We start from the raw sequence: 141,170 nt of genomic DNA on the forward strand, positions 1-141,170 counted from the left end.
CTTGTTTTGATCCACGCCATCTATCTTTTACATCTTTGGCTAGCATCAGACGGTGCAGAAGGACTGCAAGCCATCCACATCTCATGGCTGCTCGGCAGAAGATGCTGCAGTAGGACTGCTAGCCATCCTCATCTCTTGCCTGCCTGGCAGAAGATGGAACGGTAGGACTGCTAGCAATCCGTATCGCCTGCCTGCTCACCATAAGATGGTACAATAGGACTGACTGCAGGACTAAAGAGAATGACCTGGTCAAGTCACTTCTAATGTAGTCCCTGCACCCATGTCTGCCCGGGCGCTCCTGGCCGATGTGGCCAGGAGCACCTCGGACATGACGATGACGGCTACCAGTCCTAGTGTACCGTCTGCTGCCACAAGGCAATGGGTTGCTGCTGCTGTGTAGCAATGCAGTACCGCGTCTGCCAGCACCCAGGAGACATAGGGTGACGGTTACCTGAGAGGGTTCCATGCTTGCCGTGGTATGGCGTCTGCACAGGTAACTCAGGAAAAAAGGCGCAAAACGATTGTCTGCTGCTGCTTTCATGGAGGGAGGAGGGAGGGAAGGGGGGCCTGACGATATGTACCCAGAACCACCCGCGACAATGTTTTAGCCCCATCAGGCATTGGGATCTCAACCCAGAATTCCAATGGGCAGCAGAGACTGCGGGAACTGTGGGATAGCCACCCACAGTGCAACACTCCGGAAGTCGACGCTTGCCTCAGTACTGTGGAAGCACTCCGCCGAGTCAATGCACTTAGAGCACTTTCTGTGGGGACACACACACTCGAATATATAAAACCGATTTTTAAAAAACCGACTTCTATAAATTCGACCTAATTTCGTAGTGTAGACATACCCCGAGAGGCAGTAGCTATGTCGGCAGGAGACACACAGGGCAGTAAGTCTGTATAACTATGTCACTCGGGGTGTGGATTTTTCACACCCCTGAGCAGTGGAGTTATACTGATATAGGTCAGACCTGCGGTTACTTTACTTTTGAATGAGAGCATCCATGCAGGGGTTTAACATGCTTTGATTTAGCCACATTGACTTAACACCTGTAATTAATTAGGGTTAGCATTCCTGAGGCCTGTTCTTCATTTATGTCTACATAGTTATGCCAGTCAGGGGTGTGATTAAACCAGATCCCCGAGTTCCATAGCTATGCTGACAAAAGCCCCAGTTTAGACTCAGCTGTGCCAACAACAGAGGGCTTCTGCTGATATAGCTAACATCAGTTGGGGAGTTGGTGTGTCTATAATGGCAGAACTGCTTCTGTCAGTGTACACTGCATTTACACTATGGTGCTCTGCCAGCATAGCTATGCTGGCATAGACTTTGTAGTGTAGGCATAGCCTTGATTTCCCCACATAGACAAGCCCTTAGTTAATTTGGCTTAACTTCCCGTGTAGACAAGCACTGAGAAATCAAGATCTGATATTTCTGGTGTAGAAGTACAAGCAAATTTTTAAAACTTGAGACATTCATCGAACTGTACAATGAACAGGCAATACCAACTAATTTTGCTTCAAGATAGAGTGTATCTACAATAATATCAGTGTTGCTTTAAATAGCAGTTTTCATTATGCAGCTCAAAAGCTTTTAATATATACAGATATTAAGTCTCTTGGGGCGGGGGGGAGGAGCCCACTGGGGTTTATGAAGGAATGTATGGTAACTTTAAGGTTCCTTGGTTTTTGTGGTTAATCATTTCCTCCTCCTCTTCATTCTCCAGAAAGGCAGAGTTTTTTTAGGACTGAACATAACTTCACCATAAAGAAACATTGCCAAGTGAAAGCAGAATAACAATCTCTCAAGGGGCTATGGGCCAGCAGCCAACAGATGACAGGTTTGGCAGGAAGTGAATGTGAATTCACTTTAATTTCCAGTGTGGCTCAACTGCTAGAACTCTTGATCACATTTTGTTTGTTTTAAACCATTATATAATTTTAAAATTATAGCAAGTGGAGTTGCATTCAATCTTGTGTTACTAACTATATCTATATCTATTTATACAGATATAAATACAAATTACTTTTATTCATATGTAACATTCCAAACAAATATCACAACACCTTGCAGATATTATTACATAATTATATGATGACTCAATGGGGGAATGTTAGGAACTGGAGAGAAGATAATGTGCTAATTATACTGTAAACTAAAGTAATAAAGCTTGTCCTTGATCTAATTGGAACAGGGAAGATGATGGATAAAGAGGCAATGGATTAAAAGCATTAAATGATTCATTAAAACCATTTATTTTCTATACCAAAACACAGTGTGAGTGTCTCTCAACAGCTTGATTAATTCTTACATAAAATATAAATTAAAAATGTAATTGAAGAGTGACAAATATATGGCAAGATCAGAGTATAGTGAGATTGAATCTATCCATCACTGAGTGATTCATTATAGCCTGACAATATGACAATAGTTCTTGTATGCTGAGTCAATGCTTCCTTTTAATCCCATTGTGTAGAGTTTATACAGTGAACTTTTAAACATTTTGCTGGAACAGAGCTTGCCAATTCTGATGCATGTTTATTTGTTATTTTACTCCTAATGCCCTGCCCTCCGTCACTCCTGAAAAGAGGAAAAAAATTATGATATACAGAAACTTAAGATTCATTACTGCAAAACAAAGAGGCAAACAAAATCCTAAGGGGTCTATTCTCCTCCTCAGGCAGGTGTAAGTTGTTAACATTAATGTTAAGTTATAAAGATGTATAAAGCAGAGAAAAGAACTAGGATCAGTCTTCAGATGTTTTTTAACCAAACTGTAGACATTAAGGGAGATATTCTCACCCCTACTCCATCCCATTGCTGCCTCTCTGTAAACATAAAAGGAGCAGAAAAACTTACTTAAAAAGCCAGTTGGGGGCTTTTGGAAGGTAGGGCTGGCTGAAGAGTTTTTAAATTGACACTTTGTAAAATTTCAACAAAATAAAATTTAATGAAAATGTTTTGATTTCTATAGTGTACAGAAATGCTCAAGTGATGTAAACCTGGTGGAGCTGGCTCTGTGCCACTCACTCTCAAGAGGCTACAGGCCAGCAGCCTACAGATGACAGGATTGTCAGTTAGTGAATATAGTGCCCCACAGCACAGGAATGTGATGGAGCATGGCAGAAATTTGTGGTACTCCAGTGATCCTCAGCTAACAGAACAGTCCCTAGGAAGGCCATTGTAGCAGACCAACCTGAAGGCTGTTCTAACTTATGCCAAGGTCTGAACCAGCATCTGGCTTCCCCCAGGATCAGGGGGCACCTACCTTTATAGCACATGTGTTCCTTCTCCAGGTCCTGCACTGGGGTACAACATGACTGGCCTCAAGGATCTGGCCCTAATAGATTCCAAGGGACCATTGTGATCATCTAGTCTGACCTCCTGTATAACACGGGCCATAGAACTTCCCCAAAATAATTCCTAGAGCATATCTTTTAAGTATATCTAAGTATTTTAGTAAATTAAAACACAGTAGCATTGCAGAAAGTTCTCCCATTGTGGAGTCATGGGGGTAGGCCCCTATTAAACCCTTTTTACAATTAGTGAAACAGGGATAGAAGGAAGAGAGTCAGTGACATGCCCAAGAGAATGCCACATGTCATTGTCAGAGCCAGCAATATAACCATGGAGTCCTGATTCTGAAGTCCCCTGCTCTAATCACTAACTGTCACTACTTCATCAATACTGTGGGAACACCTTTTTGAATATTTAACCAAAACAGAAAAAATATTTTGCATACTGTGTACTCTATTTACCATCCACTATAGAATTAATTAATTATTTTAATGAAATCAATGTCTCTTTGTGTCACTTGTTTAACCTTATTTAGAATACTGCCTAGACTCAAAGCATGTCACATTGGCTAAATACAGCCTTCCCAATGCTTCTGCTAAAGCCCATCTAACCCATTGGCCACAGTCATTCCCATTGTCTGTTTCTATAATGTTCTCTCATCTGAACTTATAGTAATAGGATGCATCTGAAGGGAACAAGGGGAGATGACAAATGCACATTTGTGTCTCAAATAGCAGAAATTGTCATAATTCTTCGTAATGAACAAAAGGAGAGTGGAAATTGAACCAAAAAAAAAAACCAAACCAAAACCAAAACTTGGTACTTTCAAAAAGATTGCCTTATGATTTATAAATCTATAGGAGTATGAAATAGAATTGTGGGCAGAATATACACAAATAGAGGGAAAAACTCTATGAATAGGCTACTCACAACCAACCTTAGCTCTAACAGGTTGACAAAAGTATTCAACAGAGTGTGTTCCATTTTTTGTAAAGTTTAAATACATAGTTCAAAGATATCTGATTCTGCTGTTGCCCAGAATAAAAGCTTGAAATTGAGGCAAGATAGCCCATCTTGATCTTCAAAATTTAGCACGGTTCCATACTTGATAGGAGGGTGCTTGTCCTGCCAGTTTTAAATGATTTTATTCACATTGTTTCTCTTTTTAATTAAGTAACTGAATACGTAAAAAGGAAAAAAAGATCATGTGGATTAAAATGATAATTTTTACTGAACGGATCTTTTCCAATCAGTTATCTTTAGATGTTTAGACCATTTGTGAAGCTCATTAGCTGTCCTTTCCACAGGCGGAATATAATTATCTATGTATAAGTTCTTAACTTTTGAGGTTATAATATAACACCTAAACATTTGAAACTCTTACCAACAGTCTAAAAAGGGTAGTGTCTCTCTGAAATATTTGTTTCTGTTAACTTCCCTCAATTACAATAATTCATTTCCTTCTCTCAGTTATAATAGTTGGTTTCCTATGTTGACCTTAAATTCAGGGCCCGAGACTTTAAGCATTGAAGGAAGAGAGTACTTTGAATCAGACAAAAACATGTGACACTTCATGAACCAAAATTAAGTGGGTCAAATCTCTTACTTACACTCCTTTTCTAAGAATATGTAGTCTCAATATATGCCCTAAATTCCTAAAACCTCAAGGAATAGTCAGGATGGCAGGAGAGCAGTCCTGGCTAGTACCTAACTGAAGGTCAAAATAAGGTGAGGTTTTTTTTAATTTCATTTATTCTGAGTGAAGCTTTAGGATATCTGTGTAGAGTATGAATTTATTACAAAAATTACCTTTAAAATCCAGTGCTTCAACATAAATAATCCCAATTTAATTCAAACTTTTTAAAGCCTTTAATGACAGTACATAATTTTAGCTTCTTTTGACTCTTGGCAAACACAGAACTATGCCCCTTAAATCCAAGTTGACCTATATAGATCACTGAGATTATTTTTAAATCTGTTGGCCAATTTAAACTATTTTATAGTGAGTTTGGCCAGTAACTAGCACATTAGTCATTAGGTCAACCTTCTGTAGAAGTTAAAACTACATCATTTTCATCAAATGACCTTAAAAGAGTGTTGCATGTTTCACTTCATAAAATGATTCTGAAAGATTGTTGAACTGAACAGTCTTTTCAAAACAGAATTTAACTTCCCTGCCAATGGTTTATAAAATTCTGTGGGATAGCACTTGGGTCCTACTTCTTTTCCAAACACATGGCATTGACTACCAGTCTAATTTTTTCTTCAGTTATTTCCATTCAGTAGGTCACATTGGAAAAAATTATATGAACAAATTACATGAACAAAGGGTCCAAAGATTAGAACACCCTAGATTAATATAAAGATCCATGAGCCTGATCCAAAGCCCCTTGAAGTCATCTGAAAGACTCTCAGGCCCAGACGCTAAAAGGTATTTAGGTGTCCAACGCCCATTGATCTCCATGAGAGTTAGGTGCCTAAATACGTTTGAGGATCTGGGCCTCACTGACTTCAGCAGCTTTGGATCAAGCCCTAAATAACTCTAATATAGTTTTTATTCATATTAATGCCTTGCTATTTGTCATAATTCTGTCTCTTTTAAATTTTGTAAATTATCTACATTTCTCCAGTACTGAATCTTTTTCTGCTTTATTAATTTTGGCAAAGGAAAACTTTAATACACCATTTTAAAGGTTTCCAAAGAGTTGATTTCAGATCCAGTTTTCTGTAATTCTTTTTATAAACAGACTTCTGACCCTTTTACAATTTTTTTTCTAATTCACCGAATCACATTTTTACATCCTGTAGACAGTCAGTTTTAGTCTCTGATCTTGCAGAGGCCTAAGTACATGCTTAATCTTTTTGGACTACTTACGTGTATAAAGTTAAACAAGCCGGTGCTCCGGGCAGCGCAGTAAGGGGGCAGGGAACGAGGGGGGGAATGTTGGCTAGAGGGCAGGTGAGCTTGAGGGGGTGGTCAGGGGCCGGGTGTGTGGATAGGGGTTGGGGCAGTCAGAAGGCAGGGAACTGGGGGGTTGAATAGGGGCAGGGGTCTTGTGGGGGGCAGTCAGGAAGGAGAGTAGGGGTTGGATGGGGTAGCGGGGGACAGTCGGGGGCAGGGGTTCCAGGGATAGTCAGGGGACAGGGAGAAGGGGTGGTTGGATGGGGCAGGTGTCCCGGGGGGGGCGTCAGGAATGAAAGGAGGGGTTGGATGGGGTGGTGGAGGGCAGTGAGGGGCGGGGGTCTGGGGGTGGTCAGGGGACAGGGATCAGGGGGTGGTAGATGGGGCAGGAGTCCCTGGAGGGTAGTCAGGGGACAGGGAACAGGGGGGCTAGATGGGGTAGGAGTCCTGGGGGGGCCATCAGGGGGCGAGAAGCAGGGGGGGTCGGATAAGGGTCGGGGGCCAGGCCACGGCTGGCTGTTTGTGGAAGCACAGCCTCCCCTAACCGGCCCTCCATACAATTTTGGAAACCTGATATGGCCCTCAGGCCAAAAAGTTTGCCCTCTCCTGCCTTAGTGCAATGCACAAAAATCACACCTTAGTCCAAAAGATCAATAGTGGTTTTTAAGAGTGTAAAAATAAAAACCAGATACACAGGCAAATTAGTGCAAATTCATCAAGTGTAATAGGGTCTTCTGTGGCTGGGCAGCCTAGTGGCTAGATTGCTGTTCTATCAGTCTGTAAGGGAGAGGTAGGGGACCCGGACCCTCCCTCTCTACCGAGTCCCAGCCCAGGGTCCTATGTAGATCAACTCCCTCAACAGGGGAGAGGGGTTCTCCCTCCTGGAAGGGAGTCAAGACCCTCTTCCCGGGGATACTTCCTAACCCTAACCTGAATGCTAATGTTGCTACTGAGCCAGACCAACACAGTGGAAAAAAGAAGAGAGGAAGAAGGAAAAAAAAAGGAGTGGGGATAAAGGAAAGGAAGAGGACAAACAACTGATAAGGGAAAGGAAAGGGACAGAGAGTAGTAGAGAGAAAGAAACAATAAGACAAGGCAGTACTAAGAATTATGGGTGAAAATCTGGCCCCATTGTTATCAAAATATCTTGTAGCTGATGTAATTTCAAAGCAATAAATCATCCCCCCACACCCTTGTTAACTAATTTTAACAGTACTGTGGGATACACAACAACAACATATAAAAAAGGGCAGAAAAATGGGTGTGGGGATGAGGCAAGCCCTTCAACTCTGCTAGATTTTCCCTTGTATCATTGCTTCTTGGATGACACTTGCTTTTTATTCCTAGGGGAAATTGTCCAAATTGTTGTCCCCAGGCAGCTAGAAACAGAGCCTAAATAATGATAGTCGGTGTTTCATTACACAAATTCGGTGAGAACTTTAATGGTATTGTTTGCCTTAGTCACCTTTTCCACCCCACTCTTATGAACTTGAAAACAGGAAATGTATGTGCTCCTGCTTCTGATATATAACTTATGTTTCACATACATAGCTTTCTGTCTTATCATAGCAGTTACTTTTCTGTCTACCAGAAGCTAGGGGTGGTCTAGTATGGATAGTAACTTCTTAATAAACTGGAACTAAGTTTCTGGTTTTTTGTTTTTGCTTTTTTGTGTTGTTTTTTGCGTGAAGGAAGAGAGAAGAATGAAAACACCAGAAAAATACAACATTAAAAGAATACAGCATTGTGACTCTTTTGCTGAGCATTATGCTGCAGATTTGTCTCATTCAACCCCAGTATTAGCAGCAAGTCCACACACATAACAGGTAAAATGTACACAAGGAAAAAATTACAGCTCTAGCTGCGATTATTACAAATGAATGCATTTTCCAAATCAAACTGGGAGGACACAGGCTGTAACACAAAGAAGCCATCATTAGCTGTGAATTGGAGGAAAACTATTTTCCTTTCCTGGTATTAATAGGTTGAAAAATGTGACAGGATGCTTAGTTCCCCTTCCTTTCTTTAGTTGACTTTTCATCTGTAGGCAGCATCCGTCTTGCAAAATAAAACTAGGGCACAAAGTTTCCCATTAGTCTATGTTCATGTATGTCATTGCTCAGTATAAATTTATTATGGAGTAATCTAAAAATTGTATTTGGTTGACTTCTTCTACACTGAATTATGTTATCAAGATCAACAGCCACTCAACTCTTACTGTTAATCCATTCTCTCAAATATATCTCAACGATTCTAGATTAAAAATTACACTACCTCACCTGCTAGCTTCTTCTTGTGTTTACCAACATTAGAGCAGACATAGCCAGTTAGGAGAGGTTTCAGAGTAGCAGCCGTGTTAGTCTGTATTCGCAAAAAGAAAAGGAGGACTTGTGGCACCATAGAGGCTAACCAATTTATTTGAGCATAAGCTTTCATGAGCTGAAGTGAGCTGAAGCTCACGAAAGCTTATGCTCAAATAAATTGGTTAGTCTCTAAGGTGCCACAAGTACTCCTGTTCTTTTTGCCAGTTAGGAGAGTCTCTTATGTGTAGGGCCCTACCAAATTCATGGTCCATTTTGGTCAATTTCATGGTTATAGGATTTAAAAAATCATAAATTTCACCGTTTCAGATATTTCAATCTGAAATTTCATGTATTGTAACTGTGGGGGACCTGACCCAAAATAGGGTTGGGGGTGAGGGGTGTCGCAAGGGTCTTGTAGGAGGATCACGGTATTTCCACCCTTACTTCTGTGCTTCTGACTTCAGAGCTGGGCATCCAGAGGGCAGCTGCTGGCCAGGTGCCCAGCTCCGAAGGCAGTGCCACTGCCAGCAGCAGGGCAGAAGTAAGAGTGGCCACACCACACCACGCCCCCCTCACTTCTGCGCTGCTTCTGGAAGCAGCACTGCCTTCAGAGCTGGGCTCCCGGCTAGCAGCCGCAAAGCTTCCTGCAGCTGGGGGAGGTTCCTGGAGGTGGGTCTGACCCAGCCTCAGGAGCAGCCCGTGCAGAGGAAAAAGGAAGTCCTGTCCCCACCCAGCCCCTCCAGGACTAGCAGCTGGAGACCGACAGTTAATGGCATTCATGCAGCAGCTCAGAGATGGGGCTCTATTGCCTCCGTATCCACACAAACACACCTATGCAGCCTGGGCTCTTTGAAATACCTGATGGCAAACTATACCAGGGGAAATGCTGCTTTGGGGTCTGAACCACGATCACAGAGTAGTGGGAGAGAGTGGTTCCTGAGACCTGGGATGAGCAGCAGCGTGCAGAACTTCTCAATGTGGATGGAGATCTTTATCTCTCTCTGTGGTGACTTGATCCCAACAGTGCAGCGCCACACCTCCAAGGGTGAGAGTTGCACTCCCTGTGAAAAAGAGAGAGGTGAATGCCGGGCGAATCTGGCTTCCTCACATAAGTACCAGGCTGGAGGGTCTTGGAAGTCCACATGGGTTCTATTCTGCTGGAGGTGTAGATGACAATACATCCACTGCTGCAGTGGCATTTGTTCAGTGGCAAATTGAGGGATTTGGGCAGCTGAGCTTCCTGAACGCTACTGAGCCTATAGATAGTACCTGCAATCAAGCCAAGGAATATTTTAACAGCAAATACTATCACTCCATGTAAGCACTGGTGAATCACTGAGGCCAATGTCTAGATATTTACATACTATAGAATTGCGAAGTGCCTGATGCCCGATTTGCTTTTTAACCAACTCTGAAATATTCAGGAGTGAACAGAGGGACACAATCTTTGTACCTCACAACATAGACACAGAATGGGGTCTCCATCACCTACTGTGATAACTGGAGACCCTGCATATGTACTGCTCTTCTTGGTTACAAAGCCTGTACCCAAACTATACAAACCTTGATGCCACCATCTTCTACCTGCCGGGACTGAAGTGTTCATTTGGTGGACTTAAAGTGAGGTGGAGATTGTAACCCTAAGAGCCCCTCAATAACAACTGGCAAAGGACCTACTATATTGTAACTTATATCAGGCCTGACACACTCACTGCCCAACACACTGTTGTCACAATAATGTATGTAAAGAGCATCATGTAAGGTATCATATGTAAACTGGTGACATGCTGGTCCCAAAAATCATTGTGTGATGTACATATATGTTGTGTACAAAGTTTTATATGTGTACTGAAAATATGTTCCTAAAATGTGTTTGGGAGGCAATGCGTTCACCATCCTGACAAAACCTAGACACAGAAATGTAGATTTACCTGTCTGCCTGGCTTGATTACAGGCAGAGGACAATGAAAGTATACTTACACATAAGGTAAACAGTCATCAAGCTAGCGAGTGGTGGAGGAGACAAGCACATCAGGGAACACAGTCCGCACCCCATGAAGCCTTCCTGGCTCTTGGGGCAGAGACAATGGACTTTGGGAAATATACAGGGAACAAAAAGACATTTTAGTTATCTATCACTTAAGGGATAGAAGAGGCCAGATCCCTAGGAATCTGTGAAAGATAGATCCTTCAACCTTATGGATGGAAATTTCTAGAAACTAACTATACGTGAGAAATTGCATGGGACGAATATTGTAATCTCTTAAAATTTAGACACTAGAAACTTGTTTTATTTTGCTTGTACCTGTCTTTTTTTTTCCCTCTTCCATAGTATCACTTAAATTTCTGTTCTTTCATAGCATTATAGAAGATTAGGGTTGGAAGAGACTTCCGGAGGTCATCTAGTCCAACCCCCTTCTCAAAGCAGGACCAACCCCCAACTAAATCATCCCAGCCAGGGCTTTGTCAAACCAGGCCTTAAAAACCTCTAAGGATGGAGATTCCACCACCTCCCTAAGTAACCCATGCCAGTGCTTCACTACCCTCCTAGTGAAATAGTGTTTCCTAAAATCCAATCTAGACCTCCCCCACTGCAACTTGAGACCACTGCTTCTTGTTCTCTCATCTGCTACCACTGAGAACAGCCTAGCTCCATCCTCTTTGGAATCCCCCTTCAGTTAATTGAAGGCTGCTATCAAATCCCCCCTCACTCTTCTCTTCTGCAGACTAAATAAGCCCAGTTCCCTTAGCCTCTCCCCATAAGTCATGTGCCCCAGCCCCTTAATCATTTTCGTTGCCCTCCGCTGGACTCTCTCCAATTTGTCCACATCCCTTCTGTAGTGGGGGGGAACAAAACTGGACGCAATACTCCAGATGTGGCCTCACCAGTGCTGAATAGAGGGGAATAATCAGTTCCCTTGATCTGCTGGCAATGCTCCTACTAATGCAGCCCAATATGCTGTTAGCCTTCTTGGCTACAAGGGCACACTGTTGACTCATATTCAGCTTCTTGTCCACTGTAATCCCCAGATCCTTTTCTGAAGAACTGCCGCATAGCCAATCGGTCCCCAGCCAGTAGCAGTGCATGGGATTCTTCTGTCCTAAGTGTAGGACTCTATACTTGTTCTTGTTGAACCTCATCAGATTTCTTTTGGACCAATCCTCCAATTTGTCTAGGTCACGCTGGACCTTATCCCTACCCTCCAGCATATCTACCTCTCCCCATAGCTTAGTGTCATCCGTGAACTTGCTGAGGGTGCAATCCATCCCATCATCCAGATCATTAGTGAAGATGTTGAACAAAACTGGCACCAGGACTGACCCCTGGGGCACTGTGTTTGATACCGGCTGCCAACTAGATATCGAGCCATTGATCGCTACTCGTTGAGCCTGACGATCTAGTCAGTTTTCTATCCACCTTATAGTCATTCATCTCATCCATACTTTTTTAACTTGCTGGCAAGAATACTGTGGAGACTGTATCAAAAGCTTCGCTAAAGTCAAGATATATCATGTCCACCGCTTTGCCCATATCCACAGAGCCAGTTATCTCATCATAGAAGGCAATCAGGTTGATTGCCTTGACTTGCCCTTGGTGAACCCATGTTGACTGTTCCTGATCACCTTCCTCTCCTCCAAGTGCTTCAAAATGGACTCCTTGAGGATCTGCTCCATGATTTTTCCGGTGAGCCTAGCTGAGCTGGTCTGGAGTTCCCTGGATTCTCGTTCTTCCCTTTTTTAAAGATGGGCACTATATTTGCCTTTTACCAATCGTCCGGGACCTCCCTTGATCGTCACAAATTTTCAAATATAATGGCTCTGCAATCACATCAGCCAACTCCCTTGGACCCCTTGGACGCATTACTTCTGGCTCCATGGACTTGTGCATGTCCAGCTTTCCTAAATAGTCCTTAACTTCTTCTTTCACCACTGAGGGCTGCTCACCTGCTCCCTGTACCGTGCTAGCCAGTGCAGCAGTCTGGGAGTTGACCTTGTCTGTGAAGACCAAGGCAAAAAAAACCATTGAGTACTTCAGCTTTTTCCACATCACAGAATCATAGAATATCAGGGTTGGAAGGGATCTCAGGAGGTCATCTCGTCCAACCCCCTGCTCAAAGCGGGACCAATCCCCAACTAAATCATCCCAGCCAGGGCTTTGTCAAGCCTGACCTTAAAAATAGCTAAGGAAGGAGATTCCACCACCTCCCTAGGTAACGCATTCCAGTGTTTCACCACCTTCCTAATGAAAAAGTTTTTCCTAATATCCAACCTAAACCTCCCCCACTGCAACTTGAGACCATCACTCCTTGTTCTGTCATCAGATACCACTGAGAACAGTCTAGATCCATCCTCTTTGGAACCCCCTTTCAGGTAGTTGAAAGCAGCTATCAGATCCCCCGCATTCTTCTCGTCCGCAGACTAAACAATCCCAGTTCCCTCAGCCTCTCCTCGTACGTCAAGTGTTCCAGTCCCCTAATCATTTTTGTTGCCCTCCGCTGGACTCTTTCCAATTTTTCCACATCCTTCTTGTAGTGTGGGGCCCAAAACTGGACACAGTACTCCAGATGAGGCCTCACCAATGTCGAATAGAGAGGAATGATCACATCCCTCAATCTGCTGGCAATGCCCTTACTTACACAGTCCAAAATGCCATTGGCCTTCTGTTGACTCATATCCAGCTTCTCGTCCACTGTAACCCCTAGGTCCTTTTCTGCAGAACTGCTGCCGAGCCATTCGGTCCCTAGTCTGTAGCGGTGCATGGGATTCCTCCGTCCTAAGTGCAGCACTCTGCACTTGTCCTTGTTGAACCTCATCAGATTTCTTTTGGCCCAATCCTCTAATTTGTCTAGGTCCCTCTGTATCCTATCCCTACCCTCCAGCATATCTACCTCTCCTCCCAGTTTAGTGTCATCTGCAAACTTGTTGAGGGTGCAATCCATACCATCCTCCAGATCATTAATGAAGATGTTGAACAAAATCAGCCCCAGGACTGACCCCTGGGGCACTCCGCTTGATACCGGCTGCCAACTAGACATGGAGCCATTGATCACTACCCATTGAGCCCGACAATCTAGCCAACTTTCTATCCACCTTATAGTCCATTTATCCAGCCCATACTTCTTTAACTTGCTGGCAAGAATACTGTGGGAGGCAAGAATACTGTCACTAGGTTGCCTCCCCTGTTCAGTAAGGGTCCCACACTTTCCCTGACCTTCTTGTTGCTAACATACCTGTAGAAACCCTTCTTGTTACCCTGCACTTGCCTTGCTAGCTGCAACTCTAATTGTGCTTTGGCCTTCCTGATTATATCCCTGCATGCATGAGCAATATTTGTATACTCCTCCCCAGCCATCTGTCCAAGTTTCCACTTCTTGTCAGCTTCCTTTTTATGTTTAAGCTCACCAAAGATTTCTCTGTTAAGCCAAGCTGGTCGCCTGCGATATTTGCTATTCTTTCTGCACATCAGGATGGTTTGTTCCTGTGTCTGCAATAAGACTTCTTTAAAATACAGGCAGCTCTCCTGGACTCCTTTCCCCCTCATATTAGCTTTCTAGGGGATCCTGCCCATCAGTTCCTTGAGGGAGTCAAAGTCTACTTTTCTGAAGTCCAGGGTCTGTATTCTGCTGCTTACCTTTCTTCCTTTTGTCAGGATCCTGAACTTGACCATCTCATGGTCACTTTGTTAATAAACATATTTTTAGCTTTACTGTGAACCATCTGTGCTTTTGTGTTGAATTAAAATGTGAATCCTCAGCTAAAATACAGGCTGGGGTGTGCTCTGTCTCTTTGGAGGCAGCAAACTTAATTTCTGTGAGTGTCCTGTGAAGGGGAACTGGACACTGCAGAGACATGTGTTTGCAGAATTCAGGTTCATTGACTGTTACCAGCAAGGCAAGACTGGCAGAGTCTCGAGGAGTTTACTGGTGAAGCAGACAGACTGAGGTGGCAGGGAGCTGACACACAATCTAATCTCCAGCAAAGCTCACTCTTGCTGTGGCAGTGGGGTAACACAGTGGTTTACAATTCTGGGAGTCCTGAACAGAATGTCACAGAGATGCCATCTGATGTGCAATGACAGTGCACTTCTCAATGCCAGTATCACAACAGCTGCTTGTTGTATTCTGCAGAACACTAGTGGAAGCAAAGGTGGAATATTTAACAGAGTATAGAATACAGAGTAAGGATGCTGCAAGTGGCCAAATGCTGCCAGCACCAGTAGTGCTCACCTATTTACAGTTACTTTGCAAAAGCAGGGGAGTGTCAATATGGGAGATCCCTGAATGCAGAAGACTGTAATTTTTTTCCATTGGTTGTTGATGCTTATGATTTACATTACTTGCAGATGACAGGTTTGATATTAAGTAGTATCTATGTATGTCTCTTATGAAGTAATAATCTGATTTTACATGACTTTGGGGAGAAAGTTTATGAGATAGTGAAGTAGTCAATGACACAGAAGAATTTAATATGACAAAGTTTGGAAGGTTAATAGTATTTTGCCTAATGACATGTTGACAGAGATGAATGGTGCACACCAACTTTATTTAATACACAATGTGCAGGCCAGCTGCCATATATAATCATCTCTGGAGTGACTGAAGCAAGGCACTAAAAAAAAATCACACAGAGACCAAAACATGGCTCATTACCAGGCTATGCAGTGAACTGTGATTGGGTTACTGTTCTCTTCCTTGTTAGGGCATGGGGGGAATGCAGGGGGCTTGACCAGGAAAGAAGAGGCAATAGTGCAGCAGTACATATTGTTAGTATCCTGTGCCAGAGCACCATAGGGAGGAGTTGCTATGTGGGGGATTTGAGGGGAAAAGGGCCACTGTTTTTTGTTACAGCAGTGCAGACAAGGAGGAGCAGGGGATTTTGCCCTCATGTGATGCTGCAAATGCCCATCTAACAATAACAGTGCCATTCATGGAAACCTGGCACTTTGTTCCCCCACCTCTAAGTACACAGAGAAAATCAGTAAAAATAATAGTAACATGACCGAAGTAAAAAGCTCCATATCTCCCCAGTTCTTCTCCTCTTCAACTCATTCCTCACCATATCTGTGAGAAGAGATCTGGGGACATTTGTTATTATCTCAGCTGCATCCTAGTTCTGTATCCGGCACTCAGTGGTAATGCCCTCTGCCTCCTGCTCTCTCTGCTATATGGTACAGATTGCCACCATCAAGACCGGATGCCCGTGAACTGAAAACTGGCTCTCATTAGACATTATAAAAAGATCAGGCCTTCCTCCCCGCACTGGAGTGACTGTTTGTGGCCTAGGCCTTAGGTACAGCACCTTGACACCTCGTATCTTCTCTCAGCACCACTTTCTGGTACTTAGGATGCCTAACTGGGTCAACCGTTCAGACCCCTGGTCATAAACCAAGATGTTCTGCATGCAGTTCAAATTATATTGTATCTCCTTGTCACCACACATCTGGAGAAGCATGCTGAAGTGGGCCTCAGGCTAGCTTATTGCATGATCTACTGGAGAGTTCGTCTGTGGTGTGATTCAAAAGAGACTTTGGAAGCTAGTAATGAAATTCAGAGATTGCACAGGAAGAGTGGATACCAGTGGGAGATTTAAGATTTCTGTAGCCCAATTTTTACAGATGAGGAATTTCCAGATAACTTTACCCTAGGACATTAAGATTAAAAAACAAAAAACAAGCAATCAATCAAAAACTCCACAAAGAAACAACTGACGAGGAAAATTTTCAGTAACACCTAAGTGCCAGTGAAAGTCAAGGGCCTTCGGCACTTCTGAAAAATCTTACCCCATAAGCAGCATGTGTGTCAGGTGAATCACAAAATCAATCAATGTCAACTGGTAAAGAGAAGTGCAGAGAGAGAGAGAGTGACAGACTAACTCACTCCCTGAAAAGTTAAGAATGAGCAAGGGCTTCACCATTCTCAGAAATACATGCAGAACTCTTCTCTCTGACTCAGTTTTCCCTCAGTAAATTCTCCACACACAGAAATTATAAAAATCAAGTTATTTCTCTTAGAGGCTGGCACAGAAGCTAGAGATTGTTATTCTTGCTCGTATTTTTAAGCAGTCAGGAGTTGCTCTGATATTATGGTGATGAGAGCCAAATAAGTACCTAAACAGATAGAATATGTACTTAGATGGTTCTCTTTCACAGAATGCATTCTCTGCTTCTCTCTCTGGTGATGGTTATTTTTCTTCTTCCTTCCTTTCTACTTAAACACTTGCAACTTTCACATAGACTGAGTCTTGGCACCTTACCACAGACAGGTGCCAACACTCAAATTCTGTGTAAAGCAACATGTTAGTGTTTAAGTAGGAAGGAAAGAAGAAGAAAAATATAATTTAACAGCAGAGTTGGAGAGAAAAGACACGTGCACAGTAAGTTAAATTAGCAACTTGTTGAATGTTAAAATTCTATTATATAGCTATACTATATATTTCTAATTCTGGTGCTCATTACAGATTTGCAAAAGGGGGAACATACCTTGTTACTGAAGAAAGAGCACCCTACCAGAGACAAAAGCAACTCCAAATTCTTTCTTGGTCTTATATTAGTCACTCTCAGATATTTAATTACATTCAAATAGAAATGATTTATTACATTAAAAATAATACTTTGTGGCAGAGTAGGATGTATGGGCTGCAGCTTTCAAAATCCCTACAGTGAATTAATGGAAATTGAATTACAGTAACTCACAAAAACAGAGAATGCTAAAATAAGACTGGTGACGCACCTTATAGAGGTATGCTAGATCTTTCTGCCTCTGTTATTTATTTACTTGTCTTCGGTATTAAAGGAGCCAACAGCAACTGGCAGTTTAATTGGAATGGTAAAGAAATAATTTAATTGAGCGCCTGACTTTAGTAATCCCCAGAAGTTTATCATACCCTGAAAGTAGGAATAGCAAGTGAATCACTATTTAAATATGTACTGTGTTTTGACAAACAATTCTTGAGGTCATGTTACGTACTAAAACAGAGGGCAAAAGAGAGCAGTGTATTATCGCGCCATCATGGCGTTCTTATCTTAGCCAAAGAGGGACCGATTTTAAGCTGGTGTAAAGCGCCATAGCCCCTTTGCTGTCAATGGAGCTACAGCAATTTGCATCCACTGAGGATCTAGCCCAGTGTATTTTGTTTTCAGAGAGACATAGCTCAGAGCAGCTTAAATTACTTACAGCATGGAAACTACAGTTCAATAAAATAGGAAGCCAACTATATAGCAGTTTATATAAGAACAATGCCTTCTTCCTTCCGATAAAGTGACATTGTGGTATGGAGATATATTTCTTGTAAAAAAAAAAGTGTTGGCAACCTATTTCATGTATTTAACACTGTAATTCATAGTGCAGTATCGAACTAAGTACTTAATAAAATTCCTATTGTATATAGTTCACCTAGATGTGTTCTAGGTGTTTTTAAATGATAGGTCACTTACCTCAATACAATGGGATCATAAAAGGACAACATACAGAAGAAAAGATTACACTTTTTTTAAAGGGAACTCAGGGATCATTTATGAAGCTGTGTAAAAAACTTGGTCTCAAGAAGGAATTTGAAGACATTTTTGTGGTGTTCAGAATCAGAGTACATTCCTGGTGCAAGGGACAACATGGAAAAAAAGCTTTAGGTGAAGAAGATAACAAAGGAGACAAACATTAAGGTTATGTCTACGGTAGGATGAAAGATGTATTATAAAGACATGTTAGCTTACGTGTTAAAATCCTAGTGGAGAAAACATATTAACTAACAGCACTTTAAAATATACCTTTTTTCCCTAGCATAGACATAGCCTTAGGAACAGATACTGCAACAGTAGGAAAACTAATGAAAACAAGGTTTCTGTGGCCACAGATGTTTTTTCTATTGTATTATCTACACTGATGCCTTCTGTACAATAGTGTTCCTGCTGTTGTTACCCCGGGGGAGTGGAACAATTGGGAGAAACAGTGGGAAACTTTCTGTAGGCTTGATATTCTGCATTCACACAGGTAGGTTACTCTTTTTCTATAACTCTTGTGCATACATTCTTCCTAATAGAACTTTGACTATGTAGTTACAAAGACTTGGCTTTTGTAGAGAGATCAGATCTGCTTACTTTGCAAACTACACTTAAGCTGTAGTGTCTTAATATGTCTGAGGTCATGAGGCAGAGACCACTAGGAGAAATCACACAACAGAAGACATTAGCAAAGGTGGAACAACCGGTCCAAAATTTGGCCTCGGGATCCATTCTGTATGCACCCTAGAACTGACAATGGTTTTTCCACAGTACACTTGTCTGACAAGATAATACAATTGTCACAATCTTTCTGTTGCCAAAACGAGGCAGGGGGATTGTTTACAATTAAGTTATGTTGCAATGTATGTTTTATGTTCTGCCCTCAAGGAGAGGCTACTGATCTGACCTTAAAAATCCTGGGTGTATATACTGATTGAAGTGTCGCAGCTACTCCATGGCTCTAATATTTGGATCCACTGCTGGAGAGTCCTGCTGAAGTCAACAAGATTCTGCACATGCACAGGGGTCTCTGCTAGCAGATCTAAATGCAGAATCTGGGTCTATCCCCTTTCTCTCCACTCCTAAATAAATAAATTTAAAAAATAAAGAGAAAATTAGTGTGGTCCAACTTTGTCTTTATTTTAATATTTACTTGCAGTAATCTACAAACATGGGAGTGCCTACAGCCTGGTTGCACAGAGGAATAAATATCATTAGAGACCTGAATCTGTGCCAGAAGTAGTTTCAACAGAGGCCAGGGACTGAGCAGAAACACAGAGTTCCAGTTTCATCTGACATTCATGTTTTCATAGTGGTAGGTCTACTAGTGTCTCCAGTACTTTGTTTCATTTTCAAATGCATTTTAGTAGTTGAATAAAGTACAAAAGCTACTCTGAAACCTACAAAAGTGATGCGGATATTGGGCAGATGTGAGAGGTACTTTGCCTCCAACCTATTTTTTTCAGTATGCACCTTGAGGTGGTGCCTCTATTTCATAATATCCACACATTGTTGTATTCCTTAGATATGGGTGGGGTTGGCATAAACAAAAGTTTGTGCCTTCAAGTAATATTCATCAAGAGATGCATATCACCAGACTCTGCTGGAGGAAATGTGCCATTAATGGCACATTCAAATAACTTAAGGAACAACAGTTTCTGGATCATATTTTCCAGACCTCATTATGTCAAGGTCTAGGAAATTATCTCCATTTTGAATTAACCAAAGGGCTCTGATCTCCTCTCTATATAAGTATGCAGCTCCCATTAACATTCACAGGAACTGAGTGCATAGACTGAAGGAAGAATAATTTTTATGGTCTATCCTTTTCACTGAGTTGAATAACAATTTTTTTTCAATGTCCGGCTCTAGCTCCTATATCACTTGCTGGAGGCAGGGGCTGCTGGCGCTCCCCTGATCCCCTAGGGACAGCATTAGGGAACAGACAGGTAAAGTCCCAACTGCTCTACTAAGATGTTGCTTGCAGAGAAAAAAATAAATATTTGTCTTTCCACTGTCTGTGTAAGGAGCCAGCTTTGAGGAGCATCAATAGAGCCTTACTGCTTCTGGGAAGACTTAAATACACAAGGTATGTGGAAATGAGAGGGCACAAGGTTAAGCTCAGTGGAGACAGGAAACGAGTGTAGCTGATCACGTGTACTTCAGAAGAGCTATAATAGGAGGAAACTGGGGAGAATGAGCCTTCATCTCAGCAGCTCATGGCTACCTGTAAAAGTTGCCTTCTTCCCTCTCTGGAATAGGTCTCTTCAAGCCCTGCTTACCTTCCATCTTGTTCCATGGGAACAACACACAAGTTAAAGTATTAACCGTTCCTTCTAAGCCTGTTTGAATTACATGGAAAGTCAATGTTTCACCTGTATTCTTTCCATTCAGAAGATTCCAGATATGGTACACCTGGTAATTCTAAATCATGTGGCCTCATCTAGAATAGCATGTGCAGTATTGATCACCGAGTCACCCTATGTCAAAAAGGATATTGCAGAAGGGTTCAGAGATGGGTGACAACAATGAAAAACTTACATGAAAAAACTTACATGAAAAAAGATTGAAAAAATTGGGGTTGTTTATCTTTAGAAAGGAGACAAATAAGAGAATGTGATGAAAGTATATAAAATAATGAATGGTCTAGAGAAGGTAGATCAGGCATGTCTATTCTACCTGTTTTAAGACAAGAACAATGGGACATTAAGTGAAACTAAAAAGTGGAAAATTCAAACCTGATAAAATACATTTTCACACAATGCATAATTAGACAGTGGAACACATTGGCACTGGATATCATTGAGGCCAATTTAGTAAGATTCAGAAAGGGATTGGACATTTATATGCATAACAAGAATATCCAGTTATAATTAATGCTAACATAAATTCTGTAACAGATATTAAACCTCATGCTTCAAAATTTAAACTCATCGCTATCCAGGATTATGAGAAGACCTAGTGTGAAGACTGGTTATTCCACATCTGCCTAATGCGAGGTTACTTTCACCTTCTCTGAAGATTGCACTTCCTCTGATACTGTCCTCTCTTAGAATTAGAATACTGGATCTGATGTAGTATGGCAACTCCTACATTTTTCCCGTAGTAAACTAGATTCATTTTCTCCTATCAATTAGACAACCAAGAAATCAGTCCTAAATCAAATAATCAAATGCTTAAAATGATAGCTTACCATAAAACATCATTCATTGGGGATATCATAAATACTTTTTTATGGTGTAGTGCACTGAAATTGCTGTTAAACAATTATTTTGTCAGTTGAGAAGTTTCTTTGAATGACCAGTGGTTAATAATGGCTATGAAAAAACATCCCATTAAGCAAAATATTTGCTTTGATATGCAACATGAATAATTTGGTATGTATGCGCTGTAAGTATTTTTGCTAAGCACTCCGTAGCTCTGTTTTGGATCATAGTGTGAATGTGCTTATTTGTAATTGATTCATCTCATCTTCTAGGCCTTGGTGTCTAGAGCAAAGAAAGCTTTTAAACATTCTTTAAATTAACTTGATAAGACTGTTAATAGTTGAAAGAGACATCTTCTGCTGTTTAGGCATCTGTCCCTTGATGAAAACAGGTAATTTACAATATTTCTTCGTCAAAATTCAGCTTTCTGGGCTTTTTGTTGTTGTTGTTAAGGAAGGATTAATCCTTTTGATCATTTGATGTAAAACCATATATGGGCATTATTTTCACGTATTATGTGTATTTGATGTACTTCAAGAGCCATTTAATAGACTGTAGCCAAACTCTGTTAGCAGATAAGCTCCTCTCTCTGCTTTCATCAGTTAAACAAGGTTGGGTCTGATAAGTATTTGGCTAATGGACACGAAACGTGGTTACGGATGGGGAATCGGACAGCTTATGGAGTGGGTGATGATTTTGATTCCTTAGAAGGTACTCTTCCCACTGAATCAGTATTAAGTTATGTACTAGCATATTGGTGATGGGCACTGTGCTGCGGGAGATGCATTATTCTGCTGAGACTTAAAACTAAGCTCCTGAGTACTTGAATTAATATTATAAGAGTCTGTTGCCTGGCCAAATTCTAATTTGATAAACTACAAGGAAAATATAAGGGGCAGAACATAATTTCATTTGGAGAAAGAATTCACTCCCTCTCTCGAACTATTGTATAGTGTTGCTGTGTATCATTAAGCTGGTGCAAGTTCCACCCCAAAAGTGGCATCATTTTAGTGCTGGTGAAGATACTTCCCAATTCAAGGTACTATTTAGGTGACAAATCTGAGGAACTGTCCCAGACTGAGGAGCACTCAAGGACGATAAGGCCATTGTGGAGAAAGTAAACAAATTCTTTGCATTGCTCTTCAGGGTTGAGGATGTGAGGGAGATTCCCAAACATGAGCCATTCTTTTTCGGTGACAAATCTGAGGAACTGTCTCAGATTGAAGTGTCATTAGAGGAGGTTTTGGAACATATTGATAAACTAAATGGTAGCAAGTCACCAGGACCAGATGGTATTCACCCAAGAGTTCTGAAGGAACTCATATGTAAAAATGCAGAACTACTAACTGTAGTCTGTAACCTATCATTTAAATCAGCTTCTGTACCAAATGACTGGAAGATAGCTGACACCATTTTTTAAAAAGGGCTCCAGAGGGGATCCCAGCAATTACAGTCCAGAAAGCCTGACTTCAGTACCAGGCAAACTGGTTGAAACTATAGTAAAGACACATAGATGAACATAATTTGTTGGGGAAGAGTCAACATGTTTTTTGTAAAGGAAAATCATGCCTCACCAATTAACTGGAATTCTTTGAGGTGGTCAATAAGCATGTGGACAAGAGGGATTCAGTGGATGTATTATGTACTTAGATTTTCAGAAAGCCTTTGACAAGGTCCCTCACCAAAGGCTCTTAAGCAAAGTAAGTTATCATGGGATAAGAGCGAAGGTTCTCTCATGGATTGGTAACTGGTTAAAAGATAGGGAAAAAAGGGTAGAAATAAATGGTCAGTTTTCAGAATGGAGAGAGGTAAATTGTGGTGTTCCCCAGAGGTTTGTACTGGGACCCGTCCTATTCAACATATTAATAAATAATCCGGAAAAGGGTTAAACAGTGCAGTGACAAAATTTGCAGATGATACAAAACTACTCAAAATAGTTAAGTCCCAAGCAGACTGCAAAGAGCTACAAAATGATCGCACAACACTGAGTGACTGGGCAACAAAATGGCAGAAGAAATTTAATGTTGATAAATGCAAAATAACGCACATTGGAAAACATAATCCCGACTATACATATGAAATGATGGGGGTCTAAATTAGCTGTTACCACTCAAGAAAGAGCTGTTGGAGCCATTGTGAATAGTTCTCTGAAAACATCCACACAACGTGCAGCAGCAGTCAACAAAGCAAACAGAACCTTGGGAATCATTAAGAAAGGGATAGATAAGAAGACTGAAAATATCTTATTGCCTCTATATAAAGCCATGGTATGCCCACATCTTGAATACTGCGGGTAGATGTGGTTGCCTCATCTCAAAAAAGATATATTGGAATTGGAAAAGGTTCAGAAAAGGGCAACAAAAATTATTAGGAGTATGGAACAGCTGCCATATGAGGAGAGATTAATGAGACTGGGACTTTTCAGCTTGGAAAAAAGACGACTAGGGGATATGATAGAGGTCTATAAAATCATGACTGGTGTGAAGAAAGTAAATAAGGAAGTGTTATTTACTATTTGTCATAACACAAGAACTAGAGGGTACCAAATGAAATTAATAAGCAGCAGGTTTAAAACAAACAAAAGGAAGTATTTTTTCCACACAACGCACAGTCAACCTGTGGAACTCTTTGCCAGAGGATGTTCTGAAGGCCAAGACTATAACAGCATTCAAAAAAGAACTAAATAAGTTCATGGAGGTTAGGTCCATCAATGACAATTAGCCAGGATGGGCAGGGATGGTGTCCCTAGCTGCTGTTTGCCAGAAGTTGGGCGTGGGTGACAGGGGATGGAGCACTTGATGATTACCTGTTCTGTTCATTCCTTCTGGGGGACCTGGCATTGACCACTGTCAGAAAACAGGATACTGAGCTAGATGGACCTTTGGTCTGACCCAGTATGGCTGTTCTTATTTGAATGTAATCTTTATATATTGATATGTATCATATTTATTTATCTTGATATAATTATTTTTCTATGTATTTTGGCAAAAAGACCTTCATATTGTTCTTTAGCTCTACCTAGTCCCGAGGGAGAGAGGTATGGTTCAGTACAGTACAAGGGTTCAGTCCTGCAAGTGATGAGTGGGATTACTGGTGTATGGCAGTGCAGATTACAGGATAGGCTTTTAATATTGTATAATATCTGGGGAAGCAGGCAGAGATAAAGGACAATATCCTTTGTGGCAAAGATGTAATACCTCTAAATTGTAACTTTCATGAAGAAATATGGGTTATTTAGCTGTGTTTAAATAAAAAAGTCTTATATTTGTAAACAGTCCTCCCATATCTGAATAATTCACATAAAAACTAAATACGGCACTTAAATACTGTGACATGTTGCACAAGAGAATTTTAATTTAGTCAGAAGAAGTCCAATCTTGCATTGCTTGTGCATCCCAAATTCTCTGCAACATCAAGGAGAGTTTCTGATGTCCAAGCAAAGGAGCAGCTAGCCCTCTGCAGGCAAGATTGGCAGGCTTCTTAACATATGTTTAATTTTAGATAACCTTTTTCAGTAAGTGCAGAAAGAAAATGTGGCTGGATGAAAGTGCGGTCTAGCCTAGCATTTCAACTATCAAAGCCTGAGAGAGGATTTAATTCATCTAGTTCAGCTCCTTTTGGGACTTATTTTAAATATCTCCCATGTTTGCAGTTAGGCCTGTGAGAGCTAGATGCTAGTGAGAGGTTTTAGAGCTGAAAAACACACGTCCAGATGTCCAACATCCTCCCTCATAAAAGTCTGAGTTTTCATAGTTGGATTCCACCCATCCCCAAGGACAGGCCCCAAGCATGAAATCTGAATCTGGCTTTTGACCCCTCTCCCCTTCCACTTCTTACAACACCTGGGATTCAAGAGATCCTCTCTCTTTTCAACAGGTATGGAGACAAAAGGAAAGGAGTTTTCCATAACATGCTAACCCTGAAAGAGGCCAATCCCTGCCAATTCACTTTCTGGAGGCAAGAAACTTATACCTAGCAGAGTCATCTGAAACTGGGAAAGATTAGAGAGATAATATATTTTATTGGACGAATAAAAGATATTGCCTCACCCATGTTGTCTTTTAGTATCCTGGGACCCACCTGGCTACAACTACACTGCATACAATCCAAGGAGGAAGTCAGTTTCTTTGCAGGTCCAGAAAAGAGCTCCCTGCTGCCGCTTTTGCTAGACAGCAAGGGGAAAAACAGCTTTTGGCTCCTATTGCGTTGAGTCATTGCTCGCTCGCTCTCTCGCTCTCTCTGCACCAGTTTCTGGCACAGATCTGCACTCTGACAACCTTCCTGCCCTTCCACTGCAAACCCTCCCCGTGCCCGTTAGCAGCCTAACGTGCCGGCTGTACTCTCAAGCTATTTTCCGCAGCTCGGGGACAGCCTCTCCCCATCTGCAGGGCGAGCCCTGCTGCACCGCACCGCACCGCACCCGCTCGCCTCCCGTGACCTAGGGCGTGGCATGCCCTAGCAGGCTCGCACTGTCTCTTCGCCCTGCCAGCTGTGGGGGGGGGGGGGGAAGGGGGGAGCGGGTTGGCTGCCCCTTCGTCTCATTGGCTGGCTGGGGCCAGCTCTCCCTTCGGATTGGCTGCCTGCCCCTGGGAGGTAGGAGTCTTGGAGAGAGCGGGCAACCCCATGCCTTTTTTGGCTGCAGGGCTCGCGCTGGAACTGCTGTTTGCGCAGCAGGCTCCTGTGCGCGGGGAGGGCTGTGGCGGCGGCTGCTGCTGCCTGCGGCGCACCCGTGACCCGCTCCTGCCGGGCGTGGAGCTAGTGGCTTCTTGGAAAGAAAGTTGAGAGAGAGAGAAGGTGGGTGCGTGGGAGGGAAACCTGCGGGGAAAGTTTGCACCTTAGTCCCCGGAGCGGCAGCAGCGGATCATGCAGCGGGGGAGACTCACCCTCCTAGTGTCTCTGGCTTTTCTCCTGCTCCACGTGAGAGGTAAGAAGGTGGAGCAGACGCTGGGGCGAGAGGGTGGGTGGGTGGCTGCCTGCCGTGCAACTGGCCCTTCTTTCCCTTTGCCCCGCCGGGGATCCGTGGCGGGGGGTTTTCCTGTGCGGCTCTGTTCCCCCACCCAGCGCTCCCTTTTGTTGCGCTGCCAGCATAGGCGGAAGAAAGGAGGGGCTGTATTGGGAGCGGGCAGGAGGCTGGAGGGGCGCCCAGGCGGGAGATCTGCGTGGCTCTGAGGGCGGGCTTGTCTCGCAGGCGGGGCAGTGCCCGGGGCTCCCCTGAGGCCATACAGCGGGGCGCGCCCCGGGACCCCTCGCGCTGGCCCCGGCTGGGCGAGAGCGGGCGACGAGCGGGAGGCGGGCGCGCCAAGCGGCGGGAGGTGTCGCTGGGGTCGGGAGCTCCGGGCACGGGTGCGCGCCCTGGGTCCACAAATGGCTGGTCCCCCGCCGCAGCGCTGCCTCCCTAGGTGGGGTGAGCCTGGTGGTCTGCCTCGGCTCCCCCAGCGACAGCCACCGAGAAGTCCTCGGATAGAGGCAGCCGGATGGGGGGGAAAAGCCTTCCTTTTCTGCGAGCAGGAGGGGCGTGCCACGTTTTAGTTGGCGACTCCTCTTTTTGCGGTTGAATTTAATCCCTGGGGAAACTGATCTGCAGTGATTGTGAGGAAATCGCCTTAACTGTGGACACTGAACATGGCGCTAGTGGAAATGAGGCAGAGGGCGGTGGGGTTTACCACAGGGCTGAGACAGGGAAATAAACCAGGTATATTATGTGGGACCGGTTGTCCTGCTTACTGTCTGGTTTGGGAGAACTGAAAGGATCTGGGAGTTGTCTCTTTATGTATTGCTAGCCTGGGGAGGAGAAATGTTACATACATGCTGGGAATCCTTAGCTGCCTTCCTGCCCCACCCTAACAGCGTGGTGTGTCCAGCTGCTATCTTTCAGAGGAGGTGGGATGCCTCAAGTGCACATCATTCCTCCTGTATGATGGAAATGGCCCACCTTGATTATCATACACACTGTAAGGAGAGTGATCACTTTAGATAAGCTATTACTAGCAGGAGGGGGGGGGGAGAAAACCTTTTGAAGTGATAAACACCCATTTTTTCATGGTCTGTGTGTATAAAAATATCCTCACTGCATTTTCCACTTTTATGCATCCGATGAAGTGAGCTGTAGCTCACGAAAGCTCATGCTCAAATAAATTGGTTAGTCTCTAAGGTGCCACAAGTACTCCTTTTCTTTTTGCGAATACAGACTAACACGGCTGCTACTCTGAAAACTGAGAGTTTTGGCACTGTCAGAGCTCTAAAAAAGCTTCCATTTTAGGAAAGAAAGAGGAGGTACTTTAAGTCAGAGCAACAGTTAACTCAATGCTAACTTTCTAGTGGGTATCAGCACAATTACTATACTATGGGAAACACCAAGGTAAACAAACAAACTTTGCTGACAATTTCCCTTTGGTTTTAGTATTCTTATTAGCAGACTTTAAGCCTTGAAACTTTTGCCCAATTTTTTGCACAGAATATTTAAAAACAATAGGTTGAATGCTAGGATTCTGATGCATTATTTGGAGAAATGCAGCGACGAGGCTAAAACTACTTTATCCAATAAGAAGTTATGTAAACTCTATTGGCTAAGATCTAATGTGATATAAGGATATATGATACAAATAGTAACTTACTTTGCACAATTTGTTATTTAATTACTTCTTGCAAGGATGGTATTTTTTGCCACACTCCAAAGAAGGCTAGGTTTCAGAGTAGCAGCTGTGTTAGCCTGTATTCGCAAAAAGAAAAGGAGGACTTGTGGCACCTTAGAGACTAACAAATTTATTAGAGCATAAGCTTTCGTGAGCTACAGCTCACTTCATCGGATGCATACAGTGGAAAATACAGTGGGGAGATTGTTTCATGTTCTCTGTGTATATAAAATCTGTGTTACCATACAGACTGTAACAAGAGTGACCAGGAAAGGTGAGCTATTACCAGCGGGTGGGGGACCTTTCTGTAGTGATAATCAAGGTGGGCCATTTCCAGCACTTTACAAGAACAGTAGGAGGGGAAATAAACAAGGAGAAATAGTTTTACTTTGTGTAATGACACATCCACTCCAGTCTTTATTCAAGCCTAAGTTAATTGTATCCAGTTTGCAAATTAATTCCAATTCAGCAGTCTCTCCCTGGAGTCTGTTTTTTTGAAGTTCTTTTGTGAAGAATTGCCACTTTTAGGCTAGTTGATGCTATGTAGTCATATTTTTGTGTCAAATATTTAGCAAAACTGTTAGTGTAAAATCACTTGTTGCCGCAGAGCTCCAGAGGACATGCCATAAGGAAAGGAGAATGTTAAGTGTTTGACAAATCTTTGCAAGAAGGTAAATCGTTCTGACACGATCAGTAACCTTAACTTAGCTTGTTGTGCCTGGGGTTACAGTTCATAATGTGAATGCATTATCCCAACCAAATGCGTAAAAGACAAATAGGATCTTTTTTTTTTTAAACAATACTTGTATGCATTCATGCATGGTATGAAGAAAGCTTCAGTTTTAACCAGCGTGAAGCTACTTTAAATAAAGCAATTTACATCAATTATCTAAATCACTTGATTTTAAAATATCATCAGTCTAAATCAGGTGGTGGCTTTGCAAAACTAATTTGAAAACTTGTGCTCTTACAACATTAAGCTAAAAATATATCCTAAATTTTTAAATGGGTCTTTAAAATCCCAATGTCTGTAGGGTATCTTATTTGAATTTTCACTACTTTGCAGTAGCAGTTCTGTAAATGTAAGACTCTGATCCTGCAAACACTTAAGCAGTTGCGTAACTATACTCACATGAATAGTCCTATTAACTTCAGTGGGGACTACTCCTGTTCCTAAAGTTAAGCATGAAGGTTTGCAGCATCAGGGGCTAGCACTGTATTTTTTAATTAAACAAAAAGAAAAGGAGTACTTGTGGCACCTTAGAGACTAACCAATTTATTTGAGCATGAGCTTTCGTGAGCTACAGCTCACTTCATCGGATGCATACCGTGGAAACTGCAGCAGACTTTATATATACACAGAGAATATGAAACAATACCTCCTCCCACCCCACTGTCCTGCTGGTAATAGCTTATCTAAAGGAATCATCAGGTTAGGCCATTTCCAGCACAAATCCAGGTTTTCTCACCCTCCACCCCCCCACACAAATTCACTCTCCTGCTGGTGATAGCCCATCCAAAGTGACAACTCTTTACACAATGTGCATGATAATCAAGTTGGGCCATTTCCTGCACAAATCCAGGTTCTCTCACTACCTCACCCCCCTCCAAAAACCCACCCCCATACACACACAAACTCACTCTCCTGCTGGTAATAGCTCATCCAAACTGGCCACTCTCCAAGTTTAAATCCAAGTTAAACCAGAACATCTGGGGGGGGTACCACACAACAGAACCACTAACCCAGGAACTTATCCTTGCAACAAAGCCCGTTGCCAATTGTGCCCACATATCTATTCAGGGGACACCATCACAGGGCCTAATAACATCAGCCACACTACCAGAGGCTCGTTCACCTGCACATCCACCAATGTGATATATGCCATCATGTGCCAGCAATGCCCCTCTGCCATGTACATTGGTCAAACTGGACAGTCTCTACGTAAAAGAATAAATGGACACAAATCAGATGTCAAGAATTATAACATTCATAAACCAGTCGGAGAACACTTCAATCTCTCCGGTCACGCAATCACAGACATGAAGGTCGCTATCTTAAAACAAAAAAACTTCAAATCCAGACTCCAGCGAGAAACTGCTGAATTGGAATTCATTTGCAAATTGGATACTATTAATTTAGGCTTAAATAGAGACTGGGAGTGGCTAAGTCATTATGCAAGGTAGCCTATTTCCTCTTGTTTTTTCCTACCACCACCCCCCCCCCCCCCGATGTGTGAGGGGGTGGAGGGTGAGAAAACCTGGATTTGTGCTGGAAATGGCCTAACCTGATGATCACTTTAGATAAGCTATTACCAGCGGGACAGTGGGGTGGGAGGAGGTATTGTTTCATATTCTCTGTGTATATATAAAGTCTGCTGCAGTTTCCACGGTATGCATCCGATGAAGTGAGCTGTAGCTCACGAAAGCTCATGCTCAAATAAATTGGTTAGTCTCTAAGGTGCCACAAGTACTCCTTTTCTTTTTGCGAATACAGACTAACACGGCTGTTACTCTGAAACCTTTTAATTAAACGTCTCTCTAAATGGCATAAAATCTTTTTCATTCCAAACAAAATTGCTTCAGTTTTAACTAACGATGTTATAAACACAAGCTAAATTTCTTTTAAAATAAGAGCCTAAAGTTAAGTTTGCATTTAGACACATGCAGGTGAGATTTTCATGGTGTGGAACTTCATAGCAGAGAAAAATCTCTATGTAGCTGCTGAAATTTTACTAGCAATTAGAAAATTTAAAAAATAAATACAAAACAACCACCTTATCATGTTAAGACTATAGAATAGAAAGAATGTGAAGAACTAGAAATTTATAAATTGTGATTTTTAACCGCCCTGGCCTCATTTCTACACTTCTTTAGTTGGTTTAAATTCAGACTTTGAAAAAAATGGTCAAAATACAGTTAAATTATGCATTTTAATGTTGATAGCAGGTGGATCAAATTGCCCCAGGCATCATTCTGAAAATGTAAATTCCATTGTATCCTATTGCTATTCCCCAGTTTCTGGTGGGGGTATCATTTTACTGAGCCGCACATACTATACTATGAAGCTGAAAATGTGCAGCAGACTATTCTTTACCTCTGTCACTGAAAAGAGTTCAGATCTGTGACTCAGACTCTGAAGGCTTTTACTTTTTACACTGATAATTTATATAAAAGGACAACTGTGCATGCTAAATCAAAATGACTTCATTGCAGCAGTTCTTTGAAGTCATGACAGTGTAGCTTGGCAACTGTTGAACACTCCTCAGCTTTACACTGCACAGCCAGAAACAATTTCTATATATTAATGTTTGCTGTTACTACTTTGGCATGTCACGTGGGGTGGCAGCTATACTTAAAATGTTTGTCCTTGTCTGACACTGGTTAGTGTGATCCACATACTGGGGAAGGCCCTATTTGAGTGGAGGATACAGTTTAGTAAGAAGCTACTGTAATTGACATGTCCTTTATTCCTTTAGTATTGCAAGAAGATGAAAGAGCACCCAGAAATCTACTAGCCAGAGACCAATAGGACAAGAGTGTGTAAAGGGTATGAGGGGAGGGAGGAGGAAGGCAAGTCACCAGGGAGTTCCAGGGGTCAGGGTTCATCTTCAGCTGGTAGAAAAGGGGAGGGTACATGGGTTTGTACCTGGTTGCATTTCCTTTTTCCTTAGAATGTGGGAGGGGGGAACAACACTTCATCCTCCATATGAATCTTTGACTAGTGTTTGATAAATTTGAAATCCCAGGGCTACTTGTTGGGAAAGGAGTAAGTAGTAGCAGCAGCATTGAAGTCTTCTGTCTGCAGACTCAGACAGCACCACAACAGTTAACATTTGGAAGGTTCTTTGCAATCATAAGGAGACTGCTAATGAAAGCAGAAATTATGTAGAAGCTGGTGACTAAGTGTGTGTGATACCTATACGCACATGTTTTGCTAGAGAGTTTCTTACTTGCCATGGAAATACATTTTTCAAGGTTGGGTATTGCATTAGTGCAGTGTACGGGAACGAGTTAAACAGCTTCTATTAAACAAGTTGCTATTTCTCTACACACAACACTGAAAACACAGCCCATAAAAAAGGATTTCTAAGGTTTCATACAAAGCTTGTCACCAAGTCATGAAGCAGATTCCCTGTAATAGTCTCTTACTTGGTAGTTTAATTGCTTCTGGCTTAAGTAGTTTATTCAGTAGTTTGACAAATGAACAGTATGTCATGCCAATAAAATTTGTTTGCATTTGAGATGTGAGCTAAATAAAGAACTCCACCAAATATTTTGGGACAAGACAGCTTAAAGTGCATCAAATGAAATAAAAATCCAACTTTTTATTATGAGAGAAAGGAAACATAAATGCAACTTTTAAGCCACAGTCTCAACAGAAAACATGAAGGATTTAGAAGTGTGACAAATCATATGTACATTAGCACTCCTCAAATATCCAGTCTTAATTCCCTTCCCCTAAGTAGGTTTCTATCATCAATGTACAAAATGTCAAATGGACACTTTTTATAAAGAAACGTCTTTAACTGTACTTGTTAAAAGACAAGTCAATAGTAACTAAACTGGTAATTCACTCCACATGTTACTGGTCTCTATTCTTCTCACATTTTGACTGACTTAATAGTCTTTCTTCTTGGATCTCTGCCAGCAGTTTTATAGATATTCCTCACCCGACCTCAAATGTATACTTATTGTGTACAGTAGAACCTCAATTACGAACACCAGAGTTATGAACTGATCAGTCAACTACATACCTCATTTTGAACTGGAAGTACGCAATCAGGCAGCAGCAGAGACTAAATTTAAAAAAAAGAAAAAGGCAAATTCAGTACAGTACTGTTAAATGTAAACTACTAAAAAAAAAAAAATAAAGGGAAACCAGCATTTTTCTTCTGCATAGTAAAGTTTCAAAGCTGAATTAAGTCAATGTTCAGTTGTAAACTTTTGAAAGAATCACTATAACATTTTGTTCAGAGCTACAAACATTTCAGAGTTACAAACATCTCGGGAATGGAAGTTGTTTGTAACTCTGAGGTTCTACTGTATAACTTTCAGCTTTGTGCAGGATGGAGGGTGAGAATACTTCATCCGCAAGATCTGTTCACAAGAAATCTTTTAATCCCAGGTCTTTTCTTTTGAATAACAGAATTTTGGTCTAGGTAAAAATAAGTTTGGGGTGGTTGTTGTTTTTTTTTTGCTTTTGTCCCTTCACACAGGATATCCATTGCCTTTTTTGTTGTCTGCAAATCTTAGTTGTTTGAGTCTGAATAAAAGGTTCCAAGTTGGTATTTTTATTAAACAAAAGCTGTTTGTAAACTCCGGAGCTTACGTTGTCTGGATCTGATCTGTTGACATTTTAGTTATGTTCTCTTCTCACTCACACTGGTCCTTTTTATTTTAATTTTAAACTAGACCACAGACATTCATTTCACATTTTTCTTTATTTAATTTTTGCTCAAAACTAGTGAATTGTTTCACAACTTTTGTATCCCCACAGTTTAATTTCTATTTATTTAATACAAAATTCTCTACCTAATGCTGGGTCTGCAGTTTTAAAACAGAGTATCTAATAGGCTTGGTGTTAATGATACAGTTGTTAGTAGAGTTTAATCTTAAAGATGCTCACTCCAAAGAATTACTCTTTCAATCTCAATGTCAAGAATTATAACATTCATAAACCAGTCGGAGAACACTTCAATCTCTCTGGTCACTCGATTTCAGACCTAAAGGTCACAATATTAGAACAAAAAGACTTCAAAAACAGACTCCAAGGAGAGACTGCTGAATTGGAATTAATTTGCAAACTGGATACAATTAACTTTCTCTTGAATAGAGACTGGGAGTGGATGTGTCCTTACACAAAGTAAAACTATTTCCCCATGTTTATTCTCTCCCCCCCCCCCCCCCCCAGCCCCAACTGCTCCTCGCTGTTAGCTGCTGGAAATGGCCCACCTTGATTATCACTACAAAAGGTTTTCTCTCCGCCCCCCCGCCCCCCCCCCTCCCGCTCGGGAATAGCTCATCTTGAGTGATCACTCTCCTTACTGTGTGTATGATAACACCCATTTTTTCATGTTCTGTGTGTATATAAATCTCCTCAAATTTTCCACTGAATGCATCCGATGAAGTGAGCTGTAGCTCACGAAAGCTTATGCTCAAATAAATTGGTTAGTCTCTAAGGTGCCACTAGTACTCCTTTTCTTCTTTCAATCTGTGGTGCCTCGTGCACAAAACAAGTAGAAGGAATGGAAGTGCCAGATAACCCTTATTTTGTCTTCCTAATCCCTGTCCCACATTTGCGGCAACCTACATTTGGGGACAGGAGGGATAGCATGCTTAAGAGGTGAGTAGCAGAGTAGGGCTTTGGTAAAGGGTTCTGGGAATCTTGTGCAAAAGGCTCTTGGAAGCTGGTGGAGCAGAGTCTTTCTTCAGACCCCCCTTCTCAGTTTTCTTGGTTTTGTTTTTTCCTTTATCAGATACTTGTTTTTCTTTTGTTCATTCCTCTTTTCCATTACACTCCTTCAGTATTATATATCCTTTCCTCCTAACACCACTCATCTGCATTCTCCCTCTTCCACCAACCCCCACTGCTATGCAGTCTCACTGCCCAACCCCAACGCAACACTGTCACCCACATCTCCAAATCCTGTGCAACAATCCTGCATCCCAGTCACTCTTCCAGCATCCTCTCTGGTAACTCCCACACATACATAACAGTCACCGGTTGAAGCAAACCACTCCATGATTCCCTCCCCACAGCAATTCTGCACCATGGTTTCCCTTCCCACATATACAGTAGGCCACTATCCCTCTCCCCTGCAGCAGCCTTCTCCCCACTGCAACCATCCTTCATTCCATCTATCTCCCTGCCTTTCCCACAAGGCACCTGGGAATCCCCACTGCATCCTACAACCACTTTCTGCAGCAAATCCCTGGCTTCCTCTTGCTACCATCTCCGTCTTCCACTTCCCTTCCACTCATGTGGCTGTGACCAGGCACGTAAGGGACTGCACCAAGCCCTTTTGAATGTCCCATGTCTGCAGCCAACAGTGGTGAAATTTGTGGTAGGAGTTGAGGCTTGAAATCTCATCATGTTGCCTTGATCAATATGTATTCCATATTTTACAGGGGGGCTAGGGCATTTTCAGGGCCATAATGAATCCCCCGGTGGCTGCAGGCTGTATCGCACTGTATAGTGTAACCGCTACACTTGCAACGAAATCATGCAAATTGATCTTTGAACGTAGAAGTTGAGTGACTCCATACAGGTGTAAGCATCATTGGGTTTCTGGGTACATGTAAGCATCTGGCCACACTGAACCTATTGGAGGAGTCAGAGGAAGAGACTGCGGGATGGATTATGTGACGGGTTTGGTCACAGAGATCCCCTTGGGATTGTTACCTGATGTGCTGGAATTACCTCTGAGCCCGTTTGTCCTGACAGCTTGGGACTCCAGAACCCTGCCTTGTTGAACCAGACACGCTAGCCTGCTGCAACACAAACGCGTGTCTGGTCCACGCCCCTAAAGCTGCAGACTTTAACCAAAAACTTCTCACCAGGTCACCTATCTCCAGCAGCCAGACACCCAGTTCCCAATGGGATCCAAACCCTTAAATCCGTTTTACCCTGTTTAAAGCTTATACAGGGTAAACTCGTAAATTGTCCACCCTCTATGACACTTGTAGAGAGATATGCACAGCTGTTTCCTCCCCCAGGTATTAATCACTTATTCTGGGTTTACTAATTAACAAAAATGATTCTATTAGTATAAAAAGAAAGATTTAAGTGGTTTCAAGTAATAGACAGAACAAAGTAAGTCACCAAGCAAAATAAAGCAAAAACATGTAAGTCTAAGCCTAATAAGTTAAGAAAATGTTTACAAGTAAAATCTCACCCTCAGATGTTTCAATAAGCCTCTTCCACAGGCTAGACTCCTTCCTAGTGTGGGCCCAATCCTTTCCCCTGGTACAGTCCTTGTTGGTTCCAGCTCAGGTGGTAACTAGGGGATTTCTCATGACTGGCAGCCCCCTTTTATAGGTTTGGCCCAAGACGGGAATCTTTTGTCTCTCTGGGTCCCCACCCCTCCTTCAGAATGGAAAGTACCAGATTTAATATGGATTTCAGCATAATGTGACATGGTCACATGTCCTGTGAGATCCCCAGCCTCCATTCTTCCTGGGCTGGCTTACAGGAACATGGGAAGGCTTGCATGTAAACAGCCATTTACAACCAATTGTGCTAGTAAATGGGAGCCATCAAGATTCTAAACCACCATCAGCGGCCCACACTTCACATAATTACAATAGGACCCCAGAGTTATACTTTATATTTCTAAAAAAAGGAGGACTTGTGGCACCTTAGAGACTAATAAATTTATTTGAGCATAAGCTTTCGTGAGCTACAGCTCCCTTCATTTGTTAGTCTCTAACGTGCCACAAGTCCTCCTTTTCTTTTGCAGATACAGACTAACACAGCTGCTACTCTGAAACCTGTCTATATTTCTAGCTTCACATACAAGAATGATACATACATTCAGATAGGAGGAATATATTCAGTAGGTTATAATCTTTGTTACGATACGTTACAAGAGACCTTTTGCATAAAGCATATTCCAGTTACATCATATTTACACTCCTAAGCATATTTCCATAAAACATATGGAGTGCAACATCACAGATTGTCAACTTATTAATTGTGGTATAATGGAGTGGGAATGAGTTAGGATTGTATTAGTGACATGCTGTATATTTTAGTAGTTCATTGTAACTTTTGATTGTTGTGGTGGAATAGTATTCAGAGTGTGGGATGGGTGCTCCTGGAGAAATCAGAAGTGGCTTTCAGCGATAAGGATGGAAGATTTAAACACATAATTGCTATAATTTCTGGGCAAGAGCCAGCACTCAAGGTGCAGTTCCCTAGTAACTGTTAAAATGCTGCAATCACTTTATTTGGGGTGGGATGTGTGTTTACTAATCCACTAACCTGCCACCTAAGACCTTCACCTTCATAGCTACATAGATAAAACCTTTATGAATATTGAAATTAAACTATCAGGATCTGAGAGCTGTCCTTTGTCATAAACCATGATTTACATTAAGTCATGACTTACGACTTTTTACCACCTGGTCTTTAAAACATATGATATTCTGTTCCCTCTCTCTAGCAAACATGGGAAAGACACTGAAGCGTACATGAGTATAAAATATTCTTTAGTGGAATGATAGACCATGCCAGTAGTTAGCTCTCTAGTGAAGAAAAACTGTCATAAACCACTCAGTGTGAGTTTTATTTTCCTATCTGAAACAGGTTTTGATAATCTCATTCTGTTGTATGGTGTCAGGAAGGTAACTGCCTGCTTGGGCCAAACATTCTTCTTTTAATGAACCTGAATTTCTAGTTGATTTTGAAACTGTTTATCTGTTAATTTCGTTTTTAATTGTCACAATTTGTCAAGCTGTAGAATTCTTACGAGTAGCTTTAACATTTAGTCTTTTACCACAGTTATGTGAGAACTGCTGAGGCCTGATATGCATAGGGCCAGGTACGCATGAAGTACTTGTGAGAACACTGAAACTTGCCACTAAACTTCTCTGTCCTGGGTTGAGACACGTACTCTGTTTCCATGAAAATCTCATGGGAATAATGTTGTCTGCTTGTGATCCCCACATGAGGAATACAGAACATTAACATTCCTTGAGGAATGTGCAATGGTCCTGGAAGCTCTGTAGTTTCAGATATTTGTATAATTTTCCTAAACAGAAATGGAAAAGAGTATTGCTATAACTGACAACGTTCTTGTTGCCTTTAAACCTGGAAATTGTCAATGAGTAGCATAATAAAGGAGGCTACGGATAATTTAGCTTTGGAAAGGGCAGAATGAACAATGAATTGACATTGACAGTTTCTTCTTTGGTGGTGGAATGTGTGGAGGAATAAGAACTTTCAGGTAAGTGTATCACCGGTCAAGGAAAGCTGATTGTAGCAAGTCCTGTTCGCTGTTGATCACAAGTCTTTGTTAGGTTTGTGAAAGTTTAAAATACCAGCCCTTGGACAAGTTAAACTTGGAAGCTGTGTGCTGTAGATGATATAAATACTATGAAGGTTTGTTTGTATGTCTTTTGGTCATGGAAAATGAACGAGGCTTATTATAAACTTTCAATAGCTGGATTTTCAAATGCCAGGGGTGGAATTTTCAAAGGATACTAAGGATTTTCAAAGGATCTAATTCAGATGCCCAATTCCCATTTAATTTCATTGGAATTTGGGTGCTGAATACCCTGAGGTTTTTGAATGTGTTTATAAATGATACAAAACCAATATAAAAGGATTTCCAAAGAGCTCTAAATTTGAAAGTCTCTTGCTTTGAGGAAAAGACTTCCAAATTCTGTGACTTGGATGCATTATAAAATCACTTGGTTTTGAGGACTTATCATTGTTGCTAGTATTTTCCTTCTTATTGGTAACATGTGGTAACTTCTTGGATCTCCTAAATTGTATTAGCACAAAGTAAGTCTTACAATTTTTTCACTGAGAAAATGTTTACCGAAAAAAATCTTTCCACGATATTTAACTCTTCCCTGCAGAAATTGGGGATCATTCCCTGTACATCAGCTGTAGCCAGTACCCGAATGTGAACCACTTTCCAAATGTAAAGCTAACTTTTTCTTGCGGGAGGAGGGGTGAATGACAACATTCAGCTTTTTAAAGGAAAGCTGAATATTACATTTGTTGTGGAGGTGAAAGTATTTGTTTTTGTTCTATAATAGTAAGCTGACTTAACCTTAGATTAAATTTAGGCCTTTTCTACACTGCAGAGTTTTGTCGCTAAAAGGCAGCTTTTGGGGACAAAATGTGGAGGTGTACGCACTGCAATACCGCTTTTGGCGACCAAACTCTTCAGTTTCAACAACACAATAAAACCACCTCGACAAGAGTCCTAAAGCTTTCTGCGGCAAAATTAAAATGACACAGTGTCAGTGTAGATACTGCTGTTTGTTATATCTGTTCGCTATATCACTGTTTTGAACTCTGCGGGCATGTGCCCCTCCCCTTTCAAAGCTTTGCTCTGACAGCTGAGTGTGCAACTCTGCCCTGGGCAACAAACAGCAAATCACTAACATTTAATGCTGCTCTGTCCCACACTCCGAACACAGAGGCAGGCAGGCAGGGGTGGGGGGCGTGAGGTGAGGTGTGAGTGAGAGACTGACTGCTGGGAAGAGCCATGGCGGGAGGTGGGGGCTGATGCCAGGGGTGTCTCCCTCCCACTGCCTCAGGACTGACTGCTTCCGCTGCTGTCTGAATTTAGGAGACAGCATGTTGACACACTCACTCCCCAATACATACTCTGTCTCTCCTCCCTCACCCCACCCCCATACACACCAGACATGCCAAACCCATGAAAAAAAAACAACAGAAATTGTGCTTGTTATTGGCTTGTGAGTTGCTTGTTGGTTAGTTTTTGGCTTGTAGCTTGTTGCTTGTTGCTTCTTCTATTTTTTTTTTTTTTTTTTTTTTTTGATCGGCTCCCAGCAAGGGCGGGCAAGCAGGGGATGGGTGGGGGGGAGAGAGAACTCTCAAGTGTGGTAAGCTCACCTCTGGGGGGAATAACTTTCCCAGAAACAAACATGGCAAACATTTAGCCCTATGCTATCTGTGTGCTCCGAGACCATACTGAGGCTCCTAGGGGAAAATAGTCACCTCATTTCTGAACCTATGTCCTTACTGACCCTAACCTTGTGGAACTTAGTTCTGGCATGTGGGTAGTGATTTGAAGGTTGGACACTGGATCTTGGGCCTTAATCTACCCAACCCAACTGAATGGCTTCAGAGGCGGCTCCCAGATTTATTGTTGCTGTGCAGCTGGACTGGTTTTGGTTTCTGGATAACAGCTGTCATTAGCCTTACTAAACGCTGAGCTCCTTGTGCCAGATTCTGTAACCTCCTGTTTACCCTACTCTTGTGTAGTCTAGTCAGATGTTCATCTGGTGATTCAAAGTACGCTACCCCTAACTCTTTCTTCCTAAACTAAATGCTCCTGTCAAGCCATCCACATTATCAGCACCAGAGCTTGTTTTGTTTGTGATGCAAGCTCTCAGTGAATAGGTTTCTCTTGTTACAAAATGTGCCACAATTCCTAATTTCTCTATCCAGTCTTGAATGGATATTAACGCAGATCAACATAATTTGTGATACATCCTCTGAGTTCCAGCATGCTCCACAGACACATGTGGAAACATAAAATTCAAACTAAGGTATGTGTGGGAGAAAGGTGGCCTCTTGAATAGATGTTCACTTCTGTCAAAGGATCCTGTGTACATTTTCACTTCTGTTCAGTGGAAGGAATGGTCTGTTCTGAACTTCAGCTTCAGGAACTGAAAAGTGATAATGGACAACTGCTTATTTGCTCCTTGTTTAGGTACCCCATCACTTTAAAAATGTCATTGCTACCTTGGAAGGGGTGTCTAGAAACCATTCTTTTTGCATAAAGGCCTGTTGGGAGACTTTTGTATGTGAACAAATAACCTTGGTAAGTCAAATACATCTTGAGCAATAGGAAAGAAATGTAGGTTTCTCTTTTTATTAGTCCTAGAGGAAGCTTAACTGTCATGGTTACCAATGTTTTCTGACTGTGAACATGCTAAATCCAGCAGGACTGAATATGCAGCAAATAGGTGCTTTTTTTGTATTTAGAAAATCTTCACTTCATAGTCTATCTGTATCCTTGTCTCCTACTTAGAATTTAAGCTCTTTGAAGTAGGGTCAGTCTTCTTTTTGTATATTACCTAGCACAGTAGGTTCCTGGTCCATGACTGGAGCTCCTAGCTACTACCACAGTGCAAATAATTAATAGAAAATAAACTTAAAGATTTTCATATATGAGCAAAGCTTTGATAGGTGAAGTCTTGTAAGAGGGTTGCAGACTGAAAACTACGGTACAGGATTTCAATTCTGAAGATTTCATGGTATGCTGCTGCAGAGCTAATTATAAGCTGCTGCTTGGCAATGTCTGTAAACATCTTGTCACAGTTTTTGCCTGATCAGGACTGGTGCCCACAACTCTGCCTAGAATGAGATGACTAATGCAGCTGCAAGTTCTATTTCTCCCGCAGTGAGTCATCATCACATTCAAGTTTCTCTGCTTAAAACTTTAAAAAAAGCAGTTTTTGCAGAGTTATAAGGGGAACATAGATTAAGAGAAATAGAAAAGTTTTCACTTTCTCCTGCACTGCTTGTTAGTAAATTGGTTTTTCTTTTTTAGTTCTAGCTGTTTGTGACATTAACTATTTTTGGGGGAAAAAAAGACTGTCAGAATGTGGGCTATGCAGTAGATGTTTTTAGTCTTGGATCACTGTATGTTGACAGGAGGCAAATAACAGAATTGGAAACAAATGCCAGTGAGCTCAGAACAGCAGTTCCCAGCAGTTCCTTTTTTGAAGGTTTAAACTTTAAAGTATTTTGCACAATTTTATTTTTTTTGAAGTGTTACTTTTACTAATTGCTTATGTGCAGACCTATCTACCATAGTCCCTCATGGCTGGGTAGCAGATATTCCCATCCTTCTTATAGGTCCACTGAAGGAGGGGGGGGAAATGGAATTATTGGTGGGGTATAGAACTTAGCTAGTTAATTCATTTTATCATCCCTTTATCATTGTGGTGGTTGGCATTATGGTCAATTCATATGCTATTTCATAGATTTAAATTGTAGGATAATAGAAGTGTAAGACTGACAATTATTTAGGAGTGATGAGTGTGTGTTAGGTATATAAGTAAAGCATGGCTGGAATACAAAGCCTATAGTGGGGTGGCCAACCTGAGCCTCAGAAGGAGCCAGAATTTACCAATGTACAATGCCGAAGAGCCACAGTAATACGTCAGCAGCACCTCCTCCTCCCTTCCATGCCTCCTGCCTGGCTGATCAGCTGTTTTGCATGTGCAGGAGGCTCTGAGGAGTAGTGGGGAGGAAGGAGGGTACAGCACGTTTGGGAGAAGGGGCGGGGGCTGTGGGGGCAGGGCCTGGGGCAGAGCAGCGGGTTGAGCAGTGAGCACCCCGTGGCACACTGGAAAGTTGGTGTCTGTAGCTCCAGCTTCACAGTCGGCACATGTGCAAGGAGCCGCACATTAACCTCTGAAGAGCCACATGTGGCTCTGGAGCTACAAGTTGGCCACCCCCTGTCATATAGGCTGAGACCTGTAAAATTTTAGCTTAGTAATACTAGGCCAGGCTTAAGAATGCTTGGCATGAATGGGTGATCTAGGAATAACCTTATGCCAGAAAGGTCACAGGATCACTATAAAAGATGTGCCCGATGTTACAGAAAACTAGATTGCAACAAACTGCAGGGTATTGTTCGAGATCATGGGACACCTGGTTGTAAGATCATGGAATGTCCTGTCGTGACTGCAGCATACATGTTGTGCATAGATGCTAATAATAAGTGAAAGTAAGAAACAGCCTATGAAAAATGGGGCCCTCCAGTATTCATGGGGTGTGGAAGTACAGATAAGGGAAACCCTCCTATATCTGCATTAGGTGTGATCAGAACAACAATATAAAAGAGGTCCCTGGTTATGTAAAAGTGCAAAGACCGTCCCCCCCTCCCCCCAGGAAACCCCAGCAGGAACCATCCCTCTATCAATAATCATCTGCTGAGAGGTCCATCAGGACCCTAGGATATCTTTGAGGATGTGTGTATGACTGCAGCCTTAGTCATTGCATGGGTTTTTGTAGGATTTATATATGTATGGGTAATTGTAACTTTATACAGATAAGACTTTGTACTTGTGATTGTGTTTGTGGTCACTATCCTTGGACTTTGTGTGGTCCTGGAGTCTCCAAATTTGAGAAAAACACCAGCGGTGATTTTCACGTGGTTGAGCTTGAAACTGTAGCAACAGCAGCGGAACCCATGGTAGCTTAATACAAAATTACTAAATTCATCTTAAATTAAAAAAAGGCTAGAGGAGAATAGGAGTGATATTAAACATGACTATAGGGAATTGTGCAACCTGCTTGGGACAAGCTGTTTTACCCCCTGTGGAGATGCATGATGATAAATCCTCAGTCTCAGCCTGTACTCTTGCTCATGACCAAGGCCGGAGCTCCTCTAAATCTGTTGTCTCATGCCAGCTTCTGCAGTGGAATGTAGTTACCACTACTGGCTCTAGCTGCCATTTCTTTCCCACCCTGTTCAGTGAAGGAGCTTCCATGAGTCACAGCAACAGAGTTCCATTTGAATGTCTGTTTGGTCCTCTTCAGTGGCTTCAATTAATCAGCCCTTCAAAGCTTTGTTTGCTCAGAAATAGCTTTTGCCTAGTGCTTCAGATGTCATATTTTTATGTTCATTTTCCCAGCTACCGCCAGCAATTGACATAGCCTATGTCAGTCAGGGCGTCAAGGGTGGCAGCTTCTGCTCTGTTAGAGGGGCTAGGGTCTTGTTTGTTTGTTTGTTTGTTTGTTTGTTTGTTTGTTTTTGTTTTTGTTTTTCTTCTTCCCCTCCCCCCCCAGCTCTCTGCTCAGATGCTTGAGAACACTTGCAACTCATGGATTTGTATATTGTGGGTATGGAGAGGAGGCAGCGCAGCAGTTTCAAAAACTGCTCTAATGCTGCACTATGCCTCTCTCCTAGACAGGCATGACTGATGCTGCCTTGATCCCTTGCAGTTTCCAATACTAGTTGCTTCAGAGGAAATTGCATGAAATGCTATCCATGGACAATTATAAAATAACCCTTTATTCCTCCATTTGTCCTGGGAAAGAAGTTTGCCATCTTCTCCTTAGTATCTGGACCTCATCCCAGTCATTCATACCTCTCAGCTCAGAACTGGATTATTGCAGTGCATTCCATGGGCCAGAACTTCAAAAGAGTTCTGCATTCACCACTGGGGCCGGATTTTCATTTTGAAAAAAGTTTGACATCTGGGGATGCTAAACTCTTGAAAATCTGGCCTTAAACAGGACTGTATCAGAAGGCCTCTCAGTAACTTCAGTCAGTACAAAACGAGGCTTCCTGCTTTAAGTGGTTACCCAGAGCATACCATACATGCCCAGCAGTCAGAAAGAAGCTTCAGTCTTATTTGTGGGTGATGTTTACAAGTTACAACAATAAAACCTTAGAATTACAGTACTTTTTTGGATCTTGGCTGTCTTAGACTGCTTCTCCCCCCTCTTGGGCAAACCACCGCAGAGGCAATCAGCTGAGATACTCACCCTTGTGCTAAATGTCAGTTGATCGTGGAGGCAGGGTGCTATCAGTGAATAGTCCTTTTCTCTGCAATTGGTATCTCCCCTCCAAATACACCCTTTACTCCACCAAAGCCTAGATCTAATGCAACTGTTCCCCCTGTGATGCTTTTAATGCCTCACATCAAGTGTTTCAAGTTTTTGCTTATCTGGGTTAGGTCCCATTTTCTGGCTATTTTGACTTTCTGCATGCCCATTGGAAACAGGCCAGTTTATCTGCAGATCTTGTACAGAAGAGATTCTCTTTGCAAGATGGATAAGCTTCAGGCCTTTGTGATCCACTTTTATGCTGAATTCCTAAGATGGTATGGATGCATCTTGCATTCCTTTCAAAGGTGGTGTCAGTTCCAGCTGAATCATTCTGGCAATATGTCTCATGTGCGTGCCCACTCCTATGAAGTAGTTTTTCCATGAGCTGGGTGTTTAAAAGATCCCACAGCATTTTTCAGGAGTGGAGTAAAGAAAGGTGGCTTGTGGGAAGATTCTCTCCTCTCTCTGCCCTTCACCCCTGTGGAGACTTGGAGTACCTGCCTTGGCTATGCGATGGCTCTCTTCAGAGAGCAACTACAATTAAGAGCTTTTTTTCTTGCATCCCTTCAGATTGCCTACTTTTGTCTTTTTCAGATGCCTTCTGTTCTAAGGCTATGTCTGCACTAGGAGCTAGGGGTGTGATTTCCAGCTTGCATAGACATGCTCGTGCCAGCTCTCATCAAGCTAGCATGCTAAAAATAATAGCATAGCTGCGATAGCACAGGCAGCAGGGAGTAGTGGCACAGGCTAGCCTGTGCCAAGTACGTACTCCCAGGGTCTAGGGCAGCTGGCCTATGCCGCTCCTTGCTGCTGTCTGTGGTACCATGGCTACATTACCACAGTAGAACCCCAGAGTTACAAACACCAGAGTTACAAATTCACCAGTCAACCACACATGTCATTTGGAACTGGAAGTATGCAATTAGGCAGCAGTGAAGACCAAAAAAAAAAAAAAAAAATGCAAATACTGTACCATACTGTGTTAAACATAAACTACTAAAAAGGCGGGGGGGAGATGCATTTTTCTTCTGCAAAGCTGTATTAAGTCAATGTTCAGTTGTAAACTTTTCAAAGAACCACCATCACATTTTGTTGAGTTATGAGCATTTCAGAGTTACAAACAACCACTATTCCCAATGCCCATCCCATTTCAGTAATCTGAGGCCCAGAATGATGGGGAGGAATCAGTGAGGCCAACCTGCATGATTGGTTAGTTTCAGCTAAGACTGTCCTGCATCCATGAAGCAAGTTTGAGTGAAATTTTGGCCGCAGAATGTGAATTTCTTCGGAAGCAAAGAACTATCCCAACTTCTCCCCTCTGGATGGCAGAACTTGTTTGTTGTCTTGGTTGCTTTCAGATAACTTGGCTCCCTGCATCTTGCTATTGGGTTTTCCCATATTTGTGTTTTATGTTGAGGACAATTCAGCTGAGAATCACTATGAAGGGAAATCAGGCTCTTTCCTTTCAGTCCCTACCCCTTCCCAGGAAAAACCTAATATATTGTGAAAGATGAGCCAAACATAAAACCAGTTATATTTTCAGAATGACCTCAAGAATTAATGATTCCTCTTCTATTTGGTTGTGCTGGAGTAGCACAATGGTCATTGAGGACCAGTGAATTTCCATTCTTCTGTATCTCAGACTGGCATTTTCTAAGTTGCATAAACCACAGCACTGGTATCAAATACTAAGGTTTATTAAAACCTCTGTTTTCTTAGTTAAATTTTTTTATTCAGTTTTGATACAGAAATAGTACAAATTCAGTCTCCTTTCCTGGCCTTGTTTAAAGGAAGTATGTAGTGAGTAAAGTGCAGAGTTTTCCTTTAAGGACCCCTTGGATGGTTAAACCTGAGAAGACTCAGGTCAGAAAGAAATGTTTTGTGTGCATCTACATTAAGAGTATTAAACACTTCGCTGAACCAAGCTAGCTGTCTGGTTCTGGCGGCCTGATAATTAGTCAGTGTAAAAGCCCAGTGGACTCCTAGGGTCATGAGAAGTATTCCTTTTGCAGTTCAACTTCTTGAGTTGCTGCAGTGGGTTTTGGTTGCTCTTCTTCTTTTTCCTCTACCTTTTGCTTGGTGCAGTGAAGGTATAGATAACTGATATCTGGGCTTTAGAGCTCTGGGTGCTTCCCACAGCTCTTGTGTTGTACTTGGGGAAGATTTCTGTCAGCATTCAGTCTGTCTGATCAGTTTCACTAACCACTGAAATTTGCCACCACAGCATTCATGATGTGAAATCAGTTTGTATCACAAAAATGTGAATCAACGTGAAGCAAGTGGCCGGAAGCTGTTGAACAGCAGTAGTAGATATAGTGTTTATCATGATGTGATGTAGAAATGTTCTGTTCCGTCTCCCTCAAAATGATATTTATTCCAGCCGGAGGAGGTGTCCGTGGTGTTAATACTGGTGTCAATACGTAGTGTTGAATTCAAGTGCCAATCAGGAGTTTAAATACAATTTTTAAAGAGAGACCATGCATTGAAAAATTACCACCTTTGGACTGGATAGCTTGTGTATGGGAGGAAGAAAGATAGCAGATTACAGTGGAACTGAACCAAAGAAGATAATTATTTCAGATTATGAAGAAATTTATATTGTAAATTCTTTACATGATCATGCATGTTTCAGCCCCCCTTCATGCCCTAAAACCCCTAGGTAAAGAATCTTTCTCTGCACAGCTGGACCAGTTGTGTTCATTCCTATTGAGCAGAGCAATGCTCCTGCTAAGCTTGTGGCTTTCTGGAGGTCCGCTGAAAAAGCGCTGAAGATCCCGGTTCAACATCAGTGAATCATTTGGGAATGAAACAGGGTTCACTCACCATTCTGGCACCTCCTGCTGGTTGTCTTAGGAATTTAGCTCTGTACGGTAGTGCATCCTCTTTGGGTGGTGCCTTGCCACCATCACTCCTGCTCTAGGACCCACATCTCTCCAAGGACCACGGCGTTCTCTTCAGCAATACTGCCCTCTAGCCCTGCCACACACTGTGCTTCCCCTTCCAAGGGATCTGCCGTTCACTGTTCAGCCACTTCCCTTAGTGGCTACTGCAGCGAGTTTTCTGGCCACTTCCTCATGGCCCCAGCATCCTCTTTGCCTTGCCTCAGGGCCTCAGCCTTCAAACCCCAGTAGCCAGCCAAGAGCTGTCTCCCACTCCCCCAGTGTCTGTCTGCAGCACTGCTCTGTCCAGGATGTGGGAAGTTCTCTCAGCCCTCCAGAGACACAGTCCTTCCTCCCTGGGCTCCCAGCAGAGAACTACCCTCCTCTGCTCTGTAGCTCCCTTTTTAAATGGGCCTGCTTGGCCCTGATGGGCTGCTCCCTTCAGCTCTTCTCTGGCTGCCTCCGGCACAGCTTCTGTAAGCTGCCTTTAAACCTTTTTCTGCCAGTGATGGGGTGTCTGCCCCTCACAAGGAAGAATGCATTTACTCCATGGAAGACTGACCTTACTGAGATTGTCTGCAGATACGATCCTTATAATCCATATCCCTTCTCTTCTAAAGGAGTGTTTTGGGGGGAAGCTGCTTTTGCTTCCTGCCCACGATACTGAGAAAGTCCCTCTATTCTAGCTGCATGTGGGACAACATTGACCAGGATCAGAATGGCATATTTCAGAGTGAGAAAGGTGTCTCCTCATTCTGCTGCTAATTTCTGGCTTTTTTTTTTTTTTTATGTTGATAGGTGAAGACGACTTTAACTTAGAAGATGCATTAGACGTTGGTAAGTAATATGTTCTTGCAAAAATCCCTTCTTCTGAGATTTTTCTTCATATAGTGTTTAGCATTAATGTTAAAACATAACAAACACTTAGGGCCATATTCTGACATCCATAGAGAATGTGTGTAACACCTTTCTCCACGAGTAGCTGTGTTAACTTCTTTGGCACAGTTTAAGGTATAAGGTGCTAGTTAGTCTAAGAGTGTACCAAAACCTGGACCACATAAAAGTGGAGCAACCTGTTTAGGGGAAAGTCATACAACTGTAGAAGACTTGAAAAATTATTAGTCTAATACTTTCACTTATTTTAAAAGGAAGTCTATTTAAACTTGTTTTCTAAGTATCATCACAAACATTTCAATTTGTATTAACTTCTATGTCCTTGACATAACAGGACCTACAAAGAAGCCTGATTCAGCTACCAAAAAGCCGGAGTTGGGTGAGTAGTGATTGGCACATAAAGCACCTTACAGTAAATGCTTTATTATGATTTTAGATGTGTAGTTACTGACAAAGAGTCATGGTTACACATTGCTATATATCTGGGATAAATTATCCCAATGTGTCTATTTTTTTTTTTTTAAAGTACACATCTCAGGCCTCTTTGGGGACAAGTGGAGGATCAAATAATAGAACCAAGCTGTCTTTAATAATACAGTAACTCCTCACTTAACATCGTCCCGGTTAACGTTGTTTCGTTATGTCGCTGATCTATTAGAAAACATGCTCGTTTAAAGTTGCACAGTGCTCCCTCATAATGTTGTTTGGCAGCCGCCTGCTTTGTCCACTGCTTGCACGAAGAGCAGCCCGTTGGAGCTAGCTGGTGGGGGCTTGGAACCAGGGTGGACCGGCAGCCCCCCTATCAGCTCCCCACTCCCCTAAGTTCCCTGTGCAGCAGCCATTTCGCAGGCTATCGATTGCCAGGCAGTTCAGCTGTCCCTCCCTCCCACTGCCATGTGCTGCTCCTGCCCTCTGTCTTTTAGCTGCTTCCTGGAGCCTCCTGCTTGCCGTGCAGGGGGTGGCGGGGGAAGAGGGGTGCTGATGTCAGGGTGTACCCATCCTACCGCTCCTGTACCTCATGTACCACAGGGCTCAGGACAGAGGGAGCTTGCTGGCAGCAGCTGCTGTCTCGACTTGCTGATCTACTTTAAAATGCAGTGCTCTTAGAGTGGGGTCAGCATACTTAAAGGGGCAATGCACATCTCACGTGTGTGTGTGTGTCTCTCTCTCTCTCTCTCTCACACACACACTCACATGCACCCCCCAGCACTTTGGAAAGTGGAGGGAGTGATGCACTCCAGTGGGATAGCGTGGGTTCATTATCACGTTCAGTTTCCACAGGCAATGTTTGCAGCCACTGCCGTGCGTCTGTTGTGTCTCCTCCCTCTATTCGTGCTGCCTTGTAGAGTGTGAGGCTACATTAACAACGTGTTAACCCTTGAGGCTCAGCTGAATGCTAGTTCATCATTTAGCAGTAAGGCATTCCCTGGGAAACATCCCACCCTCTGACTTCACCGCCTCAACCAAGCTTCACAATCATCATTGCTCTGGACAATATTAAAATGTTTGTTTAAAATGTGTGTGTGTGTATGTGTATGTGTATGTGTGTGTATATATATATAATACAAAAAAAATATGGGGGGGGGGAATTTCCCTGGAACCCAACCCCCCATTTTTACATTAATTCTTATGGGGAAATTGGATTTGCTTAACATCGTTCTGCTTAAAGTAGCAGTTTTCAGGAACATAACTACACATTAAGCAAGGAGTTACTGTAATAATGACTCTCTTTTAGGCTTTAGTCAGTGTCATGGCAAAACTGAGATATTGGCTGGCAAATCTTTTGGTGATGTCATATGTACCTCAGTCTCCAGGGAACACATTTTTCTCTGACATCTGCTGAACCACCACATTGAAATTGTATTTTACTATATCTAAGGGTTAAATAGTGGCTTAACTAGCATGGTGGAATAAGAGCATAAGGACACCTAACACCCTTTTGCTGGCTACATGCATTACAGATAGTAGGGAAAGCAGGCTACATAGAACTGCTACTTCTCTCCCTCATGCAGGTGAGTGAGAGGGGCAGAATATAGGCTTCCCCCTCTCAACATGCTTGTTGGCATAGCTGTGCAGGGGATATATGCTGCAACAAGTACAGTGCAGTTACTGCCTCCCTGGAGTCGAGGGAGAAACCAGGAGGGACACTGAGACTGAGTCACAATCTCCCTCTTTTGCTTCTTTGGGGGCAGTGCAACGACATATTGTTGTCCCTTGCTCAGATGTTAGTCATGATCTAGTCCATAATTAGGAAAATAATAATTAGTCTTCAGAATATGCATTTAGAATTTAGATTTGTCAGTGAATTAAAAAAAACTCCATTAAAAGCAGTTGCTTAAAAACAAATGCACATGCAGCCTCATTGAGGTTTTGTACTAGCTAGCAAAATGGGACGAGCAGGATGATCACAGCCCTAAGACTTGCTCACAACCCATGAATTAGACTATAACAGGGATTGACAACCTTCGGCACGCAGCCCATCAGGGTAAGCCCTGTGGCGGGCCGGGCTGGTTTGTTTACCTGCTATGTCCGCAGATTTGGCCGATCGCAGCTCCCAGTGGCCACAGTTCGCTGCTCCACGCCAATGGGAGCTGCGGGAAGCGGCAGAGGCTGAGGGGTGTGCTGGCTGCTGCTTCCCACAGCCCCCATTGGCCCGGAACGGCAAACCGCGGCCAGTGGGAGCCACGATCGGCCGAACCTGCGGATGCGGCAGGTAAACAAATCGGCCCGGCCCACTAGGGGGCTTACCCTGGCGGGCTGCGTGCCAAAGGTTGCTGATCCCTGAACTATAACAACGCATAATAAATACCTAGCCCTTTATATCACTTGTCGTCAGTAGACCTCAAAAGTGCCTTGCAAAGGACAGCCGTGTCATTATCCCCATTCTACAGATGGGGAAGGTGAGAGCTTGCTCCTTTGTAAAGCACTTTGAGGTCTACTCATGAAAAATGCTATATAATAGAATAATAATACTTATTATTGAGTTGTTAAAGCCTAGTACATGCGTTGCAGGCAAACCTTGTGGCTGTGACCACACTGCTCATCCCATTTTGCTAAATGGAAGGGGGATCCTCAGAGGTAAGTAGGGAATCCTAGTAAGTAGAACCATGGAATATTAACCTTTATATTTTGTATACTAAAGCCTTCATAATTAGAGTGTTCTGCAGTGGGTTCTGGGGGCTGCCTGGGCAGAGCTCATTGCAAGATCAGGTCTAAAAGATATCCAAGGAACAACGTAATGGCTTTTTAATATAGGAGTGGTGATGGCATTATATTGAGGTGAGTTAGAGCTTGTAGGACTGCTGGAAGAAGTGAATAGCAAGAGGGATTCGATTAAAGGGAGGTCAGTGCCATGCACAGAAATTGATATAGTAGAATTTGGTATTGATGATCCATGAGTTTCTGCTGTTGAGTTAGAGGCCTCGTTTGAGTGCATTAATGGCTTTGAGTTTTTTGTTTTTTTCCAAATGGCTTTTGATTAGTTGGCTTTAGGGATGTGTCGTCACCTTATTTTCAGTAGATAGCACTAATTGACTAATATACCATTCCTAGAAATGGTTGTAATTTGAATATATTACCTTTCTAATCACTCCCTAGAAAGGGGGGGGGAGTGCTCTTTATGCCAGGAAGTGGGAGTCTGTTGTCAGAAAGGAAGGCTTTCCCTTTCCTCTGGGATAATCTCTTTGCAAAGCCTTTAATGTATTTTCAGCTAAGTCACTTTAGCAAACTGCAATATCTTTGCCACGCTCTCACTAGTGAAGTGGAACATAGTTTGGCAGGTAGTGGCTGTTAACTCTTTAAATTGCTGAACAACACCTGAAAAAGCCAGTATCCCACTAGCATTGCTGTGCTTCAGCATTACTGGCAACTGTTTGGAAGGGGGAAGCTAGTCTGTGGGAACTAACAATGGGCACAATTCCAGAACTATAACAATGTTTGTTCCTTCAGTTTATTTAGTCATAGAAGTGCCATGGTGTTATAGGAGGCCATTAATGCCTCTGTTAGAAGGATGTTGGTCAATTAAATGCAAATTTTGCAATCTGTAAAGTTATTGGCTGGTTAGGATTCAGGCTCTTCATGTGAAAAGTTTCTCAGGTTATACGTCATGGATACACTTGTGAAGTTAAATCTTTAATTATGATTATATCAAAATGCTCAACCTCACTGTTCAAATTTCATGACTTTTAGTGCATTGGAGTGGCAAAGTAAATCACCATATTTATTTATTTCCTTTTTTCTTTTACTGTTTCTTTGTAAATGGGGGGAAAAAGTGTCTTCATTTTTATAGAATTGCCAGTCAGAACAGATGAACTGGTGGCCTTTATTAGTTAACTCATGTTTGTAGAATCAACTGTGTGTATATGTTGTATGCAAAGTACATGCTTCCATATGCATTTATAGCTCTGTGTGTGTGTGTATGTATGTATATATAAATTAAAATGAGGAGATGAGGCTGTCTTGGTCTTGCTAATTTTAAATGTTCATAACTAGAATGAACTCAAAATGAACTGATTTTCTTCTTCACATGGATTGATATTTTTTTTTGAGACTTTGAGATCTACAAAGCTGCCAGTCTGAAATAAATTCAGTTCCATAGTCTTAAAGTTGATGCATACTTGATGCTAGCTACTTAATTTTAAAAATGCCTGTTCCCCATTCTATTCAATGGGAATTTTCCTATTGCCTTCAGTGGGAGCAGGAGCAGACACAAAACTGCAGACACAAAAATCGATAATGAGGTATGATAGCTGGAAATGTAAGGGTTCTCAAGAGATTTCTTATTTACGATCTTGAACACAGTGGATGAAATCAGCTGCCATAATATTAGTAAGCATAAGTCATGGAGGGGTTTTGTGGGGGAGAGGGGAGGAAGACGGAGAAACATGGGAAAAGTAGGGATAATCTTATAAGATTAGGTTATTCAGCTTGTTTCTGCACTTTTACTCATCTGCAATTTTAACTCCCCCCACCCCAACAATATTTGTCAACAGATGGCCACCCAAACGCTCAGCCCGGAAGCAAGGACAATACTGGTGGTAAGAATTTTGTAAATGTTTTAAATAGCATTTGTCAGCCATCATACTCGGACCATTCTATTGACTTTTCTTTTTAAATGAACCATTCATATTTAAATGATTTGGTACATCAAGGCATTTACTTCTGACTATGCAAATAATGAACTTGATGAACTTAGACATGATGAAAGAGCAGTTGAGAACGAAGAGAAAATGCTTGATTTTGCAAACAAATCATGCAACAGCCTTAAAGTGACAGTAATAGAACAGGAGAGTCAGTTTCCTTTGCTCTCATTTTTAAAAAAGAGAAAAGGTGAGCGTGGGTCAATATTTGCATTTGAGTGCCTAGAGCAAGGCACCTAAATAAGTGCTCTGATTTATCGTCTCCCCACCTTGACAAGCTGCGTTCCTACAGATCTCATTCAAGTCAATGGGAACTGCAACGTTCCAGTGCTATTCTGACCAAACTTGCTAATTGGTTGAAAGGTTGTGTTTAGTATCTCACATGCACATTTTGAAACTGTTTTGTGTTAACCTGTAGCATATAGAATATGCTCTATGGAAATCACAAAAAAAGTTAAGAGTTTATGTGTGATTTTGAAATTCTGACAATCTAGCTGAATTTTTAACATACCTTTTGTGAGTGAGAGAGACACTAGTGGAGGAGAGTAGTTGGGGCATTGCACTAAATTTGTTCTTGAGAGTCTACCTTAAACCTTGGACTTTCTCATATATGAAGTAAAACATAGTTTTCAGTACGTCACGGATAAATGCATGACACACGTGTTCCCAATAGTTATTTTTCAGATGGCTCAAGTTTCCTATCAGCTTATAGAAGCTAAAAAGGGGTTAAGAGATCAAGGATGAACATGTCCTAGTAGTTTAAAGGAAGAGTCAAGATCAGGTATAAACACCTTTAAAAAGGAAGGATAACCATTTTATTTACTCTTACAGGGAACTTTAAGGATGAGGACTTACTTGATGGTAAACTTCCACCAGAAAAAAGGGGTAAGATAATGTCCAGCACTTCACAGTGAAACCCACTGCTATCTAGTTTTTGCCTTAGACTTGTTGTTAGGGGCTTATTCCTTCACCCACTTACTTCCCTGGCCCTTCTCGCATGAACAGAGAGCAACAATACCCGAAGTCCAAAGGTGCAAACAATTCGATGTTTATTGGGGTGAACTTCCAGCAAGCATGATTCCAGTTTCCTTCCTTAGTATCCTCCTTCCCAGCTCTGACACCACAGAGCCTTACACCTGTGTCCCTGTTCCCATTCCTACCCTTAGCCAAACATGATTCATAGATTCATAGATTCATAGATATTTAGGTCAGAAGGGACCATTATGATCATCTAGTCTGACCTCCTGCACAACGCAGGCCACAGAATTTCACCCACCACTCCTACAAAAAAAACCTCACACCTATATCTGTGCTATTGAAGTCCTCAAATTGTAGTTTAAAGACCTCAAGGAGCAGAGAAACCTCCAGCAAGTGACCCGTGCCCCATGCTACAGAGGAAGGCGAAAAACCTCCAGGGCCTCTTCCAATCTGCCCTGGAGGAAAATTCCTTCCCGACCCCAAATATGGCGATCAGCTAAACCCTGAGCATATGGGCAAGATTCATCAGCCAGATACTACAGAAAATTCTTTCCCAGGTAACTTGGATCTTACCCCATCTAAAACCCATCACAGGCCATTGGGCCTATTTACCATGAATATTTAATTACCAAAACCATGTTATCCCATCATACCATCTCCTCCATAAACTTATCGAGTTTAATCTTAAAGCAAGATAGATCTTTTGCCCCCACTACTTCCCTCGGAAGGCTATTCCAAAACTTCACTCCTCTGATGGTTAGAAACCTTCGTCTAATTTCTAATCTAAATTTCCTAGTGGCCAGTTTATATCCATTTGTTCTTGTGTCCACATTGGTACTGAGTTTAAATAATTCCTCTCCCTCTCTGGTATTTATCCCTCTGATATATTTATAGAGAGCAATCATATCTCCCCTCAGCCTTCTTTTAGTTAGGCTAAACAAGCCAAGCTCCCTGAGTCTCCTTTCATAAGACAAGTTTTCCATTCCTCGGATCATCCTAGTAGCCCTTCTCTGTACCTGTTCCAGTTTGAATTCATCCTTCTTAAACATGGGAGACCAGAACTGCACACAGTACTCCAGGTGAGGTCTCACCAGTGCCTTATATAATGGTACTAAAACCTCCTTATCCCTACTGGAAATACCTCTCCTGATGCATCCCAAGACGACATTAGCTTTTTTCACAGCCATATCACATTGACAGCTCATAGTCATCCTATGATCAACCAATACTCCAAGGTCCTTTTCCTCCTCCGTTACTTCTAGTTGATGCGTCCCTAGCTTATAACTAAAATTCTTGTTATTAATCCCTAAATGCATGACCTTACACTTCTCACTATTAAATTTCATCCTATTCCTATTACTCCAGTTTACAAGGTCATCCAGATCCTCCTGTAGGGTATCCCTGTCCTTCTCTAAATTAGCAATACCTCCCAGCTTTGTATCATCTGCAAACTTTATTAGCACACTCCCACTTTTTGAGCCCAGGTCAGTAATAAAAAGATTAAATAAGATTGGTCCCAAAACCGATCCCTGAGGAACTCCACTGGTAACCTCCCTCCAACTTGACAGTTCACCTTTCAGTAGGACCCGTTGTATTCTCCCCTTTAACCAATTCCCTATCCACCTTTCAATATTCCTATTGATGCCCATCTTATCCAATTTAACTAATAATTCCCCATGTGGCACCGTATCAAACGCCTTACTAAAATCTAAGTAAATTAGATCCACTGCGTTTCCTTTATCTAAAAAATCTGTTACTTTCTCAAAGAAGGAGATCAGGTTGGTTTGGCACGATCTACCTTTTGTAAAACCATGTTGTATTTTGTCCCATTTACCATTGACTTCAATGTCCTTAACTACCTTCTCCTTCAAAATTTTTTCCAAGACCTTGCATACTACAGATGTCAAACTAACAGGCCTATAATTACTTGGATCACTTTTTTTCCCTTTCTTAAAAATAGGAACTATGTTAGCAATCCTCCAATCATACGGTACAACCCCTGAGTTTACAGATTCATTAAAAATTCTTGCTAATGGGCTTGCAATTTCTTGTGCCAATTCTTTTGATTCCAACTTCCTTACTCCCATTCTCATTTCCCCCTTTAGCAAAACATGATTCCAATTTTCTTACCCCCATTCCCTGTTCCCATCTCACACACCCACATGCCCACCCCCACCCACACCCAGTCACTTCCTCATTGACTACAGATTATATAGTAAAACTTGAGTTCTGCTTAGCTATACCTTAACCAATCATTTTCCTGAAATTTAACTAACCAATCCTAACATATTGTAACATGATTATGTAACCAATTATATCCCACCACCTCAATTAGTTTACACCCAGCAAAATTAATTATACAGCAGACAGGAACAATCACAGAACCAGACAGAGATTATACAGACAAACAACAGCAAAGTGGGAACTATAATGACAAGACAATACAGAAGTGAGGATTTCACATCCCAGCTATTGATAAGTGAGTTCTTGCCAGACAGGATGCTATCAAACTAAGTTTCCTTTTACATTTTCTAGGCACTTCCCTTTCTCTGGAGGCGATAGGCATTATCAGGACAGGATTGTATCCTAACAGCCCAATAGCACCTTATTTCAATGTGACTAGTTTGGAATGTGAGGATGTGACCGGTCGCTTCCCAGCTTATGGCTGCCTCTGCTGCTTAGCCAAAGGCCTGAGCCTAAGCACAGGGCCACAAACTGTCACAGTAAGAGAAGGCCCTTACACTGGCAGACAGTGGTTTTGATTCTTTCTTTTATACCTCTATCACTAGCCAAGTGATAAGAATACACCTAAATTCTTAGAGTATAGGCCTTTACAGACAGGCCTGAATATCTATATCCTAACACTTGTGTGTCACAAACTGATTAAAATGAGTTAGGAATGCTAGATTTTTGTCCTGGTCTGTTTGAGGCATGGAAATTGTTATCTTCCAATTTAACCATTATGTACTTTGTTCATTCAGAAAAATTGATGATCCAAGGAGGTGGAATTGATTCAGGAACTCTAAACAATAGGTTTAAAACTACAATGATGTGAAAGTGGTACTTGTTTCAGCATTCACAGTGGGGAAAATTTCCAAATGCACCTCAGCACCATGTCTAGTGACTTAGGAGCTTATGTGCTATTGACTTTCAATGAGATTTAGGTTACTAAAAGCCTAAGTCCCTTCTGAAAATAGGACTTAAGTGCTTTTGGAAAAAAATTCCCCAGCCATTGTTGAGAAGCTCTAGTGCCTTGCTTTGGGACAGAGACTTGAAATTTGGCATAGGTATAGCACTGGTGCCAGGAACGTGCATCTTGCTTTTCCCGTGGGGGAAAAACCCACTGGTATTTGGCCAAGATATTAGCCTTTGAAAAATCTGTTTGCACATGCTCAGTAGAGACTTTAGTTTGCAGTTAAATTTTCTTGAGAATCTCATCTGCAGAGAACATGCAGCAGCCAAGGTCTTCAGTGGGTGAGCAGGACTTTCCCTGTGATTACTGCTCCCAACTGCTGCATGCTGCTGTGGTTCTCAGTTCTGATACCTGGCACATGGAGACTCTCTCCTATCCTCTCTGTGCTGGCACCAAGCAGCAAGGATGAGGAAGCCACCTGACTTGAATAGAGGGGACAAGAGCTGGAGTTGGGGTGGGGGAAAAATAGATTGGGACAACAAGCTATGGAGACTAGGAACTTAAGGGTAGGAGGAGAAGTCAGGTGTGGAGAAGGGACAGGTTAGAGAGGGTGGGGCAGAAGGGTCTGTGCCCACTAGAGCACGCACCTGCAGCACCTGAGATTCCTCAGTGTCAGCATTCTCTGCTTACAGAAGATATCTGTGAAACGCACTGGCAAAGAGTGTCTCCTCACCATCTGATGATTCGTCCAGAGAGAGGATGACAACTTACTACTGCTATCAGTTACTCCATTAGCTCAAATGGTAGAGGTCTGTGTGGTGGATTTAAAGGTTCCAGCCTCTGTGGTGTCACCTGATGGAATTCACATGTCAGCTTGCTTTTCAAATGCTTTGGAAATTATACACACAACCATGTTAAAAGAATATTAAGGTTGCAAAGTCAACCATTCAGAAGTTCAGAAATACCAGAACTAAAGTTGCCTGTGCACTGTGGTAGACTTCAATTGCACGGTCACATAGGATATCTGCATCATTCAGTGCAGAGGACGGGTGGCGCTCTGGGAATGAATCAGAGTTCCTAATGAATAGGGCTGTTACTTGTCGCACCCCTGCCTCACTTGTTACAGAAGTTGGAAGGGGTGTAGTGAATGAGGCAGGGGACTGTAAGAATGGAAAGGAAAGTCTCGTCTCCGATGGTTAAGGCAGTTGAATGCTGCAAAGGAGAACTGGATTCTCTTGCTGCCTCTGCCACAGAGTTAAACCAAACTTTTCACAGGTGGCCGCTAATTGTATTAGTTTTCTAGGTTCCCAGCTTGAGACCCTGGGGCCTGATTTGAAGAGGTGCTGAGCACTTACAGCTGCAACTGAAGTCAGTGGGAGCTGTGGAGCTTTGAGCACAGAAAGTGCTATATAATACTCTGGCACTCAAAATTAGTTTTAATCTCTGAGCCTCAGTTTCCCATCAGTACAGGGGAGATGCTAATGCTGCCTTACCACACAGAGCTGTTGTGAAACTAAGTTAATGTTTGTGAAACACTTAAATAATTTGGTGATAAGCACCACAGAAAACCCCATGAGGAAATCTAATAACTTTGTGTTTAAAGAAGCGTTTGAATGGTGTGCAGTAAATTAGGCCTGGGGGCTCTACATTGAACCATGAGAATAAGATTAAAATATTGAATTAGCTACTCATTCCCTGGGAACCATTCATCCTATGCATTTGATGCAGGGTCCTGTAGAATAAAATGGTCTGTGATTACGCAATTAACGAGAGTATCACAATAAATACACCCAAGGAGGTTGAATTAAGTTTGCACAGGCAACCCTAGGTCTGGCATTTCCTACTTTTGAGTGCTTGACTTTGCAACCTGAATAGTCTTTTAACATATTTTGTGTAATTTCTTTATTAGTTGAAGTCTGTTTCTATTGTATTGACTTTGTTAATGTAGCATCCGGAGATAGTGGGTCATTTTGCATGATGCATTGACATAGAGCGCGCATTCTCACTGTGATAAGGCTGTTCTCTAAAAAGATTCTTCTAGCAATGAAATTATTTGTTATCTTACAGGTGAAGGTGATACCAATCCCAAGAGTGGAGGAGAGGCGGAGGGTAAGTGCATGGATTTTCGTATATCTATTGTATCTGTACATCATCTTTAAAAAGTTAAACATCTAACATTAAGCATTCCTTTTATTGCCTGCAGGTTTAGAATTTTAATAGTGCTGAATAAGCACTGGCGGTGCTTTTCAGCTTCAAAATATTATACAAAATCTCTAGTATTTTAACTTCCAACAGCTTTGTTCCTACCACCTTTTTTTTTTTTTTTTTTAAATACTTCACTTCTGATGGGTCAAATACTGAGTTCTTAGCCCTGGTCTGCACTAGGACTTTAGGTCGAATTTAGCAGCGTTAAATCGATGTAAACCTGCACCCGTCCACACGATGAAGCCCTTTATTTCGACTTAAAGGGCTCTTAAAATCGATTTCCTTACTCCACCCTGACAAGTGGATTAGTGCTTAAATCGGCCTTGCCGGGTCGAATTTGGGGTACTGTGGACACAATTTGACGGTATTGGCCTCCGGAAGCTATCCCAGAGTGCTCCATTGTGACTGCTCTGGACAGCACTCTCAACTCAGATGCACGATTGTCTGCCATTGCCCTGACGCAGGGAGGGACAACTGACGACATGGCTTACAGGGTTGGCTTACAGGGAGTTAAAATCAACAAAGGGGGTGACTTTACATCAAGGAGTATTTTCAGGCAGGACTTCACCGGAGGGTTCCAATAAGAAATGGTGCACCTAAGTAATTGTTTTTATTGGAACAAGCAGGTTGGTCTGGCCTCTGATTGATACATGGCTAGATTTACCTCACTGCACCTTCTCTGTGAGTGACTGCAGTGTGACCTAAAGGAATGAGTCCCCTAGACGGGGGGGAGGTGGGTTGCAAATGAGTACAAAACAAATCTGGTCTACTTCTTGTTTTGGTACATTCCATCTATCTTTCACATCTTTGGCTGGTAGCAGACGGTGCAGAAGGACTGCATGCTATCCACATCTCATGGCTGCTCGGCAGAAGATGGTACAAGAGGACTGCTAGCAATCCGTATCGCCTGCCTGCTCACGATAAGATGGTTCAATAGGACTGACTGCAGGACTAAAGAGAATGACGTGGTCAGGTCACTCCAAATTTAGTCTCTGCGCCCATGTCTGCCCAGGCGCTCCTGATCGACCTCAAAGAGGCGACCAGGAGCACCTCAGACATGACTATGACGGCTACCAGTCCTACTGTACCGTCTGCTGCCATAAGGCAATGGGTTGCTGCTGCTGTGTAGCAATGCAGTACCACGTCTGCCAGCACCCAGGAGACATACGGTGATGGTGAGCTGAGCGGGCTCCATGCTTGCTGTGGTATGGCGTCTGCACGGGTAACCCAGGAAAAAAGGCGCAAAACGATTGTCTGCCCTTTCTTTCACGGAGGGAGGGAGGGAGGGAAGGGGGGCCTGATGACATGTACCTAGAACCACCCGCGACAATGTTTTAGCCCTATCAGGCATTGGGATCTCAACCCAGAATTCCAATGGGCAGCAGAGACTGCGGGAACTGTGGGATAGCTACCCACAGTGCAACACTCTGGAAGTCGACGCTTGCCTCGGTACTGTGGAAGCACTCCGCCGAGTTAATGCACTTAGAGCATTTTCTGTGGGGACCACACACACTCGAATATATAAAACCGATTTCTAAAAAACTGACTTCTATAAATTCGACCTAATTTCGTCGTGTAGACATACCGTTAGAGTAGAAAATGTGAACCTTGCACACAGCATTTCACAAGGTTTAGATCCAGACTTCAGAGTGCTCACTCGTTTTTGCATGAGTGTACTTCATACCATGTCTAGCGCCATAATGGAATGCACTCATGCTGCTTAACATGAACTACTGAAAAATTAACTCTTCTAAATCTATGCTTGACTCTTCAAAATCCGTGAAAAGAAGGCAGAATCAATGTCTAAGATTACTTGAAATGTTAGTGCTGTTTTGGAAACATTCAGAGTTTGTATATCTTTTGAGAAAGAAGCCAAGTCTGTCCTCATTTATATCTAGAAAAAAAATGTCTTGTTTATAGCCTCTCAAGGAGTGATACCTGGAATTATAAGTGCTGTGGTTGTAGCCGTTGTTGGAGCAGTATCTAGCTTCATTGCTTACCAGAAGAAGAAACTCTGTTTCAAAGCAAGCGGTAAGATTTTAACTAGTTTTTCTCCTTTGTGATCTGTTGTAGCTCTTAATTAGAAAGATAGGGAATTTAGTAATCAATATAAAACATATCAGCCAGTCTTAATGGCCCAATGCATTAGCAGTCATCATGAAGGAATAATATATTTTAAGTGAGTCTTAAAACTAAGAAGTTTGAAATGTTTTGGCAAAAAAAAAAAGGTTCTTTTTTTTAAAGTAGGAGGTGTCCGTCTTTCCCCCCCGCCCCCCAAGATCCCATAGCTCAGAAAAAGCTGGACTGAGGAATCTCAAAATGTTTCCAAAAATTCTCTACTCGCCAAAGAGTGAGCATGAGAGAGTTTAAGCAACACTTTTGAGAGGAAAAATAGAAAATTAGAAGAAATGGGGAGCAGAATGTTTACAGTGGAAACTGCCTTTCAACTTTAACAAAAGAGTCATTATCTTGGCTCTGTAATGTCACTAGTAACCCACACTTTGGGAATTATGAAGACTAAGTACACAGCTGTTTCCCACACACTAGGCTTCTAATAACAGCACAGGAGAGTTTATTCCTTTTTGAGATGTTCATCTTCCCACCATTGGTTTCTATCCCTCTCTCCTCCCCAACTGTCTTCCTAAACCAAGGATATGAAGGCCAGGATATGACATGAAAAGTCACACAACACAAAATTTTCCCCCAAATAACTTGCAAGGGCAATAACACGGTTACTGGGTGCAACTTAATGCTTCATTTGGTCTTGGTGGCACTCTTCTTTCTTTTAGTTGTCTAGGCTCTTGTAGGAGCTCTGAATTATGCACCCTAAGCTTTCAGTGGCCACCCTCTGGAGAAGCCTCTCCGGAGGATGATCACTTGGCCACCTAGTCAGTGTAAGGAGGCTATACCCATCCATCAGTGGTTTCGCAGGCCTTACCTTTTTAAGTTGCTTTGCTACAGAGCATCCCCAGCCTCTCTCACATTTGCTCTTGTCTCTGCCATTTCCGGTCTTAGGGAAATGCAGGTAACACAAATGCCTGATGTCTTACAATGTTTGTTTGTATCTCAGCAGATCAAGAGAATGTTAATATGGAAAATCAGCAAGGAGCACATGCAGAGCCACCTGGTAAGAAAAGGATCTGGAGGGAGGAACAGAATTTTTGGCAGGAATCTGTGTGGACTTGAGTCACAGAAATTAATCTCATAAAGAGACTTATCACTTGCACTATACATTCTTGTAGTCAAGTGTTTATAACTGCAAGAGAAATGAATTCTGGACTGAAACAAGTTTCAAATTGAGTTTCATTTATATTAGATGGTAAAAACATAGAACTAAAGCAAATTAATAACCCTTTGCATTTTTTCTTTATGGTGGTTGGATGAAATACCTGAAATATTAAAATGTGTAAGGAAGTAGTGGGAATGTAAATGGGTATTGTAATCAGAATTGTGAACTGAAAAAACGCAAAGCTGCTACTTTAAATCAATTATTTGAAAAATGATATGGAATGATGGCTGGCTGGCATGTTTTTTAGTGGAATGTGTTGGGAGTCTGACTGTAGCCGTAGCTGTGCTGTCTGACACGAGACCAATAAAGCTGTGCCGGAGTTGGCATTAATAAAAGGGTAACGGTATTTGAACAAAGATGCAATTACATAAAAGCAAGCTGGAGGCAGGGAAAGTTAAACTGACTAGCATACTGTTGTGCACCACAAAGAATCTTTTATAAAAGAGAAGCATAAAACAGCAAACTTAGTTTTTTGTTTTGTTTTTTTTGTCTGATCATGTCTGCTAAGAGTTTTTTCAGTGAGCTCCAACTCTGTAGTGCAATGCAGACATGGCTGTTTAAAATGATTGGCTAGGGAAATTGATGAGGTATTGCCAGAGTAGGAAACCTGGCTCCAGGAAGCCCTAGATAAATTTGGATTAGGGAATTGTTGAAGTGGTATAGCCAGAAAACAAACTTGGCTTCTGTCAGTTTCACCCCTTCTGACTGGCTAATGAAGGGATGAGTGGGAGTACTCAGCAAGGCATTGAAGTTTTGGAGAGGATTCTGCATGTACCATATATTTAAAAAGAAAATGAAGTTGAGCCTCTCACAAGAGTGTAGGTTATGAGTAATTATACATGTCCTCCTATGTGCTTAGTTTAAAACCAGAACTAGGCCTTTTCTGCTTTTTAAAACTGGGCAAAGTTACCTGCCTTATTACTCCAATACAGTCAGTTTGTCCCCACAGACTTGTTAGCTGGTTCAAGATGTCTTGCATAAACTTTTCTGTAATACCTTATCAATTCTTTTATAAAACTATAAAACAGGTACCTTTCTCTCCAACTGTTTTCTGAAGGTGAGAGTGCAGCTAGTTCTGGATATCCACCTCAAACTAGAGTTATTCTGACAAATAGTTTAAATACAGATATTAATTCTAGTCCTTTTAAAATTAATCTGGTTATATTAGCTCAAAAGAGAAGCAGATTTAAAATATCTAGATATTCATTAGATTTTAGTTTAAAATCCTGTATCCTATCCCTTTGGCCATAGTGAAATATACCTTTATAAGATCCTGGATTAGGTTACCATTGTAATCTAGATAAATATAATACTGTAAGACCTCTGCAAAATTCAAGTTCATGTATGAAGTTAGACAGAGTAGGTTAAAAGTTTAAACTTTGTTTAGGATTCCTGGACTTGGTTGTGGTATGCCACAATTATTATAAAATTAGTGATTTTTTTTTAGAGGTTTAATAAACCGCACAAAACCAAAATCTTTGTATACATTGATATCTGACCATTTTCTCCTAGATGCTTGTGCAAGCATGTTACATTCCAGTCTGAGTTTACTATAACTGCATATTGCATAAATAAAGCTAAACTTCCCATGACCCAAAATCACCCTTGTAGACACAATTTGTGCCTGCAAAAGTACCCCTTTTGTTTTGCATCCACAGTGAATTGCAGGGGAAGTTCGTAGAAGTTGTATTTCTGAATACTTGACTGCAGATGTAAATTAGGTAGCCATGTACGTCACTAAAATTTATGTCTTCAAGTTACTCCTGGGTGCAAAAACATGCAGCCACCACTTTTTTTGCGAGCAGAATTCTGCTTACAGAGAGATCAGGCCTCAGCCCACCCCACTATATCAAATGCCCATTTATTTACTAAGATTAGAGTGTTCACACTTTTAAAAGAATCGCTGTTCTACAAGTTGGATTCTCATATATTGATAGAGAATTGTACTAAGCTTGATTTGGTTATTTTGTTTGTATATTTGTTTGTTTCTTTTTTCCCCCAGTTCAGCAAACTCTTCTGCAGAAATAATCCAGGGAAACTCAAGGTGAAGAAAAGAACAGCAAAACTGGATAGAAAACCTGCATATCTGCCTGAAAAAACACAATGTAAACAGCAGGGGCTTGAGTTTCAAAATTGCATGGAAAAAAAAATATCCTCAGAAAGGATGGGAGGGATGTTTTCAAATAGCTGAGCGTTTTTCTGTGGTTAGCCCTGTGCAGCTCAGTGTTGCCCGCTGACAGTTGGCCTTAAAATAGTGATGTTCTGAAACAACTTGTGCCTTTTAATTCTCAACTCTGCTCTTGTGGCAAGAACCATCGCTGGTGTGTATCTGAACTGACTACTATTATGGCTAGCCCCCTTTTCTTACCCCTTTAAAAAAAATCTGTTGATCTGTTAAGGTACCATGACTCTGAAACAGCTCTAACATTGTAGCGTCGTATGGGAACGGCTACACCACCCACCTCAGGGAGCCTCCCACCCTGGCTTGACAGACTTGGGCTAGCGAGACTCACGCTAGTGCTCTTAAAAATAGCAGTGGAGGCAGAGCTCTGAAGTTGCAGCTCGGGCTAGTGCTCTGGCTCTGGAGCTTAGAGAGGTGGGTGGGCTCCAAAGCTGGAGCTCCCACCAAAGCTGTGACGCCCACACAGCTATTTTTAGTTCGGGCAGCGCCAAGTCCCAGGAGCCCAACTCTGTTGACCAGGATTGGGAGGCTCGCTACCGTGTGCTGCGTATCCTTACCCTAAATTGGGTAATTGTGCCAGTGAAGACACCCTTACAGTTCACTTGAAAGTGAAGTTTAAAAAAAAAAAAAAATTCTAGTAAATTTTACATTTTGTGAGCACCTGAACGCAAATTTACATAGGTTAAAAAAGTAGCCATGTCATCTGAAATATTTGACCAAAAGAGTGTGTGTGTGTGTATTTGACAATGGTGTTGTCTGTGCAGCTGCCTGGATCAGCTAGCAGGAAGGAGGTACTTGTATCTGTCCTCTAAGGGGAAAAAAAAATTTTTTTTTTCATTTTTCTTCATTATGTCTGTCTGGTACAGATCCAGAAAGCCCCAATGTGCTTTAGTGCATCCCTCAGAGTCTCAAAGTTGCTTTTCATACCGATTAACTAAAATTGAATTGATCAAAAAAGGAAAGGCCTGACTTACAAATCAGAACCCTAGGGTGGCTACTCTTCATTTGGCTGGGAGTGTTTTTCTGGTATTTGTGAGTATTCAAACAGCTGCCAGGAATTAATTTGTATGCAAGTTGGGACTGACAGACATTTCCATAACTGCTCACCTGAAAGCTTGTACAGGTCATTATTTACAGTTTTGCTTTTGAAAGGTTTGTCATCCAGTCGGAAAGTAGAAACAATACAACTAACTTATGTGGTAACTCTGCAATGTGGATAATCAAGAGCACTCTACACTAGGGTGACCAGATAGCAACTGTGGAAAAAACGGGACGGGGGTGGGGGGTAATAGGCGCCTATATAAGAAAAAGTCCCCAAAAATGGGACTGTCCCTTTAAAAGCGGGACATCTGGTCACCCTACTCTAAACTGAGTTCCTAAAAATTACTCTCCACGCGATTCAGCAGAAAACAGCCTCAGTCCTGCAGCTAATAGCACACAGGGGCTGCTGGACTTGTATGGAGCCCCAGTAAAGTCAGTGGTGCTCCATACAAGCACAGCAGTCTGCTTACATGCTGTCATTGAAGGACTGGGGCTTAGATTTGTAACTAGTATTGGTTACAATGAATAGTTTGACCAGCTGTACCGAGGAGATTTTGTTTGTAATAGAAGTTCAGTTTTTGTGCAATTTTACAAAACACTGAGACAATTTTACTTAGAAGTGCATCTGGTAAGTGCATAGGTGAGAATCTGGAGAATTACAGTAATTCATACAGTAAACAAATTAATCTTTTTACAGAAGGTTATAATTTGGACTTGCACAGACTTTTTTTCCTGCCAAAACCTGCAAATCTCTGTGCATTCAAATATTAATGCATCTAATGAGAACTCATTTTAAAGAACATGTACATGTTATTTTAGGAAGTTGATGACAAAGAGCTTTAAATGTTTGGGGTTTTTTTGTTTGTTTTTTAAATTATGAAACTCATTGGTAAACCAGTTTTCCCCATTACTCTATTTTTTCCTGGATGAAAATGTTAAAACATGAAAGTGTGTTATTGATGGAAAAGTTACTATATTGTAGGTGAGATTCTTTGACTGTAAATCATTAAACTAATGAAATGCCTTACTTACCTTCACCAACAAATGTATTTCATATGTATCATTGTCAAGTACATTGAAAGATGCCAATAGCAGTTTTGGGGTTCTTTAAACAAGCTTTCAATTAAGATTGTGGATCCTTCTTTCAATTTCTCAAACCTCTTAAGAATTAGTCATTAAAACCTCAGACTATTAACATTGTGCCTTTTTTTTAATAAACATTTGTAAAGTTACTTTGGTTAAGTATCTTAAAATGGACTCTAGTTTATTTCTTTGAGCAGAAAACAATGTTAACTCTACTTCTGTGTTTGGATGGTCTAGAAAAAAAGTTGGAGGCGAGAGGGGAGTAGTCTACAAACTTGTTAGTTTTACCTTTTTGTCCTAAAGAGTTTAGATTTATTTTGAAAACATCTAAACATACAATACATGTGTGTAATTTTAAGTAAACCGTGGGGAAAAAAGTACTTGCCTATTTTTATTGTCTAGTGTGCAATAGATTGGAGAACAGACTGCAGGATTTGATTGTGGCGGATTCATATGCACTCAAATTTCTGTAGGTTTGTTTATATTACAGAGCAATTATTAAAACATCCACCATGGAATGACATTGTTTCTGTGCTTCCAGTTAGGCAAACAAAGACAAGTGGACTATATCCGTCTTGCCAGGTTGAAGACATTCTCCAACTTAATGCCATTGCAGCTCCTCCTAGCAGTAATTACTGGAATGATACCTCTACCGCTTTTCATCCCAGCCTCTAAGTGAGGAGCTCATTGAAACACATGAGTGAGAACAACCTGGGCGGGGTTCCAAGTAATAGTGTTATAACAGTAGTAAACTTACTGAGTACCTCAGCTTTGGAGGATGCAAACTGATATGTGAAATTCGAGCACAGAGAAGACTAATTCCACCACAATTTCAGTTGCATCATATAGCACTATTTGAACGGAAAGTCTGTGACTGTCTTAAAGCAGATTTTAAATTTTGCACTGTGCTCCATCCCTCACGCTGCTCTGTGCTTGTTCGGTTTGTGGCTTTACAGACTAGAAGTATGGGACAGGGAAGAAATGTGGCACATTGAGACATTCCCGTAGTATCACAAATATGCAGTGTCACTATTGACAGCCAGAGAGGAAAGGCAAAAAAATAAACCCTTGAAAGCTTGAAAACTCCCTGATGCCATTCTATAATGTGTGAGCAAGGAGCTGATGTCACGATAGAGGTCCCTGTCAGCCACAAGGTGACTGTGGGAACAAATTTTCCTACATGGCCCCTGTCAAGGTTCCTCCCCCACTCTGAACTCTAGGGTACAGATGTGGGGACCTGCATGAAAACCTCCTAAGCTTACTTTTACCATCTTAGGTTAAAACTTCCCCAAGGTACAAATTAATTTTATCCTTTGTCCTTGGAATAACCACTGCCACCATCAAACTCTAACTGGGTTTACTGGGAAACGCAGTTTGGACACGTCTTTCCCCCCAAAATCCTCCCAACCCCTGCACCCCACTTCCTAGGAAATGTTTGGTAAAAATCCTCACCAATTTGCATAGGTGACCACAGACCCAAACCCTTGGATCTGAGAACAATGAAAAAGCATTCAGTTTTCTTACAAGAAGACTTTTTTAATAGAAATAGAAGTAAAGGAATCACCCCTGTAAAATCAGGATGGTAGATACCTTACAGGGTAATTAGATTCAAAACATAGAGAATCCCTCTAGGCAAAACCTTAAGTTACAAAAAAGACACACAGACAGAAATAGTTATTCTACTCAGCACACTTCTTTTCCCAGCCATTTAAAGAAATCATAATCTAGCTAGATTACTTACTAAAAGTTCTAAGACTCCATTCTGGTCTATCCCCAGCAAAAGCAGCATATAGACAGACCCAGACCCTTTGTTTCTCTCCCTCCTCCCAGCTTTTGAAAGTATCTTGTCTCCTCATTGGTCATTTTGGTCAGGTGCCAGCGAGGTTACCTTTAGCTTCTTAACCCTTTACAGGTGAGAGGATTTTTCCTCTGGCCAGGAGGGATTTTAAAGGGGTTTACCCTTCCCTTTACATTTATGACAGCCCCCCATAAAGCTGTTAGGCCAAAATTTTCAAACTTGAGTGGCTGAAGGAAGGCACCTAAATATAGTCACCTGGCTTTGCAAATTTTAGCCATAGTGCTTAAGTTTCCCACTATCGAACTAATTCTGCAGGCAAAGCTTTTAACATTAGCATTAAACACCACTTGCCTGTCCTTCAGAAGGTTTTGCGCTTGACCATTTGCTTCCCTGCATAATGGCTTGTCTCATTCCCTACTTAAATCCCTACCTAATTTCTATATTGGGTTTTAATCAGTCTGGTACCTGAGGATGGAGTACCAGTGTTCAGCTCCCTTAAGCGTCTCCTCTCCTAGCCAAAGCAATTGCCAGTTCAACCTTGCAAGAGATCTTCAGTACAGCAACAAAAGAAGTTTAATTATCATTAAACTATCCAGAGGTGAAAAACATTTTGGGATGCAAGAAACTATATGATCTAGCTCTCTCTCTCCCCCACGTCTTCACCCTCTTACTGTTTCACTCAGGCTTACCTTCTGGGTGCATCATTCCATGTTATGTTAATATGCCTAATCCTTCTCTTACATGAAGATATTATCCCTAAATCCCTCTTGCTTTACTAGCATGAGTTTGTGATCAGTTATCACCAAGCTATTGTAATATCAAACAGGAAAGTCCAGTTGGCCCATCTAGTCAAAGAAACACTTCAGGATAATAATTTGACAAGGTTTTCACACTCTGGCATTGATGATTTTATCCCATTAGCATCCATGAGAGCTGAACAGCATGACAATTTGAAGGGCACAGAAACTTTTGGAAAACTGTATCTTTGACCCATAACTTTTTTTTTTTTACCCCATAACTCCCACTATTGGCTATTTTAAAAACATGCCTAGTTTAAATGTTTCTGAACGTTAACTTTTAATGTAAAACTTTGATATAACATGGGTTAACATAACATGCAACCACTTTGAACTGAATTACATTTTATTTTTTAAAGTCCGTTTTCATCCCTGCTGTCAAATCCCTTAGGCAACTGCCTGGGTGCTAACTGAACTCTGTATGCCATGGGAAAGACATCAAGATGGAAAAAAAGGAGAGCAACAATAGGAAGGAGGTAAGTGTAACCCTTCTGCCCGTCAGAGTTGGCAGCAACAAGGGCCAGGTTCAATATCTAGGGGATCCATTCCAATCACACAATGCAAACCGGCTCGAGCCCCCACCCAGTGACCTGGGACAAATATATACCACCCCCGCTGGGCGCCTCCAAGAGGCAATACTTCCCCTCTCGCAAGCACATAGTCTGAGTGTAGCAAAAAGCCTTTTAATAACAGAGAGAAACAATGTGGCATTATGTTGGGGAAACACCACCACCAGGATTCATAACACAACCCATGAGCAAAAACCCCACCCCAAGCAAATTGGGGCATGCCCTTTCCCTTTGGTTCTTGAGTCCAGCAACCCCAAATCACCCAAAATCCCAAAAGTCCAATGACCCAAAAGTCTCTGTCCCTGGTCAGGGCAGCCCCAGAGTTCAAAAGTTTATCTGCAGAGCTTTACCTCCCAACCTGGGTGGAGATGGGGGCGGGGGTAAAAGGCACCTTACATGATCTGAAGCTGACCGCCCCACAGCTCCATAGGCCTTCGCTCCACTCCACTCCACCAGCCGCCCCACAAACTGCTTCGCTCCGCGGCTCACCAGCAGCTCCCACCATCCCACAAACTGCTTCGCTCCGCGGCTCACCAGCAGCTCCCACCATCCCACAAACTGCTCCGCCAGCCTGTCCACAAGGCACTCCAGCCCTCCCGCAAACTGCTCCACAATATATCTTCAGGCTCCCCCACTACTTAACACAACACTCAGTGATTTCAGCTCTTTGGTGAATTCAGCTTGTAGTAGGGGAGCCTCAGTGCTGGTGTACCATTAGCCCAAAGTGAGCTCAGCAGCTTGTAACTAGACTCCTAATGAAATCAAAATTAGCTCTGATATTCCACAGTGGAGAGAGGAGGAAGTGCAATTAGTATGTAAGGCCCTCACCAGGGGGCCCATGCCACCAAGTATTAATACTTGTCCCCAACCTCTCTCAATTCACAGAGTTTTGGAACCCATGACCCTTGCTTAGCGAGTGCTACTTAGTTGATGGTGAGTCCCTCCATCATAACAAAAGGCCAAGTACAGTTCCAAGCATAGTTCCCATAATCAGGGTAATAACAATTTATTCTTCCTGCCCCAATAACAGAGACACTGGGGATCCCACAGCAGCCAAAGTGACCATTTGGGCAGCTATGGCCTCATTCCAGGCGGGGTGGGTGTGCCTATGCAAATGAGATTGGCCCCTTAAGTTCTTTTCCACAACTTGCCACACCTCACCGCCAGATGTCAGGGTGGAGCTCATCCTGACACTGCTTACATAAGTAACAGTGTATAAAATTTAGAGGGAAGGAAAAACAGCTGTGGAGGAAGGAAAAAATAATGCTGGTGACAATATTACAGAAGAAAGTTGATGAAAGGACAAATGGGAATAGGAGGAACAGAGAATTTGAGTTTGAAAATGCATGTCCAGTTCAACCTTTAGCATTTGAAAAAATACTTTAAGATCTACTGATGGAAAATGCTTATAAGAGCTGTGTATTGTTGCACTATTGTAAAAAAGGCTAATAGGGCCAAGCAACGTTACTTATTAACTTTTCCTTTTTTAAGGAGTTGTACTTATTTCTTTTATGCATTGCAGGCAATGTAGAAAGAAAAACTTCAGTTTGGGAGACATGCTGGAGGACTCATGTAGCCCGTAGTGAAATATCATTATACTTTGTTTCTTGTTTGTTTGTTTTCTTAGACAATTATCTTTTTTTTTTTTTAACACAAAAGGTATTGCACCACGATGATGTAGCTCTGTTACACCTCTTTATGATGGAGGAAGATTAGTGGCAGAAATGGAAATTGGTAGGTTCCATGGGGACCAATTATCGTGACCTGATTACATTCAATAAGGGCAAATAGAGCACAGTCCAACCAGTAATTTATATACTTGGTGTTTCAAAAGAGCTAACTTCCCAAAGCTGAGGGATTCAGTTGATTTAAAGAATAGGAATATAATTAATGCCAGTGCACACAGTTTTATGGAAAATAGGTCTTGTCACGCAAACCTGACTTCATTCTTTAAGACTACAAGTTTGGTTGATAAAGGTAATTGTGTAGATGTAATATACTTCAACCTTTGTACCCAAAGACATTCTGATTTTTAAAAAATAAGAAATTATACATATCAATAGAGCACATATTAAATGGATTAAGAACTGTTTGACTAATTGTTTAGATTAGTTAATGGGGAAACAACACCGAATGATGATATTTATAGGGGGATTCCGCCAGGGGTGGTACTAGGCCTGATGCTAATCAAAATTTTTATCAATGATCTGGAAGTAAATATAAAATTTGTGGAGGACACAAAGACTGGCAGAGTGGTAAATAATGATGAGAGGGCAGTCATACAGAACGATAAGCATTTCTTGGTAAATTGGGCCCATTCAAACAAATTGTGTTTTTAATACAGCCAAATACTTATACATCTAGAAACAAGGAAGGCAGGCCAGGCTTACAGAATGGGGGCACTGTATACCAGAAAGCAGGATGTTGGAAAAACTGGAGAGGATGCAGAAAAGAGCAACAAAAATGACTCGAGGGCTGCAGAAAATGGTTTACAGTGAGATTTAAATAGCTCAATCTGTTTGCCAAGAAGAATATTGAGAGGTGATATGATTAAGGTGTATAAGTATCTTCCTGGGGAGAGAACCTAGTGGAGAAAGTCCCTAACAAGAACCAGTGGCTGGAAGTTGAAGCCAAACAAACCTCAAAGCAGAAGTAAGGCACAAGTTTTTAATGGGGAAGGTGGAATAAACTACCAAAGTAAGTGATGGATATTCCATTTATTGTCTTCAAATCAAGACTGGATGCTTTACCCAAAGACAGGCTCAGCCTCAGGGTAACTGGGTGAGAGTTAATGGCCTGCAATATACAGAAGATCAGATTAGATGATCTAATGCCCCCTTTTGGCCTTAAACTCTCTGAAACTATATACAGTCCAGGTATGATAGCTCCTATTATAGTGTGTGTGTGTACGTACGTACATGCATACACCAGGGGGCCAAATTCAGAGATCATTGCAAAATGCTCTCATGCCTTCCAATCCCTTCAACTTGTAAATTAGTACAAAGGCAGATTAACAGATCCAACGTATACCACTGAATCATCTCTGAAGAGGATTAATCAACCAACCAAGTGGCCACATGAGAGAGAGCAAGAACAGGAGGATGTATCAAGGTATTAGTGAAAATACTTCAGTTTTTATGACCAAAAATGTTCATTGTATCATAGGAAGCAATTGGCGGAACGGAATTGCTCTCCCCAGAATTCTGATAGAGGTCCATTGAGCAATGCAGATAGAGCAATAAAACAGGTATCTGGCTCTAGTGGGGTAAGGCCTAACTTGTCCTCAGGAGGTGAAGATATGACTGTGACAAGGGTGTAACTGCCACTACTCTCCCCACTTCAAGCTTCTAGATCTAACATGCTTATTTACAAAATACCTGATATGATATGGAGAACACAAAGAGATTTAAATGAAATGTGGGAACCATTTTTAAATTATATCAAGAAAAGAGTGTACATACAAAAAGTGTGGTGGGCCACCGTGTATACCAAACGTACATGCACATCAGTCATTCACAGAATCGAAGGACTGGAAGGGACCCTGGTAGGTCATCTAGTCCAGTCCCCTGTACTCATGGCAAGACTGGGTATTATCTTTAGACCATCCCTGACAGGTGTTTGTCTAACTTGCTCTTAAAAATCTCCAATGATGGAGATTCCACTACCTCCCAAGTAAATTTATTCTAGTGTTTAACTACCGTGACAGGAAATTTTTTCTAATGTCCAACCTAAACCTGCCTTGGTGCAATTTAAGCCCATTGCTTCTTGTCCGTCCTATCCTCAGAGGTTAAAGAAAACAAATTTTCTCCTGCTTTCTTGTAACAACTTTTTATGTACTTGAAAACTGTTATCATGTCTCCTTGCAGTCTCTTCTTCTCCAGACTAAACAAACCCAATTTTTTCAATCTTCTCTCATAGGCCATGTTTTCTAGACCTTTAATAATTTATTGTTGCTCTCCTCTGGACTTTTTTCAATCTGTTCACATCTTAATGAGTTAGAAAATAAGGTTTACAGGGAATCTACTTTTATTCTTGCATTTATTCATCGTCTACTCTTGGGCTAAGGTTTGAAAAAGAAAAATGGTTAAATCTTTATTTAATTTTTTAAATTATCTTTAAATTAAATTTTAAATTATCTTTATTTAATTTTTTAAAAAGAAAATACTTAGATTTTTGTGGTGCTTTATATGTTCAAAGCACTGTACAGCTGTTACTCCTCCTGGTGGGTAGGCACACACTTTTATCACCTATTTACAGAGGAGTAACTGAAGCCAAAAAGACACAGGCCCAGATCCTCAAAGTAATTTAGGTGCCTAACTCCTATTGATTTCAATGGGACTCAGGTGCCTAAAAACTTGTGAGGATCTTGGGGATTTACCCACGGGTGCCCACTGCATTAGTCGCAGAAGTGGGATTAGTACTTGGGACATCCTGACTCCCAACACCGCTCATTGCTTCAGCCTACATTTTGTAAAATGCTTTGCCATACCAAATGACGCATTTGTTAGTGATTTGTGTTCAGCAGAGATGTGGATCTAAAATAGTTTTCTCACATAAGAAATCTTGCCCCAACATGAAGAGAGGGAAGATATGGTACATACAGAAAAGCCACCCACCAAGAAAATAGCTATTGTAAAGTAAAGCCATTAAACCTCAATGAGCGTGCCTAAGATTCCCTATTATTCAACTGCACTAGATTCTCTGTTACCTTCAGGATGTCAACAGTTTCAACATTGAAATCAGGCTTAGCGCACACATGCATATGTTAGTTTGAAGAGAGGCATTCAAAGGTCTTATGATGACTCCCTATTGAGTCATATAGCCTACTCCTTTTGTTGAAATTAGAAATGATTTCCTCAGCCACTTAAACTTAAATGCCAATAACTTTCTCAGCTTCAATGTTTGGGACTGACAAGAATGAATATATTTAGCTGTCTTAGCCAAAATAGTGATGACGACAATTTTCGTGTCTTCCATCATAGCAAAAACAGTTTCAATATCAATTTACATTATTTAAACTCAACTTGCTACTTGCTATTTGTTACTTGTTCAGTTTCCAAAGCTTTCATTCTTCTTCCCATTCTCAGATCACAGCAATGTACTAAATGTCTTACTATTTACAGATTCCTCTTTTCATTATAATGGGATCTTCATTTACTATTTCAGTTTAACCCTCTCCTGAGTAGAACGTGATCACAGGAACTGTTGTACATAGGCGCCGACTTTCTGGATGCTCTGGGGCTGGAGCACCCACAGGAAAAAATTGGTGGGTGCTCTGCACCCACCGGCAGCCAAGCTCCCCGCCCCACGTCTGCTTCGCCCCCTCCCCTTAGCGCAGCATCCCCGCTTCTCCCTCTAGCTCCCAGGGCTTGCCGCCGCAAAACGGCTGTTTCACAGCAGCAAGCGCTGGGAGTGAGGGGGAGGAGCGGGAAGGTGGTGTGCTCAGGGAAGAGGCGGGACCGGGGTGGGGATTTGGGGAAGTCCAATAGGGGCAGGGAGGTGATGGAGTTGGGGCGGGGACTTTGGGGAAGGGGTGGAGTCGCGGCGTGGCTGGGGGCACCGGGAGGAGGGGGTCGAGCACCCACTGGCGCCGGGAAAACTTGGTGCCTATGCTGTTGTAGCCTGATTTTTCAAAGATGCAGGCTTCCTCCGTGCATGTACCCGAGCCACCCCCGGCCCCCTTGATTTCAGTGGGTTGTTGAGTGCTCAAGCAGTTCTGAAATTGAGCCATTTGTGCCCCCACAATAACACCACAGGGCACATGAGGACAGGAAGTAAAGATCGAATTGAAACTGGAGCAGGAAGCATTAATGCTCTCTACTTTTGCAAATCATTCCAGGGGATTTTTGATGACTGCTAATGCTGTCCTGCCGCTCATTTTTTTTTAAGACCCCTATGCTCCTGTGAGTAACTGAAGTGGCATAATAATAAAAAAGACTTTGACAGACTCATTGAAACTCACTCTAGGGTCCTTCCAGACATAGCTGCAGTTCTGGGTGTCTCTTTGAGTATATTAACTATTAAAATCACCAAACTTGGCTGCAAATATTAATAGAACAAATATACAATAATATTGGAAAGGTGTTTGAACAAGAACAAAGGCTAAATGGATCATGTGTCTCCATGAATCTGAAAGTTAAATGTGAATTTAATGGAAATCCCTGTCCAGTGAATTTCTGCTCTTCTAAAAGTAATCTCATACCTCTCTTTCCCTCTTTTTTTTTTTTAAAGTTAGAGCAGAGAGGTCTAAAATAATAGAAATTTGTGGTATTGGAGTGCAAGTTCTGACTGATCTGTAGCCCTTTCCATGATCATACATTTTTGGTGACAGTTGTGAAGATTCAGGATTAAATCTTTGGAGTGAAAACCTGGCCCTATTGGAGTCAATGGCAAAAATACTGTTGACTTCAAAGGGGTCAGGATTTCACCTGTGAACTTGTTAGTAATCTCTGTGGTCCTACCTGTTTTCCCCTCTTCCACAGACCTCAATCTTAACAAATCGTTAAGCAAGGTTTTCGTGCACCAAACTTCCTCCTCTTTCAGTATTTCCAGAAGCCTCTGGGTTATGATGTTGCTTCTTTTCTCTCATTTTCCATTTTTCTCTTTCTCCTCCAGCAGTCTCCTGCAGCATTGCCACAGTCCCCTCTGCCTCTGGTTCCTCCAACTGCGGTTTCCAGCACAGTGACTCTGTCCTCCAAATCGGCAACTTATTTCTCCTCAGCGAGAGCTTTGATATATAGATCAGTCCTTAATGCCTAGATTCCAGTCATTCCCAGCCTCAAGAGATTGGTTTTGGTTTTGGTTTTTAATTCTGACTTAATTTGCAGTTATTTATGGGAGCCATTCCTTCCCTAGCAGACGTCTTCTCATGCTGCAACCTCCCATCCTCTGCACAAAAATAGCTCTTTAAATGTTGGGATTTACTTGCAAGACTCCACTACTTGCCCCTTGCACTCTGCCTAGTCTAGGGATGGAAAATGGGGGGAGTGAAGCAAGTTCAGGGGTTGATAGAGACACCCTCCTGTTATCCCATTCAGGCCTCAGGCGGTCCTCTTATGTCAAGCTCCAAACTGGTCCCTGTGCTCTTGCTTTCCTGTTACTTTTGTTTGCTTACTCACCAGCAGAGCGAATCAGATTTTTTTTCAGAATAAATGTTTGTCCTTTTTTTGACTAGCTGCACTCAGTAATTCACAAAATTCATTCATTTGCAATGGCTCTGCCAGGCAGCAGCGTGAATGAACAAGGTTCCACCGCTCTTTTGAAGTGAATTAAAACCTCTGAACCAGAGAGGGTTGCTTATCTTGCAACTGCTCAAGCTCCCAGCAGATGACTCAAAGGCAAGTTGTGACAGCTATTACATGTAGTTTGTGCAATTTGGGTGCTTTGTTTTGCATTTTTTTTCTCCTCTATTGAGTGACGGGTTAGAAATCTGACAAGATGTCACTCGTTACTGCTTAGCATCCAAAAAGCGAACATGGAAATTGCAATTATGCCCATGAACAGAATGGTATCGTTTGCTGGGTATGCTGTATGGGAAGTTTCTCTTCTGCGGCAAGTTAGTCCAGCTGCAGCAGCACCCCACCCGACTCTGCAGGTGTCTCATGAAGGGAAGGTTTAAAAACGGTGTCTTGGCTCTGGGGAAGGAGGTGGGTTGGGAGAATGTTGGTTTCTTATGTTCCTATCTCCTCATTGGTCGGTTGCCTTCCCTTCTCATTAGCTGTGGGCCTGAAGTTTCTTGGCGGGGAGGATGTATCATGTAGGTATATGACCTATATGTATAATGAATAATATTATTCATCAGCTCTGCTATTGGGATTGGAGGCTTTGGAAGTGGGTGAGTTGTTAATGACTTCTCTCTCCACTGAGCCATCCATTTTTGAGTGTAATAGTGCGAATAGACTTGTCTGATCTGGCCAATTTAAAAAATCTCCAGAGGAAAAAGCTGTTAGTGTTTGGAGAAGCAGCAGGTGAACTGTAAATAAGACCATGATGAGGCTGAGAACGACCCTTTTTTTGGGCCTGGGTTTTCTTCTGGTCCATGTTAGAGGTAAGTTATTTTATACCTGGGACTTAGTTTGAGACAGTGTTAGAAAAGCAATAAAACTTGTGTAATGTTAGCACTGCTTGGTTATTTAGTAACAATACAAAGCGTTGCTGTTTCTCTTTTATTGTACTTTTTCAAAGTATTTGACAGATGGACCCAGAGTGTTCAGATAGGCACCTCTTGTAGTTTTTATATATAACTTTTTGGACACACACAATTGCCAGAAGGGGAAAAAAAGGAGGATCTGAGAGAGAAGGATGCATGAGTTAAAGTTACAGCTGACAACCTAAACTGGAGATCTTTCTTTTCTTCCCTCAAATTATTTAAAACTTGGGGCTTTGAATTAGAATGTTTTTAAACAGTAGGTTTAAGATGAAAACTTACAGGGAAATGTGTAATTTACAAAGAGAACATTTGCCAGATAAATACATTTGGACACATGGACATTTTTAATAGCATATTTGCTCATTGATATTTTTAGGCTTATTTTTATATTGTAAAAGCAGATGCTGTGTTTTCAAGATGGCTGCGCTTTAATGTTGCTGCTTTATTGACCTCCAGCTCTCTATTCCTAAATGTGTAGGATTCACATTACATATTCATTCCTAACATTAATACACAGCTGAAAACATTTTGTCCATCATGGGGAGGAGGAGTCCGATGGTTATTTCTTCAATATTTGCTACATTCAGAAATAAGTTATAACAGAGCTAACAGCAATATAGAGCAACCCGCATCTGCCAGTGTGCAGCACCTTTGCAAACTTTGATTCTTGTTATGTTTTGATTAACAATAAGTGTTAATAGGTGTGTTTGAAGGGAGAAATCACTGGTTAACCAGCAGTTACGAAAAAAATAGCAAATCTTTCCAAGCCTAGTTCTAATTCCTAGAAAACTTTGCAATGATAGATGGTGACACAGCCTTATCTTTAGTGACTGGAATAATGCTCTATTAAAGTGAAGGGATGTATTGGGGGAGAACTTATCACAGCTGGGGAAGAGGAAATATCAGGGAGTAGTATTACAAAGCTAGGAATATGAACAGCGATGAGCCACAGTCTCTCTAAGATTGGCATGCAGACTTTCTTGTTCTCAAGTATTATCTTATGCTGGGAGTCGGCCGTTTATGTAATACGGGCATGTGCAAGCTAATTTCCACATGCATGAACGCCCTCTGTATTGCATGGTGTATTTTCACTTATGGGGCAGGCACACAGAGCAGTGAACTGGAGTGTATAGAGTGTTTTATAAATAAAAACTGGAAGGCATGAAGTTCTGTGGCTGGCTCCCTGCTCTAGGCCCAACTATCCCATTCTACTTAGCAGATCTGTTTCTGAGGAAGAGAGAGTCTGGAGAGAAACACCACACTTCCACTAGACATACAATTTAGGAGCTCGAGATCTAACCTTAGTCTCATTTGCACAGTATAGAAACACCAACTTGCTTCACCTGTGCACCAAATTAGTAGCTGTACTTTGCTGTGCTTTTGGTAGCTTGTACCTAATGGTCAGGGTGCTTTCCTTTAAAGGGCACCTTAGAAAACTAAGGCTGGCTATTTTAAGTCTAGGGCAGCATCCACTGAATTTTATTATCAGCATATTTATCTTGCTGTGGTGAAAGTTCCAAGGGGCCACTCCTCAGATCCTGCCAAGCTGTGTTTGGTGAAGGACCTGCAAAGGATGGCCAATGTGCTTTTATGCCCTTAACCCTGAACCTGTGGGTGGCTGCAGGACAGCTCACCCTTGGTACAGCCTCAGGGCTGGTCTGAATTGCACCTGGCTGCTTGGACTCCCAAAGATTGCTGGAGCACAGCTGCCTGATGGCCATGCTCCCTGCCGCATTCCCACACAAGCTGTACAGCAGGCCTGCACAACATGCGGCCTCCGTGGTCTCACTGTGTGGCCCGTGGAGGGTGAGTAGGCAAGTGGCAGGGTGGAGCAAGCCAACGGCTGGCTGGCTGGCGGGCAGGCGGGGTGGTGAAGAGGCCAGTGGCTGGGGGCAGGTGAGCTGGTGGCAGGGGAGGGAGGCTGAGGAGGCGAGCAGGCAGCGGGGGGTGAGGAAGGGAGCCTGGGGGGGATGGAGGGATGACGAGCCGAGTGGGTAGTAGCAGCAGGAGGGAGGGGGAAGAGAGAAGCCTCAGTACACTTGCTGCTCCGGGGAGGAGGAAGAGAAGAGGAGAGAGCGTGGCCTTGGGGAAGGGGCTGGAATCAGGGCATATCTCCTCCAGCCCCCGCTGTAAGTGCCCCCACGACCCCAGCCCTCTGCCTACCTGACCCCTGCACCGACCCCTGCACCCCCTTACACCTCCCCAGCCCCCTGCATCTCCCCTCACACACCCCTGCCCTGACTCCTGCACCCCCTCACACCCAGCGGGGTGGCCCTGGGGAAGGAGGGTTTGTTTCTGCGGGACGGGCAGCGCTGGGGAGGGGTGGGGGGGTGCGGTTGTTTCGGCCCTCAGCTGTTTTCTTTGGAGTAATATGGCCCTTGCTGCTTTACGAGTTGTGCAGGCCTGCTGTACAGTATGTCATATGGGGATTCCCATGTGTCGTGGGAATCCCTCTCTGGCTGGTTAGCCCAGCTTCATGGGCCTTTTCCACCACCCGCCGTGAGGCACAAGGCAGCCCGATCAGACCTGAGGATCAGGACCCAATATGGTTAAGAAACCAACACACTGGCTGACAATTTACTTATTTTTGTTGTTTGGTTGGTTTTATTTATCATTTTTAAAAGACACAGTTGATTTTTAAGAGCGCTTTACTCTCCACAGCCAACATTAATGCCGTTCTAAGAATCACATAGAAAGAAACATCATGCAAAGACAATAGATGGTCAATGAAACATACATTAAGGGAACAGCAGAACTGAAACCTGGGTAAATGAGCCTGATCTAAAAGTGAGCCACCTTGTTACCTGGTAAATGAGAGATTTGGAAGACTAAAGCGTGCTCACCCCACCAGTAAAGGAGGGGGAGCACATTGAGCCTTGTGATTGGGTGAACCCAAGGGGATGGAAGGCTGACTAAACCAATTGGAGGGGGGCTGAGAGGAGGACAGCTTTGCCTGAGGGAATGGGGATGATCTCCTGACCGTCTCCCTGCCTGGGAGAGTTGTCTATTTTGCCTTGAAAGGCATAGGTGCCAACTTCTGCTGGCACCGGTGGGTGCTCGACCTGCCTCTGCCCCCGGCCCAGCCACGACTTCAACCTTGCTCCACCCCCTCCCTGCCCCTCTTGGACTCCTTCCCCAAATCCCTGCCCCTCTTCCAAGGCCAAGACCATAATAGGGTTCAAAAAAGAACTAGATAAATTCATGGAGGATCGGTCCATCAATGTCTATTAGCCAGGATGGGCAGGCATGGTGTCCCTAGCCTCTGTTTGCCAGAAGCTGGGAAGGAGCGACAGGGGATGGATCACTTGATGATTACCTGTTCTGTTCATTCCCCCTGGGGCACCTGGCACTGGCCACAGTTGGAAGACAAAAAGAAAAGGAGTACTTGTGGCACCTTAGAGACTAACCAATTTATTTGAGCATAAGCTCATTCGGTGGATGCATCCGATGAAGTGAGCTGTAGCTCACGAAAGCTTATGCTCAAATAAATTGGCTAGTCTCTAAGGTACCACAAGTACTCCTTTTCTTTTTGCGAATACAGACTAACACGGCTGTTACTCTGAAACCTTTAGTTGGAAGACAGGATACTGGGCTAGATGGACACTTGGTCTGACCCAGTAGGGCCATTCTTATGTTCTTAAGGAGGTCCCCTACATGGTGGGGACTTTTTCCAGTGTGAGTAATGCCTACTGCTACCTCAGCAAGGTTAGCAGCCTGGGCAAATGGTGCCCTCACCACCTTACCACACTCAAGCAGCTTCAGGCATACAACACCTCAGCAAGGTAGTTGGTTCCTCCACATTACGGAGCCCACTTATCTGGAATAAACTGAATTTAGGAATCCAGGGAAATCCGCCCTGGGAGTAGTGTTACTTGCAGATTTTATGGTGTTACTGATGTACCTAGTCCAAATCCATCTTCCCCTTCCTTTTATATGCTTCCTCTATATTTCCACTTTTAAATAAAATGTACCTTTGTCCATTATGGAGGTGTCAGAAGAGTATACATGTGAGCTATCAGGCTAGTTATAGGGATAAGTACTGGGTCAGTGACTGTAAAAACCACATATGGAGGTAGGGTAGGGTTCCTGGCTATGGTAAGCAGTCAGGTGGAGACACCACCAGTTAGCAGCTAGGAACCTAGATGGTTGAAACCATAGGCACTGACTCCTTGTGTGCTCCAGGGCTGGAGCACCCACAGAAAAAAACAAACGTGGGTGCTGAGCACCCACTGGCAGTCCCCCATCAGTGCCTCCCCCAGCAACTCCCGCTCACCTGTGGCCCCTTCGATCAGTGCCTCCCCCCTCCATTCCAGTCCCACCCACCCACCATGGATCAGCTGTTCCAGCTGGGGGGAGGGGGTGGAACAGGGCAGGAAGAGGCGGGGGCATGAAGAGGCAGTGTGGAGCCTTGGGGGAATGGGTGGAGTAGGTGTGAGGCCGGTGGGTGCAGGAGCACCCCCAGGCACATTAGAAACCTATGGTTGAAACCCACTGCGGCCAGAGCAGAAGGACACTGGGTGAGGGCTCCTGTTAATGATTAACTGCCTGCAGGGATGACCCATAAAACCTCATTACATTAAGAAAACATTAAATTCATTCCACGGCATGAATATGCTATTCGGGGTGGGGGAGCATTTATTGTTTGTTTCTCCATCTTGGCTAATTTCAAGGTCAGGAAAGTTTTGTAGTCTCAAAGTCAACAGGATCTTCAGGCATCCGATGGTAATTGCATGAGCAAGTTGATAGTACAATATGACAGACCGCTTTGTAATCTGAGAAAAAGTTACATGGTTCCACAAATAAGTAGTTTCACTGGCGTAAAATAACAATAACAAAAAGCAAATTACACTTGTGTTTTATCAAACCCATCGCTGAGGCTCCAATTCTGGGATGGGAGGTCCTCTGTGCTATGCAGAAAACAAGTAGTCATCAGTGGGGATCTACGTAGGTATGAAGGGCCCTTGTGTAATATCTAAATTTCAGTCTACAGGATTGTCTACTGAGCCGCACCAGGAAAAGCTAATACCCATCCATCCTGATGGAAACAAAACTATAACTATTTTCAAGAAAATAATAAAAATTAAAAGCAGCTAACAGACAACTCTTGCCTCTCCACGCCATCTTGTCTCAAGATGGTCAGAGCAGGAGACAATTGAGATACCTTTTGTATGGACAATATTGGACTGAATTCCTGGTCCAACAATTCTTCTAACAGTTTTGGTAAAGTGAGAAGAGGATTGCCTCTCTCTGCACTCTCGCTTAAGTCTATTACTTGGAAACTGGCAGACCAAGACTTATTTTTCAGGGGCTCCAGCCTGTGACATGATTCCGCACTAGTTTATGACATCTGATCCAAAGCTGAATGTGGTCAGTAGAAGCCTTTCTATTGACATCATTCAGGTTTGGATCAGGTTCTGTAATAGGTAATACTTTGCTATTATTTAATTCCAGGTTAATTTGATCATCTTTGTTAACAATGACATATTAATTCCTAATATCTTTTCTTGGGAAGTCTCAAGTTGACTGAATCTTGGGTGGGGCGGGGCGGGGCGGGGGACACACTAACTTCTGATCCATATGTGATATCTTTCTCTCCAGGGGCAAAAAAACAAAACAAAACATACCAATGAACCTGTGTTATACCAATAAAATAAAACCCAACAGGATCTTTTAAAAGGGGATGATGTAAAATGCCATGTTTATTGTGAATACAAAAAGAGGCACAGTAAACAAGTAATCATAAACATTCTATCCCATGTACTCACACAAAATACCAAAAGAAGCAAAGCAAGTAAACAGTCATATTTACTACATCCCATTCACTCCCACACACATCCAATACAAGTTCTGCAAAGTAGTTATAGTTACCAGCCTAGAGGTTGCTCATGCCAAGTTACTGGCCAGGCATGAGGGTGGAGCCGAGTCTTTGTCAGATGCGCATACAATGCTCCTGGTTGCAGAACTAGGCTCAAAGTCCTTAGTCTTTAGGGTCTGTTTTTATAGGAGTTTATTCCTATGCCAGTCTACGGAGATTGATTCAGCAACAGCATGATGAAGCCATCAGCAGATGGCACATCCCTGACGGCTCCGTGCTGCCAGATGTTAGCTTGTTCTTTGGTTCTCCCATCCTTGAGGCTGTTGGGTGGATTCCACTCTGCCCTCCGGGGGTCATCCAGTTATCTCCACTTAGCGCTTTCTTCGGCCAACTGATACTGAAGCTTATGCTCAAATAAATTGGTTAGTCTCTAAGGTGCCACAAGTACTCCTTTTCTTTTTGATACTGAAGTGGTAACTCTTAGGCTAGCACTCCTAACCATTCATCTTCTATTTACACACAACATCCATTCACATGCATTCTCTAGCTTTATTTCAACATATATCTCTTCTGACTTTAACAACTCTTAGGGTGTAATGAAACTGCTTAACCCCCTTACCATATAACATACATAACAAGCAAGATAAGGAACGCCAGAAGGGTGGGAGTCTCTGTGTGCTCTTCCGAGGAACAGTTGTTTTTGCAAAGTCTTATCTCTTCTGAGAACAGACTCTCTGTCCCAGGATGTGCTGAGCAGTTTGGCCTTGCAAACCGCTCACAGAGAAAGGAAAAAGGAAAGACCTTCTAATTAACATTACTTTGGAATCTTTAAACTATATAAAATTAAAAATCATACAGAAATCCTCTGGTATAATAACACTTGCCTGGGTTCGGAGCTATGAAACTCCAGAGAGAAAAATATCCTCAGAGTAATACATTGCCACCAGCTCCTCTGATGTTTGACAGCTGAGTCAATGTATGCAGTCTCTGCTGTCTTGACTTCTCAAACCATGTATGTGTCAGTGGAGGTATAATGCCGAAGAAGGAAAACAGTAAAATGCTTGCAAACAATAAAATAGTCAAAGTGAAGGCTAGGGGGTAGGCACTAGTGACTATGTGCACTCTAAGGGCAGTATTTCTTTATGCGTCACCCTCATGACAGCAGGAAGGGGTGAGGCAGGGCCTGAGTTAATGACTGTTACCATTGTTGTTGAACTTAACATCGTCAGAGCCCAGTGTACTCCAGCTCCACCACCTCAGAGAGCTGCCCTACCTAGACAGCCAGGGATTCCCCCCTGGAGGGGAAACCCCAAGGTGTGTGAAGCTGTCAAAGCCGATTCTAAACCTTCTCAGGGTGCCCTTATGTCTGGGTTGGGAAGAAAGAAGTTTAGAATCAGGTCTCTGTCCCATTTGTGCCATGCTAGGTAAAATGTAGAGAAAGATGTGCACAATTTGTTTTAACGTTAATCGGGACTCAATGCATCATGCTGAAAGCATACATCCAGGGTAAGTGAAGAGTTTGTGGTTGAATTTCTTTCAGTATTTTTGCTACCTCCACTTCCTTTTTGGTTGGTGGGTGTTGCCCCAGGCCCAAACAGTTAGCTAGTATTCAAGGCCTTGCCAGACTGTTTCTGTTAGGAGGAGAAATGGATGATAGAGTCAAGTATTTCATTGGTAAATAATCTTGTTTATTTACAAAAAATGTACACGAAGTCCTCTTTCTCTGAACACAATAGGAACAAACAGGAGGCAGTTTCCTTGTTCAGAAATCCAAGCCTGCTTCCCAGCCAGTCCTGTGCTTCAAGGAGCTCTGTCTCTGTGTCTTCTCCAGGCCATGCTATAGTGCTTCTCAGGCTTTCTGCTGGATTTCTGGTCCTGTCCACATTGGACGAGCACACACAGTTCCACCAATCAGTGTCTTAGCCTGTGTATTTGCAGTCAGTCCCAGGGAAACCCCTCTTATTTTCCCTGAGTTAGTTCTTGTTCATGTCGTTCCATGCGGTGCTGGACTGATGGCTTGAATTGTTTCAGCTGTCTTACTCTATAAAAGTGTTTTAATTGCTTCATCCATTTAGCACGAATGAAAGATGGCTAGCACACCCGTAAGATTCAGCCAGGTGTGTAACTGCCCATTGATCAAAGACACACTTGCTGGCGGCCACTAGTACCCTCCAGCACAACAGTAGCATTGTTTTATAGAGCCCATTTTCTCAGGCCTGGTCTACACCTTATGTTGACCTAGCTATACTGGTCAGGGATATGAAATATTCACACCCCTGCGAGACCTAGTTAAGCCAACCTAAAGCCTAGTATAGATGCTGCTAGGTTGACCGAAGAATGCTTCCATCAACTTAACTACTGCCTCTCGAGGGGGTGGCTTTACTTTACTACTACAATGGGGAAAAAAATCCTTCATTGCTATAGTAAGTGTCTACACTACAGCAGTGCGGCTGCAGCTGTCGTTTTGGTAGTGTAGATGTAGCTTCAGTAGCATGAAATAGAGAAGACATAAGCCTTGATCCTCTGCTGTTCTGCTCCTTCTGTAGTAATTTACTCCAGCAGAGAGTGAGGACTAGTCTACACTGAAAATTTACATCAGCATAGCTCCATCTCTCTGGGGTATGAAAAATCCATGCACCTGAGCAACATAGCTAGGCTGATCTAACCACCAGTGTAGACAGTGCTAGGTTGACGGAAGAATTCTTTTATTGACCTAGCTACAACCTGGCAGGAAGGTAGATTACCTACAGTGATGAGAGAAACCCTCCCTAGCCATCTGTGCTGCTGTAGCATTTTAAATGTAGACATAGCCTGAGGGTAAAATGCCACCATGGTGCATTCTGATTTGGTAGCGTTATATGCCTACTTTGGACAGATATAAATGACTACACCCAGATAGGCTATTCCTGACCTTTATGACATCAAAAGGCCAGAACTGAAGTTGCACCATAGAACTTTATCCAGAGAATATAAAGAAAAGCTCTCGTTTTGTACACTGTTTAAAAAAGCTGTTGCTGAAATTGTACTTACTTCCTGCTGGATCAAAATGATCTCTTTTGCAACAGTGCTGAGCTTACTTGAAGTTGTGGTATAAGTCTGGCTTGGCATTAGCTGAAGAGCTATATTACTCAAATCCATCCTACCTATCCCACAGCCAAAAATAATGTATATATTTTTCTATAGATTTCTTTGATGCATAGGCTATATTTAAAACATGTTAGTTCTTGTCTCACTCTTCTGTTTTCTTCAGACACAGATAGGATAAGGTCATATTTGCTCAAAGACCAGAGCTGCTTCAGTAGTAATATACCAATATGGTTATCTGGCATATCCAGTTGTTTAGTGATTCTTTCAAGGCAAACTGTGGTAGCAATCCCTACTAGCAATTACTATTTATTCACATCCTCATTAAAAGCAGATGCCATAAAAATACTTGTTGATGGTAGTTTCTCATCTTAAGGCTTGATCCAAAGCATACCACACAGACACAGGAGATGGCTGTTATCTCGCCTGTCCTATTAGGCTCCCTTACTTGGTAGTTTTCAGTTATTTTTTTATTGTAAGTAATTTTTTCCATCCAAAACACTAGCAAAAGTACAGTAGTTCAAACTGATGCATTTTAATTGGTGTATCGGTGCTCTGCTCTCGACGGCAAAGAACTGATCTTAATTGATGTTTCCAAGGCACGCGAATTTTAAGTGCTACGTGAATTAATTTTGATAATTCACCTTATTGGGGGGAAGCACAACACAATTTAGTTAGAATAGCCTTACCAGGAAATATAAACCATAGTAGCTTTACAACAAAAAAATCGCATTGACATTCTTCTCAAACTGTCCACTCTAGGCCTCCAATCCAGCAATCACTTATGTACATGCATAACTTCACTTATATGAGTAGTGTTATTTAAGTGAATAGAATAACTCACTTGAATAAAATCATGCGGTATATAAGTTTTTGCTTGATCAAGACCTATTTTCCTCAAGGTATAACTATTTCTAGAAGTTGGTTTCAGAGGTAAAGCATTTTTAAAAAGTCCTTATCTGTCTTTTGAAAGAAGCAGCTTAACCAGTATTTTCCTTCATATTTTAGTCTGTCTCCATCCTCATCACAAGTCACTCAGTACTCTTTCTTCCTGGATCTTTGCCAGTTTCATAGCATTTTATGTTTGTGTAACTAACAGCTTCACAGGCAGGAACAAAAGAGTCCATCCACATGATATGCTCAGGAAATCCTTTTTTAAATATTTGCTAGTTCTGCTGCTTTTCCCTTGGGAGGAATAATAAGATTTTATCTCCCTCATAGAGACTATCAGTTGCCTTTTTCTGCTTATCTGTAAAATCTTAACCCAGTCTGGGTGTGAGTAAGTGGTCTCAAGTTTCAGAGTAGCAGCCATGTTAGGCTGTATCTGCAAAAAGAACAGAAGTACTTGTGGCATGTTAGAGACTAGCAAATTTATTTGAGCATAAGCTTTCGTGAGCTACAGCTCACTTCATTGGATGCATGCCATGGAAAAAACAGTGGGGAGATTTTATATACACAGAGAACATGAAACAATGGGTGTTACCATACACACTTTAACAAGAGTGATCAGGTAAGGTGAGCTATTACCAGAAGGAGAGCGGGGGGGGGGGGTGGGGGGGGAAGAGACCTTTTGTAGTGATAATCAAGGTGGGCCATTTCCAGCAGTTGACAAGAACGTGTGAGGAATGGTGGGGGTGGGGAGGGGAATAAACGTGGGGAAATAGTTTTACTTTGTGTAATGACACATCCACTCCCAGCCTTTATTCAAGCGTAAATTAATTGTATCCAGTTTACAAATTAATTCCAATTCAGCAGTCTCTTGTTGGAGTCTGTTTTTGAAGTTTTTTTGTTGAAGAATTGCCACTTTTAGGTCAGCTTGGGAGCTGGGATCAGCTGAATCTGTGGACACAGCAGGTAAACAAACCGGCCTGGCGCGCCAGGGGGCTTACCCTAGTGGGCTGCGTGCCAAAGGTTGCTGATCCCTGACCTAGAGGATCATAGAATTATAAGTAATAGCCTACATGGATTTGTCAAGAACAAATCATGCCAAGCCAACCTAATTTCCTTCTTTGACAGGGTTACTAGCCTAGAGAATAGGGGAGAAGAAGTAGACATGATATATCTTGATTTTTATATGGCTTTTGACATAGTCCCACATGACATTCTCATAAACAAACTAGGGAAATGTGGTCTAGATGAAATTACTACGAGGTGATTGCAAAACTGGTAAACAGACCATGCTCAGTAGTAATCAATAGTTTGTTGCCAAACTGAGGACGGGGGTATCCTGTGGCTTCCCACAAGGGTTAGTTCTGGGTTTGGTACTATTCAGTATTTTCATTAATGACGCAGATAATGGAATAGGGAGTATGCTTCTAAAACTTGCAGATGGAACCAGGCTGGGAAGGGTTGAAGTACTTTGGAGGACTGGATTAGAATTCAAAATGACCTTGACAAATTAGAGAATTGGTCTCAATTCAACAGGATAAAATGAAATAAAGACACATGTCAAATATTTCCCTTAGGAAGGAAAAATCAAATGCACAACTGCAAAATGCAGAATAATTGACTAGTTGTTAGTACTGCTGAAAAGAATCTAGGGATTCTAGTGGATCACAAATTGAACATGAGTCAATAATGTAATGCAGTTATGAAAAAAGGCTAATATCATGATGGGGTATATTAAAAGGAGTGTTTTATGCAAGACATGGGAGGTAATTGTCCTGCTCTACTTGGCACTGATGCGGCCTCACCAAGAGTACTCTTTCAGAGTAGCAGCTGTGTTAGTCTGTATTCGCAAAAAAAGAAAAGGAGGACTTGTGGCACCTTAGAGACTAACCAATTTATTTGAGTATAAGCTTTCTACTTTATGCATCCGAAGAAATGAGCTGTAGCTCATGAAAGCTTATGCTCAAATAAATTGGTTAGTCTCTAAGGTTCCACTAGTACTCCTTTTCTTTTCAAGAGTACTGTCTCTCTTTAGGAAAGATGTGGACAAATTGGAGAGTATCCAGAGAAGAGCATTACAAACGATAAAAGGTTTAGAAAGGTTAAAAAAACTGGCTATGTTTAGTCTTCAGAAAAGAAGATGTGGGGAGGGGAGAGAATAACCTGATAACAGTCTTCAAAATCCGTTAAGGGCTGTTTTAAAGAGGACAGTGATCAGTTGTTCTGCAGGTCTACTGGAGGTAGGACAAGAAGTAATGGGCTCAATCTGCAGCAAGGGAGATTTAGGTTCAATATTAGGAAAAACTTTCTAACTATAGCTCTGGAATAGGCTTGCAAGGGATATTGTGAAATCCCCATCATTGGAAGTTTTTAAGAACAGGTTTCACAAACACCTGTCAGGGATGGTCTAGGTTTACTTGGTCCTGCCTGAGTACAGGGGGCTCAACTTGATGACTTGTCAAGGTTCCTGACAGCCCCACAGTTCTATGAAATTGTGATGATTCTGATCTTTATCCAAGCAGCCAACTGTCCCGTTAAAGTTGGTGGATCTTTTGGACACAAGGTAAATCAAATTGGGCAACTAAATTAAACAATTGGTAAAAATATTGTTCTCTACACAAGGCTAGATTTGCAAATAATGGATATGAGCAAATCATTTTGTGGTCACCTGACTTAGGTACACAAATCCCTACTGTGCTTGAACTTCAAGTTCTTCGTGCATGAACAACCATAACTAGTGCATACACATTGGTGGATTTGCATATCTAAAGTGGATGCCATCTGAATATTTTGGTCTAATTTATTTTCATTATATGACTCTTAGTCAGTGGTTGAGTTTGTTTAAGTCAGTCTGAGTCTTTGGAACAGTTCTATCTGCAAGTCTGAACAAGGATCACTGTGAGAATGTAGTTAAATAGGTGCAATGTCAAAGCCAGAGGAAACGGTCAGTAGAGACTTTCACAACAAAAATATGTATGGAAGCTTGTAAGAAAAATCACAGCAATTTCTAGGACAGAGCAACCATACTAAGCACAAATCTATAGCATTAGGCTTCCATAACTGAAGCAAGTGGGGTGAGTGGAGCTGTCTGGATATTACTGAAGGTAGAATTTGGCCCTAATTTCCCAATTGTCTACCTAGAAGATTAATATCTGCAAGTATAAAATGTAATTTTTATTAAACTTGAACTTAAAACTACTAGTATATTGTCAATTTGCTTTATAAAAGTAAATCCTATTTTAGTTTTGAGTGCATGCCTAGCAATCTGACCTGAAAGGATGTGTTTTATTTGCTAAGGCTACAGGGGCAGACTAAAGCTAGTGATTTAGGCCCAATGTACATTTTCGAGTTTTGCCAGCAAAGCTGTATCAGTTAGGAACGTGAAAAAATTGTATGCCTGACCAACATATCTGTGCTGGCAAAAGTCTTAGAATAGATGCAGCTATACTAGGAAAGAGGCCTTTTGTTGAATAGTTTATTTTGTTCAGGAAACTGGTAATAACCATACCAGCAAAAGAACTCTGGCAGAAAGGGGAACTGAGCCAGGGTCTCCCACGTTCCATGTACGTGCTCTAATCACTGGGATAAAAGTTTATAAGGTATGGACCACCTCCTCCGGCCAGGTTTTGAATGGTGCCCTATCCAGTAGGTGCCCTCTGAACACACCTACCAGACTGGGTTTTGCACACAAGTTAGGTGTTCATCCACCTGTCTTCCCCCGTCCATGGGTCAGTCATGGGACTTAGGCAGGAGATAGGCATCCGGATGCCTAGATTGTGGTTTCAGAGCAAATGCTTGGAGGCAGAAACATAGGCACCTAAGGAACTTTTACCCTGAAAACTTAGGCACTGAGTGAGTTTGTGAGGTGACCTAGGGCAAATTATTTCTCTCCCTGTGCCTCAATTTCTCCATCTGTAAAATGGGGATAACGATACTCCCTTAGTAAAGCATTTGGCAGGAGTTGCGTGGACTGCAGTAGAGCCTAAAATTGGGATTTAGGCACCTAAATACCTTTGTGGGTTGAGGTTTTTGAGCATCTCTCAGAGACCATAAAAACTAGGGGTCAAAACAGAAGGTTTATACAGGCAAAACACTACGGACAATCCATCTTAGGTTTATGTTTTGCTGCTACTGCTGTTAAAGTTTATAATAAAGAAAAACTCCAGGAAGGGCATGTTTGGACCAGATCCAGTTTCTATATCGTGTGTGAGGAGCAAGAGGAGGAAAATGCTACCAGTTTACACTATGCTTAAGTGTGTGTGTGTGTGTGTGTGTGTGTGTGTGTGTGTGTGTTTGTGTGTGTGTGTATATGTATGGGGTAACCCCTGCTTTTATTATGGATAGTAAAACAAACAGATTCCCCATACTCTCACACCTACTCCTTGCCATCATAAACTTTCATGGTAATTGCAGACTAAGGGGAATATTTTTGTGTGAGACCTTTGTTAAAATATTGGCAGCCCATGACTGAAAAACCTTAGGTCTTATTGCTTAGGACGAGAAACCTAAGAACCCATTGATTTCAGTCGGGGTTAGATCAGTCCCTAAGGCAGGGGAGGTAATAGTTGGATGGTGTGTAATGTTCTAAAATATCCAGCCAATTAAATAAGTGAAAATATTACTCAAGTTATGTTAACTGGATGGTCTGGTTTTGTGACCTACTTTCCCCTTCGTAGTAAAGGTTTTCAGAAACAACACGCTGTTGGACAAGGGTAGTCGTGTTTTATAGCTCATTCTTTGGAATTCCAACCATATATTATCATTCCTGTCAGAGTGTGTAGCTATGTAATTAAGTCCTTGAAACATGCACTTCAATTAAAGTATAATATAAGAATAAAAATGTTTTAAACTTGTATGCGTGATCCCTCTCATTTGAGGATCTCAGTATTTTACCAATATTTATTAAGTCTTCTAACAGCTTTGTGAGTTACAGAAGTGTCACTCTCCTATTATAGGAGGCAGTGTTGCCTATTCCTGGCTCTGCCATTGGTTTGTGGGGTGACCTTGGGCAAATTATTTCCCTCCCTGTGCCTCAATTTCTCCATCTGTAAAATGGGGATAATGATACTCCCTTAGTAAAGCATTTGGGCACCTACTGATGAAAAGTGCTATATAAGATCTAGGCATTATTATCCCCTTTACACAGACTGATAAACAGACAAAAATCAAGTGACTTGCCCGAGGTCACACTCACAAAGTCAGTGGCAGAGCTGAGAATAAAAACCATAATTTTGACTCCCAGAAACTTTTTTTTTTCACTTTGTGCCAGCTGTTCTTGTGTTCAGTCTACACAGATATTAAGGACTGAATGAAGACAAACAGTGCTACATTCTGCACAAAAGTCAATGGCTGCTTATTTCATAAAGAGGTGATTTACAAAAGCTTTTCAGTTAAAGCAAAAAACGCCAACCACAACAACACAAAGGAAATCCCAAATCACTAACAGATCAGTAGACTCAGTTACAAGCTGTTAGGATACAATATTTTAAATCTTTCCCAGCTTTATTTTCCTGCCAAGTCCTCATGTCAGGATGGTGTTTTTTCTCTTGTAACAATTAATGACATCACTAAGACCTAAAACAGAGCAGGAAGATGTTGTTTTTCTTTCAGATATTTCAGGGTGCAGTGGAGAGCAAATGGGTGTAGATAACAAACACACTTTGACAGTTGTAAATGCTGCCATATGTCAGAGGAAGAAGTTAAACTGTGCAGATTCAATTTACAAGTGATTTCAAGGCAGGTGTGTCAGTAAAACTTTTAACCAGATCTGTAAAGTTAAGCTGTTAAAACACTAATGAATTTATTAAAACCACTTTTTCTGATTGTGGTATAACATGCCACTGGTGACACTGATTCACCCAGAGTTGTTGGCAGGGGCTATCAAACCTGGGACCTCTGATCCTCTACTCCAGGAGCAAAAAGACACATCTCATTTAACCAAGCTTGTAGCAGACTCCTCAATCATTAGCTGGCCTAGCCACCACTCGGGGGAGACAGAGTGCCACTCTGAGAAAACAGTTTGAAAGAACAGTACTGTGCAAAATCTTGTTTCTGTTTCTTTGGACACACTGTGGACTTCTGGCTGCTGTACTTGCCTTCCATAACGAGCAAAGCAGGCTCTTCAAAGGGATTTGACATATTGATTGAATCTAGGGTGGTTTATGGGCCAAATCCTTCCTGTTCTATTGGAATGAGTATCCCCTTTGAATTCAATGGGCTAATTTGTGTGATCACACAAAGGCCCCCCTGACAGAGTGGAGCTCATGAATAGCTTCCTCTGGCATGTACCCCTTTACTGGACTTTCCACCACCAGGTGCCTGCATCCTATGCTCTGCCAGCAGAGCTCTGGTGGTGAATCACACACATAATAGGTATAAAATGTTCCTACACACACACATTAATGTGTCGTTTCTTTTGGTAGGTCAAGGTGATTTTGATTTATCTGATGCTCTTGATCATCCAGGTAAGTAAAATTGCCCAAAAAAGGGGGGGGGGGGGGTTGGGTTGCCCTATTGTGTTTAATATTATTGCTACATCTTTAATACATTTTCCATTTTATGAGAACTGGACCACAACATAAATTAGTTCAATTTAAAGGACATGCATAAAAGTCAATGGAAATGCTGGATTTAGCACTTTTGATGATCAGGCTTTTTAGAAAAACTTGCTTAAGTTCAGGTTCTATTTTAAAAGAATTTTGGCCATAAGACCTTGGCACTTAATTTGTGGTCTAAGGGATGCTTAAGTTTTCTTTATCTAAAATATTTATCAAGATTTACAGATGCCTCCCTTTGATGTATTGAAAAGTGTTTCAGTTTGTATTGATTTTATGGTCTCACTGTGTCTCACAGGGGAAACAATTACTAAGAAGCCTCCACCGGCTACTAAAAGGCCAGTGTTTGGTGAGTAATAAATTTAAATTGGGAAATGGTTCATGACAATGATCTCAGATTTGTAGTTTCTACAAGATTCATTGTGATGTGTGCCAAGTGCAGGATCTGAGATCAAGGTTGTGCGATAACTGTCTAAGTATCAAGTATAGGTTAAAAATAAGTATTAAAGGAAATCTCTTGGACATTTACCACATAATAAGAGTTCCTTAATGGGTATAATATAGCTCTAGACAGTGACTGGACTACACTGAAGTTGTATTGCCTTATAATTGGTAATCTCTTACCTGCCCTGGAATCCCCAAGGAACATACAAATAGACAACTGTAGCTTTTGTTTGCCTTACAAAACATTTGTGCAGGGGAAAAGGCAAGTCCACAACAAATGACTTTTAAAAAATATTATTAGTATTGAAGACTAAAGTCTCATATGCATGGGACTTTTTAAAATTTGATGGACCCCCTCTTCTGGCATTCACTTGTTAGCGTGACTTTTAATAGTGCTACAACAGGCTATGCCAATGAAGAGAAATGAGCTGTCAATGGTAAAGGAGGACTAGAAAGGTTTAAAGCCATAAACCCTGGAGGAGATTGGATGTGACAAACTAATTTTAAAAGGGCAAACCAATTTTCTCATTCTCTCCGTTTAAAAATACTTTTTATTTGATTATGATATTCCACATGCTACACTGAAAGAAAATTTAAGTTCTAAAATGAAGCATTCAGGAATCAGGAAATGGATAAGGTTGCCATGCAATCTTAATTTAGCTCCCTTCTGACCATGCATTATGGTAGAGTCTTTCACTACACAATCAGTTTCCCCCCCACAGGAATCCTATCTTATTCAGTGCATAAGTTGGACATTGTTCTATGTATGTGGCAGCTGTTAAATATTTGTATCATCACAATCCAGTGAATGGCTTCATGTTTTATGCATTGCACAGTGTCCCAGCCCCCACATTGCATGAGGCCAAAAGTCCTTTCTTACCTCTGTCTCTTACACCATACACGGAACAAATAATATAGCACATGGAGCAGGACCCCTCATAAAAATCTAAATAGATCTATTCTCCCACTTTCCCTGCTTCATTACACTATGTCTATAGTGAATCGGGTGGGATTCTTCAAGATTAAGGAGCCCCTTCCTTATGTACCTCTACGTATTATTCAGAAGGAGTCACTGTCCTTTTAGAGCTCCGCCTCATTGCATACTCCCCCTCAAAGACCATATTTCACGCAGACCTGCACACTCTAAATGAAATTCCACTCAACCTTTTTGTCCATGTGTAACTGCAATAGAAGTTGAGAGATTGTCTACTGAATGGAAAATTCCACTCAACTCGCATGCACACATGTGCAGTACCAATGGAATGTTGCCAGATCATTAGTCTATTGTATAACAAAAAACAATGCACATGCATGCAGCATGTTTTAAAATCTTTATAACGTGTCCAAAGCAAAACTGATTTTCACCAGATCCCAGAAAGGCATATGAGCTACTTGGGGACTCTGTCCTCTGATTAAAGGTTCTCCCACTCCCGCACTATATTCCTACTCAAAGTAACTGGACAGTTTTTGCTCAAATATTCCAAAAACATGCTTCTGGGCTGAGAACAAATGTGTCTAGTGTTTGCCCAAAAGGTAAAGGTTATTAAAATATCGACATCTTTATTGCTAATAGATGATCATCTAAAACCTCACCCACGTCCTCCTCACGAGCCGCAGCCGGGAAGCTATGGACGTGATGGTGGTAAGAATATTTTTGTGCATTAAAAATAATTGAGGCTGCAACTGGTTAATTTTGGTTTGCATTTTTTGTTGTACATTGTGCTATGATAATGAACATATTTATTTTTATTAGATGCTTATGGGATCAGTATGTTTATTTCTGATTTTTTAAATTTATTTTTCAACATATAAAATGTAGCTTGTGTATCTATTATAGATATGCTGGTCTGGACACCACATTGCACTGAGTTTTTTATTTATAGCACGGATTCAACCTCTTTGTTGTTTTATAAAGAATTTGGTGTAGGGCCCTGAATTTACAGCTCATAAATTCTGGATAAAGACAAAATTTTATAAGAATCTTCACGTAAATTTGTGAATTACTTTGAGTGAAAATCAATTTAAAATGAACTATTTAAAACGTGTCCCAGGATGTCTCACCTTTTTGTTCCTAATTAAAACACCACAGCTTTAAAAAAATGAGCTTTCCCCTTATTCATCGTCACTGTTACTTTCTCCGTCATCCTGCTTGATGAGCAATATTTTGAAGATTGAATGGCTAGTCTGGAATCTAAACTTTTATTTTAAAAGATAAATGCTTTGCGCCTTTGTGGCTGTGAAGAAAAATTTGGAACTGTAAACTGAAATGCAGCTCACCCCTATATCCCAGCTGCCTTGAAATTTTGCTAGCAAGGCATTGGAGAATGATGCGGGCAATAATCCTTCTTTCCATGTAATGTGGTGGAGCTAAATGTCTAAAAATACTGAGTCACCTTCTGTGAGATGCTAAAGAACTTGCAGATGACCTGGGCCAATGTATTTCCACTTGTCTTAAACAATCGCTTTACATTTCCTATTTAAAAGTAACATTTCACTCCTTCCCCAAAGTGTCTTCTGTTTACTCTCTTCTTTGTCTTCTTTTAGATAAAGACCTTTATTTAAGAGATGCCCCTGGTGGTGGTACTCTCTAAAAGTTTTGTAGTATGTTAGACTACTTTTTATTAGGCTTTCACATTTCAGAAAATAATTCCCCCAGCATCATATTTCAGATGGTTAGACTACTAGAAATTGGAGACTGAAAACACTATTAAACCCTGGGTGAAATGATCAGAAGTACCTGAAGTCCCATTTTCTAGAGTGATACAGGTGTTTGGACTCCTAAGCACCTAATTGCTTTTGAAAACAGGATTTAGGATTGTAAATCACAGGCACATTTTAAAATATCAGCCCTTATCTTTACATGTTTATAAATATGTGCCCATTTAGTCATCTCTTAGCCAAACTCTTATTCTTTTCTCATAAATCAATCCCTTCATTCCTCCCATTACATCTGTAACTGTATTCAGTTTGTTTACATCTTCCTAGAAGTCAGGAGCCTGGAGCTGTGTGCAGTTAATCCAGCTGTGGTCTCATGGGTCTCAGTTCAGCAAGGTACTTAAGGATATTTGTAACTTCAAGCATAAGAGTAGTCCCAAATGCATGGGGACTAGTCACATACTTCTAATTACACACGTGCTTAAACACCTTGTTGAATCGGGGCTATACGGAGAGATTATTACTTCCCAGTTCTGTTATACCAGGGATCAGCAACCTTTGGAACGTGGCCCGTCAGTGAAATCCGCTGGCGGGTCGGGATGGTTTGTTTACCTGCCGCGTCCGCAGGTTCGGCCGATTGCAGCTCCCACTGGCCGTGGTTCGCTGTTCCAAGCCAATGGGGGCTGCGGGAAGTAGTGTGGGCCGAGGGATGTGCTGGCCGCCGCTTCCCGCAGCCCCCATTGGCCTGGAACAGCGAACTGCGGCCAGTGGGAGCTGTGATTGGCCGAACCTGTGGATGCTGCAGGTAAACAAACCGTCCCAGCCTGCCAGTGGATTTCCCTGACAGGCCACGTGCCAAAGGTTGACGATCCTTGTGTTATACTATGCCTTTGCATTTGCAGGCCAAAATTGCAATGGCTTGTTTGACTATCATATCACACACATTTCAAAATCAGGCATAATATACTATCCTCTCTCATCCCTACATCTTTCAGCATTTCCAGGTTTCTCACTTCCATTTGATACCTGTTTCCTCAGATGTTAGTCTATATTTTTCAAAATTGAAACTTATTTTGTCCCGTCCTCCACATATTTACTTTATTTAATCTTTTTAGGCCATTTTTTATTATTATTTTTTGCTCATAGTGGTGTTTGCAGCTCCTTCAAATTATTATTATTATTGGTTAATTTTATTAATGTGTTGCCTTAATATCTCTTTTAGATAAATAAGATACCTAATTCAATTCACTACAGTTTATTATTTTTCTTTACTTTTGGTTCCTTCAGCCAATTTTCCATCCACATTTTGGTCTCTGATTCCTGCATGATACCCATAATATCCCACAATCCTTCCCTGATGTCAGTATCTGATGTGTTCATAATGGTGGAGCTGGCTTAAGAAACACAAAATATTTTTCTCAAAAATTGTCGTGGGTTCTTTTTTTTCTTCTTATTTTCACTGAAGATGGAAATTTTTTGACGAACATTTTGTAGTCAGTAGAAATTCTCTGGTGCCAAGAAAATCAGGGTCAGGATGTTTGGCCCTGCTTGCAATGGTTTTACCTACCGAGGAGGACATTTTCTGAATCTATTGGAAGAAAAATCAGCAATGGACTGTAAAAAAATCCCAAAGTTTTACACTTCTTGTTTACTTTTTTATGCACTTTTGAAACTTTGGCCTTCATTCTGCCAAAGTCAGATTCAGGACTCACATAATTTGTCAGACCACTCTGTTTATTAGCAAAGCGCTTTGCCAATGCACCCATGTGATTGTGAGCCTCCTGCAGATGCTCAAGCTAACTTATTTATACAGATAAGCCAAAGCCAATTTAACATAGGAGACAAAAGGAAGCAGAAACTGACAAATATACATACATATCTTATTTGCATGCTAACGTTTACCAATCTCCTAGCTCAGTAGGAGCTCTAAGTTAATTAGTTTGAGGACCCATTGTCTCACAATCCTTAATGTTTCTCTTCCTGACAACTATATTTCAACAGACCCTTCAAGTAGCATTTCTTTAATGAATTATAATTTCATGCATCCGATGCATCCGATGAAGTGAGCTGTAGCTCACGAAAGCTCATGCTCAAATAAATTGGTTAGTCTCTAAGGTGCCACAAGTCCTCCTTTTCTTTTTATAATTTCGATATAATTCATTCTACTTTCACTCTTCCTTCTAACAAATTTATGATCAATAGAGGACCACCCAAAACCTCAGCCATATCCACCTGCTCACCTGCAACCAGGAAGGTATAGCAATTCTGTTAAGAATATTTTCTCCTAAGAATGTTAGATCCAAAAATTATTTCGGTCAGATTTTTATTTTGTTTGCTGGATGCACTCTGATGGTGCACTTATTTATTAACCACTGTAGGGAACTTTTGGTTTGCTATGTGCTTGTTTGTTTGTTCCTTTTTGATCAACCTTCCAGGTCCACTTTTTGAAAAAGGTTACTGGGTCTTTGTGTCTATTCAACAAAGTATATCTAGCCTGAAAAATTTACAAGATATTGGATCCTAAAATCATGTTGATAATCATCTTGTTTTCCCTTCAACTCCTGTTGACAAATTTAGCTGCACCTATCCTGGGAATGGATAGGAACCAAAAATTTTCTATTGACATGACTGGAATTCTAGCCTTCAAATAGATTCTAATGGTTGACCTTGAGGTGAAAGACAGAAAGTGGGCTCTATGCCCAAAAGGTCTGTCTCCACTTAAGGCTCCTGGGGGAATAATCCTCTCCTAGGACACCAAGAATAAACAGGTCATGGTAGTGTAAGGGAGGGGGAAAAGATGAAATTCCAGATAAATTTGAATCATGAATAACACTTTTATCTTACAGACCGCTTCAGTGACTTAGATCTCAATGATGGGAAACCTCTACCCCCAAGGCCTGCAGGTACTGTATGCCAGTTCTGTTGAATATTTCACAACCTTGGACATATAGTCACACAGCTGCCTGTTTTTGCTTTAGACTTGCATCTAGCTGGTATAGGGCCAGATTCTTCTCCTCTTACATATATTGAGCAATCTCTTGCTCCACAAACAGTGCTAAAAGATGTTGAGTGGTCAGTCCTCAAGAGAGAAATCACTTTAATCCACTTAAGCAGGGTGGATTTTATTTAAATCACTAGTCAGGAAGACTCAATTTAATCATTGTTTTCTACATAAAAGTGCATTCTTGTTGGTTGTTATAACAATACATATTCTTCACAACTCAGAGATAGATGTAGGTTTCATTTTTAGAAGGTACACACTATACATTTTTAAACAGTGATTTATTTTGAAAGCTTTTCAGGTTAGTTTTACAGCTATATCAGAAAATGAATGATTGGTTATTTAATTTACCAAAGGCAATTGAAGCAAATATTTATGAAGTCATTGGGAGGTGAACTATCTCCAATTCAACAGGTTAATCATTAATATTTGGAGAATATTCTTGCCATGCTGTATTAAGAGGAAAACATCACCAGACAGACATTTAAATTGTTTTATTTAACTAAAACAACAATGTTAAGTATTCTGGATTTTTTTCTTCAACAGCAAACATATAATATTTTAACAAAACAAGCATATGTCCCTCGCGTCTCACATTTATGTCCAGACTTATTCTCCTTGTCCAGATCTATTCCACCCCCAACAATCTTCTATTCATTGAACTTTTTGAAACTTTGCACTTTTAGAGAGAGGTAAGGGATTGACTCTGTGTACACAAATTTGCAGAGGGACAATAGAATTGAGGTCTGTTATTTTTCACCTCTCTATATTATTTATTTATTTAAAAACATTTTTGCTGTTGACAAGTATGTTACCTCTGGAGACACAAATCCACAGTTTGAGGACTGCAAAACTAAGCATCTCTGATGGTATCTTCTAGACTGAGCACTGAGTCCCATTGGGTAGATAGAAAGATTAACCTAAATAATCTATACAGAAACCTGTGTAACCCCAGAAGACTGGGTCCTTAATCCATGAACTATTGGAACTCATTTACAAAACTTTTCTTAAACATTACATGAATATATTGTCTCATACTATAGAATTAGAATTTATAATCCCTATTCCATAATGAGATACCTTTGAGCTATAATGTATCTTAATTAAAACGATCTTTTCCTTGAAAAACATTTTATAAAAAATCTGATTTAAATAAAAAAAAATCGATTTTTTTGATTAAAAAAAAAACACATTGATTTGTATCCACCCTGCGCTTAAGTGCTTTGCTGGGTTGGACAAGGTCTTCTGCACCTTGCAGGATTGGGCACATAGTCTGGTTGAATTCAGTGGGACTATTTACAGATTAAGGGGCTATTCAGAGAGTGTAAAGGTGGAAGCATTGGGCCTATAGTGAGTTAGTGAATGGCTCCCCGGGTGGTTGTCTGCCAGTGGAGAATAGCCAGAGTGTTGCAGTGCTCTGGCTACTCCCCTGTCTCACACCCCACGCCGGCAGCTGTCTTTTATTTGAAATTTACAACATTTTTTATTAAGTTGGGTAAGCAGTTTCAGCCCCATTTTATTGGGTGGGGGGTGATTAGTATTATCATTCTGAGAAAATTAAGACAGTGACACGATGTGCCTCCAAAAAGTTAAGGTCCAAATCAGGATTAGAACCCCCATTTCCTTACTCCTACTTCCCAGTTCTAACCAAATACCATTTTGCAGGCTGCCTCTGCATGGAATTTGTTGTTGTTTCGCTCTGTGTTAGCTGTGAGTTTTCTCCAAAAGGTTTCTTCCAACAATGAAGTTATTTCCTCTTTTCCAGGAGAAAAGGAGAGTAATGTCAATCATGGTGGAAACACTGGTCAGTAAATACATATATACATATTACCTTATGGTATATTTAGGACAGTTGTAACAGTGCTGGTTCTGGTGGGACCCAACTGAGAGTCCAAATTCAGTGCTTAAAGCAGGGCAGTTACAGCCCAAGGCTGGGGTTTCTGTGCACACCAAGGCAAACCAAACCAGCCAAACAGTGAAAACTTCGGTTTTACCCCACTGGCTAACCATAAGTCACACAAGCAATTCCCTTAGACACTCCAGTTTCCCAGTATCACCACCAGTGCCACTCGTTATGGGGACAAATGGTTATGAAAACCAATACCCCAGTAAAAGAAAAAAGCTTCTCCCGATCCCAAAGGACCAAGCCCCAGAACCAGGCTAATATACAAATCAGATCTTACCCAAAAATCACGCTGTTGCCAATCTGTTAGAATCTAAAATCTAAAGGTTTATTCATAAAAGGAAAAAGATATAGATGAGAGCTAGAATTGTTTAAATGGAATCAATTACATACAGTAATGGTAAAGTTCTTGGTTCAGGCTTGTAGCAGTGATGGAATAAACTGCAGGTTCAAATCAAGTCTCTGGAGTACATCCACAGCTAGGATGGGTCATTCAGTCCTTTGTTCAAAGCTTCAGTTTGTAGCAAAGTCCCTTCAGAGCAGTGGTTCCCAAACTTTAACAGGCCGCAAACCCCTTTCACTAAATTGTGAAATCTTGTGAACCCCCTCCTAAAAATGAATATTTCCAGGGATTTAAGTTTAAATTTCCTCCACACTCCACACTCCATGGGGCTCCTGCTGCTGGACCCCGTTGACCGCCCCAGTCAGCTGAGCTCCACTGAGCTCGGGATGCAGGTCCCGCTGATCGCCGGGGCTTGGGCTGCCAGCCCAAACTGCCCAGCCCTGCTCTCCCTAGGGCTCAGGCTGCCAGCCCCGCGTAGAGCGCTGGGGTTCGGGCTGCCAGCTCCTCTGCTCACAGGGGCAGGGCTCGGGCTGCCAGCCCCAACTGCCCTGCCCCGCTCTCCTTGGGGCTCGGGCTGTCTGTCCTGCAACTGGGTCCCACCTGCTATCTCCAATGCCCAGGGTCCTCTGACCGCCATTAGTGAAATTTTTCTGGCGAACCCCCTGTAATGTTCTACGAACCCCCAGGGTTTCACAAACCCCAGTTTGGGAATCACTGCTCCAGAGGTATGAAGCAGGATTGAAGACAAGATGGAGATGAGTCATCAGCCTTTTATAGTCTTTTCCAGGTGTAAGAACACCTCTTTGTTCTTACTGTGGAAAATTACAATACAGTGAAATGGAGTTTAGAGTCACATGGGCAAGTTCCTGCATACTTTGCTGAGTCACAAGGTGTATCTGCCCTCTCTCAATGGGTCAACTGTATAGCTGATGGTCCTTAATGGGCCATCAAGCAGGCTAGGCAGAGCTGACACCAACTTGTCTGGGGTGTCACCCAGAAGCATAGCATAAGTTTGAAATACAGACAGTATAGAGCCAATATTCATAACTTCAACTACAAAAATGATACACATATACAGATAGCATAATCATAACCAGCAAACCACAACCTTGTCTTAGACATGTCATTTGACGCCCTTTATACAAGATTTGGTGCTGCTACAGGACCTTGGTTGCAACAATGATCTATATGTTCCCAGTTCATGTCAATAACCTCACAACAGTCTTAGCTGAACCAAAAGAGTTTTAAAACATATATAAAACATATGTGTAGATAAGTCACTATTTTCTTGTCTGTAGTAATAATATGGTTTCTGGTCCTTATATTTTTTAAAAAAAATGTTTTATTTCATGCTGCAAATGAAATTCAAAAGTTGTATGAACCCTTTCTCATGTCAAACTGTGTTTGCAACGATTTGCTTTATGTACTGTAAAATAAGGATGCTCTTTTGTTGCTTCTGAAGAAAACATATTTTTTCTGTCAATAGATTCTGGAGTAGTTGCTGGAGTTACGTCACCTGTGATTTCTGTGCTTGTGTTGTTAGTTGTTGGAACAGTTGCTGGTTACACAGCTTACAAGAAGAAGCAACTCTGTTTTAAAGCTAATGGTAAGATTTACACTAGCTTTTTTGTTCTCTTTTTGGAACAGTGGCAGATCTTGATTGAAACAGCACTTTCTTATTTCTTGTAATATAAATTAAAACCATCTTATACATTCTTATAGGTCTTGCAAATATTTAAGTGGAGTAAAATGAATTCTTTAAACCAGGTGCACTATATTTTATTATCCAAACTCAAAGACTGAAACAGATATATATCAGTCTTTGAGTTTGCAATACCTATAATGTTTCAAGTAGTAATTGCAACTTCATTGTTCATCTTTATTTTTTGTAAAAAGAAAAGGAGTACTTGTGGCACCTTAGAGACTAACCAATTTATTTGAGCATGAGCTTTCGTGAGCTACAGCTCACTTCATCAGATGCATACCGTGGAAACTGCAGCAGACTTTATATATACACAGAGAATATGAAACAATACCTCCTCCCACCCCACTGTCCTGAAAACCTGGATTTGTGCTGGAAATGGCCTAACCTGATGATTACTTTAGATAAGCTATTACCACCAGGACAGTGGGGTGGGAGGAGGTATTGTTTCATATTCTCTGTGTATATATAAAGTCTGCTGCAGTTTCCACGGTATGCATCTGATGAAGTGAGCTGTAGCTCACGAAAGCTCATGCTCAAATAAATTGGTTAGTCTCTAAGGTGCCACAAGTACTCCTTTTCTTTTTGCGAATACAGACTAACACGGCTGTTACTCTGAAACCTTTATTTTTTGTATTGCAGTTGCGCAATCAATATGCTATGTGCTTCCCAGAGTGGAAGACACTGTCTCTGCCCTGAAGAGTGTAGGGTCTTGAATATGAACTTATATTTAAAATATTTTTATTCCCAGACACAAACTTAATGAAATTGAAACTAAAGTTGAAAATTCATGCATGTGATGGTCAGTCAGTCAGATGCTGCCTGATAAGAACTGCAAATATAACAATGAATTAAATATTTAGGTGGGATATTCAAAAGTGCTCACAGCTGTCCTAACTTGGCTTCCATTGAAGTCAATGGGAGTTTTACTACTGACTTCCATGAGGGCAGATTTTGCTTTTGAAAAAATCCCAATCTTAGCGTTGTTAACAGTTAGCATGCATACTCTTTTCAGATATTTGAAGTAAACCATTGAAATGATCAAATTCCTAGGTCCCCGGTGTCAGATAGTGTGATGGTGGGTGGGAGTGGAAGTTGCACTGGTACAAGGCAGCTGCAACTTTTCCTGCAGCAAGGCGGGGGGTGGGGCTATATAGGAGGGCATGGCCGACCCCAAAGAGGGGCATGATTATAGCTTCAATGCATCCCCTGAACAGCCTCTGCCATCAAAGATCCGATAGAACCCACAGCAGGAGCAGTTAGAGAGGACAAAGGTTATCTGTCCTTCCATAGGGGTAGGGAGGAGCTATAGTAAAGGATAGAGATGCATTGATCTGAATAAGCATCCATATCAGAATTTTTAAATTTTATTTACAATCTTCCATTTTAGGTGGGACAACTGTGTAAGCTGGCAAAAGAGGAACTGCCCAGTGATTATGAATATTTTCTGCACAACACTGGACTGCTTATTGTTAAGATGTACTTAAGTAATATATGAATGGATAATATAGCACAATCTGATGCATATTATACATGTGAATGTATATTTTGGTTCAAATGATAACTCCGTGATAATTCCTCAGTTATGTGCTATAATATTTTGCTAAGGTTAAAGGTTTGTGTCTGAGCATTGGGATCACAGAATATTCAGTGTTTTTTCTAGGCCTATTTTTTTTTTTTATAAATAGGTTAATACATTAGGTCATGAGAAAAAAGGAACTTCTGTATTATATTGGTGTTCTCTTGTACATTTGTATTTTTTGTAAAGTTTGAGGCAAATACTTGAAGTTTGGAAAAAAGTTTGTAAAGATTTTACTTTATTTTATATTTGATATCTGAATTCTGCTGAATAGAAAAATCTATAGTTGGAAAAGCATTTTCATCCTTCATTTTTCAAAAAATGACAAGGGAGATGTACGGTGCACTGCAAAACCACCGACAGAAAGGAAGCCCCAAACCATATGTGAGGGGCACACATTGATTTTTAAGAAAATGTGTTTAGCTCTACTTAAGTTCTGCAAATCTTGCTTGAACTCTGCTTCTTTTCTATGAAATTTCTTAATATAGAAAGGGCCAGTTCCAGAATCCATTAGAGTCAGTGGGTGCCCTCGCATTGTCTTTAATGGGCTGAATCAGCCCCATAGGTACTGGTTTTCAGGTAATTTGAAGACCCTGTAATAGAAACTAAATTGCAGTAGTTCTTTAAATCAGTCATCATAATCACTTCATTACTAGCGTTTTTACAAAAACAGTCAGAATTTTCTTGTGGAGGAAGGAATCAATTTGATTCGGGGAAGGATAGCTCAGTGGTTTGAGCATTGGTCTGCTAAACCCAGGCGTATGAGTTCAATCCTTGAGGGGACCATTTGGGGATTGGTCCTGCTTTGAGCAGGGGGTTGGACTAGAAGACCTCCTGAGGTCCCTCCCAACCCTGATATTCGATGATTCTATGATGCAGATTACAGCTGTAGAATGCAAGGAGAATTTAAGGAGAGTGCTTGTGGGTAGGAAACATGATGCTTTGAATTCTAAGCCCCATCTTGAGTCACATATAACCAATCTGACAAATTTGATCTTTTTGATGTATGTTGTACTTATGATTTTAATCATGTAGTCTCTATTCATCTCTAAACTGAGTGTTTTGACCTTTATTTTACAAATGAACTATGTTGTGCTTTCAATTACACATTAATGGGGGTAAGCCTGAAGAAGTGCAATCTGTGCTTGTTTAGTAAGAGGAAAGGAATAATTTAATGAAGAAATGAGCATGAAATTTTGTTTATAAAGGTGATGAAAAGAAGAGGTAATCTGAAAAGAGAGAGCTCTTTCCACAAAAACACACACACACATGGGTGACCAGATGTCCCGATATTAGGGGCTGTCTTATATATACAACTATACCCCTCTTCTCCCCTATCCCCCCAAAGTGTCCTGATTCTTTACACTTGCTATCTGGTCACTCTCTCTCTCTCTCTCCCCCACCCCTCTCCACAACCCCCCTAAAAGATAGTTTATATCCACTGCAATCCTCTCAGTAAGTGAGGAAAGGAATTATTAAGGGAAGGACATTTTACTCATGTCAGGTGTTTTGAGCCTGTAATTTTGTGTATTCTCTTAATTCACTTCAAATATGAAGATGTTTTGACAACACACAAAGCAAATGACCTCTTTACAACTCTTTCACCTTTACATCGCAGGTGAGGTAAATTCTCTTTAACTTGATTTTAAGGAGACAAGATATTCCTTGAAAGGTGTCAGACCACCATGTTGATGGTTGAAGCTGCTCGACACATGCTGCATTAGAGCACAGACAGATTTGACCTGTTGAAGTATTAAGAGATTTCTGAAACAGGTGGTGCAACAGGTGAGCATCCAAATAATATATAACTCAGCACATCTAGAAGAAAATTGTTGTATCTTTTTCAGTTGTTTAATATTAAAAGATGTTTATTTCTGTTCTATTCAGTGTAAACTTTCAATAAATACTTCCTTTGTTTTATCTAGGATGAATTGGTGTTGGTTGTTACTTTCTAGGAGACAACGATGGCTGATGCTTCTGAACAAAATAGATCTGTCATGTTAAAGGAGGCAGGGAACTATTCATGATACTTCATCTTTAAGGGTATTGGGGAGAAAGAGAGGGCTGCAGTCTTTCTTCAGGAGCATACGTGCCAACATTTCCCAGGGCCGGTGGGTGCTCAACCACCACCCCGCCCCCGGCCTGGACCCGACTCTACCCGTGCCTAGCCTCCTCCTGCCCCTGTCCCATCCCAACTCCACCCCTTCCCTGCCCCTATTGGACTCCTTCCCCAAATCCCGGCACCGCCTCTTCCCCGAGCGCACCGCGTTCCCACTCCTCCCCCTCCTTCCCAGCACTTGCGGCCGTGAAACAGCTGTTTCGCGGCGGCAAGTGCTGGTTGCTAGGGGGAGAAGCAGGGATGCGATGTGCTCGGGGGAGGAGGCGGAGCGGAGGCGGAGGTGAGTTGGAGCGGGGGTCTTGGCTGTCTGTGGGTGCAGAGAACCCACCAATTTTTCCCCCTGGGTGCTCCAGCCTATGTTGGCCCCTATGGTCAGGAGTAGTGCCAGAGAAGGGCCTCTGTATATCCTTAAGGGCACACAAGGACTAAACGGTGTTATGGTGTTGTCATAAATATAAAGGGAAGGGTAACCACCTTTCTGTATACAGTGCTATAAAATCCCTCCTGGCCAGAGGCAACAGCCTATTACCTGTAAAGGGTTAAGAAGCTCAGCTCACCTGGCTGGCACCTGACCCAAAGAACCAATAAGGGAACACGATACTTTCAAATCTTGGGGCGGGGGGAGGGGAGTCTTTTGTTTGTGCTCTTTGTTTACGTTTTGTTCTCTCTTGGGACTGAGAGAGGCCAGACAGAAACCCATTTTCTCCAACCCATCCTAATCCAAGTCTCCAATATTGGAACCACTATAGGTAAGCCAGGCAAGGCGGATTAGTTTGTCTTTTGTTTTATGTGAATTTTCCCTGTGTTAAGAGGGAAGTTTATTCCTGTTTTCTGTAACTTTAAGGTTTTGCCCAGAGGGGGATCCTCTGTGTTTTGAATCTGAATACCCTGTAAAGTATTTTCCATCCTGATTTTACAGAGGTGATTCTTTTACCTTTTCTTTAATTAAAATTCTTCTTTTAAGAACCTGATTGATTTTTCATTGTTCTTAAGATCCAAGGGTTTGGGTCTGTGTTCACCTGTACAAATTGGTGAGGATTATTATCAAGCCTTCCCCAGGAAAGGGGGTGTAGGGCTTGGGGGGATATTTTGGGGAAAGATGTCTCCAAGTGGTCTCTTTCCCTGTTCTTTGTTTAAAACGCTTGGTGGTGGCAGCATACTGTTCAACGTCAAGGCAAAGTTTGTACCTTGGGGAAGTTTTTAACCTAAGCTGGTAAGAATAAGCTTAGGGGGTCTTTCATGCAGGTCCCCACATCTGTACCCTAGAGTTCAGAGTGGGGAAGGAACCCTGACAGGGGTGAACCACTGTTACACCCTACTTTTCATTTGTTTACAGTTTAAAAAAACAACAAGATAAACACATTCCTATGGAGTGGAAACTTCCCATGTTTATTTTCTCAACCAAAAGGTGGATTTTATTTTTGCAAGTTTATGCAAAATTGACTCAGCCACTTGATTTGGCTAAGCAAGAAAAACAATGTTTTAAAAAAATTCTCAGTAGTCTAATTGCATACACATAGTGGATGGTGGTTTTTTTGGGGTTTTTTTTTTTGGCTGCTATTGCTATTGTTTGCTATTGCCTGGTGATGTTTTATTTTGTTTTTGGGTTTGGGCAGCTTTTAATTTATGAGAGTAGGAAAAGAAGACAGTCACTTGATCTGATCACAGGACTCAGAGGCAGGACTGCTAGACTGTATTCTTGGCTCTGCCACTGACTTACTGTGTGATCTTGGGTAAGCTTCTTTACTTCACTTTTCCTACATGTGCAATGGGGATGATCAAAACTACCTTGCAGAGGTATTGTGAGGCATAATTGAATGTTTGTTAAGCACTTTGCGATCCTTGGATAAAACATGCTATGTACATTCAAAATGTTACTGTGGCCAAATATTAACTTGCATTTGGCTGTAAGGGATATAGTAGATTCAGATTTCAGAGTAGCAAACGTGTTAGTCTGTATTCGCAAAAAGAAGAGGAATGCTTGTGGCACCTTAGAGACTAACAAATTTATTTGAGCATAAGCTTTCGTGAGTTACATGAAAGCTTATGCTCAAATAAATTTGTTAGTCTCTAAGGTGCCACAAGCACTCCTTTTCTTAATAGATTCAGAGAACCCCCAAAACAGAATTACACAGGAGTAAAACAGGAGTAATGCAGTAGTGAATCTCTGTCTTCTTGGTTACTACAAGTTGGATTAGATTCTATGTGAGCCACCAGGCTCTTTAATGGTGTTTTTTCTTTAAATCAAAACTCTATCTAAAACTTATCCTAAGATGAAAGAAAAAAAAAAAAAAGACTCTTCTAAGGGGTGCATGTTGTGTACCCTTTCCTGGCTTTTTTTTTGAGCATGCATGTGCATGTGTCAACCTATATGTGCAGACTCATGGGCTGATGATATGAAGTACCTCCCCTGAAGAGCAAGCTGAGGAATGTAGTAGCAAAGGTAGCTTTTGTTCAATTTTTGTACCACCTGAATTCTCAGCCAGTGTGGTCCCAAATAAGCAATAGCAGCCTCGGGGATGATGACTATGCTGCCTACAATCCTTCCCAAGTCATCCTACAGTCCAGAATAGCCACAACAAAGCTCTCTGGCTATACTTGCTCCAGATCACTCACCACCAGTTTTGCCCTGATAAGGTACTGAGCAAGGGCATCACCATCAAAGGGAGCTTATGTGAGCTTGACAAGTCTGGAAATTATTATTTGTATTGCGGCAGCACCGAGTGGCGTGGACCAAGACCTATTGTGCTAGGTACTGTACCAACACAGAACAGAGAGATGGTCCCTGCCCCAAAGCGCTTTCATTTAAGTCCCTGAACATGGCTTCAGGAACCTAATTTAAGGCACCCGGGTCTGGAAACGTGTGTGTGTCTTCTTTCTTGCCTGCTTTGTCTCCACAAACAATAACACCCCTCTCCTCCTCCACCTCCACCCAACAATGTCGAGATGGGGGAGGGGATTTTATGGCTTTTCCTCCCCAGAACCCTTCTGCCCAAGGCAGTGGGAGACAGAGTGGGGCTGAGACTGTAAAGGTCTCAGGCAAACACACAAGCCAAATGCTTTGGAGCCAGGTTAAATGGCCACAGACTGGGACCCCCCCCCGCACCAGCAGAGTGTGTGTGTGTGGGGGGGTCCCTGGAGCACGCCGGAGCAGGAGGCGGGAGCTCCCCTGGAGCGGGCACAGTCCCGCTGGCGCCCCAGAGGTTACCTGAGTGCAGGCGGACGGCGCTGGGGGCGGAGGCAGCCCCGCTGCCCAGCAAATGGCTGCGCGAGGGCAAAGCGGGAGGACTCGCGCGGGCCCCCGCCCCCCATAAAGGCATCTGGGCCGGGCCGGGCGCGGGCTGCACCCGAGGCTTTGTCCGTGCGCTGGGCTGGGAGGCGGCGGCAGACGCGACCCCCGGCCAATGCAGTCGGTCCGGGCGCGTGTCTGGCAGGCACGCTAGAGCCTCCGGAGGGTCAGGCTTTGTCCCCTGCTAATGACCGCGCTGCTGCGGGGGCTGAAGGGAGCGTGACTTTGTAATTCCCTTCCTGGGTCTCCAGCCGCAGGGAAGAGGCTCATTACCAGCTGGGGATTTGTCAGCTCAGCCCAGGCCTGCTGGGCGCCCGGGAGACGGGCTGGGGTTGTTGCTGCCACTGCCCTTATCCCACACACCAGCAATAATAGCCCAGCCTTCTGGCTTGAAAGGATGGCTGGTGAGTAGGTTTTCTTTCTCTCTTACTGGAGATCATGTTAATTAAGTAGGCTTTATTTGATTTTTAATCCCCTTGTCTTGAATAGAGTACACCAGGTGTGGTAGAGCTGTGCAGGAGTACGATAGGGTTCCCCCTCCGCCCCCCTTTGGGTTTAGGGTGCATACGGATTTCCCAGTGTTTTTCTTGATAAAGACAATGTCATTTAGTGTATGTAGTGTTTGTTCACAATAGAATAATACTATGCTGTACTTGTGGCACCTTAGAGACTAACGAATTTATTTGAGCATGAGCTTTCGTGAGCTACAGCTCACTTCATCAGATGCATACCGTGGAAACTGCAGCAGACTGCAGACTGCTGAGTCTGCTGCAGTTTCCACGGTATGCATCTGATGAAGTGAGCTGTAGCTCACGAAAGCTCATGCTCAAATAAATTCGTTAGTCTCTAAGGTGCCACAAGTACTCCTTTTCTTTCTGCGAATACAGACTAACACGGCTGTTACTCTGAAACCTAATACTATGCTGTAATTAGTAGGCCTGGATTAGGATTTTAACCATCTGGCTGGTAGGAGCTAAACTCATTCATCTATTACATATGCAAATATAAAGCCCTTTACCTGGCTTATCATTGGAGATTTCAGATGTTCACAAGGTTACGTTTGGTTTAAAAGTATACTTATGGACTTTCTTGATGTGGGTGAAGAAAAGCTCTCTGTTTTATGCTGCTAATAGTGACCCAGGTATTGTTTATGAATAACCCTCAGTTTAAGAAAAGCCTAGTGGTAGTTTGTTGTAATACAGGACATTTGGTTGGGTTTGATTTTCCTGCCTGCTTATTCCCCAGGATCATTTCCTAATTTTGTACCAGGACTTTGCCAAAGCTGAGCCCTGGCACCTCTAGGCTTGGCAGTTCATCTTCTTCCCTGCCCCTTCTCCCCCTTCCCCCCGCCACCTCTGGGCTTGCTGCATCAGTTATGAATGTGAAAAGATTGCTTGAGAGCCATCCCCTTTTTCATTACAAATGTAAGCATTGCCCAGGATTACTGTGGTATAGAAGTTGTGGGGGAAAAGGTTCTTCACATTGCTTAAAACTGATTCCTCTGACCAATTAAGGAGTATCACTGAGGGCTTGAAGAAAATTCCGCTTGGTTCTGGACCACAAAGATAGTGGCCGTGGTTTGGAACTTTGAGTGTTGGGAATGATACATGGAAGGAATTGTATGGAAGGAATCCATAAATTAGAAAAGAAACCATTTTAGGCATCCTTATTTGTCAAGATTAAAAGTTATGCAGATGTCTTATTGAGTTGATTTTGGTAGCATGCTGAACTGTGATTTGTGGAAATCTAATGATGCATTGCATGGGCTCCTCTTACCTATCCCTCCAAAGTCAGAATTTCCAGCAGCTCCAGGGCCAAATTTAATAACTGATTTTTTTTTTAACTGATATGTTAAAATCCTGGGACTAATATGGATTGCAGTGAAATTACGGTTAACAGTGTCAAAACCATTTTCTCATGTTATTTATTTGGCTTTCACCATGATTATTGATTATATTAAAAATCATGAATTCTAAGCTGATATGTGATTAGACCATACCTCGCTTCTCAGTTGAAAATAAATACAATTCAATAGAAGTTACGTGGTTTGAGATGCAATTACTACTGTTCCCTTGAAGGAACTATGCAAAGCATAACAATGTTGAATAATTAAAAAAAAACCCGAATAACTATATGGATTTCCCTCATGGTAAAATTTGATCCTTCTCTGATCAGACTGACCAGCGTGTCCAAGTTAGAGTTCAGGAGAGTGTCTGTTCAGTCATTGGACAATGTTAGGTCCTGATCCTGCCAACACTTGCCTAACTGTGATTAAGTAGGTGATTGTTTGCAGTGTTGTAGCTGAAGAAGAGTTCTGTCTAAGCTCAAAAGCTTGTCTGTTTCGCCAACGGAAGTTGGTCCAGTAAAAAGGGATGAATCACCTGCTTAAAGTTAAGCAGTTAAATAAGTGTTTGCAGGTGTCAAACCTTAGTGGTTATTCTTAAGAACATAATCTGAGAATGGCCATACTGAATCAGACCAATTATCTATCTAGCCCAGTATCCTGTCTTCCAACAGTGGCCAATGCCAGGTGCTTTAGAGGGAATGAACAGAATGGGGCAATTATTGAGTGATCCATCCCCTGTTGTCCAGTCTCAGCTTCTGGGGATGTCCAGAGCATGGGGTTGCACCCCTGACCATCTTGGTTAATACCCATTGATTGAGCTATCCTCCATGAACTTACCTAATTCTTTTTGAACCCGGTTATGTTTTTGGCCTTCACAACATCCCCTGGCAGCAAGTTCCACAGGTTTCCTGTGTGTTGTGTGAAGAAGTACTTCTTTTGTTTGTTTTAAACCTCCTGCCTATCAAGTTCATCAGTAAACCCTAGTTCTTGTGTTATGTGAAGGGGTAAATAACACTTCCCTATTCACTTTCTCCATACTGTTCATGATTTTATAGACCTCTGTCATATCCGTCTTAGCTGTTTTCTTTTCTAAACTGAACAGTTTCTCTTTTTAATCTTGCGTTATAGGGGAGCTGTTCCATATGCCTAATAATTGTTGTTTGCCTGTCTCTGCTCCTTTTCCAATTCTAATATATCTTTCCTGAGATGACACATCCAAAACTGCACACAGTATTGAAGGTGTGTGCACACCATGGATTTATATAGTAGAATTATGATGTTTACTGTCTTATTGGTCCGTCTCCTTATGGTTCTTAACATTGTTAGCTTTTTTTGACTGCTGCTGCATGTCGAGTGGATGTTTTCAGAGAACTACCCACAATGACTCTAAGATCTTTCTTGAGTGGTAACAGCTAATTTAGACCCCATCTTTTTGTATGTATGGTTAGGATTATTTTTTCCAGATCACTTTGCACTTATTAATGTGGTGGGCTTCTTTGGTATTTTTCCCCCTATGGGTGTTAAATTTAATTATGGTTGGTATAACTGAGCGTTTCAACTATGTTCATCTCTTTGCCTAGATCCTGTATTCCACTCAGTCAATTCTTGATTTAGTCTTCTCTTCTTATGAGTTCCAGGACAAGTTGCTCCCTGAAGCAGTCATTTAATGTGTTCAAAAATGTTATCTCTGCACCCTTCCTGAGGTGACATACCCAGTAAATATTAGGATAGTTGAAATCCCCCATTACTATTGTGTTTTCTGCCTTTGTAGCCCTTCTAATCTCCCTGAGCATTTCAGTCACCCTTGCTATCCTGGTCAGGTGGTTGGTAATATATTCCTACTGCTAGACTCTTACTGTTGAAGCATGGAATTTCTATCCATATAGAGATTCCATAGTACAGTTTGCTTTATTTAAAATGTTTACCTTCTTTGACTCTAGGCTTTCTTTCACATGTAGTGCCATTCCCGCACCAGTGCAACCTATCTATCATTCCTATATATTTTGTACCCTGTTATTACCATGTCCCATTGATTATCCTCATTTCCATGATGCCTATTATAGCAATATCCTCACTTAATGCTAATTCACCCATGTTAGTATTTAGACTTCTAGCCTGTGTATAATAAGCACTTATACATTTGTCAATATTTAGTTGCTTGCCTTCATGTGTTCTATTTAAATGTGATTCTTTTATGTTTGACTGTTTCTCACTAGCTCCTACGTGTACTTTACCAACTACGTTCCTATCCCTTTATTAGGATATAGATTTCCTCCTTTAATAAGTTCATCCCTAATGGATGTATCCACCTGAACCATGTGCTCTTCCACACCTGTTCATTTTCCCTCAGCCCTTAGTTTAAAAAGCTCTCTGCAGTGAGATTCCATTTTGGTTTAAGTGGATCCCATCTTTTCTGTATCAGCTCCTCCATTCCAAAAAAGACCCTGCAGTTCTGTTTGTCTTCCTGGCCCTGCATGTAGATCTGGAAGCAGTTCAGAGAATGCTATCATGTAGGTCCTGGACTTTAATCTCTTCTGTAGCAGCCTAAATTTGGGCTCCAGGACCTCTCCTACCTTTCTCTGTTACTGGTACCTTCATGTACCACCAGTTCCTTCCCAGCACTGCACATAAATTTGTCTTAGATGACTCATGAGATCTGCAAGCTTTGCACCCAGCAGGCAATTTACAAGTTCTCCTGATCATCACAGACCCAGCTATAGGTTTCTAATAACCAAATCCCCCATTACTATTACCTGGCTCTTCCTAGAAACTGGGGTTGCCTCCCCAGGAGGAGTAACCTCAGTGTGAGCGAATATCCAGACATCATCTGGAAGCAGGGTCCCAACTATGGGATTGTGTCTGTACAGTCCAACTTGATGTTCTTTTTCCCTGAGACTTTCATCCATCTTTATTGTATCCCTGAAAGTCTCCACTATGTACATCTGTTTTCCTTAGCTCCTCCAGTTCAAACACTGTGGCCTCAAGAGCCTGTAATATCTCCCTGAAGGCCATGAACTGCTTGCGCCATATGCATACTTATATCACCTGCCCACAAGGAAGGTAACCATGTTAGAGAGCTTATTCCTTCACTCTCCCACTTCCCTGGTCCTTCTCACATGAACAGAGAGCAACAATACCCGAAGTCCGAAGGTGCAAACAATTCGATGTTTATTGGGGTGAACTTCCAGCAAGCTTAAATACAAGTTCCTTTTCCTTATTTCCGAATCCCAACTTACTTCCTGTTTGCCCCTAATTTATATAGTAATATTCTTAGCTATACCTTAACCAATCATTCTACTAAAATTTAACTAACCAATCCTAACATATTGTAACATGATTATGTAACCAATTATATCCCACCACCTTAATTAGTTTACACCCAGCAAAATTAATTATACAGCAGACAGGAACAATCACAGAACCAGACAGAGATTATACAGACAAACAATAGCAAAGTGGGAACTATAATGGCAAGACAATACAGAAGTGAGGATTTCACATCCCAGTATTGATAAGTGAGTTCTTGCCAGACAGGATGCTATCAAACTAAGTTTTCTTTTACATTTTCTAGGCACTTCCCTTTCTCTGGAGGTGATAGGAATACAATCCTGTCCTGATAGTGCCTAACAGCCCAATAGCACCTTTTTTCAATGTGACTAGGTTGGAATGTGAGGATGTGACCGTTCGCTTCCCAGCTTATGGCTGCCTCTGCTGCTTAGCCAAAGGCCTTAGCCTAAGAACAGGGCCCCAGACTGTCACAGTAAGAGAAGGACCTTACATTGGCAGACAGTGATTTTGATTCTTTCTTTTATACCTCTAACTAGCCAAGTGATAAGAATACACCTAAATTCTTAAAGTACAGGCCTTTACAGGCAGGCCTGAATATCTATATTCTAACAAACCATACATGCTGCATTCAGTGCAATACATGGGATAGTACCCACTCTGCTACTGGACTTCTGCCTGCATTATTTTTACTCTTGTAGGGATTTTGGTTGGGTGTGTTTTGTTTTTGGTTGTTGTGTTGTGGTGCTGGTGGTTTTTTTGTTTGTGGGTTTTTTTTTTTAGAGGAGGGGGGAGTTTTGTGAGTTTTGGAGTATTGGTCTAGGTTTAGGGAATCATAGAATATCAGGGTTGGAAGGGACCTCAGGAGATCATCCAGTCCAACCCCCTGGTCAGAGCAGGACCAATCCCCAACTAAATCATCCCAGCCAGGGCTTTGTCAAGCCTGACTTTAAAAATGTCTAAGGAAGGAGATTCCACCACCTCCCTAGGTAACGCATTCCAGTGTTTCACCACCCTCCTAGTGAAAAAGTTTTTCCTAATATCCAACCTAAACCTCCCCCACTGCAACTTGAGACCATTACTCCTTGTTCTGTCATCTGCCACCACTGAGAACAGTCTAGATCCATCCTCTTTGGAACCCCCTTTCAGGTAGTTGAAAGCAGCTACCAAATCCCCCCTACTCTTCTCTTCTGCAGACTAAACAATCCCAGTTTCCTCAGCCTCTCCTCATAAATCTTGTGTTCCAGTCCCCTAATCATTTTTGTTGCCCTCCGCTGGACTCTTTCCAATTTTTCCACATCCTTCTTGTAGTGTGGGGCCAAAACTGGAAACAGTACTCCAGATGAGGCCTCACCAATGTCGAATAGAGGGGAACGATCACATCCCTTGATCTGCTGGCAATGCCCCTACATATACATGCCAAAATGCAATTGACCTTCTTAGCAACAAGGGCACACTGTTGACTTATATCCAACTTCTCGTCCACTGTAACCCATAGGTCCTTTTCTGCAGAACTGCTGCCGAGCCATTCGGTCCCTAGTCTGTAGCGGTGCATGGGATTCTTCCATCCTAAGTGCAGGACTCTGCACTTGTCCTTGTTGAACCTCATCAGATTTCTTTTGGCCCAATCCTCTAATTTGTCTAGGGCCCTCTGTATCCTATCCCTGCCCTCCAGCATATCTACCTCTCCTCCCAGTTTAGTGTCATCTGCAAACTTGCTGAGGGTGCAATCCACACCATCCTCCAGATCATTAATGAAGATATTGAACAAAACCGGCCCCAGGACCGACCCTTGGGGCACTCCACTTGATACCGGCTGCCAACTAGACATGGAGCTATTGATCACTACCCGTTGAGCCCGACAATCTAGCTAACTTTCTATCCACCTTATAGTCCATTCATCCAGCCCATACTTCTTTAACTTGCTGGCAAGAATACTGTGGGAGACCGTGTCTAAAGCTTTACTAAAGTCAAGGAACAACACGTCCACAGCTTTCCCCTCATCCACAGAACCAGTTATCTCATCATAGAAGGCAATTAGATTAGTCAGGCATGACTTGCCCTTGGTGAATCCATGCTGACTGTTCCTGTTCACTTTCCTCTCCTCTAAGTGCTTCAGAATTGATTCCTTGAGGACCTGCTCCATGATTTTTCCAGGGACTGAGGTGAGGCTCACTGGCCTGTAGTAATATGATTACAGCAGGGTTTTGCAAAAATGAAGGTTGCAGTGAGCATTTTAAAATGGAGTTTGGGTCAAGTTAAAATGGAGTTTGAGTTACAATATAGACAAGTATAATGAATGACAAACAGTGAGCAGAAGTTACAATGTTGAAACAGGTTTCAGAGTAGCAGCCGTGTTAGTCTGTATTGGCAAAAAGAAAAGGAGTACTTGTGGCACCTTAGAGACTAACCAATTTATTTGAGCATAAGCTTTCGTGAGCTGCAGCTGTTTTATTTGAGCATAAGCTCACAAAAGCTTATGCTCAAATAAATTGGTTAGTCTCTAAGGTGCCACAAGTACTCCTTTTCTTTTTGCCAATACAAACAGTGTACGTTTCCGCGATTTAAGCAGCAATTGGATTGAAAGTGAAACTCAATTAGCTAGTTATTGGGGTAACTGGTTTTATGAATGAATGTTGTTTCATTCATAAAAATTTGCTTATGAAGTTATATTAATAAAGCGAACCATTAAAAACAATTCCATTGATCAGCTCTACATGAGTATCCCAGGATGATATCATTATTATTTGTATTGAAGTAGTGTTTAGGCACCCCAGTCATGACTTCTTGGCCTGACTGTACTAGGCACTGTGCAAGCATAAAGGAAAGAAGTGGTTCCTGCTCTACTGCCTATGTATGAGACAAGAGACAACGGGTAGGTGCAGCAAACCAGTGATGAAGCACAAAGTAACAAGAAGACAATACTGGTCAAAATGAAAAGCAGTAGTACAGTGCACCAAGTGTTTAAATATGGTCCAGTTTTTGTAAGCATCACAGCAGAGTTTCCCAGGCCTATTAATGATTGCTTCCATTGTGAAGCTCAACATGGTCTACACCTCTGAGGAAACAGTGCCACCTCTTTATGTTGGCTTTATCTGAGAAGGGATGATGTAGGAGGCTGAGTGGTTGCTGATCCTCAGAAGAGGCTGTAGCAGAAGTTACAAGGAAACAAAATATCTCTAGATTGCAATGAATGGGCAAAATGGATAGAACACAAGTAAGAACATTGATCTAGGGAAATTCAGGATGAGTAGTTTGATATGAGTACCTTCCTTACTTGCTCTCTGGTTATGAGCTGGTGCAAGAGGAGCACCAGCCTAGGAAGACTCATGAGGAGCTGGAGAACTTCTGAATGGGTCAGGACACTTGCAGAGAGATAATAGCAGAGCTTGACCCTGTGATACTGTGGAAGTACGCTTGGATGCGAGCTGTAGTGTACAGGTACAATTTACTAGCACATATTTGGAGTAGGCTAGTTGACAATTTGACCTGTTGTTCTAGAAGTATCTGTACAGCAATAAATGAAGACTGGCAGAGGAGTGTGTTTGCCATTAAAATATCCAAGAAGCAACAGGTGAGTTTGAATGCAACTAGGCCTTCCCCAACTTTGTGGTGCTGTTGATGGAATGCCCTAGTCCTTTCTCTGCCCGCCACAGCCAGCACAGAAATATGTTAGCCAAAAATGCAGCTACTCTAGAAGCCAGCACTTAGACATGTACCTTGGCTGGCTGAACAAAGTGCATGATTCATGAAATTCTAAGCACAATCTGGCAATTCATTCCCACCATGCCACTCTCAAGTTCATGCCTGCTAATTTTTGACCACAGAAAAGAGCACCATCTTGATTGCCCTGTTGCTCCAGATTTTGAACAGGGCCCTGCATGGGCTTACAGGTCTATGAAAGATTTTTTTCTTGAGTTGGTTTTGTGGGAAGCAAAAGCCTTGGGTAAGTAGCACAAGAACTTGGTGATCTCGCAGAACTATATTGTTACCAGGTCCCACACAGTATTACCATGACCTCTCCAATACTTCAGTTCATTTTAACTGTCCATTTAAAATGATCATCTATCCTGGTACAGAATTTATAAGTCATTCTCTGAAGTTGTCTAAATGGACAGGAAACATTCTCTGGTTTGTTTCAGCATGCTTTTCTTCAGGTAATGTGGTAAATTTTGATTAAAACCAATGAACAAATGTTGGCCATAGTTTATTTCGTATCCATAGAACATTTTTTTTGCCTCTCCTCACTTTGACCTTGTACATACAGTTAGTTTTCTTTTGCTTTTCCAGATAAAGTTTCTTACAATATGTACATCTGTATATTTATCTGATGACATGGAGTTACATTAAAACTGAAGCTGACTGTAAATCTTGTCTCTATCTCATTTGACCTAACTCCAAGTATATTATCTTTAGGATTCCACAGCTTGAAAACCATTATTTAGTGTGAACGTGCTTTGTTTGTGCTTTACTTTATAGAAAAGCCTATGTTTTGTTGAATGCACAGTTCTTTAAAAGTATTTCATTATCATTACAATGTATAATGGTAGAACACTTCAAAATACACAATTAAAGTGAATCATACGTGCCATCAGCCCTGGATTCCAAAACTGAAGGCCAAACTCTGCTTGCTTTGCTATCCTGACAAGTCCATAGGAGTCAATGAGTGAAACATGGTTCCATTGAATGTAACGGCAAAACTGACTTCATTTGGACCAGGAGGATTTTACTCAATAAGACTACGTGCATGGGTAAATATGCAGAAACTGGCTCTTAATTTTAAAGATAATAATTGAATACAGTTTGAAAGGCCTTATGTTATCATAAAAAAAGTCATGTTAATTATAAGTGAATACAAATTTCTAAATTAGAAGACTACCAAGCTGCGCTTCCTGTATGAAAAACATCTTGCTACGTTGAAGAATTTCTTGTTTCTTTTATTTTTAAACCTGTTACCCCATATGGACCATTCATAGATTAGTGATGCTCAAATGTGACTTTTATAGTAGAAACTGTTTCTTGTTTGCATCAACAATATTCTAAAGTGGTACGATTTTAATTGGTAATTTAATTGCTTCTGTAGCTATAGACTATATTTAAGTAGTCATAACAGATGTGCTGTATAATAAATTATCCCCAAAAAAAAATAGGCCTCTTATTTGAGAAGTGTCAAAAATGTTAGAGATGTTACCATTTATAATGTAGTTCGGGGGTTCTCCAACTTCATTGCACCGCGACCCCTTTTTGACAACAAAAATTACTACTTGACCCCAGGAGTGGGGACCGAAGCCTGAGTCCTCCCAAGCCCCACTGCCCCAGGTAGGGGAAGGGGGCAAAGCTGAAGTCCAAGGGCTTCAGCCCCAGGTAGGGGGTCTGCAACCTGAGCCCTGCTGCCCAGGGCTGAAGCCCTCAGGCTTTGACTTCGGCCTTGAGCAGTGGGGCTTGGGCTTCAGCCCTGGGTCCCAGCAAGTCTAAGCCAGCCCTGGTGATCCCATTGAAAGTGGGTCGTGACTTACTTTGGGATCCTGATCCACAGTTTGAGAACCGCTGATGTAGCTGATTCCATTGTAGCTCTTATTACAATTCTGGTTTGGAATATACAGAGCATGAAAATGTCTGGAGTATAATAACTTGCCATCCCAACTTGCTGAGTTATTTGATGAGTAACTCATCTGTTTTTAGATGCATTGTGTAAATATTTAGGTCTGGTAACTAGTAGCATTTTAAAAAGCCATAAGAAAATTATATATTTTAGCTTTGTTTCTTATTTTAAATAGTATTTTAATATTTAAACTCCCACTCATTTCAGGGTTAGTTTCTATGTTAATATAAGTACATTTCAGTTTGGTTTTAGTTCCTCCCAGTATTTGTTTTGATATATATATTTTTGGTCAACAGTACTCTTGGCATATATTTACTATGATATAAGAAATGTTTCCATCTTTTTTCCTTTTGAAAGCTTCATTTGTTACTCATTGCTAAAGCAGCCTTCTCAGCCATTACTGCTTTTGTTTTTTTTTTTTTATAAATGCCCGACCTATTTGTGAGTCATCTTTACTTAGTGATTTTTCCAAAAAATGTTTACAAGAGTAAAATCAGAGAAGATTAGGGTTGGAAGAGACCTCAGGAGGTCATGTAGTTCAACTCCCTGCTCAAATCAGGACCAACCCCAACTAAATCATCCCAGTTAGGGCTTTCTCAAGCCGGGCCTTAAAAACCTCTAAGGATGGAGATTCCACCACCTCCTTAGGTAACCCATTCCAGCGCTTCACCACCCTCCTAGTGAAATAGTTTTTCCTAATATCCAACCTAGACCTCCCCCACTGCAACTTGAGACCATTGTTCCCTGTTCTGTCATCTGCCACCACTGGGAACAGCCTAGCTCCATCCTCTTTGGAATCCCCCTTTAGGTAGTTGAAGGCTGCTATCAAATCCCCCCTCACTCTTCTCTTCTACAGACTAAATAAGCCCAGTTCCTTCAGCCTCTCCTCGTAAGACCTGTTCTCCAGCCCCCTAATCATTTTTGTTGCCCTCCACTGGACTCTCTCCAATTTGTCCACATCCTTTCTGTAGTGGGGGGACCAAAACTGGACACAATACTCCAGATGCGGCCTCACCAGTGCTGAATAGAGGGAAATAATCTCGTCCCTCAATCTGCTGGCAATGATCCTACTAATACAGCCCAATATGCCGTTGTCCTTCTTGGCAACAAGGACACACTGTTGACTCATATCCAGTTTCTCCTCCACTATAATCCGCAGGTCCTTTTCGACAGAGCTGCTGCTTAGCCAGTTTAGTTTAGGTTTCGACTAAACTCATGTCTAGTCGGTCCCCAGCCTGTAGCAGGGACTACAAGTGGCGGTAGCTATGTCCGGTGGGAGAGCGTCTCTTGCCAACAGCACTGGCCACACTGGTGCTTCTGTTGGTGTAACTTAAGTCTCTCCAGAGGGGTGTTTTTTTAATCACACCCCTGAGTGACATAAGTTATACCGACAAATGTGCTAGTGTAGAAATAGCCCTATACGGAGAAAATAGAGTCCTCTGCCAACTTCTGTTTGTTTAGCAATTTTCAGTACACTTATCAGTTTTAGTTTTAAAGCGTTACATCTTTAGATTATCTTGCTGAAATTGGACAGAAATAATACATTCATTTAATTAAAAAATAAACACACTTTGATATCAAAACCTTTTTTACCATTTAATTAGTATGTATGTACTATGTTCCTCTGGAACAGTTTGCTTCACCCAGTGATGCTGGTTTTGCCCAGAACTGTTGATAATAGTACCATGCTTCAGAGAAATTCCCCTTGAGACAATCTCCTTGATAAAATCTTATGCTATTGCCGGTATAATTTGCTTCTGCATAATTTCCAGCACTTTTAAGTAGTGGGGTTGATTTAATAATGCTTCCAAAACAAATACTGACTGAAGATATCCAACAATTTGGAGGAGTCGGTGGCATCCACCCAACATCATCTCCTGGTCAATTGTGTGGCCTAATGAGCCCAGATGTGCTGGGTGGTGGGTGGGCTCACTCTGAGAGATGCTGTTCACCTGTTGGCTGTGCAATTCTAGCTTTTCCCCTGGACAACCTGGTAATGGCATTCCTGTTAGAAAGTAAAAATATATTGTTATGCAACCAAGTTTAGTAATAGGTTTACACCAGCAGGCAGAGACTCTGGAATAATGATGCAGATGTGAGCCCAGTAAATAAAATAACCAGCTGTTACTGCAAGAATGTGTAGAGACTGCTTGCCGCCGCCTCCTATTGGTGCTGTGACAGTTTCATTTCCCTCAGAGGCAAGAAGCACAGGCATGCCCCTGAACAACTTCGTGATTTGGGGTCCTTGTCATCTGAGAAGAGCTACTCCTGCTAGGGACTATATGCAGGTATGCCAGGGTACACCTGCCTACCCAGCCTGCTTAGTAACTCTTACATTATTCTTTTCTGTATCCTTTTTGAATATTGGTTTGATTCAGGGAGGTCACAAAAAGATGGATGGATGGATTTAGCAATTTTTTGTCCTCCTGCCTTAACAATATGCAGCAATGTGTTTTTTCTGTGATAATGACATGTGAGTGAATTTACCTAATCAGTTGGATTATATTGTATACAATATTATTTGAATGAAAAAATCTAAAGTTTTATTACAGGTAAGCTGTCATGCATTGGCAGTTGGATTATGCAACACCCTGTGGGAAATGATTTTTTTATAAATCAATTTAAGGTTAGCCCACAAACTCGTAGCAGATACTCCAAACATAACTGGACACGTTCTGCAAGTGTGTCCCTGGAATTCTGTGTTCAGTTTTCTGTCTTTTGGCAGGGTTTGGGAAGGGAAGGAGCCTGTGCTTATCGTAGAGAGCGCAGGCTCTTATAAGCTATAGCCTGTTTGTTAGCTGGAGGAGAAGATGGATGGTGCGATGCTGCCAAGAACGTTTATTTTACATAAATAAAATAACCATTCTAAATATTTGTTCACGGTAGCAGATCAGGCATTTGTGACCCTTGGAACTGATGATGATTATTGCCGAGGAGCTCTGGTTCTTGGGCAGTCCTTGAGGAATCACATGACCTCTAGAAAGCTGGCTGTACTAATTACACCACAGGTCTCCAGTGCGATGAGGTAAGAATTCACAAATTCTCATTTGTAGTTAATGTGAAAAATAATCAGTTGCAAACAGGACTTCTGTTGAATTTCTTGCCATAACATAGTTACAAATAAACCGACTGTATTTTTATTTTTAACTCCTACCTTAGCTTCTTGCTGTTCAGAGAAACTAAACCCAAGGTTTTCAACAGTGACTAGTGATTTTTGGGTTTCTCAATTTTGTATTTCCACCAAAAAAGGGCAGCATACCCTCCTAAAAATTAGGCTTCTTTAAGATGTCCCAGGTTCGGCACCTAAAATTACTAATCACTTGAAAATATTGCCCTAAGTCTCTGGTGGTGGAACATGTAAATATTATTTTGTTTTGTTTAAAAACAAAAACACATTACCGCTTACAGTCTGATTCCACAGCCATCCCATGTGCAGAACTCTCATTCGATCGCTTCACATCTAATAAATTAGTTGTATCAGGCCTGGACAACAATATGCTGGGAGACCCAGTTACTGCAGGACATGATGCATGTAAATCAGTAGATGGTAATCTTCCCTCTTACCACTGAACCAGTGCTGCAATATACTGCTGAAGGTGCTATCTGTTGAATGGAATGTAAAACAGAACACCACAGACTTCAATTGTTACATCTACTTATACTGGGTCTGAGTTTGGCTTTGTGTGCAGTGTGGGAACTGTGTACATTGCTGATTCTGAATGCTGTGTGGTGGTGATCATAAAGCCGGGGGCAATTTTTCCTTCCTCCTCCCCACCCTCCTCCTCCTCCCCCCGCAGGTTAGATGTACTGGTAAATCCATGCTTCCTGGATTTTAAGCGCAGGTCAAATCTGAATAGTATACTATCCCTGAATAAGGCTCTAAGATCTTGATAAGATGAATTTTAGAGCTGGATGGAATTATTTTATCTAATGAAGGTTTTTTGGTGACCGTTTTCAAAAAATGTCCATTTTTTTCCAATTGAGAATAATATTTTCAAAAGCACCTAAATGACTTGGAAGCCTAAATCTCAGTGAAAGTTATAGGACTTTTTGAAAACTTTACCCCACGTAAAAAAACCCCAAGCAAACCAAATCTTAACCCCTTCCCCCCCCCCCCCCATCATATTTTTGTGACTAATGACTGATTCTGAGAGCCAGTTAGTCCTTATTATATAAGCTTCAGAGTGCAGGGCTTTGGACAAAACCTAGGATATTGTAGGTGATATCATAACACAAATAAATTACCTTAAAAAGATTTTTTCCTGTTCTAGGCTTGTAAATGTTGATGATCATCAATTTCAGTATTGTCTAGGAACGTTCTGTGAGTGATTATGAAGACACACCTTACTGAAATTCTTTTGAGAGGGTTTGAAGCAATAGTTATATATCTGTATCTCACAAATTTTAAACATGTATAACTGTGAGGATAAATTTACTCTGAGTGGCACAGGGAGGTGCAAATAGCTGTACCAGCAAGGCCTTCTACACCATGGGGAGGGACCATGCACTGCAGAAGTGGCCTGTGGTGGTGGTTCTGCATGGCTACGCAATGAGAGGACAGTTTTACTGTCCACTTGGCAAATGCTATAATAGGGATGCACTGAAAATGTGAGAGTCCTAGTTACACGACCTCCCCAGCCAGAGCCAATCACTTCTTGAGATGCACTGGCCCTTAGAAGAATGGAGGTTGTAATTTGTCCCCCTATAGTTACCTGTAGGGCAGATTTCTTGTTTACAGGGACCGTGCATCTTGGTTTACACTCTAGTTTGTGTGTGTTCGTGGGTTTTGTTTTTTTTTTAAAACTGGACCCAGAATGACAGTCAGTTCTGATATCTGCATGCCAGAATTTTTGCACTATGTTTTAACTGAAGAAATGTTTTTAAATTCTGTTGTTCCTGTATGTTGCTTGCTTTATCAGGACTGTCCTCTGCAGTGTGTTTGATGAAGTGATTGAAGTGGATGCAATTGACAGTGCTGACTCAATGCACTTGGCTCTGCTGGAGAGGCCAGAGCTGGGTGTAACCTTCACCAAACTTCACTGTTGGACTCTCACTCAATATAGCAAATGTGTCTTTATGGATGCAGACACTTTGGTGAGTAGAGTGGTAATCATGTTGCTAGGATTCTGAGAGATGTTAAAGATAGCTGGGTAGGTTCTGCTAGACCAGGCTAGCCGCGTCCGCAGGTTCGGCTGATTGCAGCTCCCACTGGCTATGGTTTGCTGCTCCGGGCCAATGGGCGCTGCGGGAAGCGGCGTGGGCCAAGGGATGTGCTGGCTGCCGCTTCCCGGAGCGGCCAACTGTGGCCAGTGGGAGCTGTGATTGGCTGAACCTGCGGATGCGGCAAGTAAACAAACTGGCCTGGCCTGCCGGGGGGCTTACCCTGGCAGGCCGCATGCCAAAGGTTGCCGATCCCTGTGCTAGACAAATCCAGACTGGTACCCATCAGAGTAAGGTAGCCCAAAGATCAAAAGAGTTTGTGCTGAAATAAAGCTGTCCAGTACAAATTATGGCCATGATCCCATGGGCCATCCTCTACACATAAACCGTTCATTTTTCAGGATTAGTTGGGCCATTTTATTGTTTATAATAGAAATAAAGTTAAATAGTTGAACATTTGTCTCTGGGTCTGAAAAACATTTCTATGAGCTGTGATCCTGTACTGTGTCTTGTATTTACCAAAAAAGAGAGAGATTCAGGGGAAATGTTTTTTTTATTAAATCTTTCCTTTTTGGGGTAAAGAAATGTATTTATTCACTATTTTATATATCTGATTTATAATTTTATATAAAAGAGTACCTATCCCATGCAATAGGCTTCTCTTAACCATTCAAATTTCAGGCCAGATCCTCAGTTAACGTAATATAGCATCTCTCCATTGAAGGAGCAATACAGAATTTCATCAGCAGAGGCTCTGGTCCTCAATGTTATAGTATAAACTGAGCAATCTTTCCTGCTCCCTTCAAAGCTTAAAAGAAGGAAACCCGCAAACAAACATACTAGGCAAACAATTCCAAAAATAAAGCCAAACAATTTTATAAAAACAAACTAGTGCTCCACTCAGCTGTCTCCAGAGTCGGTGCCAACCCAGTTCTTTCAGACACACAGCTTTCACCAGCCCTTATTACACTTGTTCAAACAGATGGGCTCTGCAGCATGCCCAGAAGGACCCGTTCTGTCTCTGTCTCTAGATATCTATATCTATATCTATAAAAATGTACCAGCAAGGCCTGGTTATATGCTGGGGTGTAAAAGTGTTGTTCTCCTTGTTGCACTAGAATATTTTGAGGGACTTGCCGTTTAAACCTGGTGATCATGTTGTAATGTTATTAGGGTCACTGTTTTACCTTAGAACTTAAGGAAAGCGAGAAATATTATCTTATCAACTAACAAATGAAAGTTCTGATCTCCAGCCTCCTTTGTACTGTCCCTGTTTAAAGTGCTCTAAATACTTAGAACTTCCCTGACAAGGATAGTAATTTAATCCATCAGTTTTGATTTAGCTGTCCAGATGTTAAAGGCAACACAATGTTCGTAAACTGTTACTTTAAAATTGTAAATTTGAGTTTCTTTTTTTTCCCCCAAGGTGTTATGTAATGTTGATGAACTGTTTGATCGGGAAGAGCTTTCAGCAGCTCCTGATTCTGGATGGCCAGATTGCTTTAATAGTGGTGTATTTGTCTTTCGACCTTCTGTAGAAACTTATAACCATCTGCTGCAATTTGCTACTGAACATGGCAGCTTTGATGGTAAGTCTTTGAGAGAACATAGAGCAAGAAATTACCCTTACACTTAACAAGACAATTCTCCACAACTGTAAAGGGCCGAGCGTACTACTTAGCAGAGCAGAGGGAGGAAATGACAATACTCAAGGTTTAATCTCTCAAAAAACCTCAGCTGATGTAAATTGTCATAGCTCCAGTTTACACTAGTTGAGGATCTAACCCTAGAACTCTTGATCAGATAAGCTGGACAGGGGTTACCTGAATATTTCTGCCTCACTACTCATTATTTCATTTAAAGCTTACATTAAAAAAAAATTCTTTCCTTTGTCTATATCCTGTAAATAGAAACAGACAAATTGCTAAGTATGAATACAAAATAATAACACAAGCTAACAGGGACAAAATCAGAAAGGCTAAGGGACACAATGAGTTGCACCTAGCAAGGGACATCAAAGGCAATAAGAAGAGGGTCTATAAATACATCAGGAGCAAGAGAAAGATGAAGGAAAGTGTAGGCTCTCTGTTTATTGGGGAAGGAGATCTAATAACAGATGACATCAAGATGACTGAGGTGTTTGTCTATTTTACTTCAGTCTTCTCTAAAAAGGATGGTTTAAGCACCCATGGACTGGAGAAGGGCAAATATAGTACCTATCTTTAAAAAGGGGAACAAAGAGAATCCAGGAATTATAGATCAGTCATCCTAACTTGGGTACCTGAAAAGATACTGGAACAGATTATTCCACAACCAATTTGTAAGCACCTAAAGATTCATCAGGCTAATAGGGTTCATAGGAATAGCAGGCATGGATTTGTCAGCATGGATTATGCCAAATCAACGTAATTTCCTTTTCTGACATTGTTACTGGCATCGTGGGTAAAGGGAAAGCTGTAGACGTGATATAGCTTGATTTTTTTTGTTAGGCTTTTGAGGCTGTTCCACATGTTGTTCGCAAAAGCAAACTAGGAAAATGTAGTCTATATGATATGGCCTATAAGAAGAGTGGAAAACTGGTTAAAGACTGTACTTGGAGTAATTATCAATGGTTTGCTGTTAAACTGGGAGTAGGTGTCTAGTAGGGTCCCACAGGGGTACTAGTCAATATTTTCAGTAATGACTTGGATTATGGAATGGAGAGCATACTTAAAAATTTGCAGATGACCCCAAACTGGGAAGGATTGCAAACCTGGAGGACAGGATTAGAATTCAACTTGACCTTGACAAACTGGAGAACAGGTCTGAAGTCAACAAGATGAATTTCAATGAAGACCAGTGCAAAGTGCTATGCTTGGAGAGGCATGATCAAATGCACATTGATTATGAATCAGCAGTGTCATGCAATAGTGAAAAAGACTAATATCTTTATGGGATGTATTAACAGGAGTGTCCTATATAAAACATGGGAGGTAATTGTCCAATTCTGCACTGGTGAGGTCTCAGCTGAAGTACTCTGTCCAGTTTGGGTGGCTACACTTTAAGAAAGATGTGAACAATTTGGAGAGAGTCCAGAGGAGAAGGAAACAAATGATAAAATGTTCAGAAAACCTGGGCAATGAGGAAGAGATTTTTTTAACAAAAAAAACCAAAAAACCCTGGACATATTTAGTCTTGAGAGAAAAAGACTGAGGGTGGATCTGATAAGTCTTCAAATATGTGAAGGGTTGTTACAAAGACTATGGTGAGCAAATGCTGAAGGTAGAAGAAGCACCAATTGACTTAATCTGCAGAAGGGGAGATTTATGTTAGATATTAAGGAAAATTTTCAAGGATAGGTGAACTCTGGAATAGACTTCCAGAGGAGGTTGTGGAATCCCCATCACTGGCAGTTTTTAAGAATAGGCTTGACAAACACCTGTCAGGGATGGGCTAGGTTTACTTTGTCTTGCCTGCATGCACAGGGGTGGACTAGGTAACCTCTCAAGGTCCCTTCCAGTCCAGCATTGCTAGGATTCTGTGATTCTATGAACTTTTAATTTCTGTTTCCTTCCATTCTTTATTATTTGATGATTTAGTAAGTGTATGTATTTCTCATCCTATGAAATTCATGCTGTATAATTATATTTTGTATTTATATTAACTTTCAGTATATTAGCCAGTAGGCTAATTCTGCAAACAGTTACACACTGGCATCAAGCTGTTGCTTTTGTTACCTCATCTTCCCACCCACCATCACCTCGGTTGTCTCTTTTGTCTATTTGCTGCTGCTTACGGGCAATTTTTACCCAATTTGAAGATTTTTGCAGTTTCTTCTCATACACAAACTGGCTTTTGAAAGCAAGACAGCACTGAATAGTCATATAACTTCCTCTTTGGAGCCTAAAGGATTAAGCTAAAATACAGTGGGGGACACAGATTTACCTCATGACTCTGGGCTAGATTGTGCTTTCGTTGTGCAGCTGCAGGAACAGAACAGGGAAGGAGCATTGGCTCGTGCTCCACTGGCTGGCTTGTGGAGGAGGTGGAGCCCAGGCTCCAACCATGTGTTCAGGGGGGAGCAGGAAATGGGTGCACAGCACCCACTTACCCTGCACGCCCAGGCTCAAGGTCCAGGGAGACTGCACAGGATTATAAAGCCGTGTGGGTATGTAGCTCAAATCACTCAAGTTTTAGACCAAAGAGTCTCACTTGCACTCATTTTTTCTTTTTTCAGCACTGAATTTTCTCTTCGCTATTAAATCTTCAAACAAATTGTAGCTTACATGAAAATTTTGTTGATGCTGTTTGTAATTTTATTTATTCTCTAGGTGGTGATCAAGGCTTATTAAATAGTTTCTTCAGTAACTGGGCAACAACAGATATTGGCAAACATTTACCGTTTATCTACAATTTAAGCAGTAGTGTTATCTACACATATGTTCCTGCTTTCAAACAGTAAGTAGTATTACTGGTGGATGATTGCAATTCTATACAACCCTTTAATATATTTTGCCCATTTATAAGAGAAAAGGCTAGTGACCCATTCTGAAACTTGTTGAGTAGGAGTTAGTCTAACACAATAGTCCACAATGTGAAGTCGTGTGACAAGAAATTGGAATACAGTAATGCAGAGCCTTTATCATCCGCTCTGATACAGAATACCAAGATTTCTCAACGCTTAGTATTGTTAAATAGCTCTTACAATAGAGAACAAAAGTAAAAGTTGGAATAGTATTACTTGAATTGATATATCTTGGTTGATATGTCACTTCAGTGACACTTTCCTTATATTCTGCAGACCACAGATTACCTAATGGCACAGTTCTGATATTCTTACTACAAAAGTAGCCCCATTGATTTTCATTAGAGTTTCTCACAGTGTAAGGGTATTGAAATCTGTCCATAAGATTCTTCCTTGAAGCAAAATCGGTCTAGCAATTATTATATGATTTCAAATGCTCTTCTTTTTTTCTCTTTTAATAAACTTTTATGGTACACTGTTACAGGTATGGCTATATGAAATTCTTTCAAAAATGGGTCATGAATTCGATGATCCATTAGTGTGAATTACGATGAACTTCTTTTGAAGCTTTCACTGGATAATTTAAATACTGGAACCACAATAATCAATAATTTTTGCTGCTTTGATATTCAGTAAAGTGATTTTTATTAGTTTGGAGGGGAACATGCAAGAAGAGATGAACTATTTCCATTGGAATCAGCAGTAGGAAACAAGTGACAATGCAGTCTTTTATTTCCTTTCTTTCAAGCAAAGCAATTCAGATTAATAAAATAATTTAATTCAATAGCTTTCAATTATTCTGCATAACTGAGATCACATCTGGTGATATTTCATTGACCTCTTATTAATGTATTGTCACGAGTAGCTGTTGCAAGATGTCATGCCTGCCACTTATGAAATGCCAGTCAGGACGTATTCATTCCTATCCCGCAACTTTGTATTTCTCTCCTCTACAGTTTTGGCAGAGGTGCAAAGGTAGTTCATTTTTTGGGGCCAGCAAAGCCCTGGCACTATAAGTACAACTCTCAAACAAGAACAGTTATGCAGGATGACTCCACCTCAGGATCTCAGCATCAGTTCTCATTTCTTGTCCTCTGGTGGAAGATATACTATGCTAACATATTGCCTTTGTTAGAAAAACTTCCAGAGGTGGAAGACACAGAATCCCAGGGACAAAAGGTAAAGTGCTATCTTGGAAAAGAGACTAGCGGGAATATGCCAAAATCAAAACACCAACAAAAATTCCATAAATAAAAATAAATTACTATCTTGACTTCTTTTTTGGCCTGGGGAGTTGAGTGAGATGGGAAGGCATGATGGCTTTTGAACGGCAATAAACCTGCAGTGACTTTTTAGTGCAGATGTTGTCTAGAGATGGATGTGATAACTGAACCTCTGTGTAAAGTATTAGCTTATTATTATTAGTGCTCCAAAGATTTTTCCTTTGTATCAAAAGTAAACATAATTGATGAATAATGTTTGTAAACTGACACTTAAACCTCCCAAAACCTCTCTCCAAAAGCCTGGCAGCCAGATTTTCGGCTGGTGTAAATCAGCATTGCTCCACTGTCTTTGATAGAGCTAAGATGATTACCGTCAGCTGAAGACCTGGTGTGGGAATACAGTCACTTTACCTTTTTTTCAGAACTGCATTGTAACTGTTCGTATGAGGGTCATAGCTTCTCAGCTTATTGAATAAAGTTGCCCTGAAAAAGGTCTGAATATTTATGTTGAGGAAATAGTTTGCTATAGCTTTACAGCTGAAAGCATGCTGCTGTAAAGCATGCAGTTTGGCACTTCAATTTTAATTTAAAGGTAAAACTTAAAAATTAGTTCTCTCATTAAGAAATATACTCTTAATTTGCATATTTAAAGTGGCTAGAGTAGACTAGTTGCTGATAAACAGATTAGATTGTGGTTTCAAAAGAGATAAAGCAGCAACTAGAAGTAGTGGGGGCAGAGAATACTTTGATTTTGATTGATACGCATTATAAATTTCATCTCCTTGATACATGCAAATGAATTTTCACAACTGTGTTTAGAATTGGATGATGATAATCATAAAAACTTCAACAGGCCCATAAAATCAGTTGGAGTATTGCCACTGATGTGAAGAGAATTGGTTTGTAAAACCTTTCTTATGCCTAGCAAACTGGGAAGGAGGAGAGAGGAAGGGGAACTGCAGGTTATAGATATTTGCAATTTTTGTTTGCCTAACTTTTGTCCCTCCTATACTTGGTAGAATAAAGAAAAAATAGAAGTAAGCTAGCATGGAAATTGAATAATTTCTTCTCAGTGGACGGGGGTGGCTTTAAGGTTTGTATTAAGGGCTTGATCCATCTCCTACTGAAGTCTATGGGAGTCTTTCCATTGACTTTAATGGGTGTTGGATTGGCTACGAAGTTTAGGTAGGAGACTCTCACTGAAACCTGTGCCCCAGTCTGGGGATAAAAGAAACCCCTTCAGATTCTGTAGCTCTTTATTCCTTAACTTCTATAGGGCCTGTGGCAATCAACAAGAAAATACCACAGTAGAACCTTGTGTCATGAAGAAAGTGTAAATATTTTTTATAATTTGTTAAATCACAGGTATCATAAAACAATTTTTTGCAAAATTCTTCTTTTAGTGATGTGATTTGTTTTTTCTAGCACATTTTCAGTGGAGATGAAACTAGACCAAAAAATGAGAATCCTCTGATCAATTCTCTGCAAATCCCTGTGTTTCCAGAACAGACATCCGAAATGGACATCACTACTTGTCCACCGGAAGAGTTTGATACTAAAACAGTAAGTACAAACTGTATATTTCTTGTGAATAGCTATGTATATTTTTACATATTGGGCACTACCAGTGATGGACATTTTTATGATGACACATGTAAGCCTCTAAACAAAATTTAATTTAAGCATTTGATCTTGATGATAACATCCTCCTCAATTTAGTTCTAGTGCTTTAATTCTCTCACTGGATTCAGAAGTAAATTCAAGTCTCATCATGAAAATTTATGGTCTTTGATCTTCAGTCAAGAATGGCTCTGATGTATCTGGAGGTTAAAAAATTTGTATTGAACATTGCCAAGAGAATATTTGACAAGTTAGTGGGTGCTAAATAAATCCTAGGGAAATTCTACTGCCAAAGTAACCTTATTGAATTACAGTATTCTTATCATTGTATAAATTTAAAGCTGGAATCTTCTTTTATCCATAATATCTACAGAGATTTCTGTTTAAAACTTAAGTGTATTCCTCAAAGACTGTTTCCTAGTCTGCATTCCTCTGATATAGATGTACCGTTCACTTCTGCAAGGCAGTTTAAGTTCCCCTTTGAGTACTTGTTTTACACTTGTGTATGTCAATTTACTTAATTGGAATAGCTTATATGCTTACTGGAGTGAGGTCACTTGGATGCACATTATTCTGTTCATCCTGGCTCCTTAGAGCCTTGTCCATAATAGCACTTTCATACCATGCAGGGCTACTAACCATAAAAGTTTTTGTTTTGTAATACTTGCCATATTATGGTAGATTGGGAGAAAGTAAATCAAATTGTATCTTCAGTGTCACCTGCTGTTTGTTTTTACTGATTACACTCCCAATGCATCCGATGAAGTGAGCTGTAGCTCACGAAAGCTTATGCTCAAATAAATTGGTTAACCTCAAAGGTGCCACAAGTACTCCTTTTCTTTTTACTCCCAATACAGTGGCCAAATGAAATATAATTTTCCTCATTTTTAATGGCAAAATCTGTGTCAAGGCTTCATAACGGTACTGTGTTCGTGTGTTGTAAATATATCACTATTTTAGTGTTTCTTGACCATTATTGTAGAGAAGTGTAGTGGTTTTTGTTAGAGCTTTTAGAGAGAAACTGCAAATGAACTATTTGCAAGAATCCCTTTTTTAAAAACTGAATTTATTTAAAGGATTTTAATTTTTGTTGAACCTTTCTGATGGTGTTGGAATGTTGTTTGACCCAGACTATTGCCATATACACTACTGCGTGGTAATTCTAAAACATGTTGCTTAACAACGTGGTTCTTTGGGTTTTTAAAAATATCTTTAAATTGCTAGTTTTATACAAGCTACTCATTTAATTTTTCATTAAAATAAAATATGAATGCTTCATCAAGAGATTATGTAAACTAGGATTAAGGGCCTCCCACTTAAAATGGCCTAACTCCATTGACCTCATGGAGTTATTTCTGTTTTACTTTGGTGTAAGTGAAAAGACACTCACACTTAAGGGCTCTATGTTCTGATTGCCAGAAGAAGTGAATGTGTATTTCTGTTAACCTATGTAGACCTGAATACAGTTTCTCTACTTCATCTCTATTATGGATCACCTTGATCTGCTCTCATTCTGTAGATAGAAATTGCTTGCCTAGCCATAGAGCAAACTGAACTTCTAGCATCTCTTTTCCATCCTTCATTCCTCCAGCTGAAATTATTTTCTACTGTACAAATTCTGTTGGTGTAAAAACTGTAAAGAAAAAGCAAGAATTAATAAAAACTTTACATTACAGCCACCTGTACCTCAAGTTGAACAACCCAGTTCTGAAGTCAGTCTCCCTGAGCCAGACCAGCCATTAGAACAGCTTGCCTTTCATCCTGCCCCTCAGCAAACCTTGGAACTGGTATATACAACTTCGTGTTCCATCCTTGTTGCAAGTCTTTGTGCATTTACTTCATTCTTTGCCAGCACAATTTTGGGAGAGATCAGCTAATTATGATTTAATTTAACATAAGTATGTCTTAGCTAATCAGGCAGATATAGAAATGATTTCTCTGTATAATTTCTTGGCCATTTTCAGTCCTTTTTTATGAAGCTCTCTCTTTAATATTTGTGAATTTTCTATCTGAATGTATACCCCCCTCCCCCCCCCCCCCCAAAAAAAAAAGAAAAAGAAAAAAGTGGTAAATTTGTGAAATTAGTCTTGGTTATCTTGTAATAAATAGTTGTTTCAATTATAATTGGTGTTTAAAGCTCAAATATACTATCTGCTGAAATAATTTAAGATAAATATAATAGGTTAAATCTTGGTTCCATGGAAGTCAATGGGAGTTTTGCTACTGACTTGGACAGAGTCAGGATTTCACCCATAATATTTAATCTTCTGTCAATAATAATATCCAAAGGTTAGCTTTAATCCATGTAATAAAGGTAAGTACATGGGTTAGCATGTATTAGTAGGGATTATATATTTACTTAAGAAATCAGTGCCAGATTTTGTCACATGTGCATATCTCCAGGGAGTAAGTATACTCTGTAAAATGTTTTGTTCCTTGGTTGTTGGGCCTCAAGTAAACGTACTGGGAGCTGAGCAGAAAGATCTGGAGTTTTATTTTGAAACTGCCTTATTATGAATTTCTTACAAGTGCTCAAAGGATTATGTGGACCCTTCTGAATGAGATAAGTCAGTTCTTCTTTGCTCATAACATCAGAGGAGCTGCTTCTCGGCGTGCCTTTCTGAGCAGAGTATTCGGATGGAGCAAACTTTCAACTACTACTTTATCAGCTGCCATAGTATTTAGATAGTTGGTATTAAATCCACAATATTTTAAATTTGGTAGGTACTATATGAAAAGGCTTGAAATATTAGACAGTTTTAGGAGTGCAAAATTTCTGATGAAACATTATCTGTAATGTACTTTACAAACATGACCAATAGTCTAACAGTCAAACAAGTCAGACAAAATAAATGCCAGATAAGTGTCCTGTGGATTTTTTTTTTTAAATATAAATCTGATTTAGGAACTCATTAACACAAGGATCTCTACTGAAATCTTCCTATGGTTCTTCAGTTTCCATCAGTAGTCACATGTCGGGCATATGCCATTAATACTACAGTAATATTGCTGTCTGCCCCTCATGGTTTGGAGAGGCACTACAGTAAATAGCTTCACGCTTTTTCTTCTAATTATTACTTAAGGGTTTTGTCATGCTATAAGGAAAATTAAGATTGAAGTCATTTAGCAGGCAGCACTCTCAAACTGAACGAACTGTTCCATCCTTTTCTGCTTGTCAGATGGTCTATTTTTTTACTTGAATTCTCACTTTATCCTTTGAATGACTTGATAGATGATATACTGTAAAGTAAAATCTCTCTCTGTTAACCTGTGCATTGGGCGTCATCGCTACATATAGATTTTATTTAAGCAGATGTTAGGAATTTTTACATTCTGCCCTTCGCTATATATTCATCTGATCCTTGGTTTTTGTTACGGACTACTTTGTCAGGTCAATTAATAATTTTTCTTCCCTACATTATACTTGATTTTACAGAAATGATCCTTAATTGACATGTCCAGAAAGGAAGATCTCTTAGATCTTCATCTGGAGTCAAACAGAACAGTTTGTTACAGATAGCATATATCAAAGATAAAATGTATGAAAATTGGTGGTTGCATTCTGGATCGTCATACTTGCCTGAGTAAGGGCTATTTGTATGAGTAGTGGAATACAGGGTGAGGTCCTAGGTCAGTCTGGAATATTGATTTTGTTTAAGTCATGTGAAACAGGGTGGGTATATCATAGGTATTACAGAAATGAAATTCCTTTCACAGTATATTAATTTCCCTCTAATTGATTAAATTATCAGTACTTGTTCATTATCTTTTATTCACATAATAACCTTTGCTAATAGAGTCTCCAAACCAAAATTAGCAAATTTGAAATATCCCTCAGAGGAGCAAACTATCTGTGCATTGAATGGTCGTTGTTTTAATTAAAATTTACAAGAGCTTCAGGATGGTTAGTGAGACTGGTGTCTGACAAATGCTGTTTCTAGCCTGAGTTCTTACTGCCTTGTCCATTAACTCTTTGGAGACCAGACAAAACTATGATCCCAGCCTGGCACTGGGATCTGCTAGTGTAGATACCTCTGTCCATGTGGAGTCCTGCTAAAGTTATTCAGACTCTGCGCAGGTATAGAGCGTTATTCATATGTATCCTCATTAAAAACCTCCTTTTTTTGTTCGCATTTCTGAATTTGCCAGATTGTGAGTTAAGACAAGGAAATCTGTTTGACTCTTTCAAAGATACTTTGCCAAGTGATACAGCTGCGAAAATGTGACCACATCATGGAAATCATAATGAACAATGTCTTCAAGATAATTTTGGTTTGGATAATTACAATTTAGAAACTGATTTTTAAGGCTAATGAAGTGACTGCTTTGCTCTGTCCTGTCTCCTTTCCTAGGATGAGCCTACCCATCATATTTCTGAGCTGCCCACTCCGCTCAAACCAGAAGAGCCAAATGCAGAAGATGAACGGAAGAAGTGGGAGGAAGGCCGCATGGACTACATGGGGAAGGATGCTTTTGAACATATTAAAAAGAAATTGGATACATTTTTAAAGTAGACTTAATCGTAATGCAATATATTGACCAGCCACTGTTTGCGTTTATGGTGTACATGCAACCCCTGGGATGTTTTGTTATCTTCCTTTGATACTGAAGTTAAAATGGAACTCCTCTATTTTAAGAAAAAAATTGCAAACATAGCACCACTAACTTTTTAACTCTGGTGTGTGCCTCATATTGATTGTTGACCAATAGTGCCTCATGAGGTAGTAGTGCAGAAATTGTGACATCTCCACTTGACAGCCCTGCATTAAGGAAAAAGTCCTATAGTATTCTGCAGTAATATCCAAAATATTAGAACTGGTAACATTAAACTTCCAGAGGAGATTAGATTAATCTAGAGGATTTCCACCTTTAGAAAATGCTGCAAAACCTTTTTTATGAAAGCTTTTCCACCGGAACCAAAGTGACTTTCACACCATCAACGATTATACATAAGCTGACAAAGAGAAAATCCAAAGGAGAAAACTCTGGCTCCACTGAAATCAATGCCAAAACTCCCGTTGACTTCAGTGGTGCTAGGCTTTCACCTGGATACTCCAAGAAGTCCACTGGGGGCTCTGTTCTTGCTATTCTACTTTAGCTTTGTACCTGGGCACCTTCCACCTAATGGGCAACAGTACAACTCTAAAATAGATGGTAATGGTGTTACTAGTTTCTTTTGGATCATTGCGATAAACTGCTACAGGATTTTTATATGTTACCTTAATCTGTATATTCAGGGTTTCTCATGTTTTATTATGTATTTTATTAGCTAAATGGTTGAGAGAGGGAAAAAAAACACTATATAGGCCTATAGGCCTTCATAACGAACAGCTGTTCTGCCTCATTCTGGTGCTTTAAATGAATTTGTTTACCAGTGCTCCAAACTGCATTTCACAAAGGCACTAAATCCATTAGATGGTACTTTTCTATATTGAAGGCAGTTTGTGTGCATCTGAGACAGATAATTGACACCTATTTAATAAAACAGCTATTTATTAGCTACAAACTAAGGACCTATTTCCACAAACCGATACAACTGTGTGTATAGTTATTGTCAGTGGGACTCTGCTGTATTAACTATACTTGTGAGGGTACTGTTTTGCAGATTTGGGCCTTCAGATTTAACTTTAATCACGTTGTTGAATAAAAATAAATACATTTCAGAAGACCGAGAAACTTGACAGATTTTTCTAATTTGGTAACTCTTGCATTGCATCTTGAAACTTCAGCTCTGGTATTACCAGAGCTGGAAATTAGAGTTATACAACACTTGATGCAGGACTTCTTTAAACATTTTGGGTCATATTGTGTCACCAGTTTTTAAGTTGCAGAACTACCTAATGAAATCATTTGGGAACTCTGCTTAAAAAAAATCAATGGCATAATTTATCGCTTCTTGGTAAGAGGAATGTATACAGAATTCTACTGAGGAAAAGAAAAGATAGCTTCTTTCCCCCCCAGAATCCTGCACAAATTAATCCACTAGGAAAGCAGCAAGAGAATCCAAAGGAGTGGAAGAAAGAAAACATTTGAAACCTTTTTTTTTTTTTTTTTTTGAATGTGTCTGTAAGGAATTATTGTCACTTTCATGAGTCTAACTACCTCCACTTTTACCCATCTTGTCTCTTATTTACTCTTAGTGAAGTGATTTGGGTGTTTAAGAGAATTCTCAGTTTTATGAGGAATATTGCCAATGCGACCTAAACAGTTTGAAGATTGTTTAAATGGAAAGACTTTAAAAAAAAAAAAAAAAAAAAAGTGAACTCATGTTTTGTGCGGCTACATTTTGTGCAGTTACTACTG

At 41.3% G+C, this 141,170-nt stretch overlaps 2 protein-coding genes across 3 annotated transcripts; both read left to right on the forward strand.

The window, feature by feature from the left end:
- Positions 1-25,835: 25,835 nt before the first annotated feature.
- On the forward strand, positions 25,836-67,087 carry LOC144264053 (CD99 antigen-like). Of its 2 annotated transcripts, none has more exons than XM_077815341.1 (9): positions 25,836-26,135; positions 47,794-47,832; positions 48,224-48,268; positions 52,881-52,925; positions 53,859-53,912; positions 59,206-59,247; positions 61,264-61,374; positions 62,414-62,470; positions 64,635-67,087. In XM_077815341.1, the coding sequence occupies exons 1-9, from the start codon at positions 26,075-26,077 to the stop codon at positions 64,658-64,660; spliced, it is 480 nt and encodes a 159-aa protein (XP_077671467.1). In that variant the 5' UTR covers positions 25,836-26,074; the 3' UTR covers positions 64,661-67,087. The 2 variants fall into 2 exon arrangements, with proteins under 2 accessions (XP_077671467.1, XP_077671476.1); XM_077815350.1 differs by having other exon boundaries at positions 62,417-62,470.
- Positions 67,088-125,236: 58,149 nt separating this feature from the next.
- GYG2 (glycogenin 2) lies at positions 125,237-139,381 on the forward strand (the record flags this gene model as incomplete). Its single annotated transcript, XM_077810958.1, has 8 exons — positions 125,237-125,385; positions 127,280-127,454; positions 128,947-129,109; positions 131,831-131,957; positions 132,981-133,203; positions 134,673-134,810; positions 136,544-136,654; positions 139,220-139,381. Coding segments are annotated over 8 exons (1,248 nt in total), but the record flags the coding sequence as incomplete, so codon positions are not given.
- Positions 139,382-141,170: the final 1,789 nt, after the last annotated feature.

This window comes from Eretmochelys imbricata, chromosome 1 (assembly GCF_965152235.1).
Source record: "Eretmochelys imbricata isolate rEreImb1 chromosome 1, rEreImb1.hap1, whole genome shotgun sequence".
NCBI classification, from domain to species: Eukaryota; Metazoa; Chordata; order Testudines; family Cheloniidae; genus Eretmochelys; species Eretmochelys imbricata.

Bases quoted from the DNA above. Each gene is read 5' to 3' on its own strand.
- LOC144264053 (XM_077815341.1), top strand. From the start codon at position 26,075: ATGCAGCGGGGGAGACTCACCCTCCTAGTGTCTCTGGCTTTTCTCCTG. The intron at 48,269-52,880 runs GTGAGTAGTGAT...ATTTGTCAACAG, and splicing joins TACCAAAAAGCCGGAGTTGG to ATGGCCACCCAAACGCTCAG. The intron at 62,471-64,634 runs GTAAGAAAAGGA...TTTTTCCCCCAG, and splicing joins AGCACATGCAGAGCCACCTG to TTCAGCAAACTCTTCTGCAG.